Genomic DNA, 121,896 nt, shown 5'->3' with positions numbered 1-121,896 from the left:
TCTTAATGTGTCAGCAGGAGCTGTTGATGTTAAAAATCATCCCGTGTCTGTATCCTTCAACTCTTTTGCAACGGTTTAGGTAAGTTGGCAGCTTTTGTCAAAAAATTAAGAGGAAGAGAGCGAGAAGTTACAGTTCTGGCACACAGCGGCTGCAGATGGCCATAAGCAGTGGCTTAGGGAGAGGTGGGAATCGCTCTTTTTCAAAGGGGTGTCAACACCACCGTGAAAATTTAAACACAGTGTGATTTCTGCTTGCTGAAGGTCAGTGCGGCAGCATCTGCAGTTATCCTGAATCGGTGGGTGGTGCTTCTGCTGAGTGAGACCATTTCTCTCCTGCCAAGGGACACCTGGAAGTTATTTGTGAGCAAAGGGGGGAAAGCTTCAACAACTTGTATGAACTCAGCTCCCAAACCACTTGTGTATATATTAAAAGAAAAAAAAAAAATCCGAAACAAGTCAGGGGAGCAGGATTATTGAGAAAACAATTCAACCCCTGAAAGGCCAGGCACATCAGCAGTAAGCCCATTCTGCAGCGCGACTTGCTGCTGTGCAGCTGAGGACAAAGCATCGGAGCCATCCTTCTGTGCTGCCGCCCCACTGCTTGCTTTAGGAGAGACGTGCCTCGGCTTTGTTTGGATGCTGGAATGCCCTTGAAATCAAAATCCACGGAGATTCAGTGGGCTGGAGACACATCTGTGTTCGTCACAACCTTGTCTGATGAGATGCTGTCATCTGCCATCTCGATGGCAGTCAGCACTGTGGGCACTTCCCAGACAGTGGAGGTGCTTGGTCTGATTCTCCTTCCCTTAGCACAGAATTCATCTCTGTGCATCTGGAAAGAGAGCAAGCTCCCCAGGTTCACACTTAGGCCAAGCATGAAAAAAACAAAGCAAAGATTCAGCAGCTTACTGTCATTCAGACAGGCAAAGCTCACACCAGAGAAAAAAATCCCTGTGCTCTCTGGGTGAGTGCTTATCGTTCCTGGAGTTGGCACAGCAGAGCAGAGCTGCACATGCTTCAGAAAGCAAAGTAATTAATTCTCCTTGCTCCCAGCCACAGCAGTCTCTGTTGTGCAACGTTGCACCACAACCAGCCATGGAGAAACTTTCTTTCCAATCAAAAGAAGTATTCTTTTTTTTTTCTTTTTTTTTGCTCTGACACAGCAGGGTTGGTCTTCCTTTTAGTGTTACTGAAGACAATGTCTGCCTTGCCTTCCCATGACCTTCAGTGTGTGGCTTCATATTAAAATTTCCATCTTCCTCATTCAAACACTGGCATTTAAACAAAAAAAAGATTAAAATTCCTTTTGTTTAAATCCCTAAGAGCACGCTGCTGGTGAGATGCTGGGGTCCAGACTGGCTTGTGCTTCTGGCTCTGCTCTGGTCACCTGGGCTCTGGCACTAGCATGGATCTCAAACCCATGGACTCTTAATCTGGATGCCTGTGTTTCTGGCTGTTTGCCCAGCTGTGGTTCAAGCCTGTTCATAGCTGGACTAGAGAACAGGCTTGGAGCTTGCTTTTCCCCAGCCTGGGATGAGTCTCTTTTCTGTCATGGCTCCAGAACTGTCAGTGCCCTCTTTCTTAAGGTGTCAGGGAAAATTTTTCACTTGGAGGATGGTGAGACACTGGCACAGGCTGCCCAGAGAGTCTGTGGTGCCCCATCCCTGGAGCCATTCAGGGCCAGGTTGGATGGGGCCTTGGGCAGCCTGATCTGGTGGGGGGCAGTTCTGCCCATGGCAGGGGGTTGGAAGTAGGTGATCTGTAAGGTCCTTTTCAAGCCAAGTCAGTCTGTGTTTTTGATGCAGCTGCTTCAGGTGTGCTCCCCAGGGTCTGCCTTACCAAGCTGTTCACTCTGTCTCTGCGTGTGTCATGGTATCGACTGATTCAGTTCAGGGGTAACTCCAGGTTGTGGCAGAGCTCCTTGGCTTTTCAGAGCCAGCTTCCTCATCAGTATCCTCTTTTTACCTTGAGGTGAATTTGGGAGAGCTGGGCCTGGACCCCTGAGGAGTCAACATGACCCATAAGGTGGGGCGGTAGTTGGCATGAATCGTGAATTGAAGCTATAACCAACTCAAATGAAGGTAGATGTTCTTGGGAGCAGAGCTGAATTTCTGTGAAACTTTGGCTGTGATCTCCCTCGTGTCATTGCCTCCTGGAAAGGACTTTGTGAGAAAGAGTAAAGAATGCTGGGCAGGAAGAACTGGATACAAATGATACAAAACAACAATAATAATAATTTTTAAAAAGTATGAAGAGAGAGATTTTGGGTATAAAGAAGTTTCATGGCTATCCTGTTTACTTTGCCCAAGCCAATTTGCTGGCAGTATTTACAGATTTATATTCAAGACCCATAAACCTCATTTGTAGATTTCCATTAATTACTGATCAAATGACTGTGGAAGTCCTTCATTTCATTGATTCCAGTGGTCTTCCATCTTTCTCTGTTTTGGAGAACAAAAAGCTTCCTTTCCCTATACTTCCCTCGCTGCATGGATACCACACTGCCTTCTGCTACAACACTGTGTGTGCCTTTATAGTTCTTTTTCTCCCGTTTAAGAGTGTCTTTTTGCTACTGAACATTAGCAAGGGCTACTGGGAGATGATGGGCAAATTTGCAATGGTAAAAGTCTTGAATGCTACTTATTCAAATTCAATGCATAAGTATTATTTATCTTGGTTGCTGTTTTACCTGTGTAATTCTTTAAATTCTGAATTCTCAGTGTGTAACTGCTATGGTCATAATCACTCAGAACCTATGCCTTGGTCTGCAGCAGTCCAGAAAGTACTGAGCTCCTGTTCTGGTGGTGATCCCTGCATCTGCAGTGTTGCTGTTGCATGCAGCCTCCCTGCTTCCCTTGCCAGTTGGTTTAAGTGATACTTCCAAAGGTTCACACCAGGGATTTGAAGTTAAAAACAGCGCCCCTGGCTTGGTGGAAAAATGGAATTTTATTTAAATGCTGACGTTTCTGCCCTGAAACTTTCCTCCCTCTGAAATTCTCAACTCTGAGGGTAGCAGATGGGACTGTTATTTCCCAAGCACTCCTGCATGACGTGTGCAACTAAAATGTGTCACAAGTAATTGCTGGGACAGAGATGCTTGGTGGCACATTGCAGCCCTACTGCAGTTGGAAAAATGAGTGCACAGCAGCTGAGCATTGCTGACTGGCTCTCAGCGCTCCTCAGCTGATGGCAGGCAAGAGGTGCTCACATCATCCTTTCCTGGACAGAATTGAAAAACCACACAATCCAATTTATCAGCGTTTGGAATCAAATTAGTGCCACAATGCAGGTCAAAGTTTAAAACTGGCATTTTCTGTGCTGGGTGTTTTTTTGCATCATTGTCGAGGGGATACTCACAGCACGTGTCCTCTGGCAGGAAACCTGCTGCTTCTAACTCTAAGATGGGAATTTTCCTGCCTAGTGCCCAGATCAGGTGTTTGTTTTGTTTCCTTTAAACATATGGAAACCTTCAGCCAAAAAACCTCTCAACCACTTCCATAAAATCAGGCTAACCAATTTGGCCTGCAAGAGAAATTCCAAGCAGCATTGATTTTGGAAAGCTCCAGTGCCTTGCAGGGGAATTACTGCAGAAGGTTAATGGCTGTGCCAGTGCTGCTTTTCATCATCCCTAGAAAAAAACCATCAAAATTTGATCAAACTATAAGCCACTGATAGCAATTGCATGTTCCTCTATATGATAAGGCTGAGTACATAGTGAATTTCCATGGATTCTCTGGTGTCTATTGACAGGGGAGTTGTCAAATCCCGGTGGGCTCTTCAAGCAGTCTGGTCACCATTGTTCTGTGATCTCTGCCCAACACTTCCCAAATGCCCCAATTCAGCTTCTGGCTTCCTCAGGCAGAGCTGTCAGGTGCCCACCTTGCTGAGAACTGATGCAGGAGATACAATTTGACTGGTTTTTGTCTTTTTGGGCCCAGACAGAACAGCAGCGTCATTATTGAAGAAGAGGAATGTTGGTCTTCATGCCCTTCCACTGGCAACAGTGGTAGTTTGGCATCAAACTCAAAGCAGCTCATCCTTTGGCGAGATGCTCCTCATGCTGAGTGTGATCATCTGGAATTTGTTCTGCAGGCAAGGTGAGAGCATGAGGTGCAGTCAGGTCAGTGGTAGTCCCATAATATACAATAAAAATGCTAGAAAAGGTCAAGCATAGCAAAAAAAAACCCTGTGGTTGGTGGCTGTTTTCAACCATGTTCTGCATTAGGAGGACCTGGATGTGCCTTTGCTTCAGTTTCCTGGCTGTGAGAGGGATCAGTGCCCTGTCACTATGCTGCTTGCCATCCTGGAAGCTCTTCAGCCATGGTGGAGTCTTGTGCTGCAGTGACATCAGCCACAGAAAAACCTGGAAAAAAACAAAGAACTATTTTCAAAGCAAGACCTGAATAATGGCAGTAGGAGGCAAACAGTGGCTTGTTTCTGATCACCATAGAGCCTTAGAATTATTCGAGTTGGAAGGGCCTTTAAAGGCCATCTGGTCCCACACCCTGCAATGAACAGGGACACCTACAGCTAGATCAGGTTGCTCAGTCTGTCCAGCCTGACCTTGAATGTCTCCAGGGATGGGAATCCACCCTGTCTCTGGGCAGCCTGTTCCAAGCGTCTTATTGAACAGGCAGGAAAGTTGTGTATGCATGTAAAGAAAGAACAGCCTCATGTCAGCGTACAAGGAGACATCAAGAAAGCATGGATTGCTTCATTCAATTCATTCCTGTCTTCTGAGTGTGGGTTTTTTTTTTTTTTTACAAGCAACATCATTAAAAATAAAATAGCATAGCACAAATGCCTGCCCTAGACAGGCCTTGTAGAGGGAAGGCAGAGTGCTGCACAGGGAAATCCGTCAGCAGCCTGCTTCCATCCATGTGCAATGAAATTCTGTGCCCAAGGACATCCCCGGTCACTGCAGAGCACAAACAGCGCCCTGATTGTGCCTTGCCCTCTCCTGGAGACGCAGTCGCTGTGGCATTCCTAATTATAATGAAGCCTGCTTCTGGTGCCCGTTTTGCAAACTTGCTCAGGCATCCACTTGAAAGCAGTGCTCGTGCAGCACTGGGATGTTCCTAAAGAGGAAACAGGATCAGTTTTCTGTGATGAACCTTTGCATTTGAAGTCTTGGTCCCAACCATGACCTGCTCATACAAACCCATCTGCTTCCATCTGAGGCTGGCGAAGTTGTACTGTTTTGCAAGCAAAGTTTGTTTGCTGCAGGAGAGCCCCAACTTTGTTATCTCTGCAATAACAATTTCCAGGGCTTCCACTGTTGCTCTGGCTGAATTGCACCGATCTTCCAGGGCCCTGGTCTTGGCCCCAACCCCACTGTGACTGGTGCTGTGCTAACACTGAAAGCACAGGTGGGTCTTGTTCTGCTGAGAGCTCCTGAGATCCATGGAGCACTGCTGGTTAAACAAAATAGGTCAGCACTCCAGACACACATCCTTACACGCACATTAGCCAGGAGAGACGCAAACTGGAATATTAAGCTGCCAAGAGGCTGTTCAAAACTGTGCACAAGGGCAATTAAAATATTAGCATCCTTTCATGTAAGCAAAGCAAGCAGAAGTGGCAATTAGATTCTGTTACAACTTGCAGCCCCAGAGGAAAGGCATCAGAGACATTTTCTCTTTTGCCACCTGACACTCGCATCCATCCACCCGACAGCCCATGTGGGGACCTATGGGGCTGTGGGGGAAATCCAGCTCCACCAGGCAGCGTTGCCCTGGGCTGCCTCGTATACTGCTGTGGTCAGTGGCACAGCCCAGGTATGTGCTCACCAATAGGCCGCAGGTGCTGCTGAGCAGCAGGGTTCTTTCCTTGCCTTAAATTTCAGCCACAGTGCTGCTGCAGCACACACAGGGGTAAGGGACTCCCCTGGCACAGCCCTGTGCCCTGGCATGGCACCTCTAGATGCTGGTATCGTAGACGCTGCTCCCAAACCCTGCAAGTACCCCAAGCAGGGGACAGAGGCTTGGTTCCCCATTCCCAGGCACTTTCATGTGGGAAACAACAATCTGACGTCAGGAAACCAACTATCTGCAGTGGGCCGAGCCATTCATTTTCATCTGGCTGGTGTTTGCTGATTACCACAAACCCAAATTGCAGCTCTGAAGCCACCAAGCTCCTGTTTGCAGTGCAGAGTGGGAAGAGGCCAACATTCGTTTTCAATTAAGAAAAAAAAAGAGACGAGAAAAAGGTTACCAAAATGTCTAGCCTTTGTTTTATTGAGTTACAACAAATGAGCAACAAGTTAGAAAAGTAGGATTTATTCAAACTCCCTAGCATTGTACTTGTGCAGTGTGCTGACACAGGGGTAGGGCTGGGCAACGCAGCCAGCTTGCGCTCCCGCACCCACGCTGCTCCTCCTCAGACCCGCACGCAGACACCCACACAAAGGAAAACTAGCAGTACTTGAAAACAAGTGCACTCAGGGATCTAGAACTGATCTAACAATTTAGTGGCAAGGGTTAATTGGAAATGTCAGTTGTGTGCTACAGCTTCTAGAACCGGAGGATGGACGTTTGTTTCTGTTGTCCATCTCTGTGCCAGCTGAAGAAAGGCAAACAAGTTCAGGTTATGAAGCATCATCGTTTTGTCACCCCAACCCCTCTGGGGGTTTTACTACGTGTTCAAACAAAAAGTGCTAAAATCAAACAAACAAACAGAAAAAAAAAAAAAAAGAAGGTGTTCCAGCAAGATCATCGGAGAGCTGCGGCCCAGCCCTCTTTGTGAGGAGTGGAGCACGGGAGCTGGAGAAGGCGCGCTTCAGAGGAGCACAGGAAAGCAGAGATTTAAATACTTCAGTAGCAGATGGCCATAAAACAAAGTCAAAATGGGAAAAAAAACCCAAAGCCCCAACCGAACCAGACCGACCCAACCCTCCCCAAACCCATAGCGCACTGTGTGGGCTGAAATGTAAACGGCTGTGGGGTGGGAATCCAGGATCGGATGTTGATTGGCACCAAAGAGATTCCAAAAAATTGCAAAACTTTCTTCAAAGGCTTAAGAGAGGCTGTGGGCTCTCCTCCCTGGAGGTCTCCAGAAGCCACCTGGAAGAGGCTATAGGCTCCCTGTTCTGGGTGTCCCTACTGGAGCTCAAGGTAGGTCATGTGGACCCCAAGGTCCCTGCCAGCCTCAGCCATAATGGGATTCAGTGATTCAGAAAAGATCTCCTCTCCCTCCTCCCCACAAAACACACTTCCCTCCCCATAACCAACCCTAACATTTTCCCATGGCATTGTATGCAAGAATAACTCGCACTATTAAAAAGTTAACAAAATTTCCACATTGTACAAATCTGTTCCAGTACAGGAAGAGACTGGGCAGGAAAGTGGGTAGGAAAGAAGCTGAGGAGTAACCTATATACAAGGACCCTTTTCTCTTTCTCTCTTTTCTTTCTCAATGCAGTAGTAGGACTTTGGCACTATAACAACCCCACGACGACGCTCCACCAGAGGATTTCTCACTGTGCCTCCGCAGGCACGATTTGAGACGTGGAGCTGCAACACGCAGTCTCACCCCAGGCAGGAAAATAGATGTTCTATTTCCAGACAGAATTTCCCCTTCATTGTCAGGACAGTGCAGCTGATGAGTATCCCTGCAAAAGATTAAAGAAACGTATTACTTTAAAAGGCGTTCTGAACAAATACTTGAGCTGTCAGCTAACATAGCATCCAACTTTCACTCTTGAGGATGCACGCAGTGGCACTGCATTTGGTAGGAACCACACCCTGAAGCCGATCCCTATTGTAGCCTGATGCTGCAGGAGGATGCCAGGTTGGTTCTGTGGTACCAGCACCCTGATAATACCCCATGCTGATGGGGACACACAGCCCAGCCTTGCCTCTTGCTGATCCCTTGCTGCCACAAACCCCTCGGGCAGAGCCTCACACTGATGGAGCAGATAGGGACAGAAGGCAAGGCCTCTCCATTGGGGATGATTTTCAGCATGGTTTTCCCCACTGAGCAAAGTGTGAGAGTACAAGAAGTGCAAGCACTCGTGCTGAAGCTGCATGCAGCAGCACAGGGTCACTCCTCTGCACCCATGCTCACCATAACCCTTATTTCACACCTTTTATGAAGGCTGCTCTGTTACCTCCCGCAGAAGCAGAGGGCTCTGTCTGGCACCCACAACTCCTATGTCAACAGAAAAGGCAAAATCCTCCCTGTCCCAGCAGCCTTTTCTCAGACAACCCCCTGCTCCTTCTAAAAAAGCTGAGAATGTTTAATGTTGCTTTGGTTTTGCTTCTCCCTCTGAAGTCCTTCATTGCTGTTCAGCCTGTGTCTCCAACATGGCTTACTGCTTTCAGGGGAAATGGCGAGTCAGCTTTAGCTCTGCAGAAACCACTGGGAAGTCCCACAGTGCCTTCAGGATGCCCAATCTAGGCAGCAGGCACTGCAGCCATCGTTATGGATAGAACATCGAACCATAAGAAAAATGGGAACTTGAACAGAAAGTAAGGGAAACTCCAGTGCTGGTGGCTCTTAACTATCTCAGACACTGAGGAATGTGCAAAGTCACCAACAACTGACCTGAGCTCCCACGGTGGAAAGAGCTGAGGACGCTGGCAGAACCCAGACCCACTGATGCTCATCAACATGATGCAGCAGGAATAAAAATCATAGAACTACAGACTATCCCAAGTTGGAAGGACCCACAAGGATCACTGAGTCCAACTCCAATTGGACTCCACACACCACCCAAAAATCAAGACCCTATGTCTGAAAGCATTGCTCAGACACTCCTTGTACTCTGGCAGCTCGGGGCTGTGCCCACTGCCCTGGGGGGGTTGTTCTGTGTTCACCACCATCTACTGAAGAACCTTTCTCTGGGGCTTTGTGGCATGCAGTCCCAGATGTGGCTGTCCTTTGGCACATCTCAGCACAGCTCCTGGAGCTGTAGAATGTACCCTGTCACAGGTGTCACAGCTGCACAGTGCAGCAGAGATACTTCAGGACATTGTATGCTTCTATAGCTATAAAGAGCATTTTCTTCTTTGCTCGTTCCCACCATAAACTACAGACTTTGGTGTCTGCACCTTGCAGGGCTGGGGCAGATGGAAGGTGTGGGAACAACTCTGAAACAGCAGTTTTTTGGTGAAAAAGTAAATTTTCTGAGGAAAAACAAAAACTCTGGTCTGAGGAAATCTTGGGAAAACCCCACAGGGAGACAACGCTGTGAAGAAAGCCAGCAATGGCTGCCAGCCCGTTTCTGCCCCCATGGCTGAGCTGTGATTCTTTACTCAGAGGGTGATGAGACACTGGCACAGGCTGCCCAGAGCAGCTGTAGATGCCCCATCCCTGGAGGTGTTCAAAACCAGGCTGGATGGGGCCCTGGGCAGCCTGAGCTGGATGGGTGGCAGCCAGCCCATGGCAAGGAGTTGGAAGTAGATGATCTTCAAGGTTCCTTCCAACCTAAGCCAATCTATGATTCTATGATTTGATGGATATAACATAAGGCCAGTTTCTATTCAACCAGCTTGCACAAATGGTGAGAAGAGAGCTGATTTTGAGCCATGCTGTCAGAAGGCAGAAATCTCCACTGATGGATGTGAAGCAAGGCACCCTACTGGTACACAAGGGATATGAGACTTCATTATGCAGCACCAGGAGCATTTGTAGTGACGGCTTGCTGCAGCCACTCAGCATCATGAAGGCACCATACGGAAACAGGGCTAGTGTTCAGGACACGTGATCTTGCTCCATGGAATTCATGTGACTTGCAAAAGCTTCAAGCAGGCAGAACTGTCCCTAGAAGTCTTCAAGAAGCACAGAGATATGGCAGTGAGGGACATGGTTCAGTAGGCATGGTGGTGATGGGTTGATGGTTGGACTGGCTGATCTTAGCAGTCTGTTCCAACCTTAATGATTCTACAATTCTAAACATAACAGATTTTATCAATCTGCGAATGAGATTTCAGAGTCATGTGTGAATTCTGCTCCACTGAGGTCAGGTGGCCACAAAAGTCTCACCAGCTGCAACAGAAGCAGCAACCACTGAACACACATCACTTTAGAAGAACCCATTTTCTAAAGCATGAGGTGCATTTAGGCTGTAATGCAAATACACCCTAATGGCTTCTAGAACTACATGGAGAAACAAAGAGACCTGAAAAGTTCTGCAGCAGTTCAGGTTTTACAGAATCTGCACATGAATTCCTGCCACAACAGAAGTATGGAGACTGAATGCAGAAAAATGTTCACTTTAAAGTGTGCATGGCAGGCTGAGAACATAACAACAAAGGAGCATTTCTGCACAATGTGATGTTCAGCAGTGGAAGTTTCACATCGTGGCTGTGGCTGTGCAAGAATCAAGAGGAGGAGAAGTTCCCCTGTCAGCAGTTCAGCACTCGGCAGTGCCTCCTGCATGCAGCCAGGATGGTAACGTTACCCCTCCGAGGTGCTGAGGGCTGTGATGTGAGGAATAATTAGACTTCTATGTAAGAACAAGCAGGAACAATCTCATCTTCAAGCCTCTTGGTCTTTCAGCCATACTCTGGATGTCACCTAAGACAATGACCTGTTAGTTCAACTCCAAAGTTATAGATAAAAATTAAGGAAGACAGTAGATAGCCTTCACTAAACTGAGAGTAAAAATCTATCCTGAAAGAAAAAGCAGATGGATTTTTCACTCTTTCCATCAATGCAGAGAATAAAGCTCCCATCTTACATGTCACCATGGCTGGTCCCATATGGGCACCAGAAAGCAGGTGTCAGCAATTCTGGGCTGAGATGTGCTGGGAGAGTAAAGCAGAACAAAAGAGAGAAAGGCTTTGGGCCTCTGTCCTGCAAAATGGTCGTCTGAACTTCCTGAGTGACCCATACGGTGAAAACCCTGCTCTGGTGCACCTCTTCTCAGCAGGTGCATTTTACAGCCCTTCCAAAGCTCCTCACCAAAAGAATAAACTGGTGGAAGTTTATTGCAAATTCCTGTTAAAGTTCATCTCTGATGGCCCTTGGGCCCCCGTCCAGCTGTGGAGCTCCATGGTCAGCACCAGCGTGCAGCACGAGAGCTTTGTGAGAAAGCAGTCCAAGGTCCCCTCCTCTGCTACAGGATCATAAATCAAGGTTGAAAAAGGCCACCAAGATCATCTAGTCCAAACATCCACCTACCACCAGTATTACTCATTAAACCTTATTTCTCATGGTAACATCTCCACATTTCTTGACTTCCAGGGACAGTGACTCCACCACCTCCCTGGACAGCCTGTTCCAATGCCTCATCACTCTTCTGAGAAGAATTTTTTCCTAACATCCAACCTGAACCTCTCGTGGCACAACTTGAGGCCATTGCCTCTCATCCCATCGCTGTTACCTGAGGGAAGAGGCTGACCCTCACCTCACCACAGCCTCCTTTCAGGGAGTTGTAGAAAACAATAAGGTCTCCCCTGAGCCTACTCTTCTATGACTGAAGAATCCCAGTTCCCTCAGCTGTTCCCCATAAGATTTGTGCTCCAGACCCTTCACAGCCTTGTTACTCTTCTTTGGACACACTCCAGGGCCTCAATGTCTTTCTTGTAGTGAGGGGCCCAACACTGAACACAGCACTCAAGGTGTGGCCTCACCAGAGCTGAATACAGACGGATGATCACCTCCCTGCTCCTGCTGGCTGCACTATTTCTGCTAAATGCCATGGGCAACACTGGGCAACACCGCCGTCTCACGTTCAGCCAAACACTGACCAACACTCCCAGATCCTTTTCCTCCGTGACGCTTTTCAGCCTCTGGGTCTGCCCCCATTACCAAGCCTCACTCACAGCCCATCTCTCTCCTCAGTTACATTAGTGTAAGTATCTATAGCTGAAACAGCAAAATGATGTGCAATAACAAACATAAAAAAAATAATAATAAAAAAATAAAAATCCGACAGTGCATTTATTAATCGCTCATTTAATTAAAAATACCAGATCAGAACCGAGCTTTTGTTTCCTATGTGGCTGCTCCCCATGCACCTCTGCAGCACCAGCACAGCGACAAGAGATACTCCTACCTCTATGCAGCCAGCACAGACTGCTAAGAGAAATCTACACATCTGCAACATGGAGTGGTTCAGTCCCAGCACTAACTCTTCAATAGCAAATGGCCTTAATGCAAGTGTGGAGACCTCTACCAGTCCTCGCTATTGTATTTCCTTTTCAAAAGTTTTAAAAATATTGAAGTACCTTACACTTGTTAGACATCGGGGGACTATCACTTCTTTCTGAAAGATGTGTTCTTTAATTGTCAGTGCTGTGCTTTCTGTTGGGTAAATCCTAGCTTAAGAAGACCAAGCTCAGGAGAGACAAGATCTGATCCTGTACATCCTCATACATGCACAAAACATTAAAGGTTGGTGAGCTCAGCTCAACACACCATCAAGAAGTGCTGATGATACTTGCTTCAGTTTATACCTAACTGCAATCAGAAACAGACTTCAGGTCTCCAAACAACACATCTTTTCACACTGAAATATCATGTAACACTCCCCTCCTAAAAAAAAAGTGGCCCCGCAGCTTGCTTTTAAATTCAGGATCCTGTGAAGAAAAGCTGCTAAAACACCCACACAGCTTAGTCTGGGGCATTTCCTAAGCATCTATAGAGCAAGCAAGCAGAACAAAGCAGGCTGGAGACAGTTCTCACCTGCAAGAGGAAGAGAGCACATTTGCATCAGCCACTTCATACCCTACAGCATTTTTTTTGCTTGCTGTTGCATACAGAAACATCTCTGGCCCAGGCCCTTCCCCCATACAGCTTTTATTCTGTGTCAAAGGAAGGAGAAGAGGTGCAAAGCAAGGCATGGTCTCTGTTCATGGGAGATCAGCAACCCGTTAGCAAGAGCACTGTTAGGAACTAGTGTCACCTAGTCAGTCTGCATGGCTCCACGGGTATGTTTTACATCAATCTCTGCAGAAGTTACATTTAAAGGCAGACATTTCAGGATTTAATCGATTGATGCAAAAAAAAGGAAAAAAAAAAAAAAGCCCTTAAATGGGATTTGACCTGCAAGGGGAAAAGGAACCAGGCAAACAGTGCTAACCCCTGCCTACCAAGCAGCTGCTTTCATTTACAGGATGGCCATCCCTTGTGTTCAGGCACCCAGCAGGCACCAGGATTCCAGGTCCAGGGATCTGCACTGAAAAGGGGCTATGGGATGCTGGAAGCGCCCCAGAGTGAGGCCAGTTCTGGGAAGCAGGGCACCCCAAGCATTACCTGTCTATACGTGGGCATTTTCTCCAGATATACTTTCAGTGTCAAAGTCTGCCAGCTCTGCCTGGCCCTCAGGTGCTGCCTGGCTCCACGTGTCCGTGCAGTCTGACGCAGCATCATCCTCGCCCACAGTCACCTCCACCCAGTTGACCTCCACCGGCCCCTCATTCTCCTCGCGTCCGTCTCGGCTGTTGCACTCCAACCTGTCTGTACCCTCTGCTTGATTCCCCAACAAAGAGTCTTTCAGTGGTTCGCAGTCTCTTTTTGGTCTCACCACCAGCTTTCCCGAGTTCTCTTCATTTAGCTTTCTGTGCTCCTGGTAATGCTGCCGAGACACCTCATTACCATTCTTTGGACTCTCAGTGAGTTTTGATCCCTTTTTCTGATTCTGCTCGTTATGGCCATCAGCATACTGCTGCTGGTACTGGTCAACCCATTTAAGCAACCCCGATCTTAGCGAGGACCGGTTTTCCTTGAACCAGCGAACGATTTCAGTTCTTGTGAGCCCAGTCTGGGATGCTAGCTGGTCATACTCTTGTGGTGTTGGCCACTGGGTTCTTGCAAATGTACTTTTCAGTAGATGAATTTGCTCCTGGGTTTTCTTAAGTGTGGCAGAGGATCCTGATAAAGCACCGGGGAGCTGGGAGCTGTTCATCAGTTCCGCTTGGTTTATTGCACCATTAGGAGTTCCTTGTTCCTTAATTTTTCGGTACGATCCCATTGAGTCCAAGACAGCTTGCTCCATGCTGTCCCTTATCTTTCTCCTCTCGGAGAACCAGGAATCAATCTCTCTCCTGCTCAGCTTCGTCTCCACTCGAAGCCTGTCCAGTTCTCCCTGGGTCGGAAAAGAACATCGTAGGAAACTCTCCTCAAGGGCCCTAAGCTGCTCTTGGCTTTTCTCTTTGAACCTTTGGGGTGCATAATCTGCATATGGGTGGAATGAGCGGCTGTGTCGGCCCAGTGGAGGTGCTATTGGATCCTTCCCTAAAGCATCACCAGCGACTTGCACGATGCCCCGCTGACTTCTGTACCTGTGGTCACTGAACCACTTCTTGATCTCGCTCCTGGAGAGCCCTGTTGCCTCTATCAGTCGATAGACTTCCGCGTCATCGGGAAACTGGCTTGCTATGAAACTGGCCCTCAGCTCTGCTATTTGCTCCTTGGTCTTTTTTCGCTCGCTGGCAGGTGTCAATGGTACAGCAGTCAGCTTGGCAGGACTCTCAGGCACCTGAACTACATGGGGTCGCTTGGCCTCTGGGATGTTTGACAGGGTCTGTATTGTCCTCTTTTGTCCCTGGTTTGGGGCAACAGCAAGTGTGATTGGTGAACAGGAAACTGCTGACCCATTTGAAACGGGAGTTAAAACCAGGCCAGTCTGGCCCAGTATCTGACAAGGCAAAGCTGTCTGTATGATAGGAGGGGGAATTTTTGCAGTTGTCAAAGGAGCTGGCAGGACAGTGATGGTTTGGGGGACTGCCTGGATAGTACCATTGAACATCTTCTTTCTTGCCTCTTCTACTTCTTCAGGTGACCAGCTGATACCATGCTTCAAACGTTGCGTAGCAAACCAGATTCGGATCTGTTCTTCAGGATGCTTTGATGCTGCTGTCAACCACGACAACTCTGCTTGCGTGGGGTAAGGAAATTTGTTAAAGGAGTTGATCATGGTTGCATTAGTGTCCAGTGCAGAGTTGTATTTGGTACTGTTCAGAGGTACCGGGACCTTGGGTACAAGGTTAATATTTGGTGGTAGCTGTACAGAGGGCATAACATGAGCTAACACATCCTGGAGAAGGTCTCCATTTATACATGCGATAGCTTCAGTGGCTTCAGTTATGATGCGGGGGAGAGAACCATCCACATGGTTTTCTGAAACTCCCTCTTCTGGCTTTTTGGGACCCTTCTTGGTTTCCCCTTTAGGCTTTCCCAATTTCATCATTGGTGTTTTACTCACACTAATTCCCCCATGAAGTGAATCCTCACACTCTGCACTTTCCACCCCACTGCTTGTGACAGTGACGTCATTAGTGGTGGTCTCAATGGACTGCTCTAAAACAGTCTGGTTATTGCGTTTAATTAATTTCAGTTTAAAGTTACTCTCTCCGGGGTGGTACTTTGTGTTGTGGTCAGATAAAGAATCATATTTTTTGGTTGTGAAGTTGCATTCAGCGCAGACATACAGGGGGTTGAGAATGACATTCGGATGCTGAGTGTCAACATGCTCTGTAAATTCATTTAAGTTCTGTGTAGAGTAAGGGCAGTATTTACACTCATAACCACCCTGGGGTTTCTTAGATGGATTTTCAGCAGAGGGCTTAGCCTCGACCACTTCACACTCTTTCACTGAGCTTTCTGAAGGCCAAGTTTTTTTAGCATCCTGCTGTGGTGTGCCAGGCCCCTTCTCTTTAGCAGTTTCTGCACCCTCTGGGACTTCCTGCTCCATCACTTCAGAGGTTCGCACCATACAGGGAGTTGTTGACTTTCTTTTGCTAGCCATGGCAGCCCAGGCTGCGCTCCCAGAAGGTGACTTCTATGACAGGTTGAGCAATAAACTGAAAGATCTTGTGAACGGTTCCAACCTTCCTTCTTCACTTGACTTTTGTTTTGTTTAATAAAGGATTTCAGCCCCAACTGTGACCATCAGCTCACATTTGCTGCGTGACACCTGTGAAACAAAGCACACCCATTAGGCACTGTTCTGTAAAACATGGCTCTTGCAGAAAGCCACCACTCAAGATAAGTGCATTTACAATACCATTTTGGACAACACTGAACTCTTTCCTTTTGCTACTCTCCCCATCAACTTAAGAGGAAAAATCTGACCACACAGAATAAAAGCAGTGGACAATTCACAATGAAGTGTGCCACAGGTAGAAAGGGGCTTTGAAACAAACAGGGGAAGCTGAACAGACAGGAGGTTTTAATCTCCATGAGATTCAATGCATTTAGCTGGAAAGGAAAGCAGACACTGCTATAAATACTATATCTTTTTATAGAAGCTGCAGTTTCTATTAATTATTATTTTGAAGCATGTAAATTTGAAATTGAGTGTGATTATTAAACTTAATTACTTCCCACTGTCACTTACCTTGTAAATATGTCTAGTAAATGATTGTGGTTACTAATGACGGGTGATTTCTAAATAAAGCTATGGGGCTTGCCTTGCTCATAAAAGTGAAGGCAGTGAGAGGAGTTAATGCAAATCAACATTTTCAGAGGTCTGTGTCTTGATTAAAGCAGATCAGCGGAGGCCTATCAAGTCTCTTCAGGAATGAAAGTTTCCTTACTACTTATCACTGAATACTGATTGTCAGACAGTTAGCAAAGGTCCAAGACACCCCCAGATCACTTTTAAATAGGGTCCCTTCATGTGACCCTACCCATATTCCCATCAAGTCCTGATCTGTGCACTTAACCGCCTACAGAATTAAACAATATTTTTAAAGCATAATTCACACACTAAAGTGGTTTTGGAGTTCCAAAATGTAATAATTCCATCAAAATATGTATTCTTAAGAGGATATGAAGTTAGTATCAATCAGTATGACCACAAAGGAAGAAAAACCACACTGGCTGTGTTACGATCTACCCATGCTCATAAGGACTGAGTGGACAGAGTGTAATTTAATAGCTCTAACAGTCTTATCATGCAAAAAAATAAATTGATATAACTCTCCTATTTGACAAGATACCTCTTCTAATGATTCCTTGACTCTACTTTGCTACTCTTCCTGATCAGACAGGCTTGGATCTGTAACACTTCCAGGCTTGATGGGAAACTCATTGTTTGCCATCCATGGGATGGGATATGGTGGGCACCAGGGCTTACAGGCTGTCATCGTCATTGCCCAAAGCATCAGCACCTACAAGCAACCCATGCTTTGGGTTTCTGCCATCTCTCTCTTAAAAAAATAAAATAAAATCCCTTTTAATAATAAGCAAGTAGATGAACAATGGAACAAGTGATGCCTGGTTTTCTGCAGATTTGTGCTGACTGACCTTTAAACTGGATTACACTGAATATTCTGTTATTTTTACATATTCCTTCAAAATTCCCCTCTATTTCCCTGCACAATTGTCCTCCCACAGAGTGTTTTGTCTGAGGTCTATGGCTTGCTATATCCCACTGCAGATGTGATCAGAAACACAAACACCCAACTGTCTGAACATCCTCTTCCTACCCACTCATTTTTAATGAAGTTTGCAGAACTTCAATTATCTCTGATGCTTCTTCCCTTGTATCAGATCTGGCTGAAATGGGTCAAAAGGTGAAAGAAGGGTGCAGAATCAGCTCCCTAAGCCAGGCTGCTGCTGGAAACAAGGCGCACCTCCTTCTGCCCTGCAGATCCCACTGCACTTGTGATGTTGATGTTTGTAGACAATGGAAGGAAAGTGCAATGCCTCATTCTGGAAAACAGTGGTAGGGATGAGGATGGAGCACAGCTCCCTGATGCTCTTTTGCTGCTCTGCCACCCAGGCCATGCTGCTTCACTTAATGGTCTGCTCCTTTTCTGATCTGTGACCTTCTGCAAAATTCATGAGGCAACATCAGCGAAAGAAAGAAAGTCAAAAGGCATCAAAGACAGAGCAAGATTTATTTATATTTCACTATCACCCCCTTCTTACCGAAAAAAAAAAGTAAGAAAAGGCTAAGAACAAAAAGATAAAGGAATGGGATGGAAGAAAAAGAGTGGAGAAAAAGAACTATCTAGGTTACTGCACTGGAGCAATCAAATGTTTCTGAAAAATGTTGAATGTGTTGACTTTCTGGAAGCTCAGCAAGCTCTCTGCCTCGTCAGGTAGCTGTGCCAAACTCCCAACTCTCATCAGGACATGGGGATCAGCCTCAAGCAAGGATGCTCTGACACTAAGCAAAGGCCAGGCTCTCTCCAAAACACGCATACAATGGTGGATGGGTGAAAAATTCTGTCTGCAACAGTTTTAATAGAAATGTTTACACACAGTTTCTTTTTTATGGCACAGTGTTTTTCTATATTTCTAACTGCTTTGCTAACTCTATGCTGAATAGTTTTTCTGCCACACAGGAATCCTTATCCGCCATAGCGGATAGTTTTGGAAGTCAAGAACAAAACAAATGAGTTCCAACTCCAGATGTGCTTGTTTTCAGAAAGAAAGGGTTAGGAGACCACAACCAGTCAAATCACATTTGTTCTTCAACCTCAATTCCTGGAACTTCCTGAAAGAGGGGGAGGAAAGTGAGGCCCAGCAACCGTGTGAGTGAGGAGTTTATTGAGACCTCCAGGCCACTGTCCTCTGAGGACCTCACTCCAGATAAATCCATGTGAGGTTGCTCTGGATCTCCTGGTTAGTTCTAGTAAAGAACATGGACCAGCCATACCACAGTTCTGAGAGACAGGCAGGGTAAACACACAGTGACTGCACAAAACATTGGGTTTTACCCACTGGTGGTTGGTCCTCCAGTTAGCAGTGACTCCCAGCATTTGTTGGGATACACAAGATACCCCACAGCAGCAAGCAAAGCTTAGCAAGCACCATGTCAAGGTAGGAACACAAGTCACACTTCACCACCTAGCCCATGTTCACTATGCTCCAAGGGACAAAATACACATCCAGTGCTCAATGAATTGGGCTGCACCAGGGACAAACTTCTCCTGGCAAACTCTGTCGCTAAATCCATAGGTTGGATTTGGGCTGCTGTCACTGCAATGCATGGCTACAGACGTGCTGGTTGCAGTTTTCCCAAGCCTGGAGAAAGGCAGCCCTTGCCCCTGCAGCTGCCCTGCCTTATCTTCTGTGAGGTTTGCCATGCTGAACAAGGTAAAAGAGACTATAAAAAACAATTTTCATTTTATTGTTTTAAATTTGAATTTTTGTTTTTAAATGAGCAGATGCACGAAGCAGCAACAGGCAGCCAGGTTAAACCAAAAGCACTCGCCTCCAAGTGTACAGCTGCCTTCGTGAACCAGCTCCAAAGCAAACCACAAAGACCGTCTGCAGCAACAGGAGCTTTCGGTTTGCTTTGCTTCTGCAAAGCAATCATGATGGGAGCACGCAGGTCAGAAGCAATGTGTTCTTTTCAGCATCTCTGCTCAGAAAGTACAGTTATGAGAGAGGCCCCAGCCTGGTTTTGTTTAATTTCCAAGAGCTAACAAATGAACCCAGCCACAGCCCTCTGATCTTTCAAAACCCAGCTCAAAGGGCTCCAGAGCATCAGGCAGAAGAACAAAGTGGCAACTCAGTGCTGACTTGGTGCATGAGCAGAGCAATGCCAGATCCCCTTGCTGCTTGCCTGGCTCCCATGCTGGGAAACTGCAGAGCACCATGCAGAGAAAATAAGCCATAAGACAGGTCTGCCTGTCACTGGAAAAATGTCTGCTTGGGTAGCAATGCCATCTTCCAGCAGAGAAAGTATCTTCTGCCTCTATGGGTTTCTCAAGTGAAGAAAGTTCAGGTAGTCAAAGAACTTTCACCTAGTAAAGCTCTAACTGTCTCAGTGCATTTGTCAGTTCAGAGTTGTCATAAATAAAACCCCAGTGCAACCTGCACCAGTGGTACTAACAGGACCAGAGCTGCTGGTGTGCACTGGCCTTACAAACAGCGTGGTTCATGTAAACAGCTGGAAAAATAAATCACAAAGCTTTCTTGTGCTGGACTTTGCAATCTTTTCACATCCTCCTATCTTTTCCTTGTGCCTGTACACACTTCTATACTACTCCCTTAACCAAAAAAAAAAAAAGGGAAAAAAAAAAGCAAACATTCAGATAGAGGCTGAACTCCTTGTTGTTGAGCGGTTCCCCATGGGCTTTGGTGAAGGCTATTCCAAAGATGAGGCATGTCATATAAAAAATGCAGGGAAACCCTTAACTCCCACATGAAGAGAATGCCACTACTTCACATGGCACCTCACTTCCAGGGCTGGCTGAAATGGATGTAAAAGAGACTGGAAGGGTTGAAACCCCTACTCAGAGCAAATGGATCTCCACTGTTCTTGGATATACTGTGGTTTTGTTTTTTGTTTTGTTAATAAAAAAACTTATAGTGCTTGTGATTTTCTACCAAGTCCTTTCCAGCTAGGACACAGGACACAAGTCCCCATGGTCTGGAATATTACCCTTCCTTACCAAGTAGCAAATCAAAAACCAGTTGACTACTACCAATGCCATGCTTATGGTTTGGCTCAGAGAAGGAACTGCTGCTGCTGCACAGCCCCATAACCCCCTTATGGCCTTTTACTCCACACCTGTGGAGGCTGCTGGCATGGGAAAGTGCATGGTATAGCAGCTCTTCTGCTCTTCTGCTCCCTGTCACAGAGGCCAAACTCATAATCCTTCACATTGCAGTAATATTATTCTCCTGCAAATGCAAGGTTGAGAGATGATAGATTTATTTCATGGTGCAATGAGGAACATGCCTCGGGTGATGTTTTTCCTGCCTTACAACTGTTTTTAGCTTGCAGCTGCTGCAGCACTATCAAAAAGCATATCAGCTAGCACAGCAAAAATGCTGTTGGTCTCCACTGTGACAATACACTTAAAAACACTGCTTAATTACATGCAGGAAAATAAGCAGAAGCAAACCAGGGCAAATAATTCCTGCATGATGGATCAGGGCTGTAATGATTCACAAAAGGGAAACCACAGAAAGAAAGGAAGGTTTTGTGAACTGCAAAGCCGAGCTTTTAAAAAGCATTTAAGTTTGAGCAACCGAGAGCTCTAACTCTTTCTCTGCTCTTTATAAGCTGAGTAAAACAAAATTGATGGGGAGGTATACAGATTGCCACAACAATAATTTTTCGAAACCTGAAAAGATAAATTTGAAAACGCTATGCGTTTTCAGTTCTCGTGAGCTGCTGTAGACATTTCTAATTAGAAAATAACCGTGGCAGGTGCCACATACGATGGCAGTGCATGTGATGGCCATCAACTTTTGCCTATGTGGGAGAAGCAATTTTTCTTTCTTTTCACAGGTGAGTAGCAAAGCAAAGTGCCTCCAGGACTTCTGACTCACATCAATACAACTTGTGGAACTGGATGCCAATACCTCCGCAAAGTGGGGCAGATGCAAACATGATGCATGCCCAGCTTGGGGGAATCCGTGCCTGCAGCATGGCCACCAAGAGGTTCTGAAGAATGCATGCATAAAACACTACACACAGAATACTGAAGGACTGTGGGTGGGATGAAATGCCTCAAAAGGTGCTAACAATAAGAGAAAAGCCTGGAGAGCAGTGAGCCAAAGCCAATTCACACAAATGCTGCCTTTTTGCATTTACATCTCAGCTTCTATTTAACCACCATGTAGAAGAAAGACATGGACAAATGTATTCTGGAAAACACAGGTGTCCTGGAGAAAACCTCAGTAAGCTTTCCTAGATCAAACTGTGTTAGTCAGCATCCTGCTCTTGACGTATTTCAGATTATACTGTTCACAGTGTATTCACTGAACTAAAATGCTCACTTTCACACTGCTGCAAAGCCAAAGAAATGGCAAAAATTGTGGGTTTTCTGTGCTGTTGGTTGTATGCATGTAACTGGCCAATCCCATCCAAGAAATGGGTGAGTTGAACATTGTGTGCTGTGAATTTCTATTTTAAGTCTTCATCTGCATACACTGGCTTTTTTTTAATTCCTCTTTTTAAATGCAAGTTTAGGTTTTCACCCAGAGAGGCTGTGGATGTCCCCACCCTGGAGGCATTCAGAGCCAGGCTGGATGGGGCTTTGAGCAACCTGGTCCTGATCTGCAGCAGGAGAGTTGCAACTACACGATCTTAAGTGTCCCTTCCAACCCAAGTTTAGAATCATAGAATCATTAATATTGGAAAAGACTGCTAAAGTGACCTAGTCCAACCATCAACCCATCCCACCATGCCCACGTCCCTTAGAGCCACATCTACATGTTTTTTTAACACCTCCAGGGACAGTGACTCCACCACTTCCCTGGGCAGCCTCTTCCAACTACTCACCACTCTTTTTGAGAAGAATATTTTCCTAATATCTAACTTGAACCTCCACTGGCACAACTTGAGGTCATTATCTTTAGTCTTATCACTAATTGCTAAAATCTGGTTTAGGCCTGATTTTAGCATTTTTGCTCTCTAGAAAGATTCTAGATAAGAATAACCTACCCAGGAAGAAAAGCACCATCTGGTTCAATATTTATACTGCAGCAACATTTGCTTGTCCCATTTAAGAGACAGGTTTTGCCTTGGGAGATGTCACCCTCCAGTGCTGATGGGATGGGGCAAACCCAATGAGCCTGTAGTCATGTCCTGTGCCTGTGGTGGAGATGAGAAACACAGCCAAGATGCTTCACTTCCTGGCCACTGCTTCTTCCTCTGGAATACGAGTTGGCAGCCTACAGCTTGAAGACCAAATGGGGCATGTGGCAACCATCACTGGCGCAGAAAGGCCAAATCTCCTACTGGTTGATGAACTTGGCACAGCCTGGGGAAAGCCATTTTCCTTCATAGTATGTACTTCTGCCAGAGGTTTTAGGGTCCTACTGGACATATGGCTCTATCCATTGGAGTCACCCAATGGACACCAACGTGCTTTCTGCACATGACAAGAAGGGACCTAAAATCCCTGTGGTGCCTATGGTTGCCCAGGGTCAAAACTCAGAAGGTGCCAGTGAGTGTGTCCTGTGGCCTTGCTTTCTGCCTGGGGAAGGAAAAAATGTCAAGTGGCCTCTTCCAAGCAACAGGGCACATGAATCACCCCCAGAATGCCAATGGATACAAGAGCAGTTGTTCAATACCCGCCCAGGGGTAAAGCCTCTTTCCAACATCCTCCATCAATGGTTTCCAGAGGCAGTGAGTTCCAGAGATTAGTCACGCACTGTCAAAATTATCTCCTCTCATCAGCAACAAGTCTGCTTGTAGGGTGGGTACTCACACATTCATCAGAGAGAAATAAAAAGCAACAGATTTCTTAAGAGAGAAATAGAGACACCATAAAAACATTCATTCTAATTAGTTTAATTACTTGTCTGTGCAGCTCCCTGAATTCTCCTCACTGGAGTGGATTAAAGTTGCTGGATTTAAGTAATTTTTCATACTGAGTTTTACCCAGCACCATGTGGTGGAAGGGCAAGAAATTCACAAATAAAGAACAAAAATTATTTGTACACAGTATCTTCAACTACATGGCCAAAATCTGCATATAGCCACATTTGATTTTACATATTAAAACTGGACTATTTCACTTGAATATTCAGGTAATTTATTATTATATTATTGTTATTCTGAGTTATGCATTAAGCAAAGGGTTCCTTATGGGGCTAAAGCTTTGCTCAAGCAACTTCTAGAAACCATTTCCCATTTGTGCAGGTTAAACCTCTACAGCAATGTCAGGTCCGCTTTCTACCTCATGACTACTAGGCAATTATGTATTATATATATTAATATAGATTTCATATTTTATTATGCATTCTTTCTGTTCAGACTTAACGGTTGTTATAGGGACACCATCAGTTAAATGTCTGCAGAACAGGAAAAAAACAGGTTATTACAGAATCAAAGCATTTAGTTTCTTTACACACTTGCAAAACTTAAATGACAACACAGAAGTTTTCCTGCTTCAGGACTTCAGGACCTGCTCATCTCCTTCAGCAATTAATCCTGCCCTGGGAATCACAATACCCAGCCAAGCATCAAATTTTTCAAGTAAAATTAAGGCACTTGCAAACATTTTTGCCAGTGAATTGCAAAGGGAAAACAAAAATCACATGCGCATACTGGGTGTTCCTTTTGTAAGACTTCAGGACAGAAATGAACTCTAATGTTATTAAAAATAAAGTTTTAATTTATCAAAAAGCAGTCCCTAAATCCCACTTCTGGCACAGGCAGCACACATCACAGCACAAAAGGGAAAAGTGCCCAGAGGACCTGACAGAGGGGAAGAAAAGTGGGCTGAGGGCAGGAGACGGATGGTGACCATTTCTCAGCTGGGTTTAGATTTACATTTGAGGGAGAGAGAGAAAGAAACCTGAGTATCAGGGTGCTGAGTCTGAATGACAGACACTGACTTACTGGATGTTTGGCCAACACTATGTGTCCGGCACGTGGAGCATCCCTTGGATCATCCTCACCCAACACAGCAGCAGCACTGAAGGAGTCTACGGAGTTTCCAGAAGAGAGGAAGGAGCTCAATGAGGAACACACAACATTAGTAACCTGCGTGTCTTTAGCTGCACACCTCCCTCTTTGACTCATTCAAGATGTGGTAGAAAAACGCAGATGGTTTGTGATTTATAATGCTGGTGACTCACTGCACCTCTTCCCTTTTCCCCCACCCCCAAGGGCTTCTCTGCGTATCTTCACGTTCCCAGATGAGGAGATCAGAGGAGAAAACGCTACAAACAGACTGATGTAACATCTTCCTCCCACGGAATGACTCTAACCTTGCCCCCTACACCATGCTGTTCTTCTCTCCTGCTCCCATTTCCACTTTCACTTGCCTATGCTCTATCAAACTCAGTGGCTATCACTTCACACCTTTCAGACTGACACTGCAGTCTGAACCTTGGCACTACCACAAAAGGCTTCAGAACAATTTCCCATTTTACAACATTAGGTCTTAGCTTATAATCTTAACACCTGAAAATATTCATAATCCAAATGGAAAGTCCTGAGTTACAGTGTCATAAGTTACCGTGGATTTTGAGGTACAAAGCACGTGACATGCACAGTGATGAACAGAAATGTTCTACCTTGAGATTTCCGGAAGCAGGAACTTCAACACGCCTTCAAAACCAAACCACCCCAAGAACTGCCAGCCAGGTTTTCACAGAGCCTGGACACTCAGCGTCCTCCAGACGAAGCCAAAGGATGTCAGACAAACCTGATGCTCCAAACACTTCCAGAAAGCGCCAACTTTAAGCAGATGAAGAGTCAGCTCTTGGCCCAACTCAACGGTTATCTATGGTTAGATACTCTAATGAATTCAGGAGGCAAAACTCAGGTGACCCACACTGAAATGGCACATATTGGTCTGGGGGTGCAAACAGACCCCATCACACATGCTTCTGTCAGGTTGGCAGCCCACGGTCACGTGAGATCAGCTGCTCACTAGCCAAGTTCAGGTGAATGACCCTAAACTGCTGGCAGGTGATGGAGTTTGTTTCCTGATGTGGATTTCTTCTTAAGAGATTTCTGTGATACCGATGAAGCACTGAGACATCTTCTTTTCCCCAGTATTGCTGGCAAAATACAGTTTATTGCTTAAATCTGATGCAACTTCTTCTCTCCAACCATAGCTGGTGCCCCCTCTCCAAACCGAGACAGAGACAATAACCCGCTGTAAGATCAGCAGGTCACCTCTCTGCCATTCCCAGCCACGAGAAAGGCATCACAGACTGGCTTAAATTGGAAGGGACCTTAAAGATCATCTAGTTCCAAGCCCCCTGCTGTGTATCTTGGTGTACATAAGGCTCACTCTCATCCTGTCACATCTTAAATTTTCAAATGCTCTACCTGTTTGAAGGACCGATTGTTTCAAGAGAGGACTCACTTTACACCACGATAAAATGTAGTTCCTCTTTTGGAGGTTTTTCTTCTCAAAAAGGAATCACATGATGTCGACTATGTAAAACAGGTAGCTTTCCTAGGTTCCTTCCCCTCATGCCTTGGGTAGTTAATGACCTACGGTGTTCAGAGGATCCATCAGCCCACCGTCTTGCAGCCTTACAGTTGTTGAGGAGGAATCCTCACACTAGGGCTGTGAATTGAGGCAGCACCATTATTCCCATGGCTCAGATGGGCAATTAAGGCATGAAGACATTGTGGCTGAGGCTTCATTAAATGGCCAAGCCAATGTACTGCTTGGTGCTGTCAAATGCAATAGGGTAGAGACAATGCAAGAAATCATGCCCTACCCAGGATCATGTGGAAGTAAGCAGGGCTGGAAATCACACCCAAAATGTCTGTGCTCCAGGGTACCGTTCCATCCTTCTGTAAATTCAGATCATCCTCTCGACTCACAAGTTAATGATATTTAACAGCCTATGCCAAAGCGGCTGGGACTTTTAGTTTAGATCCCAGTGAATGAGTACCAAAGTCTCAAAACACCCCAACTCTCACACCCCAGCGGACTCATGGCAGGAAGCAAGCATCTGAAGATCAAAGGCATGACCTACAGACCTATGTGTATCTGCCTTCCCTTAGAAACCACTCATCAGGCCCAACAGCAGAGACACCTGGCTCTGCATGTAGGCTGCAGAGAAGCCCTCTGCTTCTGATGGTGCCAAGCCTCCCTCAGTCCTCACACAAGCTGAAAGTGTAGAGGAAGCTCTTCTGCAGCTGCAGAAACACATGGCTATCCAGGCTGCAACAGTTCCTCCTGGTCTTCCTTTGCTTGAACGTTACAGCTCTCACTCTTCCTTTTTCTTTTTTGGCCAAATTCTTGAAAATCCAATATTTTAGGGGGGCTGTTCCATGTGACAATGACCTTCTCATGACAACATCTCATTCAATATACTTGCTTTCTCTTGCTGGCCCTGGAAGCCCTGAAAATCCTGAAGCTGACCCATGCCTGTCCCAACACCTTTCCGTCAAGGACAGCCTTTCTCCTGCTATTGTTAATACAAACTGAGTGTTCCTAGTGTGTATCACATCATCCTTTAATCAGTTCCTTGGTCAGCTCTGAGGTCAAAAACTGAAGGAGTGACCCTCTATAAGATGCACAGCCACTGTTTTCCATCACCATTATCACACATCATGTCTGCTGAAGTTGTTTTATTATACCTGCTGTCTTGTTGAAGTTGTTTTATTATACCTCTGTCTTTCATCTCCTGCAATTCCCATTTAGATCACTTCTGCACATCATTTCCACCTTTCTGGCTTCCATTTTTACCTCAGCACTTTGTTTTCAACATGTATTCAATTATCCCACCCAAAACTCATACCACATAAAAGACTTTGCTTTAGTATAATCCTATGTGTGATAGAGACAGAGGACCTACAACACCTTCAGCAAAAGAGGTAAAGAGACACTAAATAGAAGACTCTTGCAAACATTTGCATGCATCCTCTTCATAGCAGCCCACAAAAACATTTTCCCTCAGTTTACTGGGGTTTAGGGCATCTAATACTAGACCAAAAGCCACCTGTCTATCATCAGAAGCCAGCTGAAGCATCACTGATGCCCCCGATGTCTATTCCATCTAAAGCTTAAAATTAATAGTTGTTTGGATCTTAAGTTATTCATGAAATAACACATTCTTGTTCTGTACCACCGTTCTAACTTGTCATCCAACTAATATGCTAATATGCAACTAATAACCTTGTATTAAAGATGAACATTTATTTTCTTGAGGATAATCACAGATTATACATACAACTCTTCTAAGAAAACCCAAGCACAGAGTTAAAAGCCTTTCAAACCCGTGCTAACTGATGGGGAATGGGCCTTGCTCTGCGCTACACTGAGATTACAGAGAGTATGTGCAGTTTACTCAGTGTCCCTCCTGGTGCCTACCAGGCAGGATAGCAAAGAAATGCATTTTGCCCCAGGGATCATGGGACCAAATAGGGCTCCTTTTCCCTTTCCCCTGCACCCTCTGCTGCTCTGATCTGTCATAGGACAGAGCCACTGCCCTCTGCACACTGCAATGCTTTGCTGTGCCTTGGCAGGGCCACAAAGGACCTTTGTTCACGCCAGACCCTGGGTGCACAATGCAATCCTTCCCCCTTGTCACACACTGCTGGGTTTCCATGGCTGGGTCAGAAGCACTCCCCCCACTGCAGTGTTACCTCCTGCTTCCCATGGCAGCACTGCAGAATGGAGGGGACAGAGGAGAGTCAGGCACTGCTTTTTGGGGCATGAATTCTGCAAGCTCCAATGTGACGAGCAGCACATGATAGATCTGTGAGTGCCCGAGCTCTGCCCTCAGTTTCTTCTTCACAGGACTTTTGCTACCAGGCTGCTGCAAAACCACCTGAGTAAGACTCTCTGACTTCCAGGTATATTCTTGTCCTCCAGAGGCCAGGAATATAGCAGATAAATTGACCTAACAGGATTCCTCTGAGTCACATTTCTCCATTTGCACAAAATCTGCCAGCCTGTGTGTGTGCGCCAGTGCAGCAGGGCTCAGAATGCAGCCCTGAATGCAGTGAGGGCAAGAAGTGTCCCAGGGTTGAGGATGGGAGCTCCAGGAAAAGATGCCAATGTGGGGCAGTGGAGGGCGAGCACAGCCTGAGATGATGCTGCTGGGAAGGAGTAGGATTTGGCAGCATGGGAGTGTCTCTGTGTTTTCATTTCACTGTGAAATATGAAGAAGAGATGATTGCTGGATCACTCACAAATTATTTAAAATCAGTTGAAAAAAAAAAACAGTGCTTCTTTTTGACAAAAAGCAGAAGGGAGTGAAAAGCATTTCTGGTAGGAAATGAAGTTCCAGAAGACCTGATCGTGTACTAAATACAGTCAAGAGAGACACCTGGAAATAGGATCAGACTAGCACGATCCACACCTTCACAGACTTCTGCCACAGAGAGAGCATAGAGAAGGACACGCTTTGTTTCTTCCATTTCTCATTTCAAACATCACAAGATTCAGAACAAACCAGTCCCTATTTCCAAACCCAACTCTGATTTGGAACAGCCAAAGTTCAGATGCTTTGGCATCTGCCTGGAACGTCCTTTACACTCCCAAACCACAGAGGGACAATGTTTCACCCAGACAGATTATTACTTGCCAAGGAATAAACTGTCAGTGACAACAAGAAGAAAGAACTGGCAAAACCTCCCATTCATTTCTTCCTTACCAGTGTAAACATGTGCCATCAGGACACCTTAAGCATGATGAAGCGTACTTGACAGTTACCTCCTCCTGTCTCCTCCCACATGCTTTATTCCACATACTCCCTGTTTTCTGCACAGAGTCATTACAAGTATTGGCCTTTCTGACTTCCTTGATCCCCCTTGGGCTGCTTCATAGCACGTCCAGATGAACAAATTGTAACAATGCTTCTTGAGCAATACTTCAGAACTGCAGAAGAGGGGAACCACTCATTACAGCGACGTCTTACTGAGGAATATTTGTCTAAATCCTCTTATGTTTTTCATCTGGGTTTTTTCTTCTCCTGTTTCTGGTGAGTAGGAGGGATCTCGGTTGAAAAAAAATCAAGGCTGGTTTATACACATGAAAAACATCTCCCTGAGGGAATGTGTCCCAGTCGCCTCTTACAAGGTCAATTGATTATTTCATGTCGCCTTTTGGCACGTCAGAAATCTCCTGTTGAGCAATTCTGCTCCAGTAAAAAGTCTCTGAAGAATTTATTTTTGAGTAGCTTCTTACACATAATCGATTCTCCCCAAAAGCAAGAAAATCTAACCACTGTCCTCCAAAAAGATGACAGCAGAACGTAATGCAAAGAAGCCATAAGAAGGCAGAAGCACAAAACCAAGAACCAACTTGTAAGGCACTCCTGCTGCTCTCTGCATCACTGGAAAGAAAACAAGGCCTGAGCTTGTGTCTGTAACATCCCGTAAGCCTCATTAGTTCTTCTCTTTTTGTACAATTTAAGCTTCTTTCCATACCCACCTCTACTTCTTGCTTTAATCCCCGAAGCTCTCCCTTGCTTGCCTCACTCATGGATTACCTTCTTGCTCAAATTTTCAAAGAAGGCCAAAGAGAAGTCAGAAGGAGAGCATTAACCCATGCCCACACCCCATGGCGGGCGCAGGCTCCGGCCCTGTCTGCAGAGGGATGGTGTGGCAGAAGTGCTAAGTCTGTTTCCAAAAAAAAACACTGTGATTTGGGCAGCTCTTGCTGCCTCTGCAGCCAAATGGAGATGGAAACCCTGCAAAACCCTGAGCACAACCATCATGGAAAGCATTCAACAACAGCTCATAAAGTGTTCGTTCCACAAGAACCCCAAACTTGAGTGTTATTGCATGGTGCTGGCACTGAGATAATCTCCTCTCAGCCCATGCATGCTAACAGCAAAGTTCTACAAGAAGTTCAGACTCACATCTCCTCTGACACAGTATGTTACCAATCCACAGTGCTGCCTACCAGGGCAGCGTGAAAAGCAGGAAAGCGGCCAGAAACAGGTCTGCAGCAAAGCAACCAGAACATGCTCTCATTCCCAGTGACTTCAGCAAACACTCCTCCCTCCTTTCCTGTGCTGAAAATAGGCTCCAACCAACCAGTCACTGACATTCAGTGAGATGCTGATGTTCAGGATTTGTTTGCCAAAACACGTGTGCTCCTTCCAGGGGAGGAAGGAGAAGAAAAAGATCCTTAATGGCATCATTTCAAAAGCCACTGATTTTGTGACCTGCTTGCGTTCACTGAGTTCATCTCACAATTTTACGATGTCTGTGAAAACTTCTCTCTTTAAAACAAATAAACAAAAATCCTGCTCTGAGCATTGGTGCAATGTGGCAGTTCTTGCCATGGCAACACATCAGCTCCAATTGTGTATTTCTGCATGGACCTCACTGCAGAACAACGCAGGGTGGGGAAGTAGCACGCAAAAAATTTCTAGTGGTTGAGGCCAGCCTGGCAATCCCACCACCAGGACATGAAGGGAAGGAACCTCAGCTAAAACCACTGAACACGCGCTTGGTCATTTGCAGGTTGGTTGATTTGCTTGCTTTGTAAAGCATGATCCATGTATTTTGTTTCCCAAACAGCACGGAAAACTACCTTTGCAGCACCAAAAGGCAGCAGAATTAAGGAAACTGGACCATGCTCCCAGATGGTCTGCACATACCACATAAAGTGCAATGTCTCCAGCCTGAGGACACAGCCCAGCTCCCGTGCTGCCCCTCCGATGGCACTGCTGGATGTTGCACTACTAGTACCGACCTGCTGTGGCTTCAGCACCCATTAAACACGTGCTATGCTTTCAAGCTTATCTTCGCAACCACAAGTCTTCCTCTGACACAGTCCCCTCTCCCTAGTCCTTTAATGAGTATTTTAGGAATTCAGCACCCTGAGACATTTGCGGGAGCTGAGACCTCCAGGCACATCTCATCTCATTCTTCAAGCTACTATCTAGCCAAATTCTTTGTGTAACTGCTCAGGATCCAAACCTGGCACTCAAGCCAGCTTTTTCCTCCCTCCCAAAAGTATTCTCTCTCCATCTTATCACCTTCAAGACTGTCCTAACTGCTTGGATTACCCAGGCTGGAGCCATATAGATTTATTTCTCCTGAGGCTTTATGTGAAAGTTTAGTTGCACAACTGTTTCTGAGGTTCAGGAAAAACTATGTTCCACAGTTGAAAAAAAGGCAAGAGCTGATGCTGTTGTCTGCAATCACCCAACCCCAAAACCAAATAAGGTGGGAAGAGAAGAAGCAATGGTCCAGTGGTTAGGGTTGGGTCTGACACTCCAAGGAGTGTTCAAAGCATTATCTCAATCAAAATTCCTTTTCATGATCTCTTTTTCTCATGGAAGGGTCACTGGAACAAAGTGCCCAGAGAAGTTGTGGATGCCCCATCACTGGAAAGTGTTCAAGACCAGCCTGGATGTGGCCTTGAGCAACCTGGTCTGGTGAAAGAAGTCCCTGCCATCAGCTGCGGGAACTAGGTGGTCATTAAAGTCCCTTCCAACCCAAACCATCCTCTGACCTGCCTCCTTTCTAATGCCTTTTGTCTTCTTCATTCCCACCAAAACATGAAGGGGTTGAATAAGCTTGGGCAGAAGGAACAGGGCAAACTACTCACATAGCTCCTGCTCTATGTGGCCTTCAGCAATGCTCCCGAGTCTCTGGGGAAGAAGGGTGCTCCTGCCTTGGGAGGCAATCATGCCCAATATGACACGATGCATCCAATTCCTCTGGTATCACTGTGGCCTCACATCAATAAATTAAAGAGACTGTTATGAGTCATCCCAGAACATACTAAAATAAAGGGAGTATGATGAAACGTAACACAATTACACACAACACTGCTGAGACATTGGATCTGGCTGCTGAAATCAGTTCCCAAACCCTTCCAAATACTGAAGTACACATCAACAAGCTGCATCAAAACCATGCCAGGTTAGGAGAGGACCGGCAAGAGGAAGCAGGTCACCCTGGCTTGAGTAATCTGCAGAATGGAGCCAGTGTCTAAATGCTCAGTGGCCTCTTTTACCACTTGCAAAGGCTCAAGCACAGCAAGCCTGTTTCCTAACAGTGAAAGGTGGCATTAACCAGAAGTTCAAGGGTTCTGTCCATAGGACTTCTGTCTTAACTATTGTTGCACGAACGAGTTAAGCGTCTTAACATTAGGTCTAGAAAGATGAGTGGACAAAGGGCTCTCTGTGTTCTTCTCATCCCTTCTTTTTAGTTCTAGATCTTAGTCTTTCAAAACAAGGACAGGACAGATTTTACACCTTTTGTAAAATAAATTAGCCTAAATGCTGAAGTCAGTCTTTTTGGACCAACATAGATTCCACCAAGGCAAATCAGTGCTGTTGGATTCATCCTTTAGGAAGGATGAATGACAGCTACTGTGGCATTTCAAGTTTCTTCATTGGACAATTTCGTGTTGGTATCAGATGGCAAGAACAGAAAAATGCCACATTCCAGACTGCCCAAAGATACATTTCAGTGCTTCAAAAGCTGAACAATGGGATGGCACAAGCTGTGGGGTTACAGAAGACATCCTTCCCTGTCCACATCCCAGGAATGCCACCCATCCTGTGCCTTGTCCTCCGGACATTTAACCCATGCACAGGAGCCTGAGATGGGATCTAAGCCCCTGTGGTTCAGAGAAACCAAAGCACTGCCTGATGCTCGCATAAAAACCAAATCCAAAACCACACATGGCAGAAATCCACCAATAGCATACTAGGATGGGAAGACAGCAACAGAATGATCTGAGATTTTTACCAGTTCTGAAGTAAGAAATCAGCGTAGTGTTAGTGAAATATAAGCCTTTCCTCCTTGGACAACCCTGTTTCAACATGCAGGTGCACACATGCTTGATGCATATCAAATTATACAGTAACAGCACATGCCATCACTGTTTTTGTAGAGAGTAAGTAGTGCCAGGAAAGAAGCACCTTTGAACCCAGCCCTCTGCTTCCAGTCCCAAATGACTCCAAAGAAGGGGTGTCTGAAGATGTTCAGTAGAGGGTCAGTTTTACTCACGAGGTAGGAGAGCTGTAAATCAGTCACTTTAAAATAGAATAATAATAATGAAAAAAAAAAAAAAAACCCACCAAGAAAAATCCCTAAGGCTTTCTGGGAAGAAGTAAAATTGGGGGAAAAAAAGGTAAAGATGAAAAGCACCTGTAATCTCTTTAATGTGGCACTGAAGTTCTTATGAAGAGAAAGCAAAGAAATGATAAGAAAAGGAAAGAAAGGAAAAGAAAGCAGCCCGTTGACAAGTAGCTGCAGATGTGTTTTTCTAATGGGCAATAGGTCAGCAGGGCATTTCCATCTGGCCTGCTTAAATCGGAGCTTTGATGATGTTACATATATGATTTCAATACAAATTTGATCTTCGTGGGGTTGAAAGTCTATTCTATATGTGTGTGTGCATGTATATCACTGCATGGATGATAGCAAAGGGCTTTCCAGTGGGGAAAAAAGGGTAATGATGAAAACAGCAGGGGTTGGGTTACACCTTGGCTGTTTTTAGGGTTGGGTGGGGGAAAGGAGAAGAGAAAGGAAGAGGCAGCGACGAAAGTCCTGGACAGAAGGAAACAGGAGAATAACTAAGGAATGGCTTTGTCCTCAGCCTCCTACACCCTGCTCTCCACCTGAACCCAAGCAGGAACTACCACACTCCCTCACTGCTGCCCATGCCCACCTCTGCTCCCAAGGCTCAACAGCTTGGCCAAGGCAGTGATGGTAAAACACTGTGCTCCATTTTTAATGGTGATCTGTATCTATACAAAGATGAAAAGACACCTTAGGCATCCTCTTCCAAAAAGACTATGAAAAAGGAAAGACCACGAATCTACATTGTTTTCTTTGATGTTCCACAGTGCTTTTCCAATCTAATCCAATAATGACTGTGTAAACAGACTGGAGCCTGTACGAGTTCCCAGTAATTCAGACACTTGCCTAACACTAATGAAGTTAAAGAACGTTCACAAGGAGCAGAAGTCAAGGTTTGAAGCACAGATTAGGCACAGACTGAGCAGATTTGGAGTCTGGCTTTTAGAAAACCCTACACTACAATCTCAGTAATCTCTTAAATTTAGTTAATGCAGGCTTAGGATAGGTTAGCAATAATTAGATGAGACTATACTTTCTCTTAAGGTGCATAAGATTCCCAGAGAACATCACTGTTTGCGCTGGCATAGATTTGCTGTACACTCAACTGCACACAAAACGTGGGAACACGCAAATGCATTTAATCAAATTGATCATAGGAAGCCATAAATTGTAGCAAGAACAAATAAGGAGTTAACAATTTCTGATGGTTTTACTTTGCAAAGGGCAAGACAGAAAGGAGGATACTTTTTTTTTTTTTCAAATTTAATTTCACAATCCCTGTAGATTATATTCCAGGAAATTACTCCGTTATGTGAATACTGTTACTGAATGACATTTTGGTCCCATTATCTCAGACTCCTCTTGGCACGTGTGTCAGATGTGATTCACCATATGTTTAATGACATGCAACACACTGGTTCAGATATATCCTACTAATGCAACCAGCCAAGAGAGCCTCTATTTTCTTATGCTTCGTGTTACAACTTAACTCAGAAATGTCTCAGTTAGTCACACAGTCCTCATCCAATTTTAAGATCTCCCATGTAGATTTATGGAACTTTAAACAACAAAAGAAAACCTCTCGAGGCAGATAAAACTGCTTTTCATAAACTTGAGAAAGACTGAATATTATTTAACTGTTAGCACTGGGAGTATCCTAATCCCAATACTTTCTCCAGCATTTTTGAGCTATTCTTGTAGAAAGACTTCCCTGTATGATATGATGTAGGATTTTTATAGTGAGACTGTTTTCCCAGACCAACAGTTTTTCCACAATTCCAGTTTGAGCACTACAAAAACAAACAAGCAGCAATCCCTGCACAAAGAGTTTACACTGTTTCCTTCCTCAAAACAGAGTTAGGAGGATTACCAGCTGTAAACTGCTTTGAAGGTAAAAAAAAAAAAAAAGGAAAGAAAAAAAATTGTGTGCTAAATATTGCTGTCCCCATGAGTCAACACAGACTCCTCAGGATGCTCCACTAACCATTTATACTATGATAAAAATAGTAATTTAGAGCAATAAGCTAGATGCTTTACAATTGGTGGCTCAGGAACAACAAGCAGCACCAAGTGTTACTGTCTGTGATTTGCCTTGCAGGCAAATCTGCTCGAAGGTTAAAGCTAACAAATTTCCACTCATTCACTCAGATGTTTTGCTCAGTCCCTTTAGCCCAATGAAGGCAAAGAGCTGAGGGTACTTCTGCCCCACAGAGAGCACAGAGCAAGTGGTGTTGGTGCCCACTACAACTCCAGGACACATGGAGGTGTCCCACCCACACTGCCCTCACCCTCACTGCCCTCACCCTCACTGAGGCAAACAGGACAGCCTGTTCCTTTGCTCAGATATGTGAGGTGATATCTCAAAAGGAAAGCACAATTAGATCCCACTGAGTCACCATCACTGCATCTGAAGGTGTGTGCTTCAGGTAGACATAGAAGAGAACACTACACCTGAGCATCGTGCTACTGATGCACCATGGAGCACAGTGGGGCTTTCAGGAGAAACAACATTTTCAATTCTACTGCTGTCCATTGATGAAAGCAGAATGCATGGGTTGGGAGATGCGTTGCAGAAGGGCGATGTCAGAAACAGGAACACAGGGATTGTACTGTGTACTTCACCAGCTAAACTTACTGGATTTGGCTTTGATTATCTGGCTCTGAAGACTTGCCATTAAATGCACTGGGTTGAGAAAGCAATAAAACCACGCACAAGCAGGACAGGAGGACAGCTGGGTTGCCCAGAAGCTGTGCAGCATGCTGTGTGCAGCCGAGCAGAAGGGGATCTGCAAACACAGCCACGGCACAAAGCGGCAGCTTCAGGAGGAGGTGACGAGCCCTGGCAGAGACCTCATACGGGAGGGGGTTAAGGGAAATCCCAGTCACACAAAAGGCCCCTGTCGCAACCCAGCTGTATGGAAGTCTCCACCACTGCTCACCGCATCTCTGACCATGCTGCACTGTTGCTGCAGAGTGGCACTGAGTTTATCTTGGGGGATTTATTTTTGTCTGGTTGGTCTCATTGAAGCTGTTCTCCACTGGGAAGGGAGATGTGCAGCACTGTCACCTTGTGCTTACTGCAAATGCACAGCTTTCCTTGTCTGCTTCCTACATCTTTAACCCTCCTCTGACATCCAGCAAGAACACAGAATAGAACATCCTGATTGGAGAGCACCCAAAGGGATAACTGAGTCCAACTCCTGGCTCCACATAGGACCACCCCAAATCCAAACCCAATGTCTGAGAGTGTTGTCCAAACACTTCTTTAACTCCTGCACCTTGGGGCCCTGCCCACTGCCCTGTGCAGTCTGTTCCGTGCCCACCGCCCTCTGGTGCAGACCCTTTCCCTGACCCCCACCCGCCCCTCCCCTGACGCAGCTCCATGCCGTTCCCTCGGGCCCTGTCGCTGTCACACAGAGCAGAGCTCAGCGCTGCCCTCCGCTCCCTGTGAGGAGCTGCAGCCGCCATCAGGCCTCCCCTCAGCTCCTCTGCTCTGGGCTGAGCACACCCAGAGACCTCATCTGCTCCTCAGTCCTTGCCCTCTAGACCCTTTCCCACCTTTGCAGGCCCAGGATTTGGTGGCTCCGTACCACATCTGGCTGCCCCACAGCCTCCCCACCATCTTAGCACTCATCCAAGACTCTCGTCACAGTCATCAGTTCATCTGAGTGACACAATTACTCAGCCAGACGTGGCTGGAAGGAGATACTCAGCCATCCCCATGAGACACAGAAAATGTACACTTCGTTGCTTTTGAAGCTTCTCTTAGGAAGGGAAGCAGCACAGCTTCTACAGTAGCAGACCCAAGCACAACTTATGGCTGCAACAGGCAGTGCTACACATTACCCTAGAGCTGTGGGATGCTCAGGTTTCTGCCCTTTTTATATTGTGTTTAACATAAAAACAGCCCCTATAGAATCACAGAAAAACTTAGGCTGGAGAGGACCTTAAAGATCACTGAGATGGGGATTGGGGCCATATCACTGACTTGTACCGGGTGTATGCATCCTAAACTACTAACAGGCATTTGGTCTCACTTTGCTTTGGGTATCCCTGTCACTGCAATGGCTCTGAGCAATGGGGAGATGCATCCTTTGTGCCAGCTTGGACCTTTTTGCTGGCTTACTTACTGTGAATTGAAGCCCATATAGCACCTTGCATTGTGGCTCAACCACACGAGGAGGCCAAGCTGCTAAGGCTGTGCCAGGAACCTGGCAGTTGAGTTCTCTTACTGCAATCCACATTTGCAGCAGAGCTTTTATTTCCCTTTGCAAATAATGTTTCAGTTTTTTTAGGGAGAGTCCATGAGACACATCAATGGAATCACAACTCCCACTGCACCCCTGGATCACATTCGGGCTCCTTGAGACAGCCACCAGCTGTCAGAGAGGCTTAAACAGAGGGATCCCACGTTCAGAAACATGGGATGAAGAAGAATGCTTTAAAGAACTGTTTAATGCACTATTTGCAATACTACAGCAGCAACAATATTATCACTGAGATTAGTGTTGCTATATAGCATGACTTCAGCATAAATAGGAAGGAAAGCTTTATGTCTCAGTGCTGTGCTGCTCAGCCCCATCCCAGCCTTCTGGGAGAGTACCAGTGCCAGGGACCTGGAGAGGCATGATGGAGATATGCGATGCACTACCTATAGTTTCAGACTCTTCTGCGTATGTCAAAACACTGAACAGCTTTCCCCTCCCTCTAGGAAACAAAGGTGTTATTTTCCAAATGCCGTTTCACTACAAGATTAAGTGATGCGATGCAAATGGAGACAAAGTGTGCAATACTGGAGTTAATCAGAGAAAATAGGAGCCGGGAGGGAATCCCACAGGGGTGACACATTTATTTCATTATTATACCACAAATGACATTAAGTGTCCACCGAGTCCCTGAAGGCAGCATTCCTGCATAAGAAGCAACCCCACTCACCAAGCACAACTGAACCTGCGACCATTCTATAAATAAAAGGTATTTACAAAGAGAGCTGTTCAATATTTATTTTTCTCTAGAGACCGAGTTCTCTGTTCATTTGTGTCTGCACAGCACCGGGGAGCAGAGGAGCTCACCTAAAAAAAGACCAGGAACCAGTCCAGGGACTGGCCCCAGCACCAGCCTCCTCCACAAGCTGGCGAAGAGAAAGCATCCAACCTTGCATAGAAGAACAGGCAGCAAACAAAATGGGCATGAGCTCATCCGGCAGGCAACGGTATAGCGAGGAAGTCCAGCAACAAAGCGGCATTTAAGAAATGCTACCAAACCCCGTCCTCATAGAGCAGCTTGGTGTTAAGCATTAAAGAAGCGACAACCTTCAGTTGTCAAGTGTAACTGCAGATTTGCATTACATTTGCTTTGTGTCTTGGGAACACGCATACGTTTCTCACAACTAATGAATTACAGTGATTTATTCGGTTTTCTCCTTTGGGAAGCTGACAGTTCGGGGGGGGGAAGAAAAAAAAGCCACCAAAACCTGTGGCTCTGAATACACTTCACTGCTAACCCTTTGTAGGAGTGTTTGTAATAGTTTTTACTCCGGCTTGCCAAAAGCTGAGTTTTAATTAAATATTAAAAAGCTATTTGTTAAAATAACGTCTCCATAGCAACTGGAGAAAGCTAAAATACCCCGGTGTTTCTGACTCACGGCATATTAATCAACCTCCAGCTATTATATCATGAGCACCCCCCCGCCAGGCCCTGTGCCCCCCCAGCGGGGCAGTGGCTCGCTGCTGGACTCTGCCCCAGGTTCAGCAGGGCCAGCTCCTGATCGCAGCCAAGCATGGGAGCCATGAGCTCCACTGCAGCTCCATGTCTATTTCATAGAGTATCGCAGAGTCTTATCACAGAATGGCTTGGATTGCAAGGGACCTCAAAGCCCACCCAGCCCCAACCCCTGCCATGGGCTGCTTGCCCCCACCAGACCAGGCAGCCCAGGGCCAGAGCCAACCTGGCCCTGAGCACCTGCAGGAACGGGGCACCCACAGCTCCTCAGGGCAGCCTGTGTCAGTGCCTCACCACTCTATAAGTGAAGGGTTTTTAAAATTGCTGGGGCCTGTCCTGCAGCAGGTGCTTGCCTACTGCCAGGCCCCGTGTGTGGAGTTGAGTCATCAAGGACCCAGGCAACCTTGATTTGAGGAAGTGGAAGCAGAGGCAGAAGCGTGGCTGCATGGCTCAGATGGAGCCAGTGACAACCTTCCTTCCCCCAGCAGCTTCATTTTGCTCTTTTAGCCTCCCCTCTGCTCATCTTTTTCTAATGGAAAAAAAATACCTAATCGCATAGTTATTAATCCAAGGGAATGTGATGAATATTACAGCATTTGTACGCCAGCGTTGGTTTCCTGCTGCTTTGTTTGGGTGTCACAGACTGTGACTATGACAACCGCAAGCAGTTATTGGACTGATGTCATTTGTGACATCATGCTTAATGGAAAAGAAAAGGAAGAAGAGACACGACCAGAAATACAAAGAATGGAACAAAACCTGCTTTCTTCTCTTTTCCTCACTCCTCCCAAGCCAGGTCCTGGAAGATGGCTGCACTGGGGCTGCTGGAAAGCTGGAACAGCTCTGGCGTTAGCAAAGCCTGGGACGTGCTGAGCACTGAGGAAAAGCTGCCCCCGGCTGTGGGATGGACGTGGATCTGATGTCATATGGAGGAAATCTCCTCACCCTCTCCTGGCTGAGGGCCGAGGGCACCGTCCAGAGCCAAAGCCCTGCACAGAGTGCTGCCACACACTGCTGGCATAGCTTTGCTTTGCTTTAGTACAAAGTGTTTGTAAATTCACCGCTCAAACTCCAAATAACAAAAACCAAGCCTGCAGCCCTCAAAACCCATCCAAATCATATGTGGCAGAGAAGGGCTTCCTGCAACAAGAATCTCCTTCACAACACACGTCCAGAAGTTCCATCAGAAAACAGTTCATTTTTCCAAGCTTTTTCAATCCACAAAACATGCTTCTTTGCCCTCCACACTCCCGTGCCAGACCTGCCATGTCTCACCAGCACTGATGCTGCAGCCTGTGCTGGCATCTCCTTGTCCCCTGCACAGCATCCCAGTGCGGAACAGATGCCACTGCTGTGATGTGTCTCCCTCATAGAATCACAGAATCGTTTGAGTTGGAATAGACCTTTAAAGGTCATTTAGGCCAACCCTCCTGCAATGAACACCTACAGCTAGATCAGGTTGCTAAGAGCGCCGTCCAGCCTGACTTTGAATGTCTCCAGGGACAGAGCATCCAACACCTCTGTCCCAGTGCTCCACTGCCCTTATTGTAAATTCAGTCTGTCCCTTGCAGCAGGACAGTGTCTTTGAGAGCTGCCACGTGACACAAACTCTCTCCAGCAGGCAGGTAACACTCTGTGAGTGTCAGGAGATATCTGAGGGTGGATGGAGGAAAGCAGAAAAGCAAAGCAGCCTTCTCTCCCTCCTCCTGCCAGCACACCTTTACAGGCTGAATGCCCAAAGCCTTTTGCAGGACAACACCAGAGAGCAGAGATAAAGGAGATGAGCTCTTCTACCTCTGGTTTCACTTCCACCTTTTTGTTTCTCAGTTGGCATTGCCATGCTGCAGCCATCTCCCTCTGCACAGTTCCTCTTGGCTTTGGTCAAACAGCCTTTCACAAGCCAGAGCATGAGAAGACAGGAAAATGGGAATTTACTATCTCCTTTCTCTGCTGAACAACGATGCATCTCACTGCAATAACTTCAGAGTAACATCTGAGACAACATGAGTTACCTGGGCAGCTTCCAAGCAATTCTGCTTTATCTCTCACCTGCTTAACACAGCCATGATATATCAGAGCTCCTGCATCGCTGCTTTGCTTTGACTTAACAACACAGACAGCATTTGCGTGGCACCAGCACTCTGCCTTTGAAGAGCTTGAGCACAGCACAATCAGGTCCCCCTGTTTGCTCCTCTTGCAGCAGTGAGCACCGTGCGGGTGCATTCGTCAGGACTTCAGAGATGCTTGCAGAGCAGAGGCCAAATTTCAACACTGCCTACTTAACAGAGAATGAAACATCTGAAAGCAAACGTTGCCTGAACAGCATTCCTAATGTACGGAATTATGCTATACAACATGCTACACAGCACCTTTCTGCTGAATGCATCTTTCTAGCTCAGTCTCTACTCATCCCATCTCTCTGCAGCCAGCACAGTGCAGAGAACGAGGCCAGAGTCCCTCTGAGCGATGCTTTGTAAGCGGCTGACAAGAAATAAACCCACAGCTTGATTAGCAGCTCTCCTGTGGCAGCTTGAGCACCAAGGAAGGAGGAGAAAACACTTTTGATTCAAAGGGAGACTAGACGATGGACCTTAAAGAGGACAAATCCCAAACACCATCATGATCTCATGCCATTTTTCTCCCAGTAATAACGGGACTCATTGCTGGAATCCATCACAAAAGCTGAAAACAGGATTCCCTATTGCTGGGTTTTTGCTTATCCATTTCTGAATGCCTGCCAGTTATTTATTTAGCAATTTTTACCACGTCTTTTTTTTCTGAATGCTGATGGACTCCATTTCATTCCTGTTAACATAACAAAGCCCTTTCTTTTTTCAGGCTGATTTCAATTTGGGGTTTTATTCTGCTGTAGCCCAAATAGATTTGTGTTGGTGTAACAGAAAACAGGCTGTATGCCACCGAAATAAAAATGGAAACAAAATTCTGCTGATTTCCAAGTAACCATAGATTTCTACCACCAACAGAAGAGGGTAAAAATGGGATTGACTGATTTTAAAAATCTCAAAAAAAAACCCTACCCCTGTACAAGTGCTCTGATAGGAAAATGTATGGAAAAGCAGTGAATTCTGGTAATGCAGAAGGAAAACCCTTGGTGTGGTCATTGCTTCTATACATAACTATATAACTAGATACCTGTTTAGCTATATACATAACTACAATAGCTATGTATAGTTATATATATAGTGTGCATATATGTATGCACAGTATACATATACAAAATATACACACACATATATATGCTCTCTCTCTCTCCCCCCCCCCCCCCTCTCTTTCTAAGTTATATATATATATACACACATATATATGTATATACACACACATAAGATACTTGCTGAGCTGCTTTGAAGCAAGGAATGGAGCCAGGCAGGCAGATGTCTCACATGGTGCCAAAGTACCTTTGAAGTTCCTCGATCAGATCAGACAGGAGCCAAATATTGTATTGTTTTCTGTGTTGATGACAGGGCTGTGTTGCTGTATGCACGCACACACACTCAAAAACAATCTCATGGCAAATCCATGTTTTTCTCCCCTTTTGGAACATGCAAGCTTTCTTCCTGAGAAATTCCTTGCCTCAAGTCTCCATTAATGTTTTTTGCCTTTTAATGTCTGGTAGGGTTTGAAATCAACAAACAAGTTTCAGACAGTGCTAATGGTCTGTTCTATTGACCATATTCATAGTTAAATGCATTCATGTGGTTCATATCTGCAACAAGATAATTACTCAGCCTATGTGGTAATACAATGCTGACTTTATTTTGTGGGTTGCAAAGAGGTGCCAGAGACACACAACCGGTTCCAAAGTACTGGAGTTACTTGCTGTAAACAGTTCTAAGTGTCTTCTAAAAAAATTTCTTTTTATTCTTCCTTCTGTTCGAGCAAGCTCGGGTTTCTCACTTAAAAGGAAAATAGAAATAAAACATCTACTCACTGCACTGTATTTCTTACATCCTGGGAATTCAGCACTACTTTTGAAGGCAAGCAGAACTTCAGACACCTACAAAAGAGAGGGAAAGCTGTGTAAGTCCAGGAAAACTCGGCAGAAAAACAGCAAAACAGCAACCACCCCACTCTGCTGCAATTCAGTTGATTTGACAGCACCCAAGAATGCTGACTGATGGGAACTGCAGCAATGCCTCTTCCATGACTGCTGACAGGACCATGCAGATGTGCTCCAGGATGTCATGCTGCATACCTCAGGATCCCCTTGGGAAAAAGAAAATCCACATTTTCAAGGCCAAGCAGACAGCGGGGAGTGCTCATATAGGGATCTCCTGAGATTTGGCTGCTTTTGGGCTGGAAATACCCACAAGCATCTGCTGCAGCAGACACATACCAGAACTGGCTCTGGCTACTGGGAGCCTCGACAAAATGCTTCTGGCCCACTGCCCTTCTCCTCCTTCAAGGGACCCATCGGCTGGGTCCTAAAGCTAACATTGGTTTTCCTCACTTTCTATTTTTTTTTTCATTGTTTTCTTTTTTTTTCTGCAGATGGGAGGGAAAGGTCTGAGAAATGCTCTGCCTGAGGGTGAGGGAATAAACACCAAGGATATGTGAAGGAAAAGGAGTGGTCACAGGGTTATATCTGAGTGAAAGCAATACATCCAGCCAAACTCACCCCTCGTGTGACAGAAGCTTACTGATTGTTTTGGCAGTGCCTTGAACGCAACTAAAGCTGAATTTGAAACTTCACACACTCTGTGCTATCTGGATATGGAAAGGTTGGCTGGGAAACTTGACAACAAGTCAGAGAAATAACCCGAAGTCTTGTGCTCCTTTCCAGCAGGCTAGAGAGTCTGGGGCTCTTTTCAAAGGAATCACAGAATCATTAAGGTTGGAAAAGATGTCTAAGATCATCCAGTCCAACCATTAACCCATTTCAGCATACCCATAAACCATGTTCCTCCGTGCCACATTTCTTCAGCACCTCCAGGGACAGTGACTGCCACCTCCCTGGGCAGCCAGTTCCAGATGTAGCTTCCACATACAAGATACAACCAGATTTCATGAAAGAATATCAGAGCTACTCAAGTAGCCAGGAGCTACACAACCAAAAATGCTTCTTAAGAGCTCAGAACAGAAAAAACTGAATGTTTATTCACAGATAAACGGCAAACTGCTTCCCATTTTGCTCCACCTCAAAGTAAGGCTAAATGCTAGTTTCATCACATTGTAACAGAGAACACCCCTACCTGCCGAAGGGGTGGAAACTGCCTGGCACTGGGATTTTGGGACAGAATCTCCCATTCTCCCATGTTGTGCTATAATCCTAGTGCCAAGCAGCTTCAGTATTTAATGGGATCAGTTTAGTGATCTTATACAGAATCCACTCTCTGAAATCTGCCTTTTCAGTGCTGCGTCCAACATACAAGTGACTGCCTTGCTAAGAGGCCTCAGACTATCCCTGCAAATAAAATGCTTTTAACCACCAACCACATACCTACAGTGCTAAGTAGCCCTGTCGTTCCTTTCATCTCCAACCTCTAGTTAGAGAGTTAATTAAAATAATAAATGCATTACGTACAGTGTCATCGCTTTTTAGGACTGTATAACGAGCCTTTCACTTGTTGGTGCTTTTCCTAAAGACCCAGCTGGTGCAGTTTCTGTGAGGCTCTCAGCTTTAGAAAACATGAAGCAGGAAGAAATCTCCAGAGTGACTAAATCCAGCTCCTCGCCTTTGTGTTCTTACCACGCAATCCTCTTCAGAATGCACGGTAAGAAATTCTACCCCTTGCTGCTATGAAAACACGATTTAACACAGCAGCTCAGAAACAAGTTGGGAATATACATATACATATATATGCATACATATTTCAGATCTTACAGTCTCCTGGTGCTGGGAGATGTACTACTGCTTTTGAAAGTTTGGAGTGAGTGAGGCAATAGTGAAACAGGGAGTTGCAAACACATTTCACATAGAAAAGTCTTTTTTTTTTTTTTTTTTTTTTTTTTTTTTTTTTTTTTGCAACTGGTGGGTGATGAGTAATACAAAGAAATTGGGTCTTGCTCAGCTTTGTTCAACCTGAGCAGTCCTCCTTGAGCAGCTCCTCCTGAATGGACCAATGCAAACCGAAGCACCAGCCCGAGCCCTGCGTGGTCATTTGGGATGCTTGCCAGCTTGCCAGAAAGAAGTGGCATGCCACAAAAAAACAAAACAAAACTAAAAAAGCCCACAAATAAACAAAAAGGCTTCTAAAAGTATTTCACTTCATGAACACCAGCAGGTTCCAAACATCACAGTTCTAACCACCTAAAAATGGGATTATTTTTCACTGTTTGCAACAAGATTTCCTCCAAAAAATTGTTGAAATAACTTTAGTGAACTGAAATGTAAATCTGGAGCTGCTCTTAGGGCATAAAAGAGAAATAGTTGTACTTCTTAGCAGCTCGACAGTAAAGTTCCTCTGAGACTCTCTCAACCTAAGGAAATAATCAATTTTGCAAAAGAACATTTTACAAAGAGAAATGGAATTGGGAGTCCTGAAAGCACTTGCTTTCCCCAGCTGCACTTGAGTCAAAATAAAATAAAATAAAAGCCAAACTCTTCCTTGACCTCTTTTCCTGAAAGATGTCAATTTGGGAATTTAACCCCACAGCCTGCCTGCCCAAAACACTGATATGGAGCACCTCTAACACCAACCCTCTGCCAGCTGCCAGCAGCTCTGTGAGGCTTTGGTGACCCATCACCATGCTCCCACAGTGGGCTGCCTCATCGCCCAGATTTGGGAAGTCCCATGCTCTGGCTAAGGGAGATGCAATGGGTTGGGTTCTCACCCCTCTATCTGACCATCTAAGCTTGCTTGGCCATGCCCTGCCTGAGATACATGACATGAAGGCTATGGGACAACAACCACCCAAGTAAGCTCCTCAGCCCCGGGTGTCTGTATCTCAGGAGGCATTTATTAAGTTTTCAGACTAGCTTATATCTGTATTTCCCCCAGAACTACCATGATAAAAATTACCACCTTAGTTGAGCTGAATTACTTTGAGCACTAGAACAGAAATGCCTTCTATCAAATTAAATATTCACAGCTGTGTAGGAAAAGAGTGGTTTACAGCCTGGAGATTACAGACTGTTATTATGGCATGATTAGAAGACACAAGCTTTCCTGGAAGTTGTCTGTCTCAATGCACTCAAAATCCCCATTATCCTGGTGGGTCCTGAGCACCATAGTGTCTATCAAGGCACTGCTGTGTGTTGTAGCTGCTCCACTCTGGGTATTCAGCCAAGACTGGTGACCCTCTGCAGAAGGAAAGAATGCATTCATGAAGATCCCTCATTCCAACACACTTTTATAAAGCTTATACATTCCCATATGTACGACACATGCTTAAATAATGCAAGAATAGCACAGCTGAGCACAGATGCAGGGAGGAGAACACATGGATGGTACTTCTGGCAGTGTCAAAGTCCTACCCTGGGTTAAGCCAAACCAGTTCACAATTCTTCTGTTTGCAATGCAAATAATGAATGCACAGCTGGAAGGTTCAGTGCAAGGTTTAATTAAAATCATTACTGCTTCTATCTCTTAACAAACCCATAAGAGAAGTCCAGTTTCCATCAAATACCTGAATATGCACTGGACAAGCTATTAAAATAGAAAACATAGCCCCAAGGCCTCCAAGCACGTTCACCAGATGTTACATTGTGTGACTGGGAACACCCAATGATGCCTGAATGACCCTTGCACCTCTTCATCCCAAGACCTCATTTATGTCCTGCAGGGCACTCAGCTCCCCTTATCTAGCACTGAAATGGATGAGGAGATGAATGGCAGTGGCTCCACAGCCTCCCACGTGTGATGGGCATGGTAGTGATGGGTCAATGGTTGGATCAGATGATCTTAGTGATATTTTCTAACCTTAATGATTCTATGATTTTACAGAGGAAGGCAGGCAAGGCTGGGAGAGAGAAGGCTGCTGCAGCTTCTGGCATAGATGGGCATGGCAGGCAGTTCCTCTGAGGGATCATCCTCTCTATCCTGGCAGCATGACAGCCATGAGCACAAGGTTGTGATCCATGCTGCCTCTCCACTCAAGCCATACAGCCTTTCCACACTTCCCCTCCCCATGATATAGCTCACTGGGAACCAAGTTATAGAATCAAAATGAAAGAGAATGGGAAAGCACTGCTCAAAGTAAACTGTATTTACTTTTCAACACATTACTTAGCTGTGGATGTTAACACAAGACAAAGATATACTACTTTCTATTCTATTCTCTTAACTGTTTCTAGTTTCCTTCAACAAATCAAAGTGTTTTCTTGAAGGGTGAGAAATTTGTTTCATATACCATTCTCAATTTGCTACAAGGGCTTTGAAGAGAAGAATGCTTGGTTGTGTAAGAAAACTCAGTGATGTCCTGCAGCGTTCCGGCCATAGCCAATTTATTTGGCTTTTAGTAGAGTTGAACTATTTCACATTATTCCTATCCCTTGCCTTTCAGACTGTCACCCTCTGAATAGTTACCTATGAGGTGAGGTACCAAAGGCTCACCCAGAGCTGGAAAGCTGTCCTACTCTCTTTCTGCCAGAACCAGGACTGACAACTGTTTTTCACCACTGGTTGCTATAGTAGGACTACTGTAGGACACTTTTGCTACCCAGCATACGTACAGCGAAAATTTTTATTTCAAACAACCTAACTGTGGACTATTCATCTATGAGGGCTGCTCTGAAAGTCATGCCTCCTATTTTATAATGTTGGCCTACAATGTCAGAGTTGGCAGTAGTGTTCAGACTTCCCACCAATATTCAGTTGTGTGACAGATGGCAGCAGAGGGGCAGTCTGACAAAATGCTATCTGACATGGAAGTGTGTATGGAGTAAAAGTGTGTCACTGAATTCCTCCATATAGAAAAAATGGCACCCAATGACATTCATCAATGCTTGCTAAATGTTTCTGGAGACCAAACAGCAGATGTGAGCACAGTGGGGTGGTCAGTAGTGCATTTCAGTAGTGGTGACAGCAACACAAAAGATAAGCCACGTTCCACATGGTGATGCACAGCTGTCACATCATGAAATGAAGAGTGTCTTGATCAGCTCATCTGCACAGCTCAGTGGATTACAACCAGGGAACTGTGTATAGAGCTGAATATTAGCTTCAAAGTGCTGTAAACAATGGTGGCAATGTTGGAATATCACAAAATTTGCACCAAGTGGGTCTTACGAAAGCTCACACTTGAAGAGAAAGAACCCCGTATGCAAGTTTGACAGGATCTACTGAACCAATCTGAGGGTGAAGGTGATAGTTTCCTGGATCACATCATTACTGGAGATGGGATGTGGTGTCACCACTACAAGCTGGAGTCAAAACAGCTGTCCTAGGACTGGCAACGTGAATTCCCCATCAAAGAAAAAATTCAAGATGCAGCCCTCAGCAGGTAAAGTCACGTGTGCTGTCTTTTGGGACAGGAAAGGGCTGATGAAAGATGGACAGCATGGACAACATTTTCCTATCTACGATGCTCTCACAGCAGCTGTGAAACAGTGGGTCACCTTCACTGGTGCCTGTGGCATGCAGGCTCTTATTCACTGCTGATGAAAATGGTGGTGACTATGTAGAAAAAGGAGTGTTTTGTACCTAAGAATTTGCTCTATCAAACAGTGCTATTGTGCTCTCTTTACCTGTTGTATCTATGGAAATAAATAGGAGGCACTACTTTCAGAGCAACCTACATGCCACCTAGTTTTCAGCTCCAAGGAATGCCCAGCCCTGGTGTTCAGATCCATCCAGGTGTCATCATACAAATTTGCCGGGAGACACAGAGGCTGTCCTACACTGGGGATGCAGACAAGTATCACACACTCCTTCCTTCCCCCAACAAATATTTAAGCTCAAAACAATGGTGATGCTAAAGAGGAAAAGATCAACAGAGAAAGATAACTGCAGTGAACAGAATGCAAAAAGAATTCTAAATCCACACCAGCCACCACAATTTAAACGCATGTGCCAGCTTAGAAAGGACAAGAGTTACCATCTGAGATTCCCTAAAGTTGGGATCTTGCAGGAGCGTATGCCAAATGATGCAAACAGCAGTCAGTGAGCATCTCCCCATATGTGTACAAACCTATTTGAGTTAGACTGCAACCAGAAACATCACTAGCTGTTTTCACCACTTAGATTCAGTTTTAAAGCCTCCCAGTACTGTTGTTGGGTTTGGCCTGGTCTCTCCAGTTTCAGCCTGATTTCCTCACTAAATGACACTCAGCCATACAGCAGTCTTTCTCCTGCTCTTAATTCATTCCTCCTTTGTTTTCCTCAACTCCCAAGCTGAAGAGAGAAGAAAAACAACTTGGAAAAAAAAAAAAAAAAGGGAAAAAAAGAAGACCAACTGAGGCCAGCCAGCAGTTACATTTTGCTGCTATAAAAATAAATGTGAGAGGAAGGGGTTTCCCTCATCCGGCTGTTTAGACCATTCCTACTTTTGGCTGTAAGTATCAATGTATTTGCAAATCCCTGCCAAACACAGCAGCCGTCAGTGCAAAAGTGGTACGAGAAACAAAATGAGCATAGGGTGTAAATATAAAGCAAAAAATCACTCCGTTCAAGTAATGGTGTTTGTTTCTCAGCTGTGGAAAATCAGCACCAGTAGGTGCTGGTAAATCTTTTTATTTTCAGTAAGAGCATCTCTGTATTGACATCAGGGAAGCTGGAGCCGAAGCACCAGCAACCACTGCTCAGGTGCCAATGTCTTGCAGAAATGCTGTGAAAGGGGGAAAGTCTGCACATATCAAGCACTGAAAAATGGCATGCAAGGGCAAAACTGATGTTTTCTGTGATTGCCATGCAGAGCAGGGCTGGCATCCTCTTGTGGCAGAGATCCCTGTCCTGGTGCGGCTCCCTGGGCATCCCAAGGCTCTGCCTGACCCTAGGATCAAAAGTTTGATAGGAAAAACCCATGAACCTGTCACTTTTAGTCTGTTTCTCTTTGTCCTGAGGATTCCCAGCACAGCCTGGGCACTGTATCAGGATATTCTGTTAGGAATCAGTACTTTGAGTCCCATCCTTTCCCTCCAGCCAGATCTTAAATTTTATTTTTTAAGGCAAAGAATACAAAGAGATGGAACAAAACTTTCTCCTTGCAGCCTGCTCATCCTGCAGCCCCACCAGTCCGTCCTACCCCTTCATCACCCTCATGGCAGCAATGGCTGTACTAAACGTGGATTTGTTATGCCTCCAGGTCCCACATAACCAAATACCCTCTGATATTCTTGGAAAGCAAGAGGCAGGCTCAGGCTCAGGCACCGAAGCTTCTATACATATATTCAGACAGGACATTTTATCATTTCCCACTGATCTAAATGCATGTAAATTAAATTAAGATTTGGAGTCTTGTCTTGAAGAAAGTCTGCAGCAGCAGAAGCTTTTCCCAGCATTCTACCTGATTTGGGATCCAGGGCACAATTACATTTCTGAGCGCAAATCCACGTACTGCTTAAATGCATCTGCTACACACTCCAGGAGGAGAAGTTCCGAACGAAGGAAAATAAAGCTCAGTTCACATCCTACTGTGAATAGCTGTTGAGAAGAAACACACTTTCACCATTTAAAAATCAGATAAAAAAGTAGTTCATACAACATTTACCCTATCTTTCAAAATAACCTGCAATATGACATTAATTTCTTCCTTCTCATAATATATTTAATGAGGAGGAAAAAAAAAAAGCACACATGCCACACATGCACATCCCTTTATGTACACCCTTTCTCCAGTGCTCCTTGTTATTCTTCCAGAACAATTCTTCAAAGCTGTGGAGATCACTGTATGTCACCTTTTTTTGAAAGATCAGATATACTGCATCAAAAAGCATGCAGGAAAAGTTCTAGGGCATGGAACCAATTTCTGCACGCTTTTATCTGGGTCAGCTTTTCTATTGATTCTGCAAATACCATATCATTTTTTTTTTAAGCCAAGATTTTTTGTTGTTGTTTCAAAAGAAGAAAAAGAGAAGATCAAACTTAAGTCAAACACCCACCTGAGCCAAGGACTAGTTCTGTTGGGTGACTGCAAATCAAAACGGTAGATATAAAAAATAATAAAGTCTAGCTAACATTAAAAGAGCATTTGGATTGATTTCTAAATTCACTAAATACCATTTTCCCATACTACCTTTCTTTGTTATACACATTTAATCCTCACTGTTACATGCATGAGACAGCTGACAATGTCTAGGAAAGCTAATGTGAGGCAAGCACATGAAAAGCACTCACACATGTTTTATCATTAATGTATCTCTCCATTTCTCTGCCAAGTCTTGTTCCGTGGTTATGACCTATTTGGCACAGCTTCCAGCTTTGCTTTATGTTGTCTCATCAACCCCAGTGTCTGTCTTAAGGTGCTCTGTAACAGAAGTAACAAATAAGAGCTGGCCTTAGGTGATGAAAGGCTGGATTTTGTTCTAGGATATCTTGAGGTCTCTTATCACTTCCATCTGCACACACAGTTGGGAAATGGAGAAGGGATACTTCTAGGACAAAGCCTACCAACAGGTGACAGTCTGTAGCAGTAGCAACTTGAGAGATTGCTTGCAACTCCAGACGACAACTGAAAAAAAAATAAAGTAGTCGGGAAGTCTAATTAACTCCTGGTGAAAACAAAACTAATGAACTAACTGATTCACAAGTGCTTTTCCAGCATGCAGTCCTTTAAACTGAGATGCTTTTTGCATATTTTGATGGTGGTGGGAATAACTGGGAATAACTAAGCATTGCCCAAAAGCCTGATTAGCAAGTTTACTTCTGCTGGAAGCTAGGCGCACATTTTGGCAAGACTTGGTTTTGCAGGGAACCAGGCATGTGGCAAGTGGGGACATTTACATGAGTGCTTCTGACTCAGAGCTGGAGAAGGATCTGACTCAGCTAAGCATCTCCTTCCTGGCCCTGGGACACCAGCCTGGAGGATCACCAGGATGGATCCCTAAGCTCTGTCAGAGCTGCATCTTTACATTCCATTTTTCCCGCCTTGAGAGCTGAGATGGAAAAATGAGTCACAGTGCCCTTTACAGTAACTGTGTGATGCTATCAGCACTCCCAACCAAGCAGAAAAATGAATTTGGATACACGAATGACCAAACCCCAACACTGGTCCCCTCTCCCTCATGCCTCCCTGCTAAGCTGTATGTTCTCCGTTCTCCAGCACTTTGCTGGCAGCTCCATCTGGTTTTATTCCAGGCATCACAAGGTTATCATTACCCACTGCAATTTGAGGAGACTACTGGATACAGCTCCTGCTCAGCAGACTCACCCAAGGAGATGCTTCCCCAGAGCCTGCTGGTCTCCTGAGAATGGGCACAAGGGGCTGGGCTAAATCATGGAATCATAGAATCACTGAGATTGGAAAGACCACTAATATCTTCTAATCCAACCATCAACCCATACTGGTGACTGCTCTGGACTATGTCCCTCAGTGCCACATTTACCCTTTTCTTGAACACCTCCAGGGATGGTGACTCCACCGCCTCCCTGAGCAGCCTGTTCCAATGCCTCACCACTCATTCTGAGAAGAAATCTTTCCTAATTTCCAGACTTAACCTCCCCATCATCTTGGATCAGCCACCTTTCTGCTCCCCACCAAGCCATGCTCCACTCAAGCTGAAGTGCAGTTTCTAATACACTGCTAATTGCAGAACTGTTGCTGTATTATATCCAGACTTCTGCCTTTTGCTGTTATTAATTGATTGCTTGGAGCTTTGCAATCTTTCGAAGAAAACGCCTTGAAAAATTAGGCTGGGGAGAATCACATTAAACAGGGAAACGAAAACGTCTTCCTAGCTGTGCCGTAAAAAGTAGGCCAGGCTTCTCTCCGCCAAATCTCCATGTACCCCTGCAGCAGTAACAGTTGGCACAATTCTTAAAATACGTACAGGTTGTGACAAGGCCGGCTGATTAAAGACCAGCTCAGAGCGCTGGGAACGCTCAAAGCATTAGCGGTGAGTTTTAAAACTGGAGAGACATCGCGGCTTCAAAAGAAACCTCTCCAGCCTGGTGCTCTTCCATCAGCTCCTTTCAGCCCTGCGCAAGATGAATGACCAACACAGACCTGTCCCTCCTCTCCATCACCTCTATGAGGATGTGTAGGGCTGTTCTACCTCAGCTGCTTCCACCACTTTCCTGTCAAGTATCAGAAACCCACCACCACAGCAGATTTAATGTGGGAAATACTCTCATCTCCTTATCACAGATGAGGTAAAGCAAGGCTGACTCAAAATTTGGCTTCATCACACCCATGTCTCCATTAAAGTCCCCATGTCCCAACAGCACAAAGTACTGCCTGGCCATGTTCTCACAAAACTCCATCTCCCAGCTCTGACGGCCACAGACCTGGCCACTCCTCACAACCCCAAGCCCTTTTCTGTCAGCCTATGGCCTCTGTATTTAAATATTCAGGCAACTTTGCAACTAATACAATACTTTTTATGCTTGTGCTCTTCCACACGGACTTCAATAAGCAGCTTTTGGCCACCCGTTCCACAGCGAGTCACCATACGTGGGGTGGTTGTCTCCGAAAGGGCTGTTGGGCAAATGAGTCAATGATAGGTGTAGGTGCACGTGGAACTTGGGCAGACTCTCTTAAATCAAATTCACAGACAACTACAGGCAAATATTGTGCTCAGGTTCATACACAACACCTCAGTGCAGGAAATGGTGGTTTGGAAGTAGCTGGCATAGCACAGGTTTGCCTCACAAACTGTCTCCTTATGACACTCTGTGATGGCTTCCCAATAATTATGGAGAAGCAGAGACAGTGACCAGGGTGAGTCCCCAGAGCAACCTCTGTTGTCTCAGTGCAAACTGCTCAGATTAAATGTAACTCAGGCTTTATTTGCACTTATATGCTAACATTTTCCAGATTAAATGCAGAAGATAAAGCAAAACCCTCAGTGTCTCTACTGGCCTTGATCCTAACTCTGCCACAAACTCACACATATCCCACTGAAACGACCAGGCCTCGCTTGAGCCCAGAAATCCCTTTATGTAGAGCCTTTAACACTACAAAGACGTCTGTAACACTCTGCTCAGAGATTAACAGTGCTAAGGCATTTCATTCTTGGTGGAAGCTGTATTTGAAATGTTTTCCTACTGCCCTCAGAGGGGTTTCACATTTTACATGTGTGACAAAGCATATATGGGTTGCAAGAAAATAAATCACAACTACATAGCATTGCCTGAAACCTAAAGCATCTATGGACCAAATTTCATCACTAGCTTCAAGATGCTCAAATCACCTCTGGTACTAAAATAAAGGCAGAATGTGGTGCTGGAGGATTAAGGTCTCTCTAAGCCCTGTCAAGTTATACTGTCTGTAAGTAGCAACCAAGGTAGGACTTTATTGTCATGGAATGCCAATACCAGGCAGTGCTTCTGATCTATCTTAGTTTGGTGCATATAATTTTAATTAAAGCATTTAAGTAAATACAGATGCAAATTAGGCTCAGTATAGCATCTGGCAAATTGCTATCAGAGCCCCAAGGCTACTGGCAAATTATCAGCATGCACCTCCGTGATGTGAAGTTACCAGATCCAGCCTTGGTCAAGGCACTGTGTATTTTGTTTTGCTATTTGGCTTACACTGGAAGTAAAACCTCATACTGGTACACACATAAGAGGTTAAATTATCCTCCGTTTTAAAAGGAGCTCTTAGGAGGTAAACCAACATCATTAAAATCTGTTCTTTAGACAGCCTATGTCTAGCAAGAAGGAAAAAAACCCTTTTGCATTACTGCAACACCTATCAAAGGAACTCAAAGCGCCTCTGAAATGTTAATTAATCCACACTCTTCCCAAGGGAGATCTATTTTAAAGATTGTTATATGTAGTTTGCATTATTCTTGCATTTGCCAAAGGCTCACAGGAGGGAAGCCACAGAGATCGAATCTGGACCCGGAGCCTCAATTGCCTGCTCCTCTACGTTCTGATCACAAGACCTCCCTCCCCAAAAATCACAAGAACTCACTCGCACCAAAAAGGTGTGAACCTCTTTGGCCTAGATATCACTGCCTCAAAGCGGTGTTAACTTCAAAACCTTGTTAAAAGTATGTGAGGGCGATTACATGACAAGAGAAATAAGGGAAAACAAATCACAGGGGGAGAATTTTTTCTGGTTTTTGCAAATTGAAGGAATCTTCAGATCATGCTGAAAGGATCTTTGGAAAATGAAAAGGTACAGCCAAGATAATGTTCACGGTAATACCCGCATCAGCTCTGGCTGATTGTTCCTTCTCTCAAGGAACACTTCCATCTTTGCAGCCTTGCAAGCAGAGATCAATTCTCCTTCTTTCAGAACCTGCATTAAGACTAATGCTTGGAAAGAGGCAATAGCTTTTAAGGCATAACTGCACACTTAACTTGAGCAACAGTAATGATGCTTAAGCACGTGCTTAACACTTTCCTTACAATACACTTGTGAATTTCCCTGGGTATGAATTTTCCACCAGTACAAAGTCAAATAACATTTCCAGTTTATTCAGAAATCCTCCAAGAAAAAAAAAAAAAATCATGTTACTGATGGCAAAGAATAGGATAAGAAAACACAGTAAGGTTTGTAGTCCCATGAATACGTTCACGATGTGATAAAATGTGACACATACATGACATATCATTACTATGACAACAATGTTTGGAAGGCATTTGCAACCAGCATTTTGTAAGCATATGGTCATGTATTGGCCCCTTCCTGTGCTCAAAATTAAAAACAAGACAGAGGGTCAGGAGCTAAAAGCATCAAGCCACACACTGGCTTGTTTGCATTCCTGTGCCCTGATATCAGTTATAATGATTGCATATTCATTTAAATGCTTTGCTCATCAACTTTTTTTGTGTTTAGTGTTTAGATTAACATATATCTATATACATATAAACAGGTAAAAACAGCGAATATTGTTTTTAAGCACTGGGATGTCAGTATGAATCTCTCCAGTAGGAGTGAGAAGAGTGAGTTTCTGGCAGCAGAAAGTATGGAAGAAAGGGAAGAGGAAAATGAGATGTGATAAAGGACATTACACTGAGGTACCGTGCCCTGTGATCTAATGGGACTAGCTAAACATGAGTGCTTCACACCCTGGGAAGCCAGATGTCCCAGTTCAGCAATAGCATATATATGGTATAGCAGTCACATTTCAGTGTTTCAAGCTCAGCTCCTCCACAGCACCTTTGCATTTTGGCTGGATCTTGCTTTAGTAAAATCATTTTGGGGCCCACTTTGCAAGAAGAATAGATGATGATTTTCACAGGATGGAGAGGAAAGAGAATACAAAGATGATGCAGTTCCCGTCTCTGATCTGAGACTTAACTGGGTAACGCCAAAAGATTAAGTTATTGAACCAGCTTTGCTAAAGGTAACAGGTAAGTCCACATGTACAAACAGATTAATAAGAGGCTTGCAAGTCTGGTGTCCCCTTAGCTGCCCATGGCACTGAGCTGGCACATCCTTAGGGGCTATGTGGAAATCAGTGCCTCCTACAGTGTACTGAGAAACCAAGCTACTTGAATAGAATCTCATTGGACTTTCAGAACTAGGGGGGCAGAGCTGTGCTGGGAGGAGGAAAGGGAGATGCTCTGTCCAAGAGGTAAACTGGTACTTTGTTTCCTGTGTCCACATATTTTTCTTCTTTTTATTTTTGGATCTTGCAACATTATCCAGTATTAAATCACTCTCAGCCAGCATAACAGCTGCTGTGCCCTATTCCAGAGAGCAGAGAGACATCAAAACCAGCCCCACAAAGAGTGCTCACAGAAGAGGACATGCAACATTAAACTGTGGCTTTCACCTCTTTGTTATGGAGGTGAATTTGAAAGCACAACTTTAAAAATTATAGATATTAAGAACTCACAATACAAGAAGCACCTCAGCAGCAGATGAATATCCCCATCATATTGGCAAAGTTCTATGTGGCAGATGAAGCCAATGCAGAAAACCCACTCTCAGCAAAAGCACAGCAAAACGACCTCATAAGACTGAGGAAAGGTGGTTTTTCCCAGCTAAGCAAGCCTTTTCTTGGGGCCATGCCAGCATGCATGTGTCACTCAGGAATCACACCTCTTCGTGCTTTTGGCCAGTACAGCCTTGCTGGCAGAAGTCTGCAGTGTAGGCATGGCGTAACCCCAAGCTATTTTCAGAAGAAAACGAGATGCAATCTAACTTTCCAGCATGCATTACAACTTTTGTTTTACAAAATACAAAATTCAGCCCTTGTGACTCTCCTCAAAGAACTTCACCATTTGTAGAAGGGACTGCCTCATAAAGCAAGTTAGAGATGCCAGTGGTGTGAAATAAAAGGTTTTACTAAAAAGCCAAATAGGATAGACCTCACTGATAAGCAAGCTCTAGGTTAGCGCTGTTTGGGGAAAGGATTTGGCACCCAGGGTGAAACTATAATGCTTATGACTTGCACACTCCTCAACTGTGCAGAAGGAATACAGCCATGTGAGCACAGGCAAGCTCACATTCAAGGTGAATTTGCACTCCTGAAGTTAAGGCAAGCACTAGAAGCAAAGCGCTTCAGTGAGAAATATGAGAAACTAACCTTTTCATAGAATCACAGAGGTTGGAAAGACCACCAAGATCATCTAATTCAACCATCAACCACCACCATACCACTAAACCATGTAACTCAATGTAACATCTACTCTTTTCTTTTCAAAGGATGATTAAAATACTGTAGGACAGCTTCATCCCAGACTTAACCAGAACCCACCGTATTTAGTCAGATGTCCATTTCCCGCATTTCTACCTCAAAACCTGCAGCCATGACGCTGGTTTTGCCCTTTCTTCCTCTTCATTTAGGCTCAGATAACATTCACCTGAATCAGAATTTGCCATGTCCCAAAGTGGCTGCTGGTTGGAGTACCCACCAACCTAAATGCACAGTAAGCATCACAAAAATGCAAACTCACACTTCAAAACCTAGGTACCCACCCAGCATCACAAGCAAACATGGATATGGCTGTTCTTTATAAAAATTGCTGGAGTCTCACAAGTCCCATTAGAATTATAGAATCATTAAGGTTGGAAAAGACCACTAAGATCAGCTAATACTACCATCAACCCATCACCACCATGCCCACTGACCTACTGGTACTCCACCAATTGCTAAGATGCCAAGACATTTTAAAGACTACATTTCAGAAGCCACCATTCGAAAACAGAGGCGATGGTTTTCATTTTGACAGGATATGACAGGAATATAGTGGTAAAAGAAATAAAAAAAAGGAAAATGACTAATGAGTTCCAGTGTCCTGCGAAGTATGGTCCAGTCTTCAGCCTGAAAGTGCTGAAATCAGGAATCTGCCAAAGAGTGCAAACAGATGCACATTTCCTTGTAAGTGTTCCACGCAGCTCAGCAAGATGCAAGAGACACATCTGGAAACTCTCTTGCTGCAGGCAGCTCTTCAAGTTACAACACCAAGAACCAAAAGCTGATACTTCTCCAAAGAAACCTTCTTCTTCTTCCAGTTATTTTGTAGGATGTTAAGTTTCTACTTACTGGAAATGTTGTGTTTTCTCACATTATTAACACTCGACCATTGATGCTTCTGATAGGATGCTGTCCCCAGTGTTTTGAACTATACTGGGCTTCCCTTTGCTCACGATTTTGCAATATCCCCCACCTGTAATTCAATCCCAAACTGAAAGAGGAGGAAAAGTCTGTTTTGGGTTGACTCCTCCTAACTGCCAAGGAAGAAGTAAAGAAAAGGCTGTCCAAACATATATGAAGAGCTTCATGCCCTTGGTGAGATGAGAGCGGAGATCCCTCAGGATCAGAAGGAACAGACCAGCCCTATAAAAGCAGAGGTAAAGGCACAATGGGCAACTGAAAAAATACGAACTAGGATGTGCTCTGCAGCCTTCACTGCAACTGTCCCTGGAAGAACTCCACCAGTAGAAGGGCCATTTTTGCATCTACCTATTTTCCAACTTGTGGATGAATCGCTTCAATAGAGTGGCAAGAATCACTCAAGATCTGGATGCTACTCTAGCACCAATACAGTCCAGAAGTCTTTCTGAAAGAAAATTATGCTGCTTCTGAGGGAAAACCCAAGCTACGTTAAGCATGTTGCTGGGATTTTCCTGGAGAAAAGTGTGATGGTGGAGTCCCATACAGAGCATGATATGATTACATTCTACCACCAAGCTGTACTTATGGCCAGGGTACCTTGGCAGGCTCCTCAATTTATTCTTGCAGTATAAAAGTAAGGTGTCAAGCTAAACTCTTGAAGACAACTTTGCTGAAGGATACCATTCTGAAATTGTTCTGGAGCCACTTAAACTTTGCTTCATCATCTAAAAGTAACAGCTTCAGGAAAGCAAAGGTACTTTGATATAATGTGGAATAACATATTGATAGGGGAGGGGAGGGGAGGGGAGGGGAGGGGAGGGGAGGGGAGGGGAGGGGAGGGGAGGGGAGGGGAGGGGAGGGGAGGGGAGGGGAGGGGAGGGGAGGGGAGGGGAGGGGAGGGGAGGGGAGGGGAGGGGAGGGGAGGGGAGGGGAGGGGAGGGGAGGGGAGGGGAGGGGAGGGGAGGGGAGGGGAGGGGAGGGGAGGGGAGGGGAGGGGAGGGGAGGGGAGGGGAGGGGAGGGGAGGGGAGGGGAGGGGAGGGGAGGGGAGGGGAGGGGAGGGGAGGGGAGGGGAGGGGAGGGGAGGGGAGGGGAGGGGAGGGGAGGGGAGGGGAGGGGAGGGGAGGGGAGAGGAGAGGAGAGGAGAGGAGAGGAGAGGAGAGGAGAGGAGAGGAGAGGAGAGGAGAGGAGAGGAGAGGAGAGGAGAGGAGAGGAGAGGAGAGGAGAGGAGAGGAGAGGAGAGGAGAGGAGAGGAGAGGAGAGGAGAGGAGAGGAGAGGAGAGGAGAGGAGAGGAGAGGAGAGGAGAGGAGAGGAGAGGAGAGGAGAGGAGAGGAGAGGAGAGGAGAGGAGAGGAGAGGAGAGGAGAGGAGAGGAGAGGAGAGGAGAGGAGAGGAGAGGAGAGGCCTTTCACATTTATTTACACTAGTGTTTGCTCTGCAGATGTCTGTGGGAAAGAAATATAGATTCTAATCTGTCTGGCACACCACCAGCTGAATGCAGTTGGGATTTAGCAGACAGGCTCCTTACTGCTGGTAGATGTAAATGACAGGAAGACCATTTTATCTCCAGAATCCAAATAAAATAACTTTCCTGCTGCTCCTTGGTACCAGTGGAGCCAGAACAACTGACACCTTCACAGGGAAAGCACTGTTCAGTGCTCATCCGTCTGATCACGTAGAAGCCTTGTCTGGCACGGGATGGGAATGACTGAGCAGCAGTTTCCGAGGAGGTTTGGGGAGCCTCATGGGACTGTCAGCTTCCGGGAGCCTCATGGGGCTCCTGTCTCTGTTTCACCACTCTTCTATTCACAGAATCACAGAACCACAGAACCACAGAATCAGAGTGTCTTGGGTTGAAAGAGACCTCAAAGATCACCCAGTCCCAATCCCCCTGCCAGAGCTGCTGATCACTAAATCAGGCACTAGATCAGCTTGCCTACGGCCCCATCCAATTTCTCCATGAACACAACATTCAGGGATATACTACTTAATTCTCCACCTACAACGAGTTGAGTCCATCGTGATTGGTTCCAGAACTGAAGCTTTACCAGTCTGTGCCTCTGTAAAACTTACAGATTTCCTGAGCCAGGCTTAACACAGCTTGTGGCTTTTGAGTTGAATTAGCAGATCAGGCTCCAAGCTCAAGGAGAACAGAAATGGTGATGAAAGCACCTCCACATGGAATGGTTGCAAAGGGACACAGTGCTTGCTGGGGATATGGCATGGGGATCTCAGTTTCCCGATGGTTCCACATCACATTAAACCCAAGCAAAAAACAGCAGTGGGAGAAAGTAGGAGATAATAGGTCACTTGACACCAAGCTCAGGTTGCCTGCAAGAGAACTCCTCTAAGCACACAGAAAACCTGCTAATATTCCCTGACCTGAATCCTCCCTTTTTCATGGTAACCAGACTTTAATCAAAAATACTACAGCAGTTTTGGCAAAAACATTTCCATCCTCTGCTAGCTTCCCATTGCTTGGTTACAAATTGTTTAACGTTTGTGCCTCAGTTTCCCCATCTATTAAGCAAAAGTAACATAACCTCTTCTGGATGGAACTTTCACACCTTGGATTTTGTAAAGCACTGTGCAAAAAGCACTACAGGACCTACAGATCATAGGCAAAGCAGCCAAAACTCTTAAGTGCAGACACTAGAGTGGGTCAGCTGGCTATGAAGCTGCTGTGTTGCCTGGAGTTATGGGCACCAAGGGAGCAACTGAGCCAGCAGTGCTGCAGCAAGTATATGCTATGGGCAGCCTGTGCCACTGCAGCCAGACATGGCGCGAGCTCAGAAAGCCAAAAAAAAAGAGAGAGAGAAAGAGAGAAGCTGCCAACTTCTTCATATTCATGAGCTCTTTAATAATGCTCAACAAAACTTGGAGGCATGTTCACTGCTGTTGCTCCTGCCCTTTTGCACAGCGAGCAAATCATAAATATTTCAGGGGAAGAGCCCAGCAAATTTGCAAGATTGGTCGTAGCCTTTTACAGCATTAATGAGCAGGCCATTAATAGTTAATGAAACAGCTGCTGGTGATCTCAGAGGTAAAGGCAAGATGAGAACAGCAGTGTTTGCCCACTCACTACAGCGTGATAATGTGAAGGAACAGCTTGATCCTTTTATCAGATCCTCCCCACCAGGACAGGATCATGGAGATGGGTTGAAGGCCCCCAGTACAGCTGCACCCAGCCCTTATGCAGACCCCAGAGGTGGAGGCTGCTGCAGAGGAGCTGCACTGCTGCCCCAGTGCTGTACTGGGGTGAGGAAACTGGAACGTATACATGGCATCCAAAAAGCACGTCACAGAATCACTGAATGACCTAGGTTGAAAAGGACCACAATGATCACCTAGTTTTAACCCCCCTGCTATATGCAGGGTTGCCAGCCTCTGGACCAGGCTGCCCAGAGCCACATCCAGCCTGGCCTTGAATGCCTCCAGGGATGGGGCATCCACAGCCTCCTTGGGCAACCTCTTCCAGTGCGTTACCACCCTCTGTATAAAAAACTTCCTCCTAATATCCAACCTAAACCTCCCATCTTAGTTTAAAATCATTCCCCTTGTCCTGTCACTATCAACTCATGTAAACAGCCATTCCCCCTCCTGTTTATACGCTCCCTTCAAGTACTGGAAGGCCACAGTGAGGTCACCCTGGAGCTTTCTCTTCTCCAAGCTAAGCAATCCCAGTTCCCTTAACCTTTCTTCATAGGAGAGGTGCTCCAGCCCTCAGATCACCTTAGTGGCCCTCCTCTGGACCCGCTCCAAGAGCTCCATGTCTTTCCTTACTGGGGGCCCCAGGCCTGGACGCAGTACTCCAGATGGGGCCTCATAAGAGCCAAGTAGAGGGGGACAATCACCTCCCTCTCCTTGTTGGCCACCCCTTTTTTAATGCAGCCCAGAACACAGTTGGCCTTCCGGGCTGCAGGCACACACTGCTGGCTCATGTCCAGCTTCTCGTCCACCAGGACCGCCAAGTTCTTCTCCGCAGGGTGCTCTCAAGAAGATCTTTCCCCCAGTTTGTATAAAAACCTGGGATTGCTCTGGCCCAAGTGCAGTACTCTATATTTGGTCTTATTGAACCTCATTAGGTTCTCATGGGCCCACTTCTCCAGCCTGTCCAGGTCCCTTTGGATGGCTTCCCTTCCCCCAATGTATCAACTGCACCGCTCAGCTTGGTGTCCAGGTAGAAACACACAATTTGTATGTGCAGGTGTATGTGTGCAGCTCCAGCGGTGAAAGAACAGGTCGCTGTGAGCACAGACATTCAGGGACCATCACTCAGGAATTCAACCTCAAGAGTCAAAACCACCAGAAAGCAGTCTGCGTCAGCCCTGCTGCTCCCACAGCCAAAGAATCCATCAGCGCTGGATTCTCATATATGAAGCTTTCCCTGCTGACCAATTACTAGAGGTTTGCAAAAAGCAGCAAGGATCTGCAGGGAGGAGGCTTTTCGATGACCCTGAGGTGGATGAGGACAACACAGACCCACTACTAGTCAGCACATACTGAAGGGTTTGTAATCAATCTCGGCCTTAGAACAGAATGCAGATTACACTTTTCTGGGGCTTTAACACTCAGAATTGGCCATCAGCAGCCTTGCAATTAGTGGGAAGGAAAATATGGAAAAAGAAAGCTTAATTTCAAAGTTATAATCTTCATACCACACTTCAGAACAGAGTTGCTAAATAGTGTTGAAGTCAAATACAACTGCAGCATAGGGCCCTTCCTTTAAATGCCCAAGCTATCTGCAGGTATCAGCTGGAGATTCTCTGTCCTCACACTCTGCTTTTGCCTAAAATGTGTGCTTCTGGCTGAGAACTTCCTGGCACGATGCTTGCTAGTTTGTAAGCAAACTGGTCCTTGGATCTTCTTGCCATCAGACAAGACTCTGCCTGCTTAATTTCAGTGCAGACCAAGGGTGGCCTCAACAGATCATCCCTGTAAAACAAGGGTTTACTACACCCAATTTGAAGCATTTATTTTGTTCTGTAACTTGATTAAAAGCTGTCATTTACCAAACACACCTTGAAAAAAATATTACTATGTACACATAATAAAAAGTAAATAACTAGCAATAAATGTTCAGTGCTTCCTTTTAAAGCCCTAGCAAGCAACTTTCCTTCGTGCTTTAACTGGGGAGCACCTTAAAGCCACCATAAACCTTGATTTAAAGACTTCAACACCTTAAACTATTGAGATCATTTTAAGGATGAAACTTCATGAATGAAGAATCCCGCCAAACCCAGATGTGCATTGGGCTTTTCCTCACCCTCATACCAGATGTTTTACATAATTTAAGAACAGATATTCAAAAACCACTGACAAGTCAAAAAAGGTTAATGACTGAAAAGATATATTCAACTGCAATTTTTACTCCACCAGCTTCCTAGCTTATTCATCTCTTTCATTAAAAAGAAAGTAATAAGATTTTTAATATTTTCTCTCCTCTGCTAGTAGTATTGTGAAATTTCAGTAAGATGTGTGTCTTAGGATTCGCTGATTCCAACTTTCTGAGTGTTTTTAAACTGATTTTAAAACATCCAACAGGCACACATACCAGAGAATCATGGAATGGCTTAGGTTGAAAGGAGCCTTGAAGACCATCTAGTTCCCTCACCAGCTTAGGCTTCCCAGGGCCCCATCCAACCTGGCCTTGAACACCTTCAGGGATGAGGCATCCACAGCTGCTCTGGGCAGCCCGAGCCAGTGCCTCACAGAGTAAAGAGCGCCCATTTACAAAGGTGCAAGAGTGGAGCGGAAGAAAACAAATTCAGATCTCAGGAGATAAAGTTTAAATCCAGAAACTCAGTGCTCTGATCTTCTAAGTCAGTAGAGATGGGGCTGGAGCTCATGCTCTGCTCAGCATAAGTAATGCCTTGTGACACCGCTCTCTGGCTCAGACGTGCGCCAGGGGCTCATGGGCTCTGCGGACGCGTGGCACCAAGGGGCACAGACCCGGGGCAGCAGTCACAGCCAGCACAGCCCAGCCTCCCACCGGGCTTCAAACAGCCCTGCTGCCTCCCCAGAGGTGGTTTGCCCCTGTAGGAAAGCATGAAAATAAGGTATGTAGAGATAAACACAGGGACACTGGGTAACAGGACAAATGAGCAGAATTTAAGGCACCTTGAGAACATTTAGGCTTGAAAGCAAAACACTTCAGAGAGCTAAGATTTATTTTTTTTGTATCTGCTTAAGTGTGGATTTTGAAACTTGTGTTTGCCTTAAGCAGTATTTCTCAAACCACCCCTAACCCCTGATTTAACTACAAACACACAGACGGGATGCTGGCAGATCTGCAGACAAGAAAGGCACAAACTGTTCTAAGCGATGGCAAAACTACAAGGATGCTCTAACTCCAAACAGAAAGATGTCCTAAAAGAGTAGTTGAAGAATATAGTTTCCTCCAAACACACTGTCATCCAGTACTTAAAGAAAGCTTACAAGCGGGAAGGGGATTTACTTTTTTTACGTGGCCTGATAGTTACAGGATAAGGGGGAATAGTTTTAAACTAGAAGGGGAAAATTAGGTTAGATGTTAGAAGGAAATTCTTCACTGAGAGAGCTGTGAGGCAATGGCACAGGTTGCCCAGAGAGCTCTGGGTGCCCCATCCCTGAAAACATTCAAGGCCAGGTTGGATGGGGCCCTGGACAGCCTGAGCTGGTAGGAGGCAAACAGCACAAGGCAGGGGGCTGGAACTGGGTGGGCTTTGATGTCCTTTCCAATCCAAGCCATTCTGTGATTCCTCATCACGCTAATTGCCTCCTGGCAGCTGAACACAATCCCACAGGTCCCCAGTGAGCAGCAGCCCCGCACCCAGCAGCCCAGCCAGATACCATCTCTGGCACAGAAACCCCACGATGCTCTTCCAGCATCTTGTCACCACTGACTTCCCAAAGAAAAGCTGTGCCGTGTGACAGTAATGACAAATGGCATCGGCAGTGTGGCTGCAGGAAATGCCACAGGAATGCCCGGCGGGGACAACAGAAAGGATGCAGGACAAAGGACGGTGTCACTGCCTTGGGCTGAGCTTCCCCAGTTCTCAAGGAAACTGTAACACAGTGTGGAGGACAACAGGCACCAGAGCCCTCATCAGCAGCATGCTCTGAGCATATCATTTAAATACATCACTTTTCAAGGAGACAAAAGATGGGCAAAAACTCCCCCCGACGCCTGACAGTTTGTGCTGAAGAGGATACTGAAAAAAAAAAAACAACAAAACATATTTGCTTTGGAGGTGGGAGGCAGAAAGAGGGATGGGGAAGGCATCTTGTCAAAAACACTTCAGTCTGCAACCATCAGGAATTTCCTTTATTTCATGTCAGAGTGAATCAGCAGTGCTCCCCAGCAAGGCAGCAAACCTGAGAGATGCCACTGCTCTCTGCTTCTGCCCAGCATCCCGGCTGAGAGCCCCAAACCCAAAAACCTCACTGCTTTGAGCTGGTTATGCTTGGATTTTCTTTTTTTTTAAAGAATGAGTATTTTCCCACTTTTGTTGTCTGAATGAAGCGTAACATAAAGTAACTGAAACTAATAAGCATGAAATTAGGTTGAGAGATACAAAAAAAAATAAAAATCTCCAGAACTTGGTAGAGTGAGAAAAGGGAACACATGGATTGCAGGCACAGAGATGGGGCACAGGCTTCTTGAGAAATACTGGTATTTTACTGAGCCCCTCTGAACAGTGCTTTCAGTTCAGAACCTGCTTCATCAGAGTGTTATTTAGGTAGAAAAATCACAGCAAGATTCTATATAAAAACAAAGGAATCACTTTTTTTTTTTTTTTTCCCAATTCAGCTCTGCTTAAGAGATACCCATCAGGTTTCTGGCTTCCTCCTCCATTTATCAGACTGCATGAGAGGTGAACTTGAGGGGTTATGGTCACTGATGCAGAACATGCAAGAAATTTTTTTTTTTTTTTCCTCCAGCAAGTCAAATACACAGTGAGCACTTAGTAGAGAATTGTGGAAACAACAGACAATTAACAACAAATGAGATGCCAAAATCTACAGATAACTCGAGGTTTCAAGTTTAAAAAGCATTTAGTATTTAAGAGGAGAAATAAGGTTAGGAGAGAAAGATTGAGAGAAAAATGGGGAAGGAAAACTAAGATTTCAGTCCCATGATGAGTGAACATGGGCAGTGGAGGAGTTCCCAACTCATCTCCCTCTCTGTTGATGTGAAGTTAATTCTCTTTCCCACTGATGCCAGATGGGACCACATCATAAATCACATCACTGAAATGCTAAACATTTTATTATAAATACATATATAAAAATATATCAATAAACTTAATAATACACACAACTTCACTGGTTTCAGCAGTACCACAGATATAGTACAGGTCATGTCCCACCAGCACTTTTTGCTGATGCAGCTCATTAAAACCACAGATGGATCTGGGTGGACAAACCCATGATCAGTGAATTCACACAAGGTGCATGTTTTTGGTGTGGCTGTGGGATTCTGACCACTGAAATGCTCATAGAGTCACAGAATCATTAAAGTTGGAAAAGACCACGAATATCACCTAGTTCAACCATCAACCCATCACAACCATGCCCACTAAGCCATGGCCCTCAGCGCCTCATACACACGTATGTACAAACTCTCCAGGGTTCCCCAGGAGGACTTTCCACAAGTCTCCTCCTGTTCACACATCTCACCCAGAAACCACACGTCCTCCTGTCAGACCAGGTCTCCCAGTGCACAGACGTGCTTGTGGTGCTGGTGTACATAAAGCAATAGCTTCTGCAGTCAAACAGAGACCTCAGGTTTTGTTTCAGAGCCATTCTGGGGTTCTCTCAGTTCCAGAGAACAGCTTGCTAAGTGCACTGCCCTGACTCAGGAACCACAGTGCTTCTCAAAACAACAGAAGTGTCTCCTTTCTTAAACACAAAACAAACAAACTGAAAAAACCAAGCCAACCTCATGATGTGCAAAACCATGGCATTCTTGGAGCGGGGGCTGGAATGGTGATTCCTGAACTCTCTTAGGACAACGATGCTGGAATCGAACTCATTTGACTTTATCTTGCAAGGGCCCAGTTCATGTCATCCCATCTGGGGCTCCGCACCAACAAGCACTACTGTGTGTTAAAAGTACTTTCAGTGCTCTGGAAACCAACAGCTTTCGCAGCTTCTACATAAGAACCTAAAACTCGCTGCTGACCTCTAACAACTATGATTCTATGACAACACAATACTGGCACTTCCAGTAAACTCCAGCCCGACATACAGCAACACCACACACGTGAGTTCCAGCCGACACAGCACACATACACATACCTTGATAGAAGACCAGGAATTATTTTAATGGATGTAAGCTAAAGCCTTTAATGCCTTATTTTGTTTATTTGGACTAACAGTCACAGAGATTTGAAGAACTTATTAATGGTAAGGGTAACAAAGCGCTAGAAAACCCAGAGAGGTTGTCGAGTCTCCTTCTATGGAGATACTCAAGACCCATCTGGATGCCTACCTGTGTGACCTATTATAGGGAACCTGCTTTAGTAGGGCAGTTGGACACAATGATCTCCAGCAGTCCCTTCCAAACCCTGCAATTCTGTAATGCTGTGATGCTATGTGCATTGCACAGCACTGGCTTCACAGTCACTGCCAGGGAAAGGCCACTCTCTCTGGATTATGGTTATACTAGAAAGAAAGTTAAACTAAAATTACACTCTCCACATAAAAAGTAAATGCAGCTCTTTTGCTGTGTGATAGCCATGCTAAAATCTTAGGGAATTCACTTGAGACCATCTCCATTTCTAACCAAATTATAATCAAAACGCTATTTTTATTTATTCTCAGTGGCTGTATTCATTCCTTAAGTGGACGCACAGAAATATGGATCACAAGATCCCAACCACAAGAACCTGCAAGCACGATATCTGAGGGTCATCCCACTTAGAGCAGAGGGAAAGGAGTAACAGCAGAGGATGGCACACATGCAAACACAGCGATGCCATGCCTGGCATAAGTGCTTCCTTTTGTATGAGGGTGAGCTAAACCTGCTGGCTTCTACAGTCCGGTCTGCTGCAGTTTGAAACCGGTCTGGGAATGTACAAAGAAAGTGCCTTCACTGTATTAAACACCAGCTCTCTTTTTTGGGGCTTTTACTAAAAACACATTAAAATCCTTTCAAAGAAAAAGAATCAAAGTTCGATACTGCCAGCTTGGGGTGTCTCCTGCAGTGGGTTATTGCTCCTACAGACACTGGAAACCACGGCTTGCAGCCAGGAGAAGAGAAAAGCAAATCTGTGGGACTTGCGGACAGAGCAGCTGAAGGAGAGCTCTCCTCCCATACAACCACAGCAGAGGAGAAAACTCAGACAGGAGAACTTCTTGTGGAGGCCAGGCAGGAGAAACGTCATTTTATGGAGATGAGTAATCACACGGACTTTGGGCTCAGTGCTGTGGGCTCTGCACGTCCAGGGACTGAACTCACCACAGGTACCAGAGGAGAGGACAAACACCGGGAGCTCGCGGCCCTGCATCTCTGCAGCAGACACACCGAAGCAAAGAAGGGACTGGCCAATGACTTTAGAAATTCACGGGCTTCTTAGCATTGATACTCTCGCAACTTGCTGGACCTCAGCTGGCTGGAACTAGTCCGGAGGGCCATTTGCAATTCTGCCTTACAAAAGGCTGCTGAGCTCTTCCTAGGACTGAAGCCACATCTACATGAGAAAAGCTTCACCGGGACTGAAATGTGTCACAGAGGCAAAGAACTTGAGTCACAGATACCCCTTAAACAACAGGGTCCCTCTTCTGCCGGGCTGCTCCCATCACCTCACTGGGTACCCAAGCGTGCTCTGGCAGTGCTACTTCCAACCCGGTTTCTGGTGGGGACAGCCGGGCCCTCATTGCTCCCACCCACACCACCTCCAGTCTGGGAACAACCCCTGCCCAAAGCTTAACCCGGAGTTTTAAAACAAGCACAACTCTTCATAGGTGAGCCAGATGATGAGGCAGAGAGCAGCAGTGATTTACAACCGTCGGTTGTAAAACAGTATTACAGAGGCACTTGACATCTTAGTTCTCAGCCCTAATTTGGAAAGGGACTTTGCTGCAGTTCCTGTCATTTCTCTTCTAAAAGATATGCCAAAACTCCTCAAACTGATGCTCGATTAGGACGGGACACAAAATTCAAGTGGGAAACACTGTGCCTGCCTGGCTGACAGCCCCTGCTGAGCTGTAGGATGGCTCCAGGCAGAGCTCCCCTGCAGCAGCCGCTGGAGTCACCCAACCCCATCACCGTCCCGCCCTGTGACCTGTGAGCCCTCCTCTTCCCCCCTGCCTTACACCTTCGGATGCTTTGTCCCCTTTCGCACTCTGACACCAAATCTTTTTCTGGATTCCCTTTTGCAGGGTGGCCCACGGGTATTAAAGGAGCACCTGCTCGTGGGGATGGGGATGCTCCATTGGAGAGGTGCCCGAGGAACCCCAGGAAGTGGCAAAAACTAGGGTGATACCACCCAGCTGGAGGTATTCCTGGGTGCAAAGTGAAAGAAGGGCAGCAGGAGCCCGGAGCCGGGCAGGTGGAGCTCTTCATACATCCCAACTGCGCTTCCAAGTTTTATTCCCAGCGAAGAGGAGACAAAACTGAGGAGCCTTCTGTTTGCCCCCTCATCCCAAAGGGGGGGAGAGAGGGAAGAAAAAAAATGAGACAGTTGCGCCACAGCTTTGGAAACCAACTGAAGCCCAAAGGAAGGACACCCCCTTCCAAAAACAAATAAATAAATAAGTGGACGCGACATGCCCAAGGCCGAGCTTCCCGGTATTAAGGGGCTCAAACAGAGACTTTCGCGATCGCAGCGGGGCGGGCGGCTCCGCGCTGCCGGTTTTGCTCCCCGCCGCCCCCCGGCAGCCGCGAGCGGAGGGCTCCGCGCGGCGCAAAGAGGGGACGCGGTGGAGGCGGAGGGGGGGGAAGGTAATAAAACCGCACGGAATCACGGCACGACAGTCCCGGCCAACTCCAGCCGCGGGGAGCGGAGCGGCTCCGGGACCCCACTGCCCAACGCCCGCACCCCCCCGGACGCCTTTTGCATTTTTTTTCGGCTGTTGTTTCCCCTCGCTGGAAGCCGCCGCTCCGTTTTACACACCGCCCCGACAAATTCGCCCTGCTCGCCTCTACGTAACGCCCTGTCGAAAGCGGACGCCATATTTTGTGTTGCTGATGTCGACATAGACAAACGTAGACATGTTTTTTCCCCCCCCCCCGCCTCCTCCTGCCGCCGTCCCCCCTCTCCCCGAACTTGAGATCCGCGGGGCAGCGCGGAGAAGGGCTGCGCGGGGGGCACGGCGCTGCGGCGAGACGAAACGTAAAAAACCCATTCCAACCCCCCTCCCGGCACCCTGCCGGCTCCCACCTCTCGGTAACCCCCCCCCTCGCCCCGCAGCCCCCGCGGTGTCCCGGGAGCAGAGCGCTTTATCCGGGAGGAAAAGTTGGGTGCGAGCGGTCGGGGCGGCGGCGCGTGTGGGCAGGGAGGAGGGCGGGAGGGGGGGGTGGGGGGGAACCCCGCCTGGGAAGTTTCCTACCTGCGCTCAGGGCGGCGGCACCGCGTGTCCCGGGCGGAGAGGCGCGGTTCCGCGCTCCCCCCCGGTTCCGTTCCGCGTCGCTCCGCTTCGCGCCGCCGCGGCAGAGCCCCGCGCCCGCGGGACCCCGCGCCCCCCGCCCCCACCGCGCCGGCCCCCGCGGGCAGCCGCCACGCGCGGACGTACGCACCGCCCCGACCCCGCCGAGGAATTAAGGAAGAAAAAAGCAAAAAAAAAAAAAAAAAAAAAAAGCAAAGCAAAAAAAAAAAAAAAAAGGCCAAAAAAAAAAAAAAAGAGAGAAAGAAAAAAAGGCCAAAAAAAAAAAAAAAAAAAAAGGAGCCCTCGATCGGCGGGGATCTACGCCAAAACCCACATGATCTCTGACGTCAGCCTGCGTATTTGCATACGATACCACCGCCGGCGCGACTGCCGGGGTCTCTCGGCGCGGCGGAAAGTTGCGAGCGCTGCCGTGCCCCCCTCGTCCCCGGGAGCGCCTCCTCCGGGTCCACCAAGCGGATTTCCCACGCCCCCCCCCCCCCCGAACCCCTCTTCCGTTCCGTGCTCCAAGCGTGGGCTCCGCCGGTGGCCGTGCGGTATCGCCATCGCTCCGGGGCAGAGCCGCGCCGCCCCTCCCGGCGTCTCCGGAGCTTTGGGACGCACCCGGAGCGAGGTGGGCTTCGGGGCGCTCAGTCGGGGCTTTGCGGGGGGTGCTGCGTGTTTCCAAGCGGTGCCGCTCTGCTGCATCGCGGGAATCCTATCCCCCATTTAAAACTGTCGTTAAACTCTCGTGTCTCTGCGTCGCTACCGAGGAGGTGTAGCGGACGGCAGCCGGGTTATTCCCCGTTTTTACTTCAGCGGATTAAACGACAAGAAGTAATTCACCGGCCGCATCTCGCTGCTGGGTGCCAGCCGGCTCTGGGTAACGGGACCGCGAGCGGCAGAGCACCGCGGAGCTCCGGGCGCGCTGCGTGCGGGGCGGAACCTCCCGTCACATCCATCCCGGGAATGCCTGATGGTATCAGGACGGCTCCCAGGGCTCAGCCCATGGCTCGTCCCATGGCGGGGAGCGACGGCGTCGGAGGGGCTCGAAGTTCCCGCGGCCGAACGGAAAGTAGATGTGTCCGGGCAATGTCAGGGAGATCTCTTCGCAGGGATACCCGTATCGGAGCGGGCGCGTATCCGAGTGCCGGGTGGAGCGCGGTCTGTGCAGTGTTTGCTGGCGGGATGGGATGCTCCGTGTCCGCCTGCAGCCAGGCCGGCTCCGAGCGCCCGGCTGCTGATGGGAGGGACGCGCGAACCCCGGCGATAAGCGCCGGAGCTCCGCTGATGCTCTCTGAGCTCTGGGTTTTCCCGTGAGATTTCTTTTTTTTTTTTTTTTTTTTTACATGGAATTTCCACTTTCTTATAGATACCGCCGAGTCTGTTTTAACTCTTCGAGAGCTGTTCGGCTGCGTTTTGGAAGGAAAGAAAGAAAAAAAAAAGCTTATCTATCTTAGCAACCACTCCTCCCCTGAAAGATGAACGTTTTTTTTCTACGATCTCAATTTCCTAAGATTAGGACAAGAAAAAGCCAAAGTGTTTTAATGACCGTTACGCTTGTTAATGTGAAGGGTTCTTTACGGGCCAGATCGATGGAAAAGTCGTCTGCTTGCAGTTGCCCTAATTCACACTTACTTTAAGGCCTCTTTAGCTTTTTTTTCTTTTCTTTTTCACTCTGCCTTGCCGAGCGCGAAGGGCCCTTTGGCCCTTAAGGCGGTGCTGCCGTTGATGCTTTCAAGTGCAAAGCGGGGCCGTGGGTGGAAGCCCGGAGCTTCTTTTGGGTCCACCATTGTGATCAAGTGGTCTGCGCTGCGTAAGGCCCCTTCGCAGATCCCTCTGCCTTCCCCCAAACATGGGTGATGTCATACGAAGTCATTAAAAAGGAGCGCAGGTTTGAAGCGAGGAGGATGTGGGCTTTAAAACTGTGTCAGTTCCTATTGCCCTCCTCAATGAAAAAGCTAAGAGTACTTATTGGCCGTTGTGTATTCAACGGTAATGCTCAGAGAAACTGCAGAGATCGTGGAGATAAAGCCAAGGATACCCACTGCTCCTTTCAGAATCTAAAGAGGGGCTGTAAGAAAGAAGAGGGCGGACTCCTTAGCAGGGTCTGTGGTGATGGGACAAGAGGAAATGGTTTCAAAATAAAACAGGACATTTAGATCAGATATAAGGAAAATGTTTTTTGTTTTTTGTTTTTTTTTTTTACGATAAGGCTGGTGAGGCACTGGAACCTGTTACTCAGAGAGGTGGTGAATGCCCCATCCCTGGAGACATTCAAGGCCAGGCTGGAACAGGCTCTGAGCAACCTGATCTAGCTGTAGGTGTCCCTGCTCACTGCAGGGAAGTTGGACTAGATGGCCTCTAAGGGTCCCTTCCAAATCAAACAGTTCTATTATTCTATAATTCTCTGTGACTTCTTGTTTTCCTGCACTCTGCAAAATGGAGCTCAGTCTCAGTCATCAAATTCCTCCTCTGTTTGAATGTTGAGCAGTGGGACCAATAACCTATGTGTCACCTCAGCCCTAATGCTGTGCTTTAGGAAATGGATAGTTGGCTGGTTATCTCCAATTTCTGCCTCTCTGTCAGACATAGAATGGAATGGGACAGTAGAATAATAGAGTGAAATAGAATAGAATAATAAAATAGTTTAGTTGGATAGGACCTTCAAATATTATTGAATCCAGTTGCCTGACCTCTTAATTAATGCGAGCATTGTCCAAATGCCTCTTGACACTGGCAGCCATGAGGCATTTCTCAGAATCCTGTTTCAGTGTCTGTCCACCCTCATGGTGAAGAAATTGTTCTTGATGTCCATTCTGACCCTCCACTGGTGCAGCTTTGTGCCATTCCCATGTGGTCTGTCACTGGTGATGAGCAGAGCCCGACCCCTGCTGCTGCATCCCCTCCTCACTTACAGACTGTGTAACATATTCTGTGTGCAGCTGATTTATGGAAACCTCATATTAAAACAAATCCAGGTATCATCAGGAAATGGAACTTGCTTATACTGAAAATGCAAAAAGGAAGTTTGCATTTTTTTTCCTGAAGGCCTCTCTTTTCAGTGAATAGCACTATGGAAGCCACACCAATCACAGGGCACAGTGAGTGCACAAAATTTCCCAGGAATACAAGGACAGAATGCTGGCTTGCTTTAAATCTCATGCTTTCTCCATTTTCTCTGTCCACTTTCTCTAGATTTAAGTTGACATCCACTCCGTAAAGACCTCAAATAAAGTTGTAAACTCCCCTGTGAAGTAAGACGTTGGTCAGAGACAATGAACTGTATGCTGAAATGTATCTGTATATTATTTACGGCGAGGAGATGAGTGTCTGACATATGCATTGTCACATACGTTTCAGTCTTATTGAGTTAATGGTTCCTTTCTGACTGTTTATTCCTGTGCAGCCGAGGCTGAGTCAGCACAGCAGATCTCGTTCCCTTTCCTGAGCTACAGCTCAGAGCTGTGCTCTGGAGAGACTCCGTGTGTATCCTCAAAGGAGACGTGCATCCTTCGGAAGCCAAAACAGAGACATATAAATAAAAGAGCCAGAGAGTCATTTTCTGCTGAGTGTGGCTGCGTGCTGCTCATGTGTGTGCTGCCTGAAGCTGTGGCATTGGGGGTTGGTTTGTGTATGGGATGCAGCGGGGGGGGGGGGGGGGGAGGTGGCTGGGAGCTTTGGGATGTGTTTGCTCCTCCTGGGGAGGTCTTGGGCTGGAGGCAGAGCTGCTGCCTTGCAAGAATAACCAGGCTGCAACTGCTCAGTGTGCACCTTGCTGCTAACTGCATCCCACCCTACTTCATCCCCCACACCAGTATGGCAGTGCCACGGCTCTGAGCTGCTGTTTGTTGTTACACATTGAAAGCCAGCTTTCAGTATGGCCCTCAGTAGAAATAAAGGTAAGAGCAATTTTAAAAGAGGTCAGCAGATAAACACATAAACACTGCTATTTTTTCCCCTCTCTTGTGGACACCAGTGCCATGGCAGGAAACAGCATTGGCTGCTGGTCAAGGCACAGTGTGCAGATCCGTGTGGGGGAACGCAGCTCTTTAGCCTTCGGTATTTGCCACTCACTCCCCAACCTATGTAAATATTTTTTCCCTAGCAAAATAACTACAAAACCATGCTTTCCCCTCTGCTAAAGCACTCTGTCAATCCTCTTGTTCTTCTTTCAAATCCAAGTTGAGGCCGAGAGCACCGATCAGATGCGCTGTCTGCAGAATGAGATGCTAAAAGGAATGTGCACAGGAGCAAAGCACTGCTGAGGTCTGAATCCAGTCAGCAGGACTGACCTTATGCTCTGTGATGCCCTTAAGCTGGGGGAAGCTGTCCCTTCAGTTCGTGGGGCTGATGAGCCAAGGTGGAGGGAATCCCCCAGGCACCAGCTCCTGGTGCACCTGCACTCATCATCTCAGCTTCAGACAGGTCCTGGCAAGAGGCACCCAGACTCTATCTTTTTCTGGTTCATAGACTCCAGGAGAGCTGATCACTTCTCATGGGAACCATCTGGCTCATTCTTTGGAAGATCAACTGTTAGTCACCGGACGAGTGAAGAACGTGCTTCCCTGGAGTCTGCTCCCCCTGATGAATAGGACTGAGCCCAAGATCCTTGAAATGCTGCTGAATGCAGAGATTTCATTCTGCTGAGGGCTGCTGAGCTGATCCGGATATCCTGAGTTGAAGGGAACCGAGGGGATAACTGAGTCCAACTCCTGGCTCCACATAGGACCACCTGGTCCCTATGTCTGAGAGCAGTGTCCAGATGCCCCTTGAACCTCGGTAGCTCAGGGTCGTGCCCACTTGTGCAGACCCTGTCCCTGACCCCCACCCGCCCCTCCCCTGACGCAGCTCCATGCCGTTCCCTCAGGGCTGTCACACAGAGCAGAGCTCAGCGCTGCCCTCCGCTCCCTGTGAGGAGCTGCAGCCGCCATCAGGCCTCCCCTCAGCTCCTCTGATCTGGGCTGAGCACAACCAGGGACTCCAGCTGTTCCTCATATCATATCCCCGCAAGAACAGGAGCACATTCATACAACTCACATGCTGCATTACCAAGGGCCCTGTAGGGCCTGATCCAACTCCTTGCTAAGGGCTGGTGAAGCCAGGGGTTTACCTCTCCCCTCCTCTGGGCACTTGGTGCCACAATGCAGCCTCAGCCCTGCAGCATCCAACCTGCCTTTCCTACTGCGGGGCTGGCTGGACAAGCGGGCTGTGAGATGTGCTGGGATGGGGGGACCCTGCAGCCAGGCAGTGGGAGCGCAGCCCCTGCTTCCCTCCTCTTCCTGCAGAATTCATTGCCCTTTCCTGAGAGTGCCAGTTTCAGGGATTTTTCTTTTTTTTTTTTTTAACATTTTTTTTTTCTATTGCTCTTGCTAATTACCAAAGCAATTTTTAAAATTTAAATGAGGGCTTCCTCCCTCACAGCCCATCTGCTGTGAAATCATCACACGCATCCTTTTGTGACAGCTCAGGCATCGCCATGGCAACGTGCTGTGATGCGATCAGCCCTGAGTTATGACCTCACTGCAGGACCGGGCAGCCCAGGCTGCTCTGGAAGTGGAACAAAAGCAGCTCCTGCATCAACCCAAGTGGGCTCTGTGCTTCGAGAGGGTGGGATTTGTCCTGGAGCAGAGAGGTGAGAGCCTTCCCCAGGACTTGCTGCAGAACTCCAGTGCTGGGCTGGGACAGCATCCGCCTGAAAGCCAAACGTTTTTCTCCTTAAAGACACTCTGTTTGAGCAGTCATTTTATTACACTAGCTCAATTCCTTGGAATTTTTTATGACTTTTTCCTTTCTTTTTTTAATTTTTTTTTCCTGTGTACCCATAGATTAAAAGTGCTGGAGACCAAACTCCCCATTTCCTGCTGGGAGTTGAGCACCGCATGGCTGCTGGCAATGCATGCTTCACCTTTACACCCCGCGACTTTGCCCGGGCCACATCCAGCAGATAAGAGGACTGGGGCAGCAGCTCTGCTTCCCAGGGCATTCATCCCCTGCCTCCCACTGAGCCTGGCTCAGAGGGTGACAACTGTCGCAACTCTTTGTCGACAACTGGAGGGGATTAGTGACCAAAGGCCGCCCCGCAGGTGTCACCACCAGCGTTACCCATTCTTAATTAACCAAGGAGCTAGATCAGAGCCCCTGCTTCAAACTAGAGGATTTTGTTTTCTTGTCTTTTGGTTATTCCTGTAGATTCGGGAGCAGATTTTAATCATCAAATTGAGCTTGCTCTTCTAGACAGCTATTTGCATTGTTTAGGTAATTCACTGAGACAGTTGGATGTTTGTTTATACTTTAGTATGAATTTTCAGGATGTGCCTTTATCTGTCCCCTAGACTAGAATATAGCACATTCAGACCAAACAGAACTTACGGGGATTTTTGCCAATCCAGGAATGCAGGCGTATTGGTGACACCATGTGCCACCTCTCTGGAGATCTGGAGAGTGAATAGGCAGTCTGAGTTGGCTCCTTTATTCCTTGCCAAATGGATATGGGGCTGTCTCTGAGGACTTAAACAATATGTGCCTATTGAATGATACGTGCTAACAAAGCTGAGCATGACAGGAGAGGATTTCTGAGAAAGAGGGGGGAAGATCCAGGAGAAATTATCCACTTCCTTGCTGTGCAGCAGAGAAGCATTAGACCATGATATTTCTATATGCAGGTATTGTCCAGGGGGCCCCATTAAGGCTGTGGAGCCAGAATCTGCACGGTGACATCAGAGCACGCAGCCTTTGGCTGCTGTTGGTTCCCCCATCCTTTATGGTGGAGCTGGTACACAAAGCAGACAGTCCTGGCACATCTGTTCCTCTGCTATCCCTTTTCATACGTATATCATCCATACAGCCCACGTGTGTTATCAGTCGGGTCATCTCAGCTTGCTTTACCTGTCTGCGCACAAATGCTGTCTGCAGCTCTGCCTGTCAGCCATTTGGGAGGCTGACCTCAAAGACCTCCACAAATTTTCAGTCTCACAACCAAAAAACATTGGGGGAAAAAAAATGGAATCGAGCACAGTGATTTTCTCCTTACAAAACTGGCTTTAAAAATAGTCCCTGTCCCAGCCTCTTTATGCTGCTTCACAGCCTCCAGCAAGTTTTTACAGCTGAGCTGTGCTCCAGCCCCAGAAACTGCAGTACAGCCTTGGAACTATTGAAGTGCAAATGGACTGACCCTAATCTAGGAAGATGCAAGAGAAATGGTCAGATGTTACACTAAACACTTACAGCAACGTGTTTTAACAGCAGGAGGAGAGAAGTTTGTTTACTCTGGACAGATTTAATATAAGAAGATTGGTATCTTCTCTTTTATGAAGAGGAATGTAATTAGTTTATTGGTCTTTGGCTGTATGTATTCAAAAATAACAATACTTCTGTAGCTCTGAACAGGGTCTCAAGAAGCATAAAAGATTAATGTGGGAAGCGCTACTCCCACACCATCAACCCCTGTGGTTACAGTGGGACTAAGGGAGCTGGAGATAAAGCTCTCCAGTGCCTTTGGCACTGGGTAAGAGTTAATAATCACCAATGTTGTGAGTTTTGCCAGCACCATGCAAGGAACCTGAGGCACAGCCAGATCTCCTGAGCATAAACCTGCTGGGTTTCCTCCATGGCCATCGTTTGTCTCTGCTGCTGGCCCCAGCAGGAGTGCCCAGCCCAGCACACTGCAGGTTACAGTAGATACGTCTGAGCGGCCTGCATCTTAGCAGGGGCAGCAGGGATTTTCCTGCTTTTGCAGGAAAGTGTACTTCTATTGCTGTCAAAAGTACAGAAGCAGCACTGCAGTGCTTATACAAATAAATTGGAGCTTCTATGCCATCGTGGCTCAGACAGCAATTCCCAATGCCCTTCTGGTATGTGGTCTGCCCTTGGGTCCTAGCACACAGATTCTCCTTGTGTGCTGGGGAAGCTCCAGGAGTTTGTTTTGCTGAAAGGCCATGCTAGTAATATCTCCAGGAGGTTCTGGAGAGTTGAAAAGTGAGCTGCTGGAGAACATGCTAAATTACAGGCTAGGCTGTGTGTATTTACTTCAACTAAAGGGAAAAGCTTTTCTGATCTCGATAAAACCCAGAAAAGCAGCTCTCTCAGTGCAAAATATTTTGTCACAGTAGCCACCTTAAATGTCACCCTGGTTCAGTGTCAAATTTATGGTGACATTTTTCCACAGAGGTGGTTAGGCTCAGCTCAAGTGCTGCCTGTAAAATACTGATTTTCCTGTAGCCAGAGTGTGTCTGGGGAAAAAATGATACTGCATGCAAAATCTGTTGCTTCAACCTCTGGGAGCACTTACATTACAAGATGCAAATTAAATTTAGTGTCCTACTGCCAATAGTGGTGTTGTATACAGAACTGAGCAGGCAGGATGGGAGCTGGGAGCTTTGATGCATGGGGGTGACCCAGCGAGAAGCCTAGGAAAGGCAGTGAGAGGGCATGCACCAGGAGGGTGATGTGTAAAAGCATACACCTTTATAAGGATGCGAACGTATGTTTGCAGCCCTGAAGGCCAACTGTATCCTGGGCTGCACCAAAAGCTTGGTGGCCAGCAGGGAGAGGGAGGTGATTGCCCCCTTTCTGTAGATGCCTCATCCCTGGAGGCATCCAAGGCCAGGCTAGATGTGGCTCTGGGCAGCCTGGTCTAGTGGTTGGCAACCCTGTACATAACAGGGGGGTTGAAACTAGATGATCATTGTGGTCCTTTTCAATGCAGGCCACTCTATGATTCCCAGGGTTCTGAAGGAGCTGGCTGAGGTGGTTGCTGAGCCGCTCTCCATCATATTTGAAAATTCGTGGCTGTCAGGTGAGGTCTTGGATGTCTGGAGGAAGGGTCACGTTACTCCCATTTATAAGAAAGGGAGCAAGGAGGACCCAGGAACTACAGGTTGGTGAGTCTCACCTCTGTGCCTGGGAAGATCATGGAACAGATCATCCTGGATGACATGCTTGATGGCATGAGGAATGAGCATGTGATCTGAGACAGCCAGCATGGCTTCACCAGAGGAAGGTCATGCTTGACCAATCTGGTGGTCTTCTATGATGGAGTGATGGCATCGGTGGACAAGGGAAAGGCAACCGATGTCATCTACCTGGACTTGAGCAAGGCCTTTGACATGGTCCCTCACCACATCCTTATCTCCAAACTGGAGGGATGTGGATTTGATGGGTGGACCACTCGATGGATAAGAAACTGGTTGAAAGGCTGCAGACAGAGGGTGGTCATCAATGGCTCCGTGTCCAGGTGGAGGCCGGTAATGAGCGGCGTCCCCCAGGGGTCTTAAAGACCAGTGCTCTTTAACTGGTGCATCTTTATCAATGACATCAATGACGGAATCGAGTGCACCCTCAGTAAGTTTGCTGACAACACCAAGCTGAGTGGTGCGGTCGACATGGTTGAAGGAAGGGATGCCATTCAGAGGGACATCAACAGGTTTGAAAGATGGGCCTGAGTGAACCTGATGAGGTTCAACACGGCAAAGTGCAAGGTTTTGCACTTGGGCTGGAGGAATCCCAGGCATCCATACAGACTGGAAGGAGCAGCCCTTGAGAGCAGCCCTGTGGAGAAGGACCTGGGGATCTTGATAGATGAAAAACTTAACATGAGCCAGCAGTGTGCCCTTGCAGCTCAGAAGGCAAATGGTATCCTGGGCTCCATCAAAAGAGGGGTGGCCAGCAGGGAAAGGGAGGTGATTGTTCCCCTCTACTCTGCTCTTGTAAGGCTCCATCTGGAGTACTGCGATCAGGTCTGGAGCCCCCATTACAAGAAAGACAGGGAGCTGTTGGAGAGGGTCCAGAGGAGAGTTACAAAGATGATCAGGGACTGGAGCACCTCTCCTAGGAAGACAGGCTGAGGGAGCTGGGCTTGTTCAGCCTGGAGAAAAGAAGGCTGCAGGTTAACCTACTTGCAGCCTTCCAGTACCTAAAGGGAGCCTATAAACAGGAGGGGAGTCAACTCCTTGAAATTTTATGATTCTACTCTGACCTCGTGAGGTCCCATCTGGAGTGCTGTATTGGGGCCTGGGGCCCCCAGTACAAGAAAGATGCAGAGCTGTTGGAGAGGGACCAGAGGAGAGCCATGAAGATGATTAGAGGGCTGGAGCACCTCTCCTATGAAGAAAGGTTGAGGGAGTTGTGCTTGTTTAGCTTGGAGAAGACTTCAGGGAGACCTCATTGTGGCTGTTCAGTACTAGAAGAGAGTTTACAAGCTGGAAGGAGATTGACTTTTTGCACAGCCCAGTTAGTGATGGGACAAGGAAGAATGGCTTTAAACTGAAAGAGGGAAGGTTTAGGTTAGATGTTGGGAAGAAATTCTTTACTCAGAGGTCAGTGAGGCACTGGCACAGCTGCCCAGAGCACTGTGGATGCCCCATTCCCAGAGGTGCTCAAGGTCAGGCTGGATGGGATCCTAGGCAGCCTGAGCTGGTGGTAGCAGCCCTGTCCGTGGCAGGGCATTTGGAACTAAATGATCTTTATAGTCTCTTCCAACCTAAGTTCTTCTATGATTCTGTGATTCTATGATTTTGCTGGCTATGAACTGTATAAACCATCTAGTCTTTTCAGTATTAAAAAAAAAAAAAAAGAAAAAAAGAAAAAAAAAGATAAAAGATCCCTCTCTTTCAGCCCCTTGAATTTATTTGTAACAGCTTTTGGAAGTCAGTAGTAGGGTAAAAAATTAGCGTAGGTTGTGCTAATGGTTTCCCAAATGCTATATTGTCTTGGGACACAGGGGTCTCTCTGCGACCAGAGAGACCACTTTAACTTATGTCTCAACACTTTGATGAAATGCATTTCAAAACAAGTGCTGTGCTAAGGATGTTGTGATGGATACTGAATCTGATGGATAGTGGTAAAATGCAGATTAATATTAATCATATCTGCATAATTTAATGAGGGATATAATGCCACCTGCTGTGTGGTAAAAACAAATTACTACCTCTTTGGTTATTTTTGACTGGCTCTGGAAAGAAAATGAATTTTGACTATACTAATTTGCCTTTAATGTCGTGTATGTGTAATTAAAGATTCACACACTGCAACTAAGAACAAATACCATATAAAATCACACACAGAAGAGGCTTACGATGTTAACCCACCACTTCCCAGAGGTACCCCACCCCAGCATCTCCTGCTTGAGTTGAAGAGCAGTTTCCTTTTCTTCATCGGAAACCTAGAAGACATCTCCTACCTTGTTACATGTGAAAAAGAAATCTCTTCAAAGACAAAGATGACATTTATGCATGAGAAGAGCCAGATGGAGATGTATATTTGTAAGGTTAGACTGGGCACAGCACATGCCTGCCAGTGCCATTTATTGGTACATCTGTCTGGTGCCTACTCCACCAGCAGCCCCAAAGGTGGAGATGCCCTATGGATCCAAAAAGGGAGACATGATGCCTTGGAGTGGGTGTCTCTGTTGGCGGATATAAAATGGGTGCATATCACATTACAGGAGGCACTGCAGTCAGATAGTTCTTGCACCTGCTGCCACAATATGCCTTTTTGAGGACCTGGAGAAGAAAAGGCTGTGGGGTGACCTCATTGCAGCCTTTCAGTACCTAAAGGGAATCCATAGGCCTAAAGGGAGTCAAGTCTTTGAAAGGGCAGGACAAGGAGAAATGGTTTTAAGTTGAGGGAGGGAAGATTTAGGTTGGATGTCAGGGGGAAGTTCTTTACAGAGAGAGTGGTGAGGTGCTGGAACAGGCTGCCCAGAGGTTGTGGATGCTCCGTCCCTGGAGGTGTTCAAGGCTGGGTTGGATAGAGCCCTGGGCAGCCTGGTGTAGTATTAAATGTGGAGGTTGGTGGCCCTGCATGTGTCAGGGGGCTTGGAGATTCATGATACTTGAGGTCCCTTCCAACCCTGGCCATTCTGTGATTCTATGATTCTATGACCTGGTGGAATTTCTGGCTAACCATTTCTTTTGCTGCTTGGGACAAGTCTCACTAGAGCTGCTGCTGTGGAGCTGCTGTCTCCTCACATCCTCCTTATTGGGATGATGATGGAAATGTTTTGTGAATTGTAAAATTTAAAAAACATAAGGGAGGGGTGCTGGACTGCCTCGTCTGCTTCTCTGGTGAAGTGATTCCCTCTGAAGTGAATAGTAGAACTAATGCATCACCAATAGAGACAAGTGATTTCAGAACAGTGTGACTGCACTGAGAAACAGATGCCTAATGGAATCAGTCCATCTTCATCTATAGTTTCAGCAGATCTTACGAGCAGAGATATTTGTTCCACAAGAAACTCCAGAAGCCACAGCTGAAATCAAAGCTGAGGGGCTTCCTGGAGGCACAATGGTGCTGTCCCAGCAGTTGGTGTCTGGGAGATATAGGCTGGGCTGAGATCATCAGTGTGGATCCACAGTGTGGACAGGGAAAGCACTGCGAGTGCAGCACTGGATCCTATAGGCCCAGAAGGTGCTCCTGAATATCAGCTAAGACTCGGAGAGTTGAAACACAGAAAGTGAGATCACAGTGAAATTTTGTGTAATAATTACTGGACAGAACTTCAGTGGAGAATCACAGAATCATAGAATATTCTGAGCTGGGAGGGACCCACAAGGATCATTGAGTCCAACTGCTGGCTGCACACAGGACAACCCAAAATCCAAACCAGAATATCATGAGAAAATGACTGTATGGTTGAGAGAATTTCCTGCTGGTGATCAGTTTAGCTACTGATGTGTACCAGAGTTAGAAGAAATTATTTCTAAGCATGGATGTGTTGAGAGATTTGAGGATGGCTGTACTCTTGCATGGTCCTGACTTGCTCACCACTATTAGATCTTATCTGGAAAATTTGGAGAAAGGGGATCTGAATGGTAAATACATGCAGATGGGTGTGTAGAGCACTGCCTCCTCTCCAAGCTACAACTGACCTGAGTCCTGTCAGAAACTTCAGAAACTTGAGCTCAATTTCCAGCTAAGGACAAGCTGTATTTTCAGCAAGTGATCCATCACTGACTGTAACAGCAAAGTATAGCCCATGGAATCTCCAGCACCTGAACAGGGCATGGGAGAAAGAAGGAAGCCTTAAGGCTTCACAGGATAAGGAACAGAGCAGTTTCTACCCACAGAGGTTAGGAATTTCAGCTATTGTTTTAACACAAGAGCTGCAGCCTTCTCTGACTACTAGTAAACAGGCATGGCTTAGGCCATCCAGGTGGCACTTACTTATTTTTCTTTTTTTTTTTACTGTCTTCCAATCTACCACCTTTCATAAGCAATTTGCCTGAAATCCTGGTCCCAGTGGAGCAAAATGCTAAATATCTCATTGGCTGTTTTGTGGTAGGGGCTAATTCTCCAGCAGCACTGGCTGTACTCTGAATTTACACGCTGAGAAGTCATGTAAAAATAGCATATATACCATGGGAGATTTGCATTCTCTATATAAAGTACCAGAGTGCAATGTGATTTGTCTGTGCCTAAATTTTTATAGGATCTACACCTACAGGATGTTCCCTCTGTTGAGGCACCACCTGGCACAGGGGTGAGGTGCAAGGGCAGCATTGGTGCCATACTGTAGGACTGCCCTGTGCTGTTAGTGTTGCTTGTAAAAGCCCAGACACCAGGAGAGGGGGACAAGAAATGCACTAAGCATTAATGACTTCACTTCTGATAACTGGGTAAAGACAAATATTTGTGCAGTGGTATGGCCTGTTACCTGGCTCTGGGAGTAAAGTGGTAATTTAAAGTGCATTCAGAGCATAAGTATGCAATCTTATCTATATTGTCCCAAGGGAAAGCGTATGAGCAGAGAAACTTGTGTGCACTGTTTAATCTTAACTCTCCTTCCAATAAGCCCCAATATTGTATATAAAAAAGGGCTTTTTTAGTGAAAACAGCCGACATCATCACAAGAGCTGTTCCCTTGAAACCACAGTTCTTGGTTCCTCCCTGCTGTGGTGGGTTCAGAAGGGGCTTGGTGCATTCCCTGCTGCTCAGGTTTTGGGAGCTGAGGAGAAGGGTGGAGTGGAGAAACCAAGCTTCCTTCTCCTCCATCTGCTTTTAATGTCACTTGTGAAGGAGCTAAGTTCTTCGTTTCACATTTTGATCTCATTTCCCATTCTGCAGCTTCATACAGATGTGGATTTTCTGAGCCATTTGATCTGTTTGGATAAGAGAAGGCTGTTAGGTCTTTTGGGGGGGAAAAGCTGATATACACTTGCCAAAATTTGTGTAGATGTTTTCCAAGTGCAATTTTCCAACTGAAGCCCAGGGGTTGGGCAGGCTGGGAGCTATTGGAGGACTGTGTGCTTATTTTGATACATTTTTAATGTTTTCAAAAAAAAAAAAAAAGAAAAGAAAAGAAAAGAAAACAATGCCCTTTCCTAGTGACCAGCTTCTCTAAAACGGTAGTTCTTCTACTTTTTTTTTTTGTACTGAAGAATTTCTTTTCTAACAAAGACTTAATTTATATCTTTTAATCTAGATTTCCATTTTCCTTCCAGAACTTTAAAAGGACAACAGATTCTTCTGCATCCATGTGGTGATGAGAGGTGCTCACATGCTCTGAATCAGAAAAAAAAGTATTAAAAATCTATAGCGTTTCTTAGGAAGCAGCCAGAGCTGCCAGTTCTCTGTGAAATTTGTGATGGTAGTAAATTCTAGCACCTCTAAGGGCATAGATGCTAATCCAAAGACTTCTAACACCACTTGCTTCTCCTGTGTTTCATGGCTTTGTTGTGATGATCCAGCCTTGTAGTACTGCATCTACCACCTTGATGAGCAGTATTGAAGCATGCTACTTTAATCTGGTGGGACTTGGAGTGGTGAGAGGCTCTGAGCTCTTTTTCTAGCATCTCTGGATATATTTACAAGATAGAAAAAAGTGAGCATTAAGAACAGTAAGGGAGACTCTGAGTTCCCTGCTGCTGGGATGCTCTAGGATCTGGTTCTCAGAGACTCAGCTGGTGCCTGTGGGACCACCCAGGACATGGCTAGCAGCTCACTGGGTGCTGCCTTGCTGACCTGTCATGGGTGGGTGTTTGGCTGAGGAGGTGTACCCAGACTCATGGGGCTGCACGTCTACTTCTCACTCCTGCTGAGATGACAACTCTTTTTCTTTCCTGAGAAATTTCTCCTTCTGAAATATACTTATATCTTAGCAGTCTTTTCCAACCGTAATGATTTGATGAGTCTGTGAGGGCACAACGGGTTAATGGCTGGACTAGGTGATCTTCAGTAATTTCATGTTTCTGTGATTCCTTTCAGGTTTGTTTTCTTTCTCTGTTTTCAGCAGCTCTACATAATGAAATAGAGAAACATGGATTTCTCCCTCACCTTCTCTCCCTTCTTTCTTATTTTACTTGCTTCTGTTGAAAGCGCGAGTGCATTCTGCTGCCATGTCTTCATAACTACTGTTCATGAGCTGGAGAACTTGCATGCAAGGCTCTGTATGTGGGTATAAATATTTGTACTGACAAAATGAATCCAGGACTCAGTAACACAGACACTTTAAAACATCTCAAGACACCACTGCTTTATGAAGCTGTGTGCAGTGAGACCCATCACAGAGCTTCTGTTGACCTCTGAAGGTGAACGCAAACCTCATCTCAGTACAGCAAATGGCATAAAAACAGCCTCTATTCTCCAGACCTGCTCCATTTCCCCATTATGTGTAAGCTAGAAAGCCTCCTGCACCTTTCTGAAGAAAGTAGATTTATTTCTTAAAATTCTAAAATCATTATCAAAAGATTTTTCTATTGGAACTGAAATACGCAGCAAAGAAATTTTAAACAGCAGGGAAGCAGACTGGTACAGGTGGCCCAGCCGTAATTTACAGAACGACATTAATCAGCACAGTACTGCTGGGGATCGTGATGCTCTGGCTGTTTTTATTTCCCTGAGCTGTTCAGTTAATAGTTGGGCTAATCGGTCGCTGTCAGGCTTGTGCTGAATGTACTGAAGGTTTTGGTGATACTGCTTTGTCCACTTGAAGACAAGCGGTATAGTTTGCATTTTGAAAGACTACCAGTTAGAAAGCAATCTCCATGTGCCCGCAGCTTACTCAAGGTGTTATAATTTTACCTGATGCTTTCCTTGCTACTTGTCCTTCTGAAGCTGTTCTATTTATTTCTGTTATCTGCTTCATTGTCAACACGCAGAGAACAGACTGCCTTCTTTATCATACGCGTGCAACGTGCCCACTGCAGCCTGGCTCTCCTTGCTGGGGTTCCAAGGTGCTGTTATAATTATAACCAGGATGGAAAGTTTGAATAAGCAGCTTTTCTGAGTGACGAATGCATGTGAGAAAGTCTCCTGGAATTTTTCCTATATTAAAGTACTATTTTTTTTTACATTAACAACTCCAAAATAGCTGAACTTTGTCTTGAACTTTTCAGTGCGCCTTTCCCATAGTATGTATTCTCTGAGCTGCTCTGCTGCCAAAGGGGAAACTTTGGCCTGAGGCAATGGCCAACTCGGTTGTCTTTTGCTGCTTGATTTTGGGCAGTGGATGTTTTTGTTGTCTGAACTTCTGTAAAACTTCAGGTCACATTATAGCTCGAGTATATCTCTCCAGGAAACAGTTAAAAATATCTGGTTTTGAAGATACATCTTGCCAAAAGGTATTTTTAATTGGTTAAGGAAAAACTGCTTACTAAATGGCAACACTCTTTTTATGGAAATGTTGCTGTGCTGGTGGTAAAGGGATAGAGCTGTTCCGTGTTAGTGATTTTGCAACTTCCTTTGCAGCTCAGCAGTGAAGATAAGGGCCTTGGAGAAATGCATTTGGGAAATAACCTTTCTCCATATTTTTAGGGGACAAATTACACTTAGTCTTTTGCTAACTAAATTTCTTCTCTATAAAGTGCAAACTGTAGACAAGTTAGGTTCTGTACTGGGCTGCCAGCATCTGGAACTGCTGTGCCACTTTGCCTTGGAGCTGGGAGCTAGACGGGTCCTGCTTGTTAGGTGATGAGTTATGGACATTTACTAAACAATTATCAAAGCAGATCTTGATAACTGGTGATCTGGATTACATGGTGTGTCTGGTGAGGGCACTTGATGGAGATTTCTGCTAGCTCTTAGCTTGGAATCACAGAGTCATAGAATGGCTTAGATTGGAAAGGACCTTTAAGGTCATTTAACTTCAACCCCAAATTATTGACACAGACTAATCGTGCAGTGTGTTGGGTAGTTCTTGCAACTATTACCTGCCCAGAGCTTCTTCCTGAAAATGTACAACGGGCAGGAGAGCATGGCAGAAATTCAGGGGGCATTTGAGAGTTATGGATTTTCCTAGAGTTTGTTCTCAGCACTTAGTTATTAGACTGTGCCTGGATCCATCTTTAAGTGGTCTGAATTACCTGCAGAATCACCACACTTATTACAGCTTCCTATTGAAAGACTGAAAAAAGCTGGGATAAGAAGGATCCATGGCAGTACAAGCTATAGGTCGGGATAAATGAAGCAGCCTGTATGCCAAATAGTCCAGAAAGTTTGGAAGATCTTGGATTGGACTGGAGGCTGTTGCCTCAATATGTCCATGAGCATATGGCCTAAATTGTCTAAAGTGAGGAGGAAAAATTGACATGTAGTGAAGGCTTCCTTTGTGTTTGACTGTCTTACAGGATTCTCAAAATTGCAAATGGTTGTGCAAACAATGTCTGATGCAGTGAGGACAAATCTGAGTTAGTAGAAAGAGGGATTTGCTGCTTCTGGGCTCTGGGGTCAGAGCTCTTCACTCAAATTTGCTTAGAGATTTTTTATTCCCTCAGCCTAGAATAAAGATTATACTATAAAAGCCAACAGATGCTTAACTGTTGTGTTATGAATGGCATCACTGTAAATGCCTCAGCTTGTTGCCTTAAACAAGTAGTTTATTTGAGAACTCAGCACTACAGAAAAAATGAATGTTGTGTTTTGGGAAGGGTAAAGAGGGAGACTGCTTCCCTCCTCCCAGTCCTGATTTCGTACCCCAACTCCCCCATACTCTTAGCAGGAGATGCTCTCTCATGCTTGGGTATGGTGCGGGAAACTTTCCCCAGCCTCCACACCATGTTCTTTCAAGAGGTTCAGTGAAATGAATACTATAGATTCCATTTACAGGTGCATGAGTCAGGCCAGAAATCTTCAGGTTCAAGACTAATACTCAAATGCTGCATCACTGTGTAATTGATAGCCTTGTAGTTATGTGACTCCAACCCTAAAACACCCAAAATAGGGATGTAACTCCATAAGGGAATTCCAAACCAGACATTTCCCTGATCTGTTGCATTTGCAAAGGGTGTTTTGGCAAGATACAAAACACTGTGCATGGACAAGTGAAGGGCATGGAGCCAACCAGGTTCAACAGACAAACCTTTGGCCAAGGCAAAGGCTGAGTGAGTGCCATAAATGCCCAAATGTTAGACATCACTGCTAGAATGTAGGCTAGAAGCTGTCATTTTCGTGCAGACTTGTACCCAAAAGGTGAGGAAGAAAACAGTCAGGCTCAGGGTTGCTTACCCATGTAGAACAGCTTCTTGATTCCCCTTTTTCCACTTTTGTCTCATATCTTTTATCACTGCTCAGTAAGGGCCTAATCCTTCCAGCTGCCCCATGCAGGGCTGGCCTCAGTTTGGCCTATACCAGGAAGCCTGTTGAAGAGCTCCCATGGCCTAGACAAGGTGAAAACACCTGCATGGTTGCCTTTCTGAGCTTGTCTGCCAGGCATGTTTGCTATATGATGAATACAAAGCCAGATCAGATTACTGGACAATGGAGAATTTCACCTTCATTTGAATCAAGTTGCATTTTGGGGGAAATTCTTTCTTTATAAAATCATTAATAATTAATAGATGGGCTTTTTTTGACTGTTTCTTCTTGAGCCTGCCACTTGAAACCAAAGGGACTCAGGCTAAGGGGCTCAGTTTGAGATATTCAAAGGTATTCAGACTCTCAAAGCCTCGAGATGTAAGATCAGCAATGTTGTGCTTGGGTGGGAGGGGCTTTGACACATGAGACAGCTAAGACTTTGGGTGAGAGTTGTTTGTGCTCAGAATCTTTGAGGATCAAGAGAGAATCCACAATCTGAATTCATCTGCAAATCCCAAAGTTGGCCACTCCAATTTCCAACCTCTCCAGGTCCCCCTGAACAGCAGCCTGCCCTCCAACATCTCATCCACTCTCTGATTTCGTATCTTCAAGCCTGTAGATTCAAGTCCCATCATGCAGGTCATTAGAGGAGACAATGAAGCAGTTCTGGTCCCACGGCTTGTCTCTTAGGGATGCCACCAGTGCTGGCTGCCAGTTGGACTTCACACTGCTGGTTAAACCTCCTTGAGTCCAGCAGCAGCACAGCCAATTTTCTACCCACTTTATTGTCCTCTTATCCTGCCCTCATTGCAACGGTCTGATGATAAGAATAGTGTGGGAGACTACATTAAAAGCCTCACAGAAGTTAAGGTACGCTTTCCACTGCCCTCTCCTTGTCTCCTTGTCTCCTTGTCAGACACCTCATCACCAAAAACAGACTGTTCCTGCATCAGGCATGTTTTAACTTAAACACAAATTTAGCCAGCTCTGTACTGCCCTCCCTCCACCCCCCCAGGATGTGATGCTGGTGTGGATCCAATTAACTAAGTTTATTTGCATCCCTTGGAGTTGACATACACTCATGCTGCTGCAAAAACAATTGAACCCAGTCCTGAGCAACTGAGTCCCAAATATTCCCTCCAAAAAATGCCTTGCATTCTGTGAGAAAGGACAGATGACATCCAAGATGGTCTAATTGTGCAGCAGAGCCTTGTATTTATGTGAAGAATTACTACAGTAGAGCTCCAAATATTTAGCAAAATCACCCCAAGTAAACAGCACATAACGTTTGCATCTCTGTCTCCTGCTTTCATAATGATCCCTCATCTTTATGCGCAGAGTTATATGGGTTTTCTTGCTAATGTATTTCTCATTAATAGCCTGCTTGAGTTTTACGGCATATCTTTTTTGGCACAAAATCAATTAAGAGTTTGCAATTATGTTTTCAGATAGAAGATACTGTTTGTATTCTGTTGCTCTTTAAATCTGGGACAAAGAGAACTAGGTGGGAACATCATGCATAGTGCTTGGCTGAAGGTACCAGAAGATTATTTGCAAGATATTTACGGCCAAGAGGACAGAGTTCACTCCTGGAGTTACAGTGCCTTCCCTCAGCTAGAGGCAGATTTTGTCCTGAGGCTCTGCAGGCTGAGAAATACCCAGGCTGTGCAAGATCTCCATGTTTAACTGGAGCAAGGGTAGCAATAGTAGTATGGGCACTGGCACAAGTCCTGCCTGTCCTCGGAGAGGTAGGACTGGCCTTATGCAGAGCTCTTCCCACACACTGGTGAGACCTCGTATGGGCACACTTTGTGCAATGTTAGGCAACATGCCACATGAATCATTTTGCAGAGGCTGGAAAAATGTAGCAACATATGGAGCTGAGTTTGGGAAAAGAATTGAAAACAAACCTCATAACTTGTGTGGTTTCCTCCCATGGCAGCTGTTCACCTGTGCTATTGATGTTTGATAAAGGCCTCTCTGCTCACTGGAGGAATCTGGAAGTCATCGAAGGAGTGCCTGCTTTCCAGAAGCCTTTCATCACCTCTTTTCACAGCTGCTTGGGATGAAGAGTGAATTCTATGCTGACCTGTGGAAAACACAGTTGGCTGCTTCCCTACATGAGCTACAGGAACCTCTTGGACAGCATCTCCATAGCCCCTGACCTCGATCTCATCTAAACCCAGCATGGCTTGACAAAGGATCTTACAACCAAGCTGAGAGTTACTGGTGGACACAGCATAGCCACATCCACACCTGATTAAAGCACCATAACTGTAATGCATCCCCATTTAGCATTGCAGCTCCCACTTGGAGATTCATCTCTTTCACCAGCCACCACAAAACTTGCAAGGTCAACAAAAAACAAGTGGGTGGCAGTCCTTGCTTAAAGGTTCTGTGAGGATAATGCTCAAGATGAATGAGTTGTATCCCTGTTCCTGCTACAGATGTCACAGAGGACAATGGCTAGCTGGTCTCTATGGACCTCAGCTCTCCAGCCATAAAAAGAAGGAGAGCAGTGGTGCTCTCTGCCTTAGCTGGTTGCACTGCAGCTTTTACAATGGGAATATTGTTGTGCCATGGGGCACCTAGTTTACTCCTGAGATAGAACCTCTAAGTAATTTAATCCAGCTGAGAATAAAACAACTTCACTAGAAAATAAACAGCATAAGTCAGAATAGATAAACTCACCTCAAAGCAGGAACTCTGATGAACTGAAATCACAGTTCTGCCAGCACTAAAGATAAGATCTAATTAGAACTGTCAAATGCTTCTCACTGGGGTACCTCCTTCAATCTAGTTGGCACCCAAGCTCATTTGGCTCACCCATCTCCAGCCTGCAGCTCTGATGATCACAGAAGTGGTCTCCGTGCTATAGGAAAACCATAGGTAAACACTTCTTTTCTTGGATTTTTGCATCCTCTTCCAGGACATTAGCATTGAACTGGGCTGCTTCCCCTCCAGTTAATGGGGCTGTGAGTGGTTCACTATCTTCTCTCAGGGGTTGTTTGGGTTGTGGGTGTCCTTAGGAGTGACACGTCACCATCAGTAACTCAGTGCCTCTGGGCTGTCCTTCTCATCTCATCAGTGGTAAGTTGTATATACAGGGCCATCCCAGATACTCAGGATTTGGACTCTGAAAAGCAGAACTGTGACACACACTGACATCACTTATCATTTTCCTGTCAGACAGAACTGGGAAAGGCATTCTTTGGGCCAAGGGCAGGGCAAGGAGAAAAGGGGAGAGGTCTTCTCCTCAGTGCTGGATGGGCAGTCCAAGGGGGTGGAGGTAGCTCCCAGGCCTGCTGTCATTTGGCAGCCATCTCATGGAGCATTTGCTTTGCACATCCAGAGGCAGGATTAGTACCCATTCAGGTCACAACTTGCTGCCTTCTGTTGATTCTCAGATCAACTTTTGATGAGAAGTGGGGACTTTTGCTCCACTTCTTGTTCCATCTTGTTCCCCAGAAAGTGGTCTGACAGTCACAGTTTTGCTGGGCCTGGTCAAGGTTTCCCTCAAGGTTGACCCTCATGTCTGGGTCTCAGTTCCCCCCAAAAAGTCTGGGAGAACAACCCCTGCCTTCTGCAGGGATAAGAGATAAGAGGATTCATTCCCTGAAGATCATGTCTATCCCAGATTGGCCTCAATATACTTAACTGAGTACTCTACTACTCAACAGATTATGGGATGTATTCTGCCCTCCACCAGGTAGACCTCTAAAGACATCAGATGACAAACAGTTAAAGGGCACATTTTTTCTCTCAAATTCTTATAAAGGGAGTTTAAGGTGATGAGAATATGTCAGCTCCTGCACTGGGAGGATCTGCTATTGGGTAAACTGGATCCCATCGCTATGACTTAGAGGTTGGCGAAGTCTGAGCAAACTTTTCTCTTGGTCCTTCACCTGAAGAGACTCTGTGGCAGAAAATTAGGTATTTATTATGTTGGCTACTGCTGTATCCATGCTTATTCTTACTTGCTAAGGGCTGTGCTCCAGCAAAACTTGAGTGTTTGTTAAATACCTAAATGGAAGGGGGATGTACTTAAAGTTATTTAGTAAATGCTCTGTTGGAGTGAGAGGTGTACAAGAATTATCTGTGAAGTTGGCTGCATTAGATAGAAGCCAAGGTGGAATCTGGCCAGGGATTCTCTCACTCATTTCTGTATCTCAAAGCACTTCACGGAGCTTAGTGGGCAAAATGTGGCCAAGATTATTCTTTCAGTATTCTAAGTTTTCTACTAAAATCATCCATATTCCAGGCACTCTTTCCTGTAATGGAGATAGGCTGTGCCTTTTGCCATATGGATATGTACAGACCTGGCAACTCTGTTCATGGTTGTTATTTATTTTCCCTTGTTTGTGTCAATATGAATCTCAGATTTTTTCCTCCCCATTCACTTCCAGTGTTTGAAATGTGCATTTATGCAGAAAAATGTTTCCCGATAGCATTTTGGGATAGGGCCAAGCTGGCAGTTGCACTTGTGTCCTGCTTTATTTTCAAATATTTGCAATGGTTCTTCCACTTTTTGCAGAGGTGGCTCAGCCACCCATGCAGTGACATCTGAACTGCCATAAATTGCAGCCTGATGTACTAAAGGTTCCTGAAATCAGAACCATTTTACTGTAATATCCTAAGTTGTAAATGGTGGTAATTCATTTGCAACAACTTGTGAAGCAGTAGGCAGAGTTTTGCATTAGGACTGTGGTCCTGCTTTTCCCCACCTCTCCACTGCAGCCTGTCTTGTACTGTGAGTGCAAGAATTGCTTTTTTAATGCATGGAAAAGCATCTGAAACACATCAAGAGGAACATGTTTGATAAACAGTGCAATCTACTTCTGCTGAGCTGCTCTGTTTCAAAGGACCACACTGGCCTGAGGTGTCAATGCTGTACTGGTGTAAAATGTACAGTTACTGCACAAGAGGCCTTCAATCTGCAAGTGCAAATGTGACACAAAAGGGTCTTATGTGCATGGGACTTGTAATGGGTGACAGCTTAAGAGCTGCACTTAGAAAATATGGTCCTTTGTGTACCATTCTCTTTACTTGGCTTTCATTTACTTTCTCAAACACATGGGGAAGATTAAGAACAGAGCATTTACTACTCTCCAGTAACTGTACTTTGGTGATATCTCTTTTTCTCTCTCTCTCTCTCTCTTTTTTATCATAAAAAGAAAGCAAGAGCTATCACAGAGCTCCGCTGTGGATCAGTGGGCATGCTACAGGCATGGCAATTATGCAGTTGCACTTCTGCAACACTGCAAGTTGGATCAGCTGTGTTTTTATCACTACCCAAAATCTTAAACATTGTACATCTACAAAACAACAGTGCAGACTGTGCAGTTTTAAATGGTGCTCTGCGTATACAATTCTGTCTCCCTCTGTACCGATGTTCAAGGAGCAGTGTAGGGAAGAGTGAATCAGAATGGCCAGATGTATGCAATGTAAGGTTTCTTGATCACTGGAAGCCTTCTTTACTCTCTGCTCTTGCAGCAGCTACATGAGAAGTCTGTGCTTTAAGGTGCACTGGGAGACATTTCACTTAAGAAACAGCGAAGTGTGTTTCTGTGAGCACTTTGCAGGTGTGAACAAGGCAAGAACAATGTTTAATTGTTCCTATCCTCATTATACATATCCAAAGTTTCTTTTCCCTTCCTAAGGCATAATTTCAAGCTGTCACTAGATACATTTTCCTAGAGAAGCCAATTTGCTGATAAGATTGAAGCTATATGGTGCTTTTTCACTGCTACCAGAACACGTATTTTTATGATTGCCAGTTCTTCCCCTTGCCTTTTCTTTCTGACCAAAACACAGATACTACCAGTTCACATTACTCACAGCCAATGAGATAAATGATTTAAGAGGCATGGCATTGCTTTTGTTTCTGTGTATAGTAGTTTAGGGCACTACCTTCTGTAGGAAGTATTTGCTCATGCTGCCTATCTGCCTAGTAAGACAGGGTCCAACCTGATCCTCCCAAGCCTGTAACTCTAGTAGTGATCCATTAAGGTAGCTGCTGGCCTCTGTTAGGTCATCCCTTAGACTCTTTTCAGTCAAAGCAAATAAACTCATCTCCCTCAGTATTTCCTCCGAGGTCTTTTTCTCTAGTCTCTTGAGATAATAGGATTGCCGAAATCCTTTATCAGCTGGAGGGCCAAAAAGCAATCTCAGTAACCTAACATCAGGTGGACATGGACAAACACTGATGCCCCCTTATGAGCTTTGCCTCTCCATATATAGCCCAAAATGAAGATTTTCCTTTTTCTCTTTGAGAATACATTGCTGACTCTTACTCAGATGGTGTCCAGCATAATCACTTGTGCCCTTTTCAGCAGGGTCCTATTACTTTTCAGCGGATGGAATCAGTCACATCCTGGAAACTGCCCCTCAGCTGAACTGTGGCAACTGGTTATGCATTTGCTGCTCGGAGTCTTAGGCAGAATTCCTGATAGAACTTGTTGAAGTGGTTTAAAATATCTCTGTCTGCCTAATATTTTAGCACAACTCAAGGGTAGAGGCTTTGTATTTATCAGATATTGGGGTTTTCCAGTAAGTGTAAAGCCCACCTGAAACCAAAAATAATAACCAGACTCTACAAAATTTCTTGATTCCTACTTGGGCCTTGCAATATGTGTTAGGTACTTGTGGTAACTTGCCTTTCTGGAATGTCATATTTTTTAAACATCCTACATTATTTATTTAGAGACTTTAGTCCAACTTTGAAATGCAAATTTTGATGACCTAGTGATGAGATGTCACTACTTGTTCCACTCAGTAATTATCCATCCCACCCATTTTTCTTTGATTCTATCACGCATGTATTCAGTTTGATTGGATAGAATATTCACAGGTAAAGGCTGCAAAGAAGCATATAATTCTATTTATGTTCATCCCTTAACCTATCTCTGCAGTTTAGAGTATCAAATAACTTTGACTCTTTCACCTTTGATTGTAACTTTATTTAGTAAATTCAGATTTTATGAAAAATTTGAAGACTTTCATTTCTGAAATGGGCTGTTGTATTCTTTACCAACAGGAAAACATTCTTCTAAACAAAAGGTATTTACAACTTTGTTATGATTAAGGATATTAAAGTGTACATCAGCCATGCTAAAATGACTTTTTGTTGTTGTTGTTGTTTGATACAGGAAGAATAACATCCCCCAGGAAAAACCCTGTAGCATGAGGAAGCATGTTTCTTTGGGCATTTCTCACCTCATCAGATGGAGGTGTCTATAATAGTAATGCCTTTATCCGTGTTCATCATTTGGAGTCTCTGCATGCTCAATGAGTAGCAATAGACACATCCATAATATGATTCATATAATGACAAAGAAGCTGTCTAAAATAGCGTGAACTGCTACATTCTCTCCATTCTCTTCACTAACTATAAATGGATATCAGTTGCCCTGGAGCACACACCAAGAGTCATTTGAGATGCTGTTGTGCATTTGACACATCTGTGTGGGGTTAGCAGATGAGGTATAGAACCTCAAAGAGACCTTTCTGGAGCCATATCTGGAGCCAGACATTGCTCCACTGGAGCACTCCATAGACACTGCAGACACTAAATGCCTGCCTTAGATGACTGAGTCAGTTGCAGCATGGCCCAAGTTGCTTTAGGATATCTGTTCAGGAGATCATCCTTGATCTCTGATGCTGCTCAGGGAAGAACTAAGCTTATCTCAGTCCAGTGCCATGTTATCCAGTTCTGTGTGGATCTCTTTGATTCCCCAGAACATATCAAACAACATTAGACAATTATATTTGTCCAACAAAACCAAGTTCTGAAAATGACTGCAATGTGAATTTACATTCCTAGTACACGTGGATGGCTAAGCTTCTCCCTCTGAATGTGGAATTGAGTTTCACCCCAAAAGTTAAGTATCTCTAATTTCCAATCTTTAACACAACTGGTTAGCATTCAGGGACATCTATAAATGAGATCTCATCATTGATCTTATTTGGGAAATTGTTTGCTAGTGGAGCTCAATATAACATGGCATTCCTGACACATCTATTCCACAGGACAGATGGCTGCAGTCATTCTCTGGTTGTGACTCACCAGAGAACTTGGAATTGCCACTCTTTGATTATTTGTCTGTTCTAAGATGGAGATCTGGAATTAAACATATTGCAGCAACAACATAAATTTCCTCTTAGGATGTGTTGGAGGCTCTTGCAAAGACTTACACAAATAGTTAACATATTTTTTGCTTGTAAGGGATCTCAGCCAAGAGGATAGACTATACCCAACACAGCCCTGCTTGAGCAGAAGTGTTGGACCAGATAATCCCCAGAGGTCCCTTCCAGCCTCAGCCATTCTGTGATTCTGTGATCATACAGAATTGCAACTTGCCTGACTGCAGTGGATCAGTACATCTGTTGGTCAAAATACAAATATTTTCTGGATTAGGAGATCAGGATTCATCCAAGTCTGGCTGAACTTGGATGCAAGACTGCTGAGCTGGTGTAGAAGAAAGCTAGAAGAGGTGTGCCTGGCTTCTATTTAGATGCTGAGATTGATTTAACAGAGATTTCCTTAAATCCTGGGCACTTAGAATGAAAACGTTCCTCTGGATCAGGATCTAAGATAGAAAGAAACACAGATGGAGCTCACCTATCTCCTGCTAATACTGTCCATCACCACTAAATTAGTTTCTAAATTATAGTTTAAATCTATTTAAACACCTATTTTTACTCTGAGATTTTGCAGTTTATCACAAAATCTTGCCCTTTTAGGATAATCCAGTCCCTAAAAATTAAGTTTAACACTGAAATCTAATGCAGGGCTTAGCTCAATCTGTATCTGTAGCAGTACTATATTGTGATGTGTATTGTATTGTATGATATTTGAAAAGCTTTCTTCTGACACATGTAGTGTGTAGGTTACAAAAACAAAACAAAACAAAACCAACAACCAACCAAGCAAAATAACAAGGTAGTGAGATATATCAGTCTCTGCTCTGATTTAGGACAGCAACTCGAGGAAAATTTCTGGCCAGCCCACTACTTCCATATATGTGAAAATTATAAGTTAGCATAAAATGTAACTTTTATGCAGGTCTGTACTGTGTTCATCACTTTGATTGGCATAGAACAGTTCTCAAAGCCCCGGACCATTTGTATTTGGTTCATAGAACTTTGCATGGGGTTGAATGATGGGTCTGCATGACCCCTTGGGGTACTGTATGGGTTAAAAGAGAGACACCCACGTGGCTCCAATGAGAAAGGCACTCCAATGAAACAAGCACCAGAGAGATGGAAGCAACAGATCAAGTTTGTAAATTAAGTCTTATTCTCTATTATCAACAAACCTGCTAAATAAATAGATACTGGCATTAATATGCAACATCTGCATAGTGCCGCTGTTGTGGGTGGGATGCTCTACTGGGACAGAGAAGTGGGCTGCCCCAGGAGATCATAGAGCTGCCTCTACTGGGGAATTGTCACAAATAGGTCAGATCAAGATTAGCTGGGAGGCCTTGTAGGCAGGATTGCTTCTGTTTCAGTCTGGTGTCTTGTGGGATCCCAAAACCTCTCCAGAAGAGCGTCTCTGTGCTGTCTGCATGAGGGTATTTGTGCTGTGATATTTCTTTGAAATGGGATATGCTGTGCTGTGAGAGCCCTCAGACAGGTAGCCCAATGAATGCCAGTGCAGTCTAAGTCCTGTCACAGCCTCAATGTGCCTCAAGAACTGACGTAAACTTTAAACTGACTTGCCTTTCATTTTATGTCCATTGGACTTGAGGTTTCACAGTAGCTCACAGTTTCTTGATTTTTTACAGCATTCTGCTTGTACTAGCACTATAGTGCACTTCTCTAATTCTTCTTTTATACCAGTTTCTCCTTTGTCTTACTCTTAGGCAATCATTACACCATCTTGGTGATACTCTTTTGGCTTTTAAAACCAGGTTCCAAGCACACAATATTTAATGGAGCCGTGAATAAGAGTGTAAGTGAATGAGTGAGCACATCCACTGACTTCAGTGGGGTTAATTAACACTGAGCAGATAGGGAGCTGGCAGCAATCGTGTCCTGAGACTGAAAACGCACTGACCTCCCTGTCTGAACTTTGCCTGTGGACTTTCCTGCCTCTGGGGATGTGGCACCTCCACAGACATCCCACCTGGATGTGGGCATCCTCAGGCATATATGATGGGCTGCAGCAGTGATGAGGAGAAACGAAGGTCATGTTTAGGCTGGAGGTGGCTAATATTTCAGCTATCCATTTCCATAACAGAGCCTAGCTTTTTTCTTAAAACTCTTACAAACCTAGTAAATCATTTTCAGAGAGTAGTTTTTCATCCAACAAATAAAACTGAAGCTAAAATAATTAATGTATATTGAAACACACAACAATATAAGACCCTCTTTTAATGAAGGTTTTCCCTGCTGTAGACTCTTGTTACTGTATTACAGCTACTATGGAAGTCAATTTACCTACTCCTAGGTATATATTTTAAAGCTTATTTAAGTAGTATAATAAAATATAATAATACAGAGGGTACCCTGGGATTTACCAGCACATGCATTTGAAGAAGTATTCACAAACCCTAGGTTTACTGGAGGTGTTTATAGCTCTTTATGAATTTCTGTGGAGAGAGAGAGGGATGGTTAGTCCTGGTTTGCTGATACTACAAAATGTAAAACTTCCTCAGGGTTTTGCAAAAATTCCATGTTAGTGTTTAAGTCATTCCTAAGTTGTGCTGGATGTAGCAATGTGTATTTCATTTCATTTCTTTATTCTTTGGGACTCTCAGTTTGCTCTGATTGACATTGCTGGAATTTCCAAAGCTAAAATTGCAGTGTACAGAGAAACATGCTCAATGCTGAAGGGATGATGGATCTTGCTCTGTCTCATTCACAGTAATTTTCCTTGCCCTAAAATCTTAGAATGATTAAAAAAGGGTGATCTAACTAATCCTCCTCAGGAAACTGTGGGCTGTCCTGATTTACTCCTATGAAAGAACTTCTAAAAGTATTTTCAAAGAACAAAGGGCAAGATCCTCATCTGGGATGAATTCAAAAGCAGGCTGCAGTAGTGGGACTGTTTGTGACCTCCAGAGACCTTGTGGGAGTCTTCACAAGCGCATGAATTTTCACCTGCTAAATTCTAGGACAAGGAAGATATTCTTGAAATTATCCAGAGGGAAAGCCACTGTCCTTCCAGTACAATAGCAGAGAAACTTCCCTCTGACATCCAATCTAAGCCTTCACTCCTTGAGCTTAGCAGTCACTGATATCAAAAAAATTCTTGTTGCACCAAGAAGGTCTTCCTTCTTCAACCAGGACACCCTCCCTCACTTGGTCAACTGTGACCCCAGCCCCCCTTGGTTCAAGCTTGGGTTTGCCCCTCTAGTTCATTTATTTCGGGGGGGAAAAAAAAGCAACAAGCCATATTTTCTTTAGAAATGCAATGCAGCAGCCTGACTGCTACTCAGAGCCTTTCCATTTGGTCAGTACTTAAATTCACAAACTTAGATTTATCTGTACTTCCACATAGGTGGTTCATTTCAAACTGGAAGGAGTTTATATTTCCACTGGGGATGGAAATGGTATCAATTGAGTCAATGGAGTCAATGGAGTCAATGGAATAATACTTGTTGACCTCAGTTGTGTGAGGTCAGTGTTTAAGATGACTGACTTTCAGTGTAGCTAGAAGGATATTCATTCAATATCTTTGTTCTCAGTGAGGTCTCTTATTTCCTCCTGCTTAGGATAGCATGGCTGATTTATCCCATACAGTGGTTTCTACCTCGTTCTGCCTCCTGTTTCCATGAACAAGGAAGAAGGAATGAGCTGGAGGCTGCACCTTCTGGCTCCCTCTTTGTGAGCACCGATCCTCCTAGTTCTGCAAGTTTCAGTTTCTGACAGAGAGCTGTACTTGATATGATTAGTTTTTCAGTGGCATTCTGGGCTTGGGGGGTGTGTCTGCTTCTGGAAAATATTGGTGAAGGCAAAGCACACTTGAATTACACAGCACTGCTTTGGGCTGTGAAAGTGGACACCAAGGTTTGCTCAATGGAAACACGGAAATGCAAAATCTGCCATTAAATAACCATGTTCTGGAGTCTAAGGAAGGTGTAGGTCAGACCCCAGGGCTGTGCCTGCATCACAGCATGGAGATGGAACTGCAGGTCCTGGCTTAGTGCCTGGCTGGCTGCCCTGAGCCCTGTATCAGTGTTAGGCTGCAAAGTGAGCTGCTGGGATGAGGTCTTGGGGCCCCCTCTATAAGATTTGCACCTCAGTTGCATTTCACTCACTGAGGAGCTAAATGACATCAGACAGTTTGTGTTAGCTAAAAACATGGGTATCAGTTTACTGCATGGCTAGTGGTTAAGTTTTCACATGTCCTTGCAGGAAAGAAGTATTAAGAAGATGAAAACAGACTCTTTCATGGGACAGCTGTGCACCCATCTGCATCCCAATTTTTTTTGGCAAATTGCTTTCTCTCCAGCACTGGTTCTGCTTCTTCATTTGTAATTTTAGGATCAATCCAAACTTCCTGAAAGGAGGGAGTAGCAAGGTGGGGGTCAGCCTCTTCTGCCAGGTAACAGTGACAGGACAAGAGGTAATGGCTTTAAGTTGCACCAGGGGAGATTCAGCCTGGATATTAAGAAAAAATTATTCCCAGAAAGAGTTGGTGAGGTATTGGAACAAGCTGCCCAAAGAGGTGGTGGAGTCACTATCCCTGGATGTATTCAAGAAGCGTGTGGACATGGCACTCAGGGATGTGGTTAATGGGCGTGATGGTGACGGGCTGATGGTTGGACTAGATGATCTTAGAGATCTTTTCCAGCCTTAATCATTCCATGATTCTGTGAATCCCTGCAGTGGGAGCCTAGGGAGTGAGACTTGGACAGGAGCTGCTCCATCTACTGGAGCTACCAGGGGAGAACTGCTTAAATGAGGAGATGACGAATATGAGTGTTTCTATGTCCATCACATGACAAGAGGCCCCGTTTGGCCTGTTTTAAATTGCAGCAGTGGAATGTTCAGAAGGAGCTTTTATTTTGGAGGAGGATCCCTGTCAGAACAGAAGCCATTCTCTCAGGCAAAGTACCTATTTGGTGGCCTTTATCCACGGAGCCATTCCATAGATATCCGGAGCAGGCAAACATTTACACATTTGGCTAACATCAGTCTGCAAAACCTCATCTTACTCAGGCTAGATGGGGTCCTGTGACAACTGCTAATGATATTAAAGCATCGTGAAGCATAATCAATCCTGCATTTATCAATCCCATCAGATGGCGGTGAGGTGCTGGCACAGCTTGCCCAGCATAGCTGTGGATGCCCCATCTCTGGAGTCAAAGCCAGGATGGATGTGACCCTGGGCAGCCTGAGCTGATGGGTGGCAGCCCTGCCCATGGCAGGGAGCTGGAACTGGATGACCTCAAAGGTCTCTTCCAACATAAGCCACTCTGTGATTCTATGATTCTATGATTCTACCCGTATGTGCAACTAGAATTTATTATTTACAGTGAGAACCTTCCTGACTTGTTCATTTATAGTGTCACACATGATGAGGAATTTGAAAGACAGCAACAGCCCAGCTGGAATGACACTAGAGCTGCCTTTGCAGCAGCACAGCTGACATAGCAAGAGTGACACAGCCAAAATTAAATCAGCGCTCTGGGAATAGTGCAAGTCCCAGCTGAAGCACACAGCAGGCCTGGTGACATCATGGGCACTTTTCTTCTCCTGAAATACCTCAAAAAAATGCGTGAATCTTTTTTTGTAAAACATGACGTTCTTCAAAGTGTTCTCCCATGATTCATTTGTTTTGGGTGGGGTAACAACACTCAGTTCCCTGTGTACTCATTAATTTTCTCCCAGTGGAGAATTTCTCTCTCCCTTGTAATTATTTGGGGGTGGAAAAAAATTCCTGGTACGTGCCCTAATAGGACAACCCCTTACTGATTGAGTAAGGGGAAGATTGAGATCTCAGTCTGGCACTGAGTGCTTGATCCAAAGTCTATTTGTACCCATTAATTTAATTGTACTGTGGATCCAACCTTTTATACCATCTAATTTTAAAGGTTTCTATGCTTGCTCTAGTAACTGTGCTTTCGGGTTTCTAAATTTTGGAAGTGTATCCCAACTGCCAGAGTTTCGTCACCTAAAAGGAGAAATGATCTGATCTGGAGACAATCCAGCCATTCTGCTCCGAGGGATTCTTTAGAGTTCTGATTCAAACCTCAAAGGTCACCAATACTGACCCTTTCCAAACATTGTTATCTCCTTCTGTGAGATGTGATCAGATGTGAAAGTGAAGCATTACTTTCTGATCTTTTTTTTTATTTTGGTCTGGGAGTCTTCTAGTGGAGCAAGATGCTGGAGAAGGCCCGCTGTTTGGGACTATGTGCTGCACTGTGGGATTCAGTCTCATCACAGTGATCACAGTGCTATTTCCTCTGTGCAACACTGATGAAGCTTTGGGCTAGTTGGATATGGTTTTGATTATTTGAAAATGCTTTCCTAGTGCTTGTAAGCACATTTGATGGCAAATAGTATGGGTGTGGACCTGATCTTCTGTTTCAAGGAAAGTCTGATTTTCCATTCCCAACTGGAAAGAAAAAACCTGCCCTTTCCCAATAAATGAGACAAAATGTTTGGTCCTAATTTCCATCTTCTATAACTTTGGTTGCTGATTTTTGTTTTTAAAGTCCATATTAGGAGAAAGAAAATCAAAACTGCTGCTCAAAAAGGGGAAAATGGGAGTATGTGAACTCTACAATATGTTATTCATTTGTTTCCTAGGGCAAATGCTATTGTATTTCTGAAAATGAATTATGAGAAAATCAGGTCTTTTTTTTTTTTTGCCCTAAAAACACTGTAATGAAAACTCGCCAATCAGCTGTTACCACAAGTGCACCCTTGGGTTGATCATCTGGGCAGATCTGGAATGGGCTTACCAAAAAAGCACCTGGTGAGCAAGGAACAGTAGCAGACTTAGGTGAAAGCAGGAAAAACAAATCCAACCTACTTTAAATGGAGCTCTGCTGTCACAAATGTTAGACCCTTTCTTTCCATTTGTACTTTTGGAAATTCTTATCCTCCTGTTCCCCTTTGTAATTCACTGAATAGATGTATAGGGCTACAATGGATTAGGGATTTTATAACAACTTCATTTAGATTGAAAAATGGAGATAGAAAAGTTAAATAAGAAAATGAATAATTCAGTTTCTTGTAGAGCATGCTGTGTCTTTTCCGTGAGATCCTGTGTATGATAAATGATGTTCAGCCTGTATCACTCCATGCGTGGGGTTTGGTGCTGGGTACCTCACACGGCATTCAGAAGCCAGCATGGGTCTTGGAGATGGGTACCTGGGGATTTAAGACAGGATGAATGCAGTCAGTACTCTGGTGGATGCAGTGCTTTAAGTGGGCTGAAACTGGGAGAGGGAAGTATGTAATTTGGCTGCTGTTTTTTAAAACGTTGTTAACAGCGTTAATGTTATTAGTCAGATAGAAGAATATCTATTGCCTTAATCAGTAACATAACTTTAAGAGAAAGTAAAATCCAAAATGGTAAGTCCTTTGAGTTACTTCGGTGCCAGAGCTTTCCTAATATTCTTCATGTCTGTGCTTGCGTGTGTATGTGACTTTGTAGAATGGAGAAGTAGCAAGCTCAGACTTCAGCTTCAGTGATCAATTTTGGAAATGATTATTTATTTGATAGCACCTGAAAATAGATGAGTTTCTTGAAAGGAAATTATACGGAAAAGGAGACTGCAGTGCAATGAAGGATTTGACAGTTCAGTGAGGAGAAAGAGTAGGGAAGAAAATGGGTTATGGAAATTGGAATATGTGGTTACTGAAGTTAACTGAAGTGTGGGTGGCTAGAAATAATTTTGCATGTGAAGTGTATGTACATCCTTTTTCTGGAAAGCATGTGAAGAAAGTGATTTTTTATTTCAAGGACAAAGGCTTCTCTCAGAAATGTTACTTGGGATCTGTAGATTAATGTGAAATAAGAATTATTGTTTATTGAGGAACAGGTTTTTGGAAACAGCCAAGTAAAATGTATTCTTGATCTCTCATCTTTGTGGCTCTGCAGTTTTTGCTTCTTGCCCTGACATTTTTCTTTATTGGACAAAAATGCGGACAGCTAAAACCAGTTGGAGTATTCCTCTGGAAACACTTCTTTAAAACAAATCACTTCATTGTCAAAATAGAAACTGATGTGGAAAATTTCTGTTTTTCTTGTAAACAAACAAAACAATGCAAAAGTGAAACAATGATTTCTTTGGCTCCTGACAGCTAAAGGCCATAGCATTTTTTTTTTTTGCTAATTGGGTTGAGGGCCAAAGACATTTCTTTTTTCAGCAGATGAAACTTGAAACTTTTTGGATGAAACTTGAAGTTTTTTTTACACAAAACAAAATAACCTTTTGCTGGACTACTTGTGAGGCTGTCCTGGTAATGCAAATTCTTATTAATCGCCATAGAAATGGGCGGACACAACCATACAGACAGATTACCCATCAACAGCTGTGGGTTCAGAATTTTCCTCTACTAAAATACTTACTTTGGATGCCATAAATCATGGTGCAAAAATGCTCAGCTGTGTCTTACATTTGGATTATGTTGAAGTGTCTTTTGAATCTCAGTCTGCTGTAGGAAAGGAGAGAATTATGTGCAGAGCTCTCAGATATGCAGCATAGGTGCTTAGGCCAGGTAATATTAATTGCACACGAGGAAATTGAGATTCTTTGCCCATTTAAAGACCATCTATCATTTTCAGAATTAAACAACTGAGTAGTTCACACACGGAAGTTAAGAAGGTAAGGAGATGTAGCGTAATCGTATGTGATTGCCAGGTAATGAAAGGTTTCAGGGTCATTACTTTCTTACAAGAGGTCTATCTGCCTGCCTGATAGGTCTGTAACATCCAAAGTTCTGACAGAGATTGCCTGGCCCGGGAAGCTCTGTGCCATCCCACTCCTTAATTCACAAAGAACCCACATGCCTTGCAGTTAACCAGATCAGAGACATGAAGCTGGCAGACCTTAGGGCAGGAATTTGCCTCCAGCTGAGTAGTGTCCCCCATTCCACTGCAGAATGCAATCATTTAATGCAAATGGTCAGACTGAGATAGTTGCATAGGGAACAGGTAGCTCTTAGCTCTTCCTCACCTGCAGCTGCCCAACGTGTGAAGGTGTGGGGACATCATCCATACTGCCAGCACCCTGGAGCTGTCTTTTCCCTGTGCTGGTCCATGAGAGCTGAGCAGCCCGCCTGCTCCAGGAATGGAGGTGGAGGTCAGGATGGAGATAAAGGGCCCTTTCCATGGTCTGCTGTCTTCAACACTTCTTCTGGACTATGTGAGCTCTGCATTGTTTGTTATATCCAGGCCAATGCCCAAGAAGTGTTGATACCATATGGTGTCTTTGCTGTCACTTAGTAAATGCTGGTGTGGACATGAATGAAAGGAATCTGCCTCATCTGCCCAGAAAAAAAACCAACAAGAAACTGTGCTAAATGTGGCACCTTGGGAAAGGGCAACACTGAGATGAGACCAAATCAAAAGATTTTTCATTTTGCTAACATCTACAGTGAGAAACTTTTTGTTACTTCTTGATGTATGTTTTGTTGACATGGTTTTAACAGATATGATCAAGCTCAATTTGCCTGAGTTTGAAAGATGCACAGTGCTTCAGGTAATAGAGTGTAAATATGTAGGCTGATGGTCTTTGTACTGCAGAGCTGTGGCAGCACTGGAAAGAAGTGGTCCATTTGGAGGCTTTTTCACTTCTGTCATGACTAGCTCTTACCGAAAAAGTCTTTGAATTCAGGACTCTAGAACATTACACTTCATCACACCTGGACATGAAAGATTTTGAACAGTGCTTAAGTCTCCCAGTAAAAGGCAGTATTGCTCCCCATTTGAGACACAGCTCATGTACCTGAACAAATAAAATATGAACAAACAGAGGAATTAAAGTAGAAAGGAATCAGGACCTTCAAGAGCTGTGCAGAACCCTGACTGAGTTACAGCTCCCAGCAGCTCCTCATCTGGAGTTCACTGTCCATAGCAGGGTAAGTCCATTGCCATGTGTAAACTGTGGATTTCCACCACCAATTTTTCTCCTGGAAGCCACACTGTGTGTTTCACACTTTTCACTTGGATTTTTGCCTGTACAGCAGCTGTGCAGCTGAACTTTTCAGTGCCCTGAGAAGCTGAGCTGGGAACCCTTTCTTGGTTCTGTGAATCGTTAATGAACTCTGCCAGAGGCATTGAAATTTGTGATACTTGAATAGCAGGATGCTCAAATATCTGGGTGACAATTACATTTCACTGTCACATTGATATTTTACATATACTGTCAAATTCTATCAACAAAATGATGAAAGCATCGTTATATCACAATCTGTATCATGTCTGGGTGTATATGATCTCCACTGTGTGTGTAGGTACTGGTGTGACACAGCTAAACAATGGCTTTCCCATGTCAGTAGATAGCAAACAATCAGACTGGAGTAATAAACTGTAGCTCAAAACACACCAAAGTGTTGTGCTCACTGTTGTTCCAAATGTGTCAATGAAGAATTTTCTTTATGCTTTTTGTTTGCCTGACTTTGTATGTATTAGAAGCCCTGTGTTCTTGCTTCATGATGAAAAGAGGAAATGATGTGGAGAGAAGGAAGGAGTCCGCATGAGGAATGACTGATGAGCCAAATGCCTAGGGACTCTCCAGATTTGCACTCTTTGACTGAAGACTTGTGGATTCCACCAAAGACTGGGAATACTGATTTGCCCATGGAGAGAGACCTGAGGTACTGAGTTCTGGACTCTCTGGTGCTTCTGCTTTCCACCTGCCAGGGACAAAGAACTGCTCTCTGGCCCTCCAGACCTGGTTGATTCGAGCACTTCTAAGGACACCAGTACCTGACTCTTCTTCCCTCTATCCCATACCTCCAAAAATCTAATCCCAGGATTATTTTATTTTCTTCCTGACTGATGCTACAGTCATCACTCCATCTGAACTGTTCAAACACTGAGAAGAATACACAGGTATATGCAGGTAAGCATTTTCATTTTACAGGTATTAACAAGAGAAATAACTTCCTCGGACAGTGCAGTGGTTGCAAGGGCAGGTAAGAAGTCAAGAGTTCTTGAATCATTGCACTGTGCTTAATCCTTCAGAGATGAATGCTTCCTTGAAATCCAGACGAGACCACATCTCACAGGCAGGTGGCCATGAGTCTCATCTCTGGGCTGGGAGTGAGCTGTGCCTGTTCATTCTGAGCTACAGGTTTATAAGCATCTTGGGGCTGATACTTCTGACACTTGACATGACCACATAGCAAGACTTGGTGCCAAGCTCTCTTCTGATTTGCTTTTGCTGACAGGCATTTTAACTTCATCTGCGGATATCTCAGAGCCAGTTGCAGCAGTTTCCAGCCCTCTAATCTTGTCAAGGTATTATAATATCACTGCAACAAGCAGCTTTCTGCTGGCACTTAGCAGTGGAGCACATGCCAGAGATTCATGTGAATCATAGGGAAATGGTTCCCACTACTGAGTACATTAAGTTAAAGGAGAAAGTTATTTCCATAGTAACCACATATGGTAGGTCAGATGGTGACTTTCCAGATTTACCACCAGTGGTTTTGATCCTGAATTATTTATACAGTGAATTTAGCTTCTTCGGTCTGCTTGGCTGGTTGCCTGTGAATCTCCATGTTAACATGTGGGAAAAAAGGGAAGTTTTATATGGAGCGCCAGAAATGCTTAGGCTTGATGTTTTTATTCATAGATGAATAAAGAGGATCATGGCAAGGATCAGTGCAAATAACAGTGGAAACACTTGAGCTCTCTAATCTACATTTTACTACAGACAATGTGGTCTACATTAATTTGAACATGCTATAGGTGGAGCTGGTAACAATTGCAGTGCCTGAACTGCCAAACATGCTTCCTGCATAAGACCTATTTTTTCTCACTTGAATCTCCACAAAGCTTAAAATGCTACGACTGAAACCCATCAGTTCTCCTGCTGCTTTGGACATTGAGTTTTGGAAGAAATTTTCAGCCAACTGTAAGCCAAATTCTGGAGAAAAATATTTCTTTGCTCATATCAAAGTTTTCTAATAAATGTTTTGACGTGAAACTTGAGTTCTCCTATTGGGAGCAAGCACCTCCAATTGCATGGTAAAGTGATCTTAACATTGTGATACATCTACATTTTTTTCCCAAGAATTATAGTCAAATGTGGTGAAAGTAGAAATTTTTGATTAATTTTGATCAAATTTGCATTACCTACTTCTTTTCCAACCATATGAGCAATTTTGGGCCCAACTTTTGATCTTTTACTATGAGACAGGAGCCAGGAGTTGGATTCAGTGACCTTTATGTGTCTCTTCCAACTCAGGATATGCTGTGATTCTATGAAAGGAGAAGTCTCCTGTGAGGAGCAGAGTCTGCTGGGTCACACTATATCACTCACTATTGTGGGCAAAAGTGGAGTAACCACCAAGGAGATCCCACAGAGACAGGCAGCAGAGGTTGAAGGATGGATTGATGCTTTCAGACAGCAAAGCCATGGGCTGTGAAGGAGCTTCAGTGAGGATTCAAAGCTACCCTAGTGGGCTAGGGGCCCATGGTGTAATTCCAAACAACAGAGCTGGCAGTGGGCTGGGAAATTTGCCTGCAGGGGGTTGTGAGGTAGGGGCCAAGGCAGCTGGTATTTGGTGCTGTGCATCGTGAGTGACTAAGTGATGAGATTGGCTGTAAAGCCATCATGGTGATGGAAAGTATGTAATTGTAGGCACGAGGTAAGCATGAAGACATACAGCTTGCATGAACATGGACTCAATGGATATACAACTGCCAAGAAATTAGCGATACTGACATCATGCAATTGTGCCTCTCTTTTTAACTGTGGCTTGTAAAAGTGTTTGATATCAATGATATACATGGTTACCAGCAAGCTCTTTATGCCGCACTCCACCCCTTACCATGGAGCTGAAAGGATCAGAGCCTCATGGCAACCTCTTAGACAGCAGAATTAGATTTAAATCCAAATTCTTTGAATGGGGAAGCTATGTTCAAGGTACACTAGCATCTCTATCTAGGAAAGTGATTTACAACAGATTTGCTTAAGCAAAGATCTGGCACCCGTTTCCCTAATGTCCAGCTTCTGTGTTTTGTTCCTGTTCTTTCCCAGATTTCTCTTATCTTGGTGATTTACTGTTCCTTTATCACATCCTAGGAGTCAGGGGAGAGAAGGATGGAAGAGTTCCACTGAAGCTGCTGTATGTTTCTGGTCTAGGAGGCTTAAAGCCTTCTGCAGGCTTAGTCATGCCTTCATTCTCTCTCAGTGCTTTCCCCTCTCCCCTGGGTCCCACTTGATGGAAAACCAGATATCCACATGGGTGAGGGCGTTACTGAGGAGGTGGAATGAAGCTGGTCCCTCTATTTTAACCAGCTTTTGAATCTCCTATCATGGTTGGCATTTCTACTATTGATAATTATGGAGATCAGGAAGCCCTTGGTATGAAGGTACCTCTAAGTATTTTGTTCCTGGGCCTTCACTCTCTGTTTTGAACTCTCAGCTCTGCCAGCTTTTAACCCTTGGACCCACAACTTTTCCACTGGGCCTGGTTGAATGTTTGTTGAAAGGTTTTATAGAGACCACTCAGTTGCATGTGAGATGAGGGGATGGCGCAGTGCTCAGCCTTTATCTAAGAGAGGAAATATTCACGCAGCCATCTGCAGTGGACAGCCAACACATTTCTCTGGAGAAAGGTTTGCTGAACTCTTTGGGCCAACTGCTGTGGAAGCCTGCTGGCAGCAGGCCATAAAATTCTCAGTATGGCAGCAGGGAAATCAGTGAGAGTTTTCCATTCATTTCAGTGAAAATAAAACTAATTCCTAACAATATTATGTAGTCATAAAAAGCCCCAGAAGAATGAAGAAACAACTAGCAAAAAAACCAACAACCAGCAAAACCAGAAATAACAACCCAAAAAACATGGAAACAATTAGGGTGGTAAACAGGCTTGCTAGCAATTTGTTTTTCAAATGAACTTAACCATTTTTTCACTCCAAAATGTGAAAAAATTAACTGCCTCTTTCACCCACCCAAATCCTTTCATGTCGTCTCCAAATACTAGTGTGTCTTGATTTGAAGCATGTAAGAAGTGCTTGCTAAAGCTTCTGAGTTGCTGATGAGAATATGTCAGTGAAGAAGAAATTAATCCCACTGTTTTAGCATCTTCTTCAATGATGGGGAGATAGAAGCTGACTCAGAATGAGTCAGGACTGGGTGGTCATATTCCTACTGCAGGTACCTGAGGTTCAGTGGGATGAATGTAGATGGACAGTTTTTCATTTCATGCTGGCTCTGTTATATGATTTCATATGTTGTATCAGTCTTTTTATCTAATTTCCTATATTGCTGCAGCTCCTTTGCAAAGTTCTCTTCACCAAGACCAGGGTCTTTCTGGATTATTCAGTAGGTGAGAGATGCAAAACTGAGTAATTTGTGTTGCTTGGAACCTTTCCATTTCATCTGGACCCGTCCCTGGCTCAAACTGGAATCAGCTTGGAAATCAAAGCATATGGCTCTGGCCCTCTGGTCAAATCTCCCACATCCCCAGTGCTGAAGATTCCCCACTCTCTCTGGGTACTTTCTTCAGTACTGAACCATGCTCAAGGTGAAATCTTTTTCCTTGTAACTTTTTATAATATAAGTTGTGTCTCTTTACCATCCATCTCTAAGAAGAGATGGACTTCATCTTCACTATGCCTTCCCATTAGATAGTTGTAGATGGCAGCAAAATCTCCCCTGAGCTGTTTCTTCTTCAAGGTGAACAAACCCGGATCATTCATTTTCCTCCCACAATGCGTGCTCTAGATCTTGACCACCCTTATAGTGAGACTCACTATAGTCTGTCAATATCTACATTGTGTCAGGGAGCCCAAAACTGGACACAATTTTCCAGAAACAGTGGCTGCACTATTGCTGGATTGAAAGGAAAATTCCCTCCCCTGACCCACTGGCTTTGCTCTTGCTAATACGGCTCAGTATTGGGTTGGAAAGGGGGCACTGCTGATCCAGGTTCAGTTGGTGTCCACTAGGATCCTAGTACTGCAGAACTGACTCTCGGTCTGCACTACTCCATGTGGTGCTGCTCCATCCCAGCACGTCCAAAAGCACAGAAATCCCATCTGTTGCAAATTGTGCAGTTCTGACTCAAAGCAAGTCGCACACAAATTTTACAGCTGTCTTTGGGCTTCTTCCTTTTTCCACTAGAGGGACCCAAATGCAAATAAAACTCTATCAGCTAGGAAAAAGTGTGTGGGGGATCAAGGATATAAGTGCTGCATGAAAGGCAGTATTTTCTCCCTCCTAAGATTTGTGCTAAGGGCTGGATTCACCTTTCTTTGAGCTTGAGGTGGAAATATTTTCAAACTAAGACGTAGAGTGGCTATTTCAGAACAATTTTGCAAGACTTGAGCACCTCAGACTTTATTAACTTAAATAAACTGCAAGCCAAAGACAAGTTTTAACTGTTAGCCAGACAGTTGCCTTTTGTCGGTAGTGAATATTTTTGTTTCTATGTCAATTTTAGCAGTGACCTCTCTGCAGTGTGTCCCTGAATGGACATTGCCTTTTTTTTTTGCCATATGATGGCAGAGCATGGTTTCTGTTTCAGGTAAAGGTCGGAAAAAACTGCTGTTCCTCACTGAGTGTTCAAAACCTGTTAAAAGCGTAGAGGGAGGGGGACCTGGATGTTCAGTCGTAGCCCTTCTGAAAAGAAAAGCAAAAGAAAAAAGTGCTGAAGGCATAAAGATGGTAGGCTGATGGTTTTGGGGTGTTATAGTGGAAAAACATAGGATAAACCTTTCCTCCTCTCACATAAACTTCCTCCACAACAAGATTCGCTTACAAGGTCTACTTTAACTTCAAACCACTGCTGTTTAGCTCCAAGTCAGCTGAATAAATGTCCTGCATGGAAGACCAAATCTGAAGCAGGTACTGGAGGAAGAAGAGACAGAGTCTGCATTAAAAAGCTAAATAACTAGACACATAACTGTGGCATAGCCATATGCACCCACAGACTCTACTGAAACCGAACCTCAGACATCTTCTAGATACAGATGTGCTTAATAGAGGAACAAATCTTTACTACTGTCCATGCTGCATGACAAGTTTGGCTGCAGAAATCTGTGACTGTCTGTCCTGGTCCAGCAGGACTGCTCAGGGTTTTCTCTCAGCATATGATCCTGCTTTGAAACAGAGTTATTTTTGCTGGAGGCTGGGACCAAAGCACTCTGAGGTGGATGGGTTTAGTGACCAGGCATCCAAGTGAGCATGATGGGAGAGGAGCAGGCAGCTGGGTTTTAAGCATTGAACATTACAAAAATCCCTGATGGTTTATTGTGACCCTTTTGATTTGCTTTTCTGAATTTCCAGGCTCATATCTTTCTTTTTCTCATTCTTTTGTTGCTGGTAGGTTTCATCTCATGCTACACCAAGAACTTTGCAACCCAGCAACTTCTTTTCCACTCACCTCTTATCAGGGTTAAAAGGGGAGGGCATGAAGTGCTGCCAGAAATAAGTCTTCTGAGATCTGTTCTGCCTGTCAGACGCGTTATTAAAACCAAACCTCCCTACTGTCTGCCTGGGTAAGACAGCGAACTTCAATCAGTTGAGAACCGCAATGGAAGAGAAAGGTGCTGACCCTGGGACTGGGAGAGAGAGAGGGAGGAAAGACTAAGCACATTTACATGGTTTTCAGGCATGGGTCTGCCATACCTATCTTCACCTGCTATGTTGTCCTCACTGATGATGGACAAACTCAAACTTGGCACCTCTCTGAGGAGGTGCTTTCACATAGCTCCTGGTGGAGGGAATAGTGGTGGGATAGTGATTTAGTCAACTCTGGATTTAGAAGTAGACTCTACCAATAAAAAAGGTATTTTTTGGCTTGTACAATTTTCCTAAATTCCAGTAGCAAAGAGTAATATTTTTAGGCTGTTATCAGCATAATAACAATGGATTTTGCCAGTACAAAAATGCTGTAAGAAGAGCACCACCAGCTGATGTGATTAAATTGGTATAAATGCCAACCTGTGACTGGACATACTACTCCTTCTTTTGCTTTCCTACAGCTCTTTGTATTTCTCTCTTGCCTTATTGTTACCTGTCCTGTACACTTCTCTCATAATCTGCTGCTGACAGTTATCCATTAGGCATAATTTCCTGACCATCTTGTGTATAACTTAGACAAGCTGTAAATTCTGAGATTTATATGGAGTCATATGAACTGTGCTCCTGAGACACTTAAATGAAAAACATTTAAATGATCGGTCTTGGCAGGAAAAATACAACTGGAGAGCTATAAGACCAATCCATAAGAAGTAGTTAAAGCTAGTCAGTGGGAGTTGATTAAGACAAAACAGGCACTCAGCTTTGTCACTCCTTGGGATGGAGCCATTGGTGACTGTAAGTTGTGTGATATGGACTTGAGTGGGTCCTAGATAAGAAACACTATCATTTGCACCATGTTCCTGCTTGAAGCTCGTTGGTATCTGGAAGCCAGGTGGGCCTGGAGAATCCCAAATAACCACCATCAAAACAGCACAACTTGAAGGAGATATGAAGGTTCTGGTTGACAGCAAGTTGAACATGGGTCAGGATCAGAAGTGTGCCTTGGCAGCCAAAAATGTCAACTGGGCACTGGGGTGCGTGAGGTCCAGCACTGCTGGCTGATGAAGGGAAGCGATTGTCCCACTCTGCTCTGTGCTGCACGGCCTCACCTTGAGCACTGGGTGCAAGTTTGGATGTAGCAATATGAGAAGGACATAAAACTATTAGATAATGTCCGAAACAGGACAACGAAGATGGCGAAACATCTAGAGGGCAAGACATGAGAGGAGTGGCTGTAGCTACTTGCTTTGTTCAGCCCAGATCACAGGAGCTGAGGGGAGGCCTGATGGCGGCTGCAGCTCCTCACAGGGAGCGGAGGGCAGCGCTGAGCTCTGCTCTGTGTGACAGCACAGGGCCCGAGGGAACCGCATGGAGCTGCGTCAGGGGAGGGCAGCTGGGGAGTCAGGGACAGGGTCTGCACCAGAGGGCGGTGGGCATGGAACGGGATGTGCAGGGCAGTGGGCACGCTGAAAAAAAAAGTGTTTGGACAATGCTCTCATAACATCGGGTTTGAACTTTGGGTTCTTTCTGCTGAACCTGTTCCAAAGAAGCGCTCTGCTACCAGCTTTGCTATCCCAGGCAGGAGACAAAGCAGGGAATGGTGGTGCTGGCGACTCTCTTTGTCTGCAGAGTCTTCTTAGATTTGGTGCAGAAGAGAGCAGCCTCCTAAAGGGAAGAGAAAAAGTAACCAATTTTAAAAAGAAAAACAGTTATTTGCAAAATGCAAAAGCCATACAGAAACCTTCATTCCACATGGCAGGCTAGCACTTGAGCTCTTGTACAAACCCAGGTGTGTATAAGGAAGCAGTCTATGCCATGGAAATGTGAATAAGCTGTGTGATGCATGTGTCATACATAGTGAATGCTCAGATGAGAGTTTCATAAGATGAACTCTCATCAGATGAGAGTATGAATGCACTTAATGAGAGTTTCATAATTTAAATTTGCAATAAAACTAGTCAGTTTGACTGTTATGGCCAACTGCAGTGACAGAGCAAGCTTGAAGTCCTCAAGATCATCTGTTATAAAATTAAAGCCATGTTTTCTCTTATTAAGATAGACATAATCATTTAAACTCAGTAATAAAGCTATAGTTCTCTGGGCTGGTTGACAAAGGATCCATAATAAAGAACTAATCCATTCTGGCACAGGGAGAGTGAGCAGAAAGAGATTATATCCTATCATATATTATTTCTTTCACAGGATCTTTGTTACATGCAGTGCAAAGGGTGAAAAATGTTAATTGAGATGATGTGGGACTGAGGCTATTGTCTGTAGAGTCCCAGCCTCATTAGCTGCAGAATTTGGAAAGTGTGAGCAAGTCAATGGATTTCAGAAAAAGAAAGTGTGGCCTGATGTTTAATGCAGTCAAATACCACCCTGAAAGGCTGGATTCTTGCCCAGGTGCTGAGCTCCTATGTGATGCTGAACCAAGGAAGAAGTGGCCCTGCTGCTGGTGTAAGAATTGGCTGGATGCTTGCCAGGAGGTGGGATACTGGCCTAGGGTCTTTCTGCTACTTGGAAAAACTTAAAATAGCTTTTTCCTTGCCCTTGGGCAATGGGCTACAAAAGCGTAGAAGATAGCACTGGGAGAACTTTCTGGTGTTATCAGTGGTGTCAGGAAAGCAAGCCTGGTCCAGTCAGTACCATGGATTCAGAGAGCATCCATGTTGCTGACCCTAGAGCAGGCGGATTTGATGGGTGGACCACTCGATGGATAACCAACATAAGATGGTTGAAAGGCCGCAGACAGAGGGTGGTCATCAATGGCTCTGTGTCCAGGTGGAGGCCGGTAACGAGTGGTGTCCCCCATGGGTCTGTCTTGGGACTGGTGCTCTTTAACATCTTTATCAATGACATTGATGACAGAATCGAGTGTACCCTCAGCAAGTTTGCTGATGACACCAAGCTGAGTGGTGTGGTCGACATGGTTGAAGGACGGGATGCCATTCAGAGGGACCTCGAGAGGCTGGAAAGGTGGGCCCGGGTGAACCTGATGAGGTTCAACACGGCAAAGTGCAGAGTTTTGCACTTGGGCCGGAGGAATCCCAGGCATCCATACAGACTGGAAGGAGAGGTCCTTGAGAGCAGCCCTGTGGAGAAGGACCTGGGGGTCTTGATAGATGAAAAGCTTAACATGAGCCAGCAGTGTGCCCTTGCAGCTCAGAAGGCAAATGGTATCCTGGGCTCCATCAAAAGAGGGGTGGCCAGCAGGGACAGGGAGGTGATTGTTCCCCTCTACTCTGCTCTTGTGAGGCCCCATCTGGAGTACTGCGTCCAAGTCTGGAGCCCCCATTACAAGAAAGACAGGGAGCTGTTGGAGAGGGTCCAGAGGAGGTCCACAAAGATGATCAGGGGACTGGAGCACCTCCCCTATGAGGACAGGCTGAGGGAGCTGGGCTTATTCAGTCTGGAGAAAAGAAGGCTGCGGAGTGACCTCATTGCAGCCTTTCAGTACCTAAAGGGAGCCTACAGAGGGGAGGGGAATCAACTCTTTGAAAGGTTAAATAACAGCAGGATGAGGGGAAATGGTTTTAAGTTGAAGGAAGGGAGATTTAGGTTGGACGTCAGGGGGAAATTCTTTACAGAGAGAGTGGTGAGGTGCTGGAACAGGCTGCCCAGAGAGGTTGTGGATGCCCCATCCCTGGAGGTGTTCAAGGCCAGATTGGATGCGGCCTTGGGCAGCCTGGTCTAGCATTAGGTGGGATGATTGGTGGCCCTTCCTGTGGCAGGGGGGTTGGAGATTCATGATCCTTGAGGTCCCTTCCAACCCTGGCCATTCTGTGATTCTGTGATTCTTTGACTAAGACACTGGTGCTGTTAAGATAGAGCTAGCATTTCCTGATGCCTACATCTGGATAGATAATTGCTTGATGTATAGGCTTTATGCATTGCCTTCTGGGATGGCTTTCTCTCCAGTGATGTCTGGATCCCAGCTCCAGTGATAGAAGTCACTCAGCTGGGGACAGCTCCCAAATCCTTAGGTGCTGTCGCACTCAGAGTCACCAAGACCTTTTTCAACTCTAGGTAAAATAAAATATTTGACATCTACCGTTTTTTATATCAGTAGTCTCTCATTACCACCCCTGCCTCCAGCCTGGTGCTACACTGGAATTTCTGTAATGTGGATTCCCATGACTTTTCTTTTCTATACCTGTTAAATACAATACGTAGGAAGACTGAATTGCACTTCAGCCTATGGTCGTGTACGGGTGAAGAGGACGTGAATCAAGGTACTAGAAAGCTGAGGAACCACAACACACTTCTCACCACAGTGCAGCAGAGCTAGAAACTGAGGTCAGACTGTGGCCTGTGACCGTGCAGCACTTGCAATGGGCTTAGAACTGGCGGTACTTGACTCCCTCATTACTGACCCATGAGTCCTTCCTGGCATAGCAGGACATTTGAAAGCTGACTGTTGGTTACATCTGAAAAGCACTCTTTGCTCTGAATTCTGCTTCATTCATCTGACTAAATGGAAAGTGAGTTCCTCAAACTGAATATTAATTAAGCTAAATAAATGCAAACCAGAAGGGAAACAGAAAAAGAACTGCTGGTGAGCATCATCCACCAGTCTGTGGTTGTATAATATGCTTGGAGAGCACTGCTCTCTTAAGTGAGTTAATGAAAGACACCAAAACACCCTTCGTGACTGTGGTTATGTACTGAGCAGTCAGTAAACCCCCGCTAAGATTTATTGAGTAAAATCCATGGGAGTGGTGGAAGAGGAGGAAAGAAAGAGCAGTCTATATGTCTGGTGCCAGAACTTTAATGCCTTCCTATCAGCTCCAAGATTTTTCTGGCTGCCACTTGTAAAATTCTTTGGATATTCCCTGAAGCTTGTTCCCCTCAGCCCAGCACCATGGGTTTTGTTCCTACCCGTCTTAACATGTCCTCCTGCTTGGTCTTCACATCGTCTCTCTTCCGACTTCCATTCTTCTCCATGATAGAAGAGCTCTCCTTCGACAGAAAGGGTCATGTAATTTTTTTCTTTCACTTAACATTTTTTGCTGTTTTGCATGTTCACCTGAGCTCAGGTGTCACTTCATTTTGGCTTGCAAGGGATGTCCCATCTCCAAGAACCAGTACCCTCTATGAAAAGTGATACACTCATTGTTAAGTTGGATGCTCACTGCCCACTGAACTAAATTATTCCACTGATCATGTTGTAAGGATCTTTCTTCTTGTGCCTATACACAGCTCATGGGAGGTACGTAATACTTCATGGATCTCCATCTGCTTGTCCACTATTGGTCCTATGTCACACCTACTAGCACTTTGCAGATATCTCAGATGTTCAGGATACCTCCCTTATCACAAGAGTCCTGTGTATAGCAGCTGAATTGAGATCTAGATCTTGGCTGATGATAGTGGTATTAGATAGATAGAGACCCTGCATCTGCATTCAGGTGTCTTAACCTGTCTGCATTCATCTGTCTTATTCTTCAGCTGATCTTCATGGGTACTGGCTGGGTATCTGAATGGATTCCCTAGGATCCAAAGGACATAAGAGCTGTATCTCCAATGACTTTAATGGGAACTGAGACTCTGATATGATGAATACCTGCAGGGATCTTAACTTGTGTCTTACTCTTCAGCTGAATCCTACATGAAGCTCTTGATATATTATGAAGAAGTTTGAGGCTACAAGTATTTACAATCAAAGGCACTTACAGTCCATACTATGCCTCATCAGTCTCACCTGGAGTGTCCTTCCACTTCTGTACATGGTCTTGGAACTTCAGTCCAAGTCCCACAGATGCAGTAGGATGCTGGTCTCCAGCTTTGCCACAGTCCTACCCTGCTTGGACATGGGTTCCACTGAGACCTTCCCTGTCCCTATGGCTTCATCTGGCCATTCCAGGAATGAGCATAACCCTGGTTCATCTCATGAGGCCTGATGCTACTCATAGCCTATCCTCAGACCCATGGAAGTGCATGATGCCTGGGGCTGGATCCCACCTGCTCCCCACAACCTTCCCTGCTTCTCAGTTAGTCTTTGATAATTAATTTTTGTATGCCTTCTCTGTAGTTAGTTTAATCAGTGTTGGGTTATGTGTGGCAATGAAAATAAGCTACAGTATAAATGGACACACTAGAAGTATTAGTATCAACACAAGTGTCCTGATCAGCTTTAATCACAAATCATGACAGGACCATGCAGAAGCTAAAATGGAAATAAACTGAGCAACTTTTGAAAAAATAAGAAAAAAGAGCTATTTCAAATACAGCAGATGATTTATTATTACTCTTATTCCACATATCTAATTGAACAGACTTTTCTGTTTATTAATTTGATTTCAGACATTTTTCTAATACTGGGAAATATTCAATCCTTATATTCTAATATTCCCACAGTTTTAGTAATATTATGAGTCTAAGTCTGATTTGTAGTTTTTGAAAAGATGCCATCTTCCCATGATAGGGAATCAGTATCCAAGACCCATACAGCCCTTAGTCTTGAAGTCTTCCAAATTTTGAACTACCTCAGAATGTGACTAGCATATAGCATAAGCCCATTTTCTATTTTATTTTAATTTTAAAATTTGTTTTATTTTGATTTATATATTATGTATACATGCAGCCTATTGGGGTATAAGGACTTATATTTTACTGCAAGGAAAGCAGTTGCTGCTAGCTGAGAGTTGGATTTCTTCTCCAGCTGAAAACGTCTGACCCTTGAACGCTGTGGGTGGGATTCAGTCAAGGTGAAGGGCTCAGTTTCAGAACTTGTGAGATGCTCTTGAGTACACAAGACATCTGGGTGGATCTAGAAAAAAGAGTCCTACAAGAGACAAATGCCATTCTGAAGTAGTGCCCAAAGGGCATGTGGAAACTTTGGGGGCATTCATCAGTGATGTTCCTCAAGGATAGGTACTGTGAGTGATTTAGTCAACATCCTTGTAAGAGACATGGACGATAGGATCGAGTGCACCCTCAGCAAGTTTGCAGGTGACACCAAGCTGAGTGGTGTAGTTGGCATGCTAGAAGGAAGGGATGCCATCCAGAGGTACCTGGAAAGGTTTGAGAGGTGGGCCCATGCCAACCTCATGAAGTTCAACAAGGCCAAGTGCAAGGTCCTGCACCTGGGTTGGGGCATCCCCAGCACAGATGCAGGTTGGACAGAGAATGGTTTAAGAGCAGCTCTGAGAAGAAGGATTTGGGGATGTTGGTTGATGAAAGATTCAACATGAGCTGGCAATGTGCGCTTGCAGTCCAGAAGGTCAACCATATCCTGAGTTGCATCAAGGGAAGTGCAACCAGCAGGTCAAGGGAGGTGATTTTGCCCCTCCGCTCTGCTCTCATGACAACCCACATGGAATATTTTGTCCAGTTCTGGGGCTCTCAACACAAGAAGGACATTGAGCTGTGGGAGCAGGTCCAGAGGAGGGCCATGAAGATGTTCAGAGGGCTGGAGCAGCTTCTCTATGAAGACATGCTGAGAGAGCCTGGAGAAGAGAAGGCACCAGAAGGACCATATAGCTGCCTTCCAGGACCTGAAGGGGACCTA

At 45.2% G+C, this 121,896-nt stretch overlaps 1 protein-coding gene, 2 long non-coding RNA genes and 1 pseudogene across 6 annotated transcripts; 1 reads left to right on the top strand and 3 right to left on the bottom strand.

Annotated features, from left to right (window-relative positions):
• Nucleotides 1-4,962: 4,962 nt before the first annotated feature.
• ZHX2 (zinc fingers and homeoboxes 2) lies at nt 4,963-71,677 on the bottom strand. 4 transcript variants are annotated; one of them, XM_090137958.1, is made up of 4 exons: nt 71,543-71,677; nt 43,011-43,076; nt 13,201-15,862; nt 4,963-7,609 (listed from the first exon to the last, which is right to left on the bottom strand). In XM_090137958.1, exon 3 carries the CDS (start codon nt 15,692-15,694, stop codon nt 13,205-13,207), a length of 2,490 nt encoding a protein of 829 aa, XP_089994084.1. In that variant the 5' UTR covers nt 15,695-15,862; nt 43,011-43,076; nt 71,543-71,677; the 3' UTR covers nt 4,963-7,609; nt 13,201-13,204. The 4 variants fall into 4 exon arrangements, with proteins under 4 accessions (XP_089994084.1, XP_031447039.1, XP_089994085.1 ...); XM_031591179.2 differs by lacking the exon at nt 71,543-71,677 and adding an exon at nt 71,173-71,319; XM_090137959.1 differs by lacking the exons at nt 43,011-43,076; nt 71,543-71,677 and adding an exon at nt 40,337-41,102.
• Nucleotides 71,678-74,632: 2,955 nt separating this feature from the next.
• On the bottom strand, nt 74,633-76,574 carry LOC116227714 (uncharacterized). Its single transcript, XR_004166628.2, has 3 exons — nt 76,246-76,574; nt 75,501-75,880; nt 74,633-74,718 (listed from the first exon to the last, which is right to left on the bottom strand). It is a non-coding gene; the product is annotated as an uncharacterized LOC116227714 (long non-coding RNA).
• Nucleotides 76,575-76,585: 11 nt separating this feature from the next.
• LOC116227713 (uncharacterized) lies at nt 76,586-91,999 on the top strand. The gene is made up of 2 exons (XR_004166627.2): nt 76,586-76,840; nt 91,658-91,999. It is a non-coding gene; the product is annotated as an uncharacterized LOC116227713 (long non-coding RNA).
• Nucleotides 92,000-117,039: 25,040 nt separating this feature from the next.
• LOC149918715 (uncharacterized) lies at nt 117,040-119,364 on the bottom strand (annotated as a pseudogene).
• Nucleotides 119,365-121,896: the final 2,532 nt, after the last annotated feature.

This window comes from Phasianus colchicus, chromosome 3, assembly GCF_987193195.1.
Source record: "Phasianus colchicus chromosome 3, bPhaCol1.hap1.1, whole genome shotgun sequence".
In the NCBI taxonomy this organism is placed as follows: Eukaryota; Metazoa; Chordata; class Aves; order Galliformes; family Phasianidae; genus Phasianus; species Phasianus colchicus.
Note: the sequence above shows the minus strand (reverse complement) of the source record. Positions and strands in the feature narration are given on the sequence as shown.

What these genes read in the sequence shown, in the direction of transcription:
- ZHX2 (XM_090137958.1), bottom strand. Translation starts at nt 15,694, where the DNA reads ATGGCTAGCAAAAGAAAGTCAACAACTCCCTGTATGGTGCGAACCTCT.